This window comes from Bactrocera latifrons, unplaced genomic scaffold (assembly GCF_001853355.1).
Source record: "Bactrocera latifrons isolate USDA-ARS-PBARC rearing strain unplaced genomic scaffold, ASM185335v1 scaffold_8, whole genome shotgun sequence".
NCBI classification, from domain to species: Eukaryota; Metazoa; Arthropoda; class Insecta; order Diptera; family Tephritidae; genus Bactrocera; species Bactrocera latifrons.
The window spans coordinates 1217318-1361496 of NW_017537489.1; the positions used below are offsets into that span (position 1 = coordinate 1217318).

At 35.7% G+C, this 144179-nt stretch overlaps 14 protein-coding genes across 26 annotated transcripts; 6 read left to right on the plus strand and 8 right to left on the minus strand.

The window, feature by feature from the left end:
- Window positions 1-958: 958 nt before the first annotated feature.
- Window positions 959-38425, minus strand: LOC108976772 (probable serine/threonine-protein kinase DDB_G0280133). Of its 11 annotated transcripts, none has more exons than XM_018946060.1 (9): window positions 38189-38425; window positions 23544-23809; window positions 23260-23473; window positions 10448-10648; window positions 10270-10349; window positions 8854-8922; window positions 4588-4741; window positions 3396-3434; window positions 959-1176 (listed from the first exon to the last, which is right to left on the minus strand). In XM_018946060.1, the coding sequence occupies exons 1-9, from the start codon at window positions 38408-38410 to the stop codon at window positions 1090-1092; spliced, it is 1332 nt and encodes a 443-aa protein (XP_018801605.1). In that variant the 5' UTR covers window positions 38411-38425; the 3' UTR covers window positions 959-1089. The 11 variants fall into 11 exon arrangements, with proteins under 11 accessions (XP_018801605.1, XP_018801607.1, XP_018801606.1 ...); XM_018946062.1 differs by lacking the exon at window positions 38189-38425 and adding an exon at window positions 29433-29944; XM_018946061.1 differs by lacking the exon at window positions 8854-8922.
- LOC108976771 (cell division control protein 6 homolog) lies at window positions 11307-13719 on the plus strand. Its single transcript, XM_018946059.1, has 2 exons — window positions 11307-13119; window positions 13179-13719. The coding sequence occupies exons 1-2, from the start codon at window positions 11715-11717 to the stop codon at window positions 13598-13600; spliced, it is 1827 nt and encodes a 608-aa protein (XP_018801604.1). The 5' UTR covers window positions 11307-11714; the 3' UTR covers window positions 13601-13719.
- An 899-nt stretch (window positions 38426-39324) lies between the features above and the next one.
- Window positions 39325-43726, minus strand: LOC108976823 (nuclear export mediator factor NEMF homolog). 2 transcript variants are annotated; one of them, XM_018946186.1, is made up of 6 exons: window positions 43650-43726; window positions 43477-43581; window positions 42664-43411; window positions 41706-42604; window positions 40445-41638; window positions 39514-39712 (listed from the first exon to the last, which is right to left on the minus strand). In XM_018946186.1, the coding sequence occupies exons 2-6, from the start codon at window positions 43530-43532 to the stop codon at window positions 39514-39516; spliced, it is 3096 nt and encodes a 1031-aa protein (XP_018801731.1). In that variant the 5' UTR covers window positions 43533-43581; window positions 43650-43726. The 2 variants fall into 2 exon arrangements, with proteins under 2 accessions (XP_018801732.1, XP_018801731.1); XM_018946187.1 differs by lacking the exon at window positions 43650-43726 and having other exon boundaries at window positions 39325-39712; window positions 43477-43532.
- Window positions 43727-43991: 265 nt separating this feature from the next.
- Window positions 43992-45967, plus strand: LOC108976719 (TBC1 domain family member 13). Its single transcript, XM_018945982.1, has 7 exons — window positions 43992-44130; window positions 44200-44273; window positions 44341-44780; window positions 44983-45181; window positions 45249-45450; window positions 45532-45654; window positions 45832-45967. Exons 1-7 carry the CDS (start codon window positions 44117-44119, stop codon window positions 45947-45949), a joined length of 1170 nt encoding a protein of 389 aa, XP_018801527.1. The 5' UTR covers window positions 43992-44116; the 3' UTR covers window positions 45950-45967.
- A 675-nt stretch (window positions 45968-46642) lies between these two features.
- LOC108976818 (cytosol aminopeptidase) lies at window positions 46643-48660 on the minus strand. Its single transcript, XM_018946177.1, has 3 exons — window positions 47611-48660; window positions 47073-47537; window positions 46643-47008 (listed from the first exon to the last, which is right to left on the minus strand). The coding sequence occupies exons 1-3, from the start codon at window positions 48658-48660 to the stop codon at window positions 46862-46864; spliced, it is 1662 nt and encodes a 553-aa protein (XP_018801722.1). The 3' UTR covers window positions 46643-46861.
- Window positions 48661-50385: 1725 nt separating this feature from the next.
- LOC108976817 (cytosol aminopeptidase-like) lies at window positions 50386-52495 on the minus strand. The gene is made up of 3 exons (XM_018946176.1): window positions 51289-52495; window positions 50769-51233; window positions 50386-50715 (listed from the first exon to the last, which is right to left on the minus strand). Exons 1-3 carry the CDS (start codon window positions 52342-52344, stop codon window positions 50569-50571), a joined length of 1668 nt encoding a protein of 555 aa, XP_018801721.1. The 5' UTR covers window positions 52345-52495; the 3' UTR covers window positions 50386-50568.
- Window positions 52496-59501: 7006 nt separating this feature from the next.
- LOC108976715 lies at window positions 59502-87695 on the minus strand. The gene is made up of 6 exons (XM_018945977.1): window positions 87538-87695; window positions 75793-76318; window positions 68282-68443; window positions 64451-64658; window positions 61998-62193; window positions 59502-61881 (listed from the first exon to the last, which is right to left on the minus strand). The coding sequence occupies exons 2-6, from the start codon at window positions 75982-75984 to the stop codon at window positions 61689-61691; spliced, it is 951 nt and encodes a 316-aa protein (XP_018801522.1). The 5' UTR covers window positions 75985-76318; window positions 87538-87695; the 3' UTR covers window positions 59502-61688.
- An 802-nt stretch (window positions 87696-88497) lies between these two features.
- LOC108976810 (LETM1 domain-containing protein 1) lies at window positions 88498-90366 on the plus strand. The gene is made up of 4 exons (XM_018946169.1): window positions 88498-88772; window positions 88860-89363; window positions 89418-89706; window positions 89778-90366. Exons 1-4 carry the CDS (start codon window positions 88657-88659, stop codon window positions 90108-90110), a joined length of 1242 nt encoding a protein of 413 aa, XP_018801714.1. The 5' UTR covers window positions 88498-88656; the 3' UTR covers window positions 90111-90366.
- A 249-nt stretch (window positions 90367-90615) lies between these two features.
- Window positions 90616-91905, minus strand: LOC108976811 (60S ribosomal protein L14). Its single transcript, XM_018946170.1, has 4 exons — window positions 91881-91905; window positions 91514-91615; window positions 91115-91309; window positions 90616-90908 (listed from the first exon to the last, which is right to left on the minus strand). Exons 1-4 carry the CDS (start codon window positions 91881-91883, stop codon window positions 90708-90710), a joined length of 501 nt encoding a protein of 166 aa, XP_018801715.1. The 5' UTR covers window positions 91884-91905; the 3' UTR covers window positions 90616-90707.
- A 168-nt stretch (window positions 91906-92073) lies between these two features.
- Window positions 92074-94331, plus strand: LOC108976691 (zinc finger CCCH domain-containing protein 3). 2 transcript variants are annotated; one of them, XM_018945942.1, is made up of 5 exons: window positions 92512-92589; window positions 92642-92927; window positions 92988-93578; window positions 93641-93836; window positions 93891-94331. In XM_018945942.1, the coding sequence occupies exons 2-5, from the start codon at window positions 92677-92679 to the stop codon at window positions 94275-94277; spliced, it is 1425 nt and encodes a 474-aa protein (XP_018801487.1). In that variant the 5' UTR covers window positions 92512-92589; window positions 92642-92676; the 3' UTR covers window positions 94278-94331. The 2 variants fall into 2 exon arrangements, with proteins under 2 accessions (XP_018801486.1, XP_018801487.1); XM_018945941.1 differs by having other exon boundaries at window positions 92074-92927.
- Window positions 94332-95805: 1474 nt separating this feature from the next.
- On the minus strand, window positions 95806-98762 carry LOC108976698 (protein prune homolog 2). The gene is made up of 4 exons (XM_018945952.1): window positions 98654-98762; window positions 97180-98490; window positions 97011-97121; window positions 95806-96949 (listed from the first exon to the last, which is right to left on the minus strand). The coding sequence occupies exons 1-4, from the start codon at window positions 98656-98658 to the stop codon at window positions 96829-96831; spliced, it is 1548 nt and encodes a 515-aa protein (XP_018801497.1). The 5' UTR covers window positions 98659-98762; the 3' UTR covers window positions 95806-96828.
- A 646-nt stretch (window positions 98763-99408) lies between these two features.
- LOC108976809 (microspherule protein 1) lies at window positions 99409-101399 on the plus strand. The gene is made up of 4 exons (XM_018946168.1): window positions 99409-99683; window positions 99737-100445; window positions 100506-101141; window positions 101201-101399. The coding sequence occupies exons 1-4, from the start codon at window positions 99511-99513 to the stop codon at window positions 101291-101293; spliced, it is 1611 nt and encodes a 536-aa protein (XP_018801713.1). The 5' UTR covers window positions 99409-99510; the 3' UTR covers window positions 101294-101399.
- LOC108976808 (DNA excision repair protein haywire) lies at window positions 101379-104318 on the minus strand. Its single transcript, XM_018946166.1, has 5 exons — window positions 104254-104318; window positions 104031-104191; window positions 103470-103977; window positions 102075-103410; window positions 101379-101986 (listed from the first exon to the last, which is right to left on the minus strand). Exons 2-5 carry the CDS (start codon window positions 104080-104082, stop codon window positions 101444-101446), a joined length of 2439 nt encoding a protein of 812 aa, XP_018801711.1. The 5' UTR covers window positions 104083-104191; window positions 104254-104318; the 3' UTR covers window positions 101379-101443.
- Window positions 104319-104563: 245 nt separating this feature from the next.
- Window positions 104564-108399, plus strand: LOC108976687 (72 kDa inositol polyphosphate 5-phosphatase). Its single transcript, XM_018945934.1, has 5 exons — window positions 104564-106525; window positions 106612-106740; window positions 106811-107468; window positions 107544-107797; window positions 107924-108399. The coding sequence occupies exons 1-5, from the start codon at window positions 105306-105308 to the stop codon at window positions 108030-108032; spliced, it is 2370 nt and encodes a 789-aa protein (XP_018801479.1). The 5' UTR covers window positions 104564-105305; the 3' UTR covers window positions 108033-108399.
- Window positions 108400-144179: the final 35780 nt, after the last annotated feature.

Here is a 144179-nt window from a genome sequence, read left to right on the forward strand (position 1 = left end):
TTTTATCTATCGTAAAAATCGCAACGCACTACTGAGATGTACCGATTTAGCAGCTGCTTTAAACAAACTGATACAAAGATCGAACTCATATTTGACATGGTAATTAAAGACAGTCCTGCGAATTTAGCAAAATACATTTTTTTGAAGTTAACCCAGGGAATTATTCCGCGTATATGTCAAGCTAATCTACGTTTGATATAATTATTAATCAAGTGTTGATATTCTAGTACAAAATTGATAAAAGAAATAATAATGAATTCCATAAGAATTTCTTTTCTAACGATTTCTAGCTTTAACAACAAAAAACAATATAGAAATTCTCCAGTCCAATGAATTTTTATTTTTATTTTATTAGCACTATATTTTATAAATGATTTTGTAAATTTACGGTTAAGTTTAATTCTTGCAAATTGCAGTGAAGTGAAAAATTCACGCACAAGAAGTCATCGTTACGAAATTAGACGACAACGACGACTGACCAACTCGGTCACGTGAATTCCCCATTTCCATAGACTAGAAACACTCTATTTTTTTTTTTAATTTACCATGCTAAAGTTTTAATAAAATACATTCTTCAATAAAGTTAGTATTTCATTTAAATTTACGCAAATATTAAAAAATTCACTGATTTTGAGTTTTTTGTTATTATTTTTATTTTAAATAATTTTGAATCGCCTAATACACTTATTACAGCTCTTTTTTATATTTTTGTTTTTTAATTTTTTTAAACTTATTAATTTGTGCACAAATTTCAGTTTGTATAATTCGTATTATTTTTATATTATAAAACTTATATTTTGCAATTGTTGGAACCTTGCTATGTGCATTACTGACTGTTTTGTTAATGTTAGATAATTTACTTGTATATGATTATAATGTTATAATATTAAATATACGAATATTCACTTATTTATTTTTGCTTGGATGTACTGAAAAACATTTTCGATATATTTGCATCATTTTATATTGTTGTTTTAAGTCTACCATTATTTAAGTTGTTCTTTATTGTTTGTGTGTGTTGTTTTATTGTTTCGGATACATCGATGGGCTAACTCGTATTTGAAACATATTTTTAGACATTTATAGAACTTAGTATTCCGACGCACCCAATACACTGTACATCAAGCGATTGAAGGATGAACTCTGACGGATGGAGTCATCATGTGAGTTTACCACCTGGAAATGGAAAATTTTGAGGAAATAATTAAATAAAAAATGTATATGTAAATATTAATATATGTATTTGTTGTACATCCTTCTAGATTAATTTGGAACTGTACGGTTAAAAATCATTTGAACCAATGAATGCCTAATTTTTATGAAAATAAGTCTTTAAGGAGTTCCTGAACTCTCTACTACAGATTGAATAACTCTGTAGGAAGGAAACTAAAACAATTATTTTCAGACCAATGAAATTAAGAATATTTTCCGAATTTCTAAAAACATGACTTACGACTCAGTTGACAAAACAGTCATTGGAACTTTAATGGATTCTAAAAATATTTAAATATATTATAAGTTCTTCATTTATCTACTACAAATTGAATAATATATAGGAAAGAAGGATCACTGAAATTCAGAATATTTTTTGAACTTCAAGTAATATCCCTTGCAGACAATATGATCTCAAGAGTCTTTAAGTGAATAAAGAAATCATCGTTTCAACTTTAATTGGTTCAAAAAATATTTACGATTATCATCTCAAAGTTTGTTTCTCACAAGAAGTAAATAATTCGAAATTGTATCACTATTTCTATCTAATCCTATCGTTCCTTCCTCAAATTATAAGGAATCAATAATAATGTACAAGGTGCGTTCCAAAGTAAACAGGACAGGAATCTAGAGCCCCCTGATGGTGCCATCTATATGTCGACTGGTGCGTTAGATTCGACTGTCTTTATCGATTATCCAGTGAGAATTTCATGAAATTTCATAGCTTCGAAGTGAAGTTATTGCGTTTTCAGTGTCAGTATGTTTGTGTTATCGGTAAGAAAATGAGCTTCGAACAAAGATCCAACATTAAATTTTGGTTTAAAATTGGTAAAACTAAAACCGAAACGTTTCAATTGATGAAACAAATTTACGGCGATTATTGCCTATCCCGTAGCAGAATGCACGAGTGGTTTTAACGTTTTCAAAGTGAGGACTTAAATGGCTATCAACATTTGGGTCAATCAAAATCCATGATCACCGGAAATTCCATCGAAACTCTGTGATAATTCATCAAAAAGTAGTCGAAATCAGCATTGAAATTCATGGAAATGGAAGTAAACATCTCCAAAACATCGATTTATCGCACCGAACCGATATTTGACCGAACATTTGGGTTTACGAAAGGTGTGTGCACGGTTTGTTCCGCCCAAATTGACTAACGACCAAAGATTTCTCTCATCGATCGATGCTTGTGACCGATAATTTGACCAAAAATCACATTTTAACCATTAACCATGCCTCATATACACCTGATATGACACCGTACGACATGTTCCTTTTCGGAAAAATTTCATTTTCCTATGAAAGAAAAGCGTTATGCAGACGTAGAGGCCAATGGCTTGCACCGGCATACTGGCGGCCCTACCGCCAATAGGATTACCCACGAAGGAGACTATTTTGAATAAAATAAATTGAGTTTGCCGAAAAAAACCATTTGTTCTGTTTTTTTTTTGTATTTGTATTATACACTTACTTGCTGAAATATGAAAATTTTAGACTACATTTTGGTGATGGAAATCCTTTTAAATGATTATTTTATTCTAAATTAGAATAGAATAATCGAAATCCGAATTCAGTGATCTTTAGAAAGCTTCTGAAGTATATAAGTGTCTCTGGGAAACGAAATTTTCTATTTTTTACTCTTTCTCTCTAAGTTTTTTTTCTAGAAAACAAGTCTCAGTCGCGATCTGTTCTAAGAACTTTTTCGTGGCTAGCGTCATTAGCGTTATGCATTAATATAGAGTTGTTAGTTGTAGAAAGAAACATTTCTCAAAAAAAATTAATATTTTTTTGACGATAGCCAAATATTGAAAATATAAAAAGAGTTCAAATGAAATGGTCAATCGAAGCAGAAAATACGCATATAATATAATATAGGGCATTTTTTTTTACATATGGTTGGACGAATGAAATCCTAATAATAAAGTTCGTAGAACATTTTCATTAGAAGATTCGGTTGTCTTAAAACAAGAGAATTGTTGAAAAAATTTCCTCCAAACCTGGTCTATGCGTGGCTTATTGGCCTTACAGTGTAACCCAACCTAACCTATACATAAATATTATCAAATGAGAGACCTTCGCTTGGTTTATCGCTTTTGCTATCAAAAGTAAGTGTTGGTTAACATTTATTACCACGAGGATGAGGTATAACATAAAATATAAGATATTACGAGATTACTTACATTGTACGCCGTGGGGGGAACGAGCGTTGAGCTGGGTTTCTGAAATACCGTTAAAAATACTAATAGTTAATAAAAAGTTGCATATTTTGAAATACTTATACTTAAGTTGAAGTGATCTTGTGATAAAACATTAATATGCTTTTTGAGACAATCGATACAAGAGGTGTGTTCGTTATAAGATATAGTGAGATAAAAGAAATTGAGAGCGCAATTAGACAGTAACTGATGCCAGCTACTGAGAGTATTTGGCAATTGGCTTTTGATAATGTTGAGAGAGCCATTTGACATCAACTACCCAATTGACTACACTGATCATCCTATAACGAATAGACCCGATAAAGCTAACGAATTGTTATTTATAAATGTTATTTGTTAAGCTAGAGTAATTTTTAATTTATTGTAAAACGAAATGATATGATGATTTTATGTACACAGATGAGGACTAATACGCTTAAATGGATAACTTGTTTGACAGCTGCATTGGTTACTTTCAGATTAAAGTTTGTCTAAATTTAGATTAAAGTTAGAACTGCTATAGATTTGAAAAAAAAAGAGATTTCAAAAATTTTTTCGCCAAAAATGTCGAGTAAAAACTCGGCAAAGATAATAATTTTCACAAAATGTTTTATGACTACACATACGATTACAAAATAAAAAACAAAAGTGGGATAGCTGGTGATTGAGAAATGATGCGATGCAGCGATTTGAGCCTGCGAGCGAGAGAGCTGTCAAAAATGCTGTACACAACGACGCATGCGTTAAACGCTAATGTAATGAAGAGTACTTAAAATAACATATTAAACATTTACATATGAAAATAAATCATTAATGATAATTAATGCGATGAAAACAACATTTTTATTTTTCAATTTGCTGACCACTCGGCAAGTCAGTAATGCAACACGCATAGAGAGCCATTTAGATATTATTCATAGCGTGCGTGAGTCTCACATGTAAACGAAGCTTTTCTCATTAAACTTTTGAGTAATTTCTTTTTGAGATTTTTTTGTGAGTTTTTTAAGTTTTTTTTTTTTTTTTTTTGTTGTTGTTTTTTTTTTTGTGTACTTTTTTTTTAGACGACCACGTGCATGCGTATGTGCGTATGATAACGGTGCATATCAATGATCGATGATGATCAGTGATCGATGTTCGATGATCGATGAACGCAAGCAGCAAGTCATTACGACCTTACCTTTCCTGGAACCAATCGGTTTGGTTGGAAGACCTTTGGCTGTACCGGCACTGTCACTTCCTGTAGTGGGGCATAACCATTGCCATAACCCTCCTCCTGTATGGCTCTATAAGTTTCGCTCTTCGATGGATCAAAATGAAGAGTCTTCTTATAACTGTACAACGTTGTGGTGCATAAATATAGAGTTTATTTATATTTTTACCATTTTTGTAAATTATTTCAATTTTTTTTAATTATTTCAATTATTTTTTTGTGTTTCCATTTTGACGTTTTCCATTATGCCATTACATTGTGGTAATTATGTAATCGATATGCAATTTGTTTTTAATTCAATTGTGCATATTGCAAGTATACCATGCCACAGTATCGATGGCGTCCGTGGTTGATAGGTGTCACATGCGGACGAACAATGGCACAGTTCAACGATTTTTTTTGAAAGTTTTTTTTCAACGTTTTTTTCGGTGTATCGCAGCGGTTTTTAATTGTAACAGTTTATGGCGGATTTCGAAATAGTTAGTTTAGTTGTTGTCGTTTTTTACCGTTTTTAGTTTCAAATATGTTTTGTATAACAATAATAACAATATCGTTTTTAGTTTTTTGATTTTGGTGTGAGTTTATGTTCAGCCCCAATCAAATCGTTTCGAATTCATTTCGCATTTAGTTTTTGAATATTCAAGGTACATCGATTTTATATAATATATATTTATGTATATATAATTTTTTGTTTTAGTTTTTGACATTGCAGTTGCGTTGAGATTTTGTGTATGTGTTTGTGTGAGAGAGAGAAAGAAAAAAACAGGATGTGCACAATACGTTAGAATTAATAGTCATTAAAATTTTGCAAACAAATTAATATTTTGTGTCTATTATAATTTGTTTAAAAAATGGATTTAGTATGTATGTATGTGAGAATGTGGGTAATTTGTATGCGTGGGCGTGCGCAGTGTGCAATTTTTTGAATATGCAACAACGTACATATGTATGTAACTATGCGTATGCCTATAAAATGGATTATGTAATGTCAGCGACATGAGCAGATATATTTATAAATTAACTATATATGTATTTATGCAATTACATATGCAGCAGCCAACTCTTAAGTACTAAATTGTAACTCAATGTTCAGGCAAAGCATGGCAAAAATCGGTTAGTAGAACAATTCTAATAGCTTTACTGTTATTTCATTTCAGTTCTTCTAACTTTTTCTAATTTTAATTTGAAAATAGACGCTAGCTATTTCATAACTGTATGCTGTTGGTAGTAGATATGTATGTATATATGATTTTTCTTTGGTGTAAGTAACTGCTCAAGCCTTGCTCTCTGCTCTGCAAAGCAGTTAACCAATGGGAAAGCAACGGATTATTAATATTTAATAATTTGGGTAAAAGTAGTGCAGGATTTTTAAACAGGAGTTAGGAGTAAAAAGTAGGGTTGCAAATATTGTATAATTTACTTAACATTTGACATTTTTTTAATGGCAAAAATCAATTGAAAAATTTTAAAACCAAAAAAATAACGTTTAAAACTAAATTTTTATTATAATTGAAAGATAAAAAAATATGTATTTTTAATCACACTAAACATTATTTCCAAATAATTAAAAAATAAAAAAACATGTTATCTGTAATCATATTTTTAATTAATAATTAAAAATGAAATGTTTCTAGAATTTAAATTTTATTTATGTACATGTGTGAACTTCGTGTTCTGCTATTATGCTTGTCTTTTGAAAATAAAAGCTTACTTCAGTTGGAACTAAAAATATTTCTCAATTTCAAGCTGTAATGAGAAAAGATGAAAAAGTAAATCTTTCTTTTCCTTGAGAAATATTTTTTTTATATTTTGCAATTAACAATTTTTACATTATTTTTATTTTTGTTGTTTGAAGTTAATTTTTGTATTTTATAATCCCAAGAATTAAAAACAAAACATTCAAATCTTCAAAATTTAATCCTATCAATACAAATACAAAATCCTACACATCTTAAATTTAAAAATTAGATTTTCAGTTTATAATCCCAAAACCTTTCTATTTTTACTCCCAAAATTTGTAATTACGAAATTAAAATTTTAATTTTAAATGCCAACTTCTTAGAAAACTTAAATTTTTAATTCTGATTTTAAAATTCCTTAATTTAAAATTTAAAATCTAGATTTTGATATAAAATTTTTAATTATGAAACTTGCAACCCTGTTTAAAAGTGATACGTAGGAATCTAAATTTTGAAAAAAATAAACAAAAATAATTATTGTTGCAATAAAATTTAGTTTTTGATGTCATTAAGAATACGAAATTAAACAAACCAAATAAATAAAATAATTCATTACCAGAATTTGCTATAAACGCATATATGCCAATTTATGATCTATGCCGCAATAACCAATTAAAAAAACTATGAAACGTGCCTTAACCTCACTTAAAATTTATTTTTCAGTTATTGTGTTAAAAGTTGCTAAATATGGTGCTTATGAAGATATGAATGAATATCAGAGGCCAATTGAAAATTGCAACGCGCTTTTTACAAAAAAAAAATAATAATAAATAAATTCAGTGTAGAAAGGAGTATCAATCGTTAAAAAAAAATCGCTAATTATAACAAATGGGTTTATGCGCTAATTCTTTCAAGTATAGTGCTGAACTTTTTTAAAATATTTTTGATTTTTAAATATGAAAAGTCGCAAATTCGTGCGTATCGAAGTTGCATTATCATTCTTGAGCTTATATGTTATGTCTAGTCTTTCTTGTTTTGGTGGGGGGTATACATATATTCTTTTTTTTTCGCTAAGCAATTCTCTTTTATGTTTGTTTTTTTTTTCAAAATTTTTGTATATTTTGTAGTTGTTGCTGTTGTTGTTGGCGTTGCTGTTGTTCTTGCTGTTCTTTCAGTTCTCTAAGTTTTTGTTGCTCCAGTATTTTTCGTTTATGTTCCAGGAAAGATAGATCGATGAAAATTCTATTATTAATTGTGCAGCTTTGTCCTTTTTTCACAAAATATTAATACATTTTGTTTTTAATTAATTTTATAAATGCTACTTAACACACTTAGTTGTGTAATAGTAGTAATGCCTGTAATGCCTTCAGTGAACGGTACTTACAATTTAAATATTTTTTTGTATGATTAATTAAAACTCTGTAAGTGTGGTGTTTAAATTAATATTATTATTATATATATATATATTTTTTTTTTTTGTACCTAACTTCCTCTAAGAGAGTGACCTAACCTCAATTCATCAATTATATTCTTTTTAAAATGCGTTAAATGCAAAATTCTAGTTCATTCGAAATATTTTTTGTATAAATGTATAAAAAACTACAGTGTCTTCAGAAAATTGTTTCCACACAAGCACAAATAAGGTTTAAGGACCACTAGCACAAAGTAATAATAAACTAACGGCATGCTGTAAATGATTTTAATGGCAAAATTCTGAGCGTTAAACTCTATCAATTAATTAATTTCTATTGAGTTTTGAAATTTTTCAGTTTTAACGTTTAAATTTTGAAACATTATAGTCTAGCTGTTTCGCATACTGTTTGTGAGATACACTCAAGATCATATTTGAGTCAACGCTCTGCCGTCGTATTCGCCAGATTTGGCTCACTGTGACTTTGTTCTGTTCCCGAAACTGAAAAATCCGCTCTGGGGAACGCGTCATGAGTTCATTAGCCCAATATTTAGAAATCGCCACAAAACTTATATATTATTTATCGATTCGGTTTGCGCGTATATAGATAGGTATGCTAATGATCCCGTCTTTATGCGAAACATCCGATCTTCAAATGTGTTATCATAGTTTACGACTAGTACATATCTCAAATAAATTTTTAAATCGTTAAAAGAAATGTAAAGTTGTGAAAAAATACTTTTATGGAATGTAATCTTTTTTATGTAATTTAGAAAAAAAAAGTCATGAAATAATAAATGAACAAATAAAATTGCACAAATACTTATTCACAACAACATTAAAAAATACTGGGAATAAAGCAAACATAACTAACACACACTCGAAAACTTCTACTACTAGAAGTTAATCTTCTGAAAGAAAATAATAAAATAACCATCAAAAGCACTACCAAACAACTTTTCAAAAGCGTTAAGTTTTGAATGAAGATTTTTAAATCAACTAATGAATTACCAAAAATGGATTTTATGGTAATGATTAGTTGAAAATATGCAGTGACTTTTGTGATCTACTGTTTGATTGATTGTTTGGGTCGATCGAACTGATTGACTGATTGTCGGTTTGATTTGTAAAATTTACTTTTACCGGTCAAGTTTGGTCGGCATTGGGCGATGCAAAGGACTACTCCTTATGCGCGGACTTTCAGTACTGGCACTACAACAATAATAATTATAATTTTTTTATAACATAGTCTTTGAAATGCAATAATCTGCACACAAACATACATACATACGTACAAGTTAGATTCATAAAAATATTAATTATACAAACTAATACTTGATATTGATGTTAAAGTGTTTTTGTGTATTCCCTTTTGTAAAAAAAAAATATTTGTAATATTTCAAAATAAAAGCTAATGCAAAAAAAGCACACTGTAACACATATATTTAAGCTTTTTAATACTGATCTAACAAAGCTGCTTATTTACTATATAATAAATAATATAGAGATGAACTGAAGCAATATTCAATGTAAAAAATTTGCTAATATCTATTTCAGATATTGAGTTTTTGGAAATAATAATTTGAACGAACAATGGCCATATACATGTGTTTTATATAGCCATCCACTTTAACAGCTAAGGTTTCAAAAATTTTGTTTTTTAAATATTGCATTTTTCGCAATTTATTATTAGAAAGCAAAATACTGCACATATTTGTATATATTTTCAAAAACTAATAACATTCTGCACAGAAAGTGTATTTAAAATACAATAATGAAAGCATAAGCAGAACAATATTCCGTTTGCTAAGCGTGTAATGCTTGGAAAATGCTCGGGCGTATCAAAGTTTCAAATTACAAACATCTACAACTACATTTACTTAATTTTTAAAATAAAGGCGGATATATTCCGTGAAGCAAGTATTCGAAACTTAAATAAACATTTTGTTGCATATTTATGAATCAAAACCGTTTTCCCGACTTGTATCTTTTGTATGCAGATATTTGTGTAAAAGAATAATATTTTAACGGTCACTTATATACACATATACATATATAGTATTATAGTCACTTTTCTTAATTACCACTCATTTAAATCGGATGTTCATATTAATTTAAACGTAAGCAAACGAATTATGCAAAAATTAATTTCTTATTTCAAAATACCAGTCCGACATCGGATGTCCTAAAATAAAGGAAGATGCCAATTTACCGGATGTCAAAGGTTTACATAAATATTTTATTATAATTAATTAATTAAGTTCCGATTACTCTTTTTTTATAAAATACCTGTTCAGTTACCTTTTTTGTAAACGCTTTTATAACGTATGTAAAAATTAAATATAATTGGTTATATACAACTACTTATGTAATTCGTTATTTTGACTTCAGCTCGTTATTCTTTTAAATAAGCAATATGTGTAGCAATTTGTTCTTGTTTCTAAAAAGCTAGTTTTTTCGTTACTACTAAATAAATATGTATATTATCGTATGAATTCTAACATTCTTTTGTGTAATATATTATATAATATGTATAAGTAGCAAATAATTGATACTTACGGAACTGTTTGTCTGATGGTACTCTCAATGTTGCTGTCTGAGTACAGGCCAATGGGAGAGTTGAATTGTTTGTGGAATACCTGTAATATAGGTAATTAAAGAATTAGTACAGCGAATAACTGAAAGACCTTAAACACAAAGGACATAATTTTCAAATATAGCATTTTTGTAAACATACCCTGCCAGAATCGGCATCCTGACCAACAACCTTGTGCAACATGGTGTCAGCGACACGTTGCTTCATCACACTGTCATGAAAATCGTGGCCGCGGTTAGCGCGCACAGCCGGATTTGGGTGATACCTCAAGTAAGATTCTGTGGTTGGGGCATCCTTCTTGACCTTGGCACCGGGAAGTACCAATGGAGTTGTGCGGTAGGGCTATGAAAAATAAGAAATATATAAATAAATTATAAAATTGTCACAAGGTTTTGTTTTATTCGATATTTTCTAATTAATTTTCATTAAAGCTTTAGTGTTAAGAACAAATGAGTTTCATTTCAGTACCAAAAGTAGTTCTAATCCATTGTTTTGTAATTCTATATTAGTACATACCGTGGGATAAGAATATATGACGTCGTAGATTAGAAAAAGTCAATGTGAGATATATTCGAAAATACTACCAAATAGCAAAAAAATAATATTATTATGTTTCGAAAAAACAAATATTGCAAATTAACACAAAATTCACATAAAACAATTTAGAGTCAAGGTACATAAATTAATTGTGAAAACATTTAAAGAGTTTAGAGCAAAATGTATGGGCACTGCAAATAAGCATTAAGGATTGCATATAATACGCAGGCATATACATGTATATTTACATACACATTGCTTAAAAGAACGAATTTCAAAATACTTATATTGGAAGACTTTTATAAAAGCTCGCAGAATATTTTCAATAATTCTAGAAATATTATTCTCAGAACATTTTTATACATATGTATATACATCCGTACACGTATATACTCCTTTGTATATAAATATGCGTGTATATAGTACTCTCCTATCTCAGTTTGCCTCCTACAACCATTAATACTCTCTCTACATTCCTTTATGTTTAAACATTTGCTCTCATTTTATTTTTATAATATCTTACGTAATGGTAACAGACTACACATTTCATTTTAGTTTTGGGAGAACACTAGTAGAGAAAATTTATATTATACATGTTTTGGTTCAAATATCATTAAGCCAAAGACGTAAGACAGTAAAATACATATTTATTTCCGTAAGTATAACCATTTTTGCAAAACGTGTTACACCCTGTGCGGAGTGAAATGGCAACCACAGTGTCACCTGTATTATATGACAGCTGTCATTGAGTGTTTGGCGCCCAACAATTTATTTCTTGATTACTTGTCCAGCATTTTTATTATAATTACTGAAAGAAAAGAATAGAATTGGTTTTTAATACGAAATTGTTTTGTAAAATTATTTTTCAAATATGACCACAGTTCGTCGATCGACAAGACTGAGCAGTGTTGGTAGATCAACACCTACACCGTCAGCTGCAAGCATACAAACACCATCACGGCGATCAGAAGTTTGGTGTAGACGCCAAACAAAGCATTGTACAACAAGTGACGAGGAAGACGAAAGCACTTTGAACAAATCAACAACGCTAGCAGAAATAGATAAAGAAAATACTAAAACTACCAACATTATGAGTAAAGCGAAAGGTAAAGCACAAGCAAAAGTAAAAGATTTGAACGATGTTCAGGAACCTAAAACACCACGTCGGGTGAAGGCAATACGTACTTCAATTTCTAGCAAAGCAACGCCACAAACAAAAAAACGTAGCAATCAAGAGCAAAATTATCAAAGTGAAGAAGAACATGATATCGCAGGCTCTGTACAAAATGTATCTCCACCAAAGTTAGCACGTTGGAAGCACAAAACTGAGTTGATCAGCCCTTCCAGGTTAATTCATAGATTAAGTATTGACGAACGTAAGCAAATAGACAGCGATGAAGAAGATCATCATACGCCCACAAAAACAGAAAATGAAGAAACACAGGTAACACCTACACGTAACAAATACCAAAGTGCACGACGTGTGCTAAATAGTGCAGAAACGCAACATTTACCTGGACGCGAACAACAGCTTCAAGAGTTAAGAGAATTTTTTCATATGCATTTACAGGAACAACGTTCCGGTAGTTTATATGTTTCAGGTCAACCAGGTACTGGCAAAACTGCTTGTCTTTCACTGCTTTTGAGGTCGTCTGAGTTGTCAAAACAATTGCAATGTGTTTACATAAATTGTACGTCAATTGCTAGTATAAATGGTGTCTATAAGAAGCTATGTACCGAGCTCAAGTTACATCCTGCTGGACGAACTGAACGTGATTATCAAGCAGCTGTACAGCAACACTTACGTACAGCGCGTCGCATGTTACTCATTGTTTTAGATGAAATCGATCAACTCTGCAGTACAAAACAATCGGTGCTTTACACTATTTTTGAGTGGCCTTCATTACCAGGAGCGCGGCTCCTTTTGGTGGGCATAGCTAATAGTCTTGATCTCACCGAACGCACTTTGATGCGTCTAAATGCCCGTTGTGAACTAAAGCCACAGCACATGCATTTTCCACCATACACAAAACAACAAATTGTCGAAATATTTCGTGCACGCCTAGAAGAAGCTGGTGTGCTGGAGGTTTTTCCACCTGTTACTCTGCAACTTTTGGCAGCCAAAGTCAGTGCTGTGAGTGGAGATGTACGACGTGCATTGGATATTGGCAGACGAGTAGCCGAAATAGCGGAACAACAGATGAAGATAGGACAGAAAAAAATTAATCTTGATAGTTTGGCTTTGGGAGAGAATGATGCTGAAAAGACTGAAGAAGGTAAACTCAAATCATCTAAACTATTTATGTAAGCTTACTAACTTGTGTTTTCTTTGCAGTTGTTTTAAAACCTGTTCAAGTGACACAAGTCGCTGAGGTGTTAAATAAAGTCTATGGTGTTTCACAGAATTTACAAGAAGACATTGAAGACTCGTTTCCACTGCAGCAAAAGATTGTGTTATGCAGCCTAATGTTGATGCTACGAAAAGAACGTAATAAAGACATAACTATAGGACGATTGCATGAGGTATACCGACGTGTATGTGTTAAACGTAACATACACGCTTTGGATCAAGCCGAATTTGCCGGACTAGTTGACTTAATTGAGACACGTGGCATACTACGAATCATGCGTAAGAAAGAACCACGTCTATGCAAAGTAGTGCTACAATGGGACGAAGAAGAAGTGAATGGCGCTTTGAGGGACAAACAGTTGATTGCTTCAATATTGGACGACACCGCTTGCCTAGGAAATAAATAGCAACTTACTTGCTCTAAATGTTGGTGTATAATAAATCAAAATAAGACCCTACTATTTATTGAAAACATTTAAATCAAATTAATTTTAATATGAGACTTGTTACGCAAAGTTTTATTCATTAAAATATAAAAAAAAAAAAAAAAAACATATTTATCATTCAATTCACAGTGCATAAATTTTGTAGGTTAAGTTATTTCAAAAACGTCGACGAACGGATATGTAATGTGTGAGTAATTAAAGTTAATTCAGCTCAAAATTATCTAAAGCTTACAATCTTTGGTTTATATGCGCGTACAATATTATTTACGTATATACATATCTTTTTTGAATTGGTAACAAACTAAATAGTTTTTTTTTTAGTTTTCAATACGAAAAATGTACAGCGCACCTATAAACCATGGCATTTGTTTGGCTTTGTGCTTGTTGCATTTGTGTGCAGTTGGCGACATTCGTTTGTTCTTGACAATTTAAAGGAATACATTGTTTTAAAATATCGTCGCAATTTCTCTGCGTATTAAGGGGGAAGAGTGCAGCAAAATGTGCAAGCATAAATAGTATATATTTGGATTCTTTCGTAAATATACTTTGACCATGAAAATGTACGTTTACAAATATGTATGCTTTTATATGTTGTTGATGTAATTAATTTTAGATTTTACACAATATATTTAAAAATTTCGAAATAAAAATAGATTCGATCGAAAAACAAAAACGCTTCAGCGTTAGTTTTTAGTGGTGATTTTTAAAACCACCGAAAAACAATGATCAATAAGAGCATATATTTAGAAATACATATGTATATGCGCATATGTTGACATTTAAACATATTTCAATAACAAAAAAGCGAGAGCAATCAAATAATCTTGAAAAATAATTTGCACACGAAATTTGTGAAAAAGTGAAAATGGACGTGACAAAGCAGGTGTGGTCTAATTAAATTTGTTTACTGCAAAWGGCGTAGAAATACATATATTATATATGTGCACATGTTTGTAAATACATGAAAAAAGTTTGATGTAAAGCAATATCTATTATTTATATTATTAAGTGATTATTCACAACTGCAGAAACTTTTATTTTATTTTCAAGAATACTGTCGTCTTTTATATGTCCTCCAAGCAGCGTTTACAAAATTATATTATCGAATTTGTCTTGTACTTGTTGAAAGTAAAATTGAAATGTGCATAAATACATTATATAAAAATTTTCCGCTCCCATAAATATACGTACATAGAAAATATATTTTGTGCCTGAAGAATCTGCTACTTTGTTTATAGCTTTGTAAAAGCAATATTTGAAACAAATACATACGTACATACATTGCTATATATAAAATACTATACAGGATATACACACATACATTTGCATAGTAAGGTTTTAGTGAGTCCTAAAAGTCAAAATGATAATGCGAGAATGAATTTATTTTACAACAAATGTTTATAGGCGTGGTGTTCTAAATACGAGCATGTACTATGTCTATATGCAAGACTGTGTGTTTGGCTGTTGCTGCTACCCAACCATAGCGAAAGTATAAATTGTAGCAGTAATGATGAATCCCACAGACTTTAATGTTAATTTTCATTTTTGTACAGCTACTTTTTCATTTTTTATTTCAAATTATTTTCCTTTTTTTTATTTTTTTTGTTGTGTTTGTTCGCTAATGAGTTGCCTGCGCTTCCTCAGCTTTCTAAAAATAATTCAGATAATTCAGATATATATTTCAAAGGCGTACTTTTGCGCCGATACATTGGCAAAATTGTTGAATTTTCAAAATATCACAAATTTCCATCTCATTTAACTGCATACGTGTTGTTTGCATGTATTTTTTTTTTTTTTTTTTTTTTTTTTTTTTTTTTTTTTTTTTTTTTTTTTTTTTTTTTTTTTTTTTTTTTTTTTTTTTTCACGATGGAGAACGTACGGACGTACAAAGATTGCGCATATATTTCAAGTGGGAATTTGAGTTAGAATATTCTAGAGACCACCAGAACGCGCATGTGGGAGCTTTGTTTACAAAGTGTATTTAGTTTTGCTGTTTTTGTGTTTTGGAAATGCGCAAAAATGTATTTATAATAAATAAAAATATAAAAGTCGGGAGAACTTTGGTATGTTAGAGGTTGGAAATCGTCCATAATACATGCATATGTATATAGTTATGTAGCTTGATATGATATGAGTAGAAGACTGTGTTGGTACGTTACTTATGTATGTGTATGTCAAAATTATAATATATAAAAAATATAGTACTAGTATATGCATATATATTTATGTATGTATGTGTGTATGTGTTTGTGCAAATATCGTTTGCATATTCTAACCGATATGAAAGACATTGTTGAGCTTTAAATATTAAAACATAATGTTATTTAATGTAATTAACAAATGTATTTAAAGTTTTGAAATTCTTAAAAAAAAGTATCTAAAATTAGCATTATATTTTTTTAAATTTGTTTAAATATGATATGAAATATGTTTATCACCAATTTTTTTAAATTTGTAATATAGATGTTTCGAAAGCTTCACGTATTAACTTGCATGGCTGTACAAGAATTCATATTAACAATGTATGCAGGTGGGTGATAAATTAAATTTTGATTATTGTAGTAATGTTAAAATTTCACTAATTTGTAACCAATTTTTTCTTAACAAAATAATCATATATTGAAAAAAATATTTACAACTGTAAAATTAACTGTTATTATTAAATTAATTCTTTGTTATTGTAGTAATGTTAAAATTTCTCTATTTGTTACCGAATTTTTTAAACAAAATAATCATATTTTGCAAAAAATATTTTCAATTGCAAAATTTACTGTTATTGTTCAGTCTATTTTTAACGCTATGTAATACCTCATTATAATTTTTAAATTTCACTAACTTGTTACCAAATTTTTTTAAACAAAAAAACCTACTTTGAACAAAAATCTAATGTTTGTAGTTAACCGTTATTCTAACCCACTTACTATGTATGCATGTACACATATGTAAGTTAGAAAGTTATAGCTTCCTTAGTTGCGTTGGCTTACTTGGTATTGAATGCATTCATTCAGGTCCGGTTGGGCCCTATAGTAGTGTGGGGTTCCGTTTTTGAATTGAACGTATTCCATTTTTCTCTGTGGTTTTGTGTGTTTTGTATGTGTGCAACTTTAAATTTAATTTGTCAACGCCCTTATTTTGCGTGGAAAAAGTAGAAAAACAAAAAACAAAACGAATAATATAGAAACAATTGTGACAATTATATAACAAAATTAACACTATTCAACGTCACTAGTATTCATAGTTCTATTTAGAGTTCTTCTTGTTGGTCTACGAAATTAAGTTGAATATAAATTTAAGAAATATTAAACTATTGAACTATTAATTAAAAGAAATCGACCAACTTTTCCGTTGAATTCTGTTAAATTTTGAAGAAAATGTCGTTTTCACTTGCTCGTCAATTCGTACTCGTAGTTTAGAGATCGTTTGGAATTTTGTTAATTTTTTTTTCTTTGCTTGTGTTCACTACTTAAACTTCTAAGGATTTGATCTGAATTTTTCAATATTCCGAAAGCAACTGAATTTTAATTTTTCACAAATTGTCGATGTTTTCCACATCTGTCTGAATTTTCAAATATTTAATCCACATATTGTATATGCAAATATGTTTTTGTGCATGTATATGTTATAGATATGTGTGTCTGAAATCACATAGGCTATCAACAACAATAACAATGCCAGCAAATATTCAGAAAAATTTGAATTTTAATATAATGAAGCTTCCTAAAGGAGAAGAGAGCCTATATGTATGTATAAATGTATATATATATATACGTATGTGTGTGTATGTGGCCTTTATGGCCGAACGATTGTGTACAGGCACACCAATTAGCTCATCTCGTACATTCCATTGGCCACTGCCAGACGGTCATTTGAATGAATTCGTATATATACACACATTTTCATATATATTTACTTATTTCATACATTTGTACATACATACATACATACATATAAATAAGTGTGTTTGTGTGCAGTGGGAGCTGTAGAGAACAAACCCAAATGGTTTGCTCCGCCAGAGAGCACTTTCCTGTGAATATAGTAAGCCGCGAGCATTTATTTCATTTCAAAATTATTTTCGATAATACCGTTATGTGCTATTTGGCGCAAAAAAAAATGAATAAAAACCAATAAACTTGGACTTGTGTACGGCATATTTAGCAACACCCACACGCTTTTTTGGCCAAGGCAGCATTGCGCGGGGGGCGGCAGGCAGCTGTGGCCAACTGTGTGGCACTGAACAATTTCGAAAATTTGGAAAATAAAAATATATTTCATATATGCACATAGCCTTCGGGACGTTTATACTCGGACCCAATGCGAAAATTTCGAGATATGAACATGAAAATTGTGGGACGTGAGATTTAAATGCGTTTATGTGCGTGTATATGTAAGTGTTAAGTTCGCTTTTTGTTGGTGGCTAGAATTTGAGAATTTTCGAGATCTTAAAATAGAGTGAAGCGAATTTTCGGCATTAAGATGGTACGACTGCGTTTGCCTAGTTTTTTGACGCCCACACACAAATTTGGCTGTACGAAATGTATCAGCGCACACAAGTTTTCGAGATCTCAAACGAGCGAGTGCTGAAATTTTTTGGCCAACGGAACATGTTACCATGATAAGTATATATGTACAAATGCACAGGTGTAGGTGTATAAAGTGTTTTTGAGTCACTAGCGGCCACTCTATTTTTGTGCGCAAATTTATTACATTACACAAAGACAAGCTGGTTTTCGAGATCTTAAACACTTTATGGTGAAATTTTGTATGATTATATAAATAGTTTTTGCATCATCACCGATCACGATGCTATTTTTGATTTTGAAAATCAAGGAGTGTATTGGAATTCTTTGTGGAATTGGCTCATATATTTTTAACTGATTTTTTAATTAAATAATTGTATGTATTTTTAACCACGTTTGCGATCATAGAGTTTAAGCTGACTTTACCTCTGAATGCAGCTTAGATACTGAATCACGTCGGTCTCTGTTTCAGGAACTTTAATCTGAACATAGTAATTTTAAGTTTGCCACGAAGTTTGCAACACCCAGAAGGAAACATTGGAGATCCTATATATCATCTATAATGAATGGCCAGCGTGACCGGCTGATTATACTAAATACGTATGTCCATCTGTCTGCATAGGTGAACTAGTCGGAAATATCGATCTGAAATTTTGTGCACGTCCTCTTCTCCTTAAGAGCAACTGTCGATTTCGGACTACTTTAGCACATAGCTGACTTTCAAGCTGACCGATCAAAATCAGGTACTTGTATGGAATTTTTTCTTATTAGAAAATATATTTTCACAAAGTTTAGCATTGATTAGTGCCCAACATAAGCCCACAATCTCTGAGCATATCGTTCAGATGAAACCATTATGGCATATAGCTGTCATATAAGCGTACTGGATAAAATCAAGTCTAATCTGTATGGAAAACTTTTATATTTAATGAGTTATCTTCACCAAATTCTACATAGATCGAACGACTGTAGCATATATGTAGCTGTTATATAAAGTCAGCGCTCAAAATCGAGTTTGAGATCCTGTCGTTAGAATCTGTCCAGGAATAGAATAGCCTTTGAAAATAGATTTTGAACTTTTTTGACTGTTTCTTTGAATTAAACTCACCAGAGTATCTTTTGGAACTTAGTAATTTTGGTTTCTCTATGTATAGTTGTTAAGAAGAAAAGTACTTAAGGGATTACAAGGGTTTAGGGGTTTAAAAAAATCTAATCTTTTTTGTCCTATTAAATTCTACAACACCTCTAGAATAGTGTACTCAATTTTCACGTTGATCCAAATAATATTTTCGGAGATACAGCCTTGAGAACCTGTACATTCGAAGCTAACTAGGTTAAGTGCGCCGTCTTTAAAGGCATTTTTCTCGAAACTGTGCTTTTGAAGTCGGTTGGCAAGAACCAATTTTCAGTTTCGTTTGTCATTCGTCCAAGTTATAAGTTAACTAAAACTCATAGTTGTTCACTTTAGATGATCCTGTAAGGAGTTAACCTGCCAGCGCGGGCGCATCTTTTTTCTGAGTGGTCTGAATTGTCGTAGCAATGCTTAATTGTTTTAAATATTTTTTTCAAAGATTTCAGAAATTGCTTTGTTAATAGTGTATGTATGTAACAATAAAATTTTTTAATAAAATATTTCATTTTTATGACAAAAAATTTTTGAAAAAAGGTTGTTTTTTATCCAGGGAAACCTATGTAACCCCATAAATTTGATTAATATTTTTATATAAAATTATTTAAAAAAAAAATTAAATTTAAAAATTTTTTTAATAAAAATACTTCTTTGTTTATGTTATAAAAAAATGCTTTTGAGTATCAGGGCTCTTAAATCTTAAGTTCAATAAACCAATTAATTGCAAAAATGCAAGTCTGCATGCAAGAATATGTTTTTGTTAGCATTTAATATATACATATATACATAAATATATTCAAACGGTGTTAACATTAATTAAATGTCCAATTTCCATTTGGTGCGGTTGCGTTTTGTTTTCCACAGAAGATTTAACTTGTTTTTAATTCTAACCTCATTTCAGTAAATATGTATGTACAAAAGCCATTTTTATACACAAGACTTATGCATAAATAAATATTATATGTAGAAAATATAGACTCATACGAAACAATATATAATATGAATATGAATATGAAGATTTTATATAAGCCAAATATTTATGTCAACACAGGTATTTGAAATCGACAGGCAGGCATATATATGTAAACATATGTATGTATATATATTTCCATTTTTTTATATGATACGGGATGATATGATATGGTATGTATATATACATACATACATATGTCTACATATTATATGTATATGTAAATCGCAATCACGTATGTATGATTGAGCAGACCCCACCTACAATCTCATAAATAAGTAAACAAACAAAATAATAAAAATCATGCACACACACGTACACCAACCAAATTGCTAAAAACCAAAAGCATGAGCAATGAACGTTCAACATGTGTGCTGTAAACACCTTGAAGTGCTAAAATTACACCGTCACATGAATTGTCCTTGAAAATTTTCTTGAATCATCATCAACTCGCGAGCATCATCATTAGCTACATCATCACTGTCGTTGAGGGAATTTGTACTTGTTGTTATTTTCAAATTTGTGAAAGTTGAAGCAATGGCAAAAAGTCAAAAAGAGGTTTGTCAGAGCTCAGCAAGTTGCAGATCACTCATACGCCGTGTCGCACATAACTGCAGTATCAAACATGCAACCATAAACACACACATACATGCATATGTATGCATATCGTGTGTATAAATATTTATAAAATCATTAATTTGACCCACTGTCCGCCCCATTCGAATACTCTTATAAATCGAACACTCTGCTAATGCTCATTATCATTGCCTTCATAATTACCATAAGCAGCTGGGCGTTATTGCGGATGTCAATGTCAGAAAGGTATTTCGAATGAACAGGCCGGCATATGTACGCACATACATACATACGTCCGTATGGCTTGCATATGCACTACAAAGTATTGTTTGTTGTTTTTGTTGGCTGCCACTTCTGCAGTTGGCTTTCGTTTGGCCTGTGTACGTCATAGCCTCTTCTCGACGATATTTGTTTTATTTTCGTTGTGCATATGCTTTTAGTTTGTACTATTAATAAGCACTGAAAGTAAGTATTCGAAAACCAACAAAAAAAAAAAATCTAAGACGCCCTTCAGCACAGGCGACCTTTTCTTCGAAGTTCATGCTCTCACTTAGGGATTGAATGTACAAGATGACTAGCCTTCAACGGAAACACAAGGCACAATAAATTATTGAAAATACATACATACATAAACACATAAAAAACATACATACGTTAAAATTACAACATGTTGTGGCTGGCTCGGCACTAACAGTTGCTACATTTGATCATGAATATTTTTGTCGAAAGTGTTAGCCCTTGCTTTTCCTTCCATTTATTTTTTATTTATACTATTAGACCCTATGTTGTCGGATCCATGTAAAAAAGAAGGATTTTAGAAAAATAATTTTACGATTTTTGTCAAAGTCGTGCCTGATTTGGGTTGCTGTACAGCATATCTATTACCACTACATCACTGCGACTGTTTAACATTCAGTTTAAGTGAGGATACAGTTCTAGAAATTGGCTTCAAAATAAAACTACCTCAGCTGTATGGATGCTTCGGAGTTTCCTTAAGGAGCTCTTTTACCAAGCTTGTGCCTGAATATATTTAGCTTATCTATCCTAATAAATGGTTTTTCAATAGGCATATTACAAAATTATACCGGTTGGGACAGCAAACGGGCTATATTTTTTCCACTTCTTTTGATATTTCTCTTCACTGCCTTTTTATCATGAAAATATATACGATTAATTATTTAATTAATTAAAATTTACTACCGAAACTCAGAGTCAGACTTTAAGAGCACTACATTCAATTTATGGTCGTCATAATCGTCCTGTCAGATCAAAAATTGAGCGTCTAGTGGAAAAAATTTAATTCATAGGCACTGTACAAAATGTTGTCGTGCCTGTGAGACAAAGAAGTGCCCGAAGTGTCGAGTATATTGCTGTCACTACCGCATCAATTGAGGAAGACCCAAATCAGTTTCTCATACGTCATTCTCAAGCGTTAGGCATCGCTGTGTCATTTGACCACCGGATGATGGTCACTTATTGATCCAGATTTTCAGCGAAAAATCACGTTCAGCGATAAAGCTCATTTCTGGCTGAATGGCTTCATCAATAAGTAAAATATGCGTTATTGGTCGGGCAGCAATCCACACGTACTCCATTCATTCACCATTGCATTCCAAAAAATTACAGTTTGGTGTAGTTTATCGCCTGACGGCCTCATTGGGCGTTTCTTACTTTTTCCGTGATGATTACGTACGGTACGTTACTGCGAATGGGAATCGCTGCCGCTCAGTGATAACCAAATATTTTTGGCACGAATTGGTTGATATGGACTTGGACAACAGAACGGCGCCACAAGTCACACAGCGAAAATTACAATCGATTTATTGAAAACCAAGTTTAGTGAATGTGTTATATGACGAAATTGAGGACACGGCCCTAAACCGCACTTTCCCCCTTAATATATTCTATTCACGGTAGAACGTATAATCTAATAACCTATTTAACCAAGGGTTAATTAAGCCCGATTCTATTTTTCCTTGCTTCCATTAGAAAATTTGAAGGCTTCGCATTGCTGTTGAAAATGTATTAGGAACGCTAATTGAAGCAATTTTTGAAATTTTTGAAAAAAAAATATTTGCAGTCATCTTAAACATGCTGTACTTCAGACATAGTAGAAAGTGTAGTTTTCGAAGATTTATTGCATACTTTTAGGCGCAGTAATAGTGATATTTACTTTCGTGAGTATGAAAAATGTTTTAGTAAAAACTACACTTTTTTGTATTTTTCAAAATGATAATATCGCTCAGTTTCATATTTGAATGGCTTTAAACCAAAAACAATTTATTTTCGCATTCGTCTTTAGAAAGCAATTAGCAATATTACTTCATTTGTTAGCAAATTTCAAATAAATGTAACAACAACAATTTTACTAATGCAACGAAAGCAGTGTTAGAAGCGTTTGGCAGCATAGCGGTTTTTATTGACTCACTTGATTCACAATGGCCGCTTGTTCCTCGGCGACGTCTTGCTGGTGATCACGTGTTGGCATCGGGCTGAAGCAGCCGCCCTGTGGCTGTGGCAACGGTGGCACATAGCCGCCCGAGGCGTTCAGTTTCGGAAATACTGTTTGCGGCAATGAATCAACAGGCAGTTGTAGAGCGCGCTCATATTGGCCGGGTCCTGGCAAGAATGGTGAGGGTCCTCTGCGCGAATAAGAGAGGAATTGAAACAGAAACTTTATATACGAATATGTGCACAAAAGTGTGTACTTGCCTATGTGGCACATTGGCATTGGTTAAATCTGGACTAATGCTATTCACCGGTGAGGGACCTAGCCCAGCTTTGTATGGATCGCTGCCAAGTCCTTGTGTGTATGCGATTTTACTGTCACGATGTACGACGATTTTAATTTCATTGCCTGCATTACGGAATAACGTCTCGGCGTCAGCGTGGCTTACGTCACGTGCATCATAGTCACGTATCTTGGCGATAATGTCGCCGCGCAGCACCTCTCCGTAGGCGGGACTGCCGACTTGAACCTGTTGGATAAAAAAATATAATTTTAATTTAACTTTTGACTTGATGAAAATTGTAATTTTTATGGGGTTACATACAGTTAGAATTTAAAAAGAAAATCAATTTTTTTATTTTATTTTCTTAATATATGTACATATATTATACTTAAAAATACACACATATGATTTCATATCGTTCCGTTGAATATTTTTGAAGATACACTCAAATTTGAAAATTCGTTTTTCTCAAATGGTGTTTTTAAAGTCGGTGTCCAAAATTACACGAAAACGACTAAGCCGAGTAGTCTCAACACGAGCTTCTTAATATATATTTTATACTAATTCAACGAAGATTTTTTTTCACCAATCAATATTTTTTTATAAACAATTTAAGGCCGAAAATTGGTCAAAAATCGATCTTTTTGTGAAACCGCCCTTTTGTCAAAAAGTTTTATTTTGCGTGTTCTTCCGATTAATTATTAGATTTAGCATTACTTTAACGAAGTCTGTTAGATTTTTCAATTATAAAGGATCCAGTTCAAAGATATAGTGGTCACCGCAAAATGTCATTTTTGAGAGGAGCGCCTGAAAATCAGCTGTAGTAGAAATATTATAATATCAAGCTTTTTACACGAAAAACTTCTTTTTGCAGAAATCATGCAAATCTTTATACACATGTCATAGGTCATGCTGGTCACTTTTTCTTCAGAAATTCAATATGGCTTCAATAGCCAAATATGCATTCCGCCGAGCGCATATTTCTGTTTTGGACCCAAAAAAAAAAAAAGAAAATCAATAAAACCAAATCTGGCGATTTTCATTGAAATATCCTCAAAATGTATGTAATATAAATCCCCACGTATTGTTAAATTGAATACCAAAAATAAAATATGTATTAGATATATGTATCTAAAATAAAGACTTAATGTAGTTGGGTGAGACTTTTCTTTGATTATTATTAGGTTTCATATGAAAAATAGATTAATGCAGTGAAGCCTTCTCTAATTCAAGTAAAACTTGTAATTCCAATAAATGATTATTGCTCTTCTGGTGTACTTCACCATATACCGGGTTTTCCAACAGGTATGATATTATGTCGTTTCCGCCATTCATGTCATCTGTAAGTTATGTCTTCGTATTCTGTAAAGTTTACAATTCCATCAAGGAAAGATATACACAAGAACATCGTTTACAAAATATTAAATTTTGTTATCAAAATAGTCGTTCTCCAATTACAACTTCTCGTGCGCTTTTGTCATTTCTTGGTCGTAATAATCGTCCACCGCTCCTCGCTATTCGTCGAATTGTTGAAAATATCGAGCGTACATTTTCTTTATACATATAAGGTTCAAGTGCCAAAAAAGGCAAAGAACCACTCAAGTAAAGGATTTGGGCTTGCATCCGTATAAAATTGTTCTCACTCAAAAACTATGTCAATGGAGAGCGGCATAGATCAATGATAACCAAGTTTCTATGGCCGCAATCAGAAGAAGTTGAACTTGACAATATCTCGTTCCAACAAGACTGGGATACGTTCCACAGAGCACGTGCAATAATCAAATTATTGCGATAAATGTTTAGAGATTCGATTATTTTAAGAAAATTTGAAATTAAATTGCCGCCAAGAAGTTGTGATTTAATAGTATTAAACTACTTCTTATGGAGTTATTTTAAGTAACTGGTCTTTAACCAGACTCTCTTTAAGCTTTAGAAGTCAATATTGAAAGTGCTATTCATGTCATACATAGTTGAAAGAATACTCGAAATTGGGTTCATCGAATTCGTTCCTGCAAAAGAAGTTGTGGGGGAAATTTGAATGATGTTGTTATAGATAGTACTTCATACTAAATAAAAAAATATTTGAATTTCTTTAACAGTTAGTACAATCCTCCTCTGTCAGTTCGAGAGCAAGATCATTTCAAAATCGCTTAAGATAATTTTAGGAGTATCGCTACAAAACTTGAGTGTTATTGGTTCATACATTCTCCTATTTGGAATTAGATTCATTAATATCCTCTATTAGTAGGCACTGTAGAGTAGATTGATTTTGGAAAAAATATTTGAGATATGTAGATGAAAGGTATTACAAGATACCACTAGAACAGCCGTGAATCTGACCGAGTTGATCCAGCTGAAATAAATCACAGCCAATTCACCAATTTCGCCGAGGGAGGAAGAAGAGGAGAGGCGCTTAAATAATTTCATATCGCCTCCTTTCATACAACAATTAGCATCTATTAGAGAGTGTTTAGTCACTGCGGTGAGATAAAACTTGCTCACAGCCAATCGTTCACAAGAAGGCGAAATGTTCATAATATCGCTCGATAATAACATTTTTTGCAAAAGCCTGAAAATATTCAAACCCATCTAATTCTTCAAAACATAATGTTCTGTTGCACCAGAATTTATTGCTGTCTTACTTATTTTCCCTCAGATTACTTAATTGTAAACATTTTATTACATTTTGGCACATAATTATCCAATGCATTTTCGACGTTTTTTTGGTGTGAAATATACATCCTCTTGTTTAGACACACATACTCGTACATACATAATTATTAGCATTATGTTGTATAAACAATTTTCGCAAATACGTCTGCTTTCGTCACATAAATTACATTTAATGGTGACCGAAATTCGCTCATAAATGTTTCTATCTTGTCAAATGTGAAATATTATTGTGTTTTTTGGGGCTCATTAAGCAGAGCGAGGACGCAGCCTTCGATTTTGCGATCTTTTTTCGATTGATTGAGATTGCGAAACGCGCAAACATGTGTAATTGACTCTGATTTATGCAAATATTTTCCAAAAACTGATTTTATTAATTTTCCACTTTCACACAAAGCTCTAAACTGTTTGCCCAAACTATCACTTAGTCTAGAAAAAATTTATTACTGATACTAAAAAAATTAGTAGTAAAATATCTATGATCGAAAAGCTTTTGGAAAATATTCTCTTGAAATAATTTAAATAAATTTCTTCCCACATACATTTTAATACAAACAATTTCATAAATACTTAAGGAAAGACTGAGTTCAAAAATTACAGGAAGCAGTACTAAATAAATGTATCGAAATTACCACTTACTTTTCGCTCGCTTATGACTAAAATATAAACCACATGACGTTTCACTTAATTTACCATGTTGAATATAAGGCTGATAATATACAAGGTGGTTTCCAAAGGACATTTTCAATCTAGCGTCCCTAGTGGCGTTAGAATTTGCTATATTTATCGATTGTTCAGTGAAAATTTCACGACATTTCGTTGATTGGAAGTGAAGCCATTGCGTTTTAAGTGTTAGTATGTTTGTGTAATCAGTGCAAAAATGAGCTTCGACAAGTAGCCAAAATTTAATTTTGTTTTAAAATTGGTAAACTTTTACCGAAATGTTTCTATTGATGAAACAAGTTTATGGCTATGATTGTCTATCCCGTAGTAGAGTGCACGTGGTTTCAAAGTTTTCAAAGAAGTCGTGAGGACATAAATGACGATCAACATGTGGACCAATCAAAATCCGTGGTCACCGGAAATTCCATCAAAACTATGTGTGAATTCATTAAAAATCAGCCGTAATTATTATTGAAATTCATGGAAATGGAAGTAAACATCTCCAAAACTGCGATTTATCGCATTTTGACCGAACATTTGGGCTTACGAAAGACGTGTGCACGGTTTGTTCCGCACAAATTGACTGACGACCAAAAATTTCTCTCATTGATAGACGCTTGTGACCAATTATTTGACCAAAAATCACATTTTAACCATTAACCATCCGCGTATTCACCTGGTATAGTACCAGGACTTCTTCCTTTTCATTACAGCGTTATACAGACGTAAAAGCGTTATACAGACGTAGAGGCCATTCAAAAGACTTGCACCGACATACTGGCGGCCATACCGGCCAACGAGCTAAAACACTCGTTCGACATGCTTTTGGACCGTGAAAAAAGCTGTATTGAATAAAATAAATTGATTTGCCGAAAAACCGGTTTGTCTGTGTTTTTTTTAAAGTCGTGTTTATTTTGGAAAACACTTTGTAGACTGTAATTATTTTCCAAGATTTTTTTAAAGGATTGTGCCTCTTATAAATAGCTTTTTTTTTTCATTTAATAAATCGAAAAACTTTTTATGGCTTAATGTACACTTTTCAGTAAGAGTTCTCTTAGTTGAACAATGAAAAAATATTCTAGTAAACTCGAAGCTTTTGGACAGGTCAGTTTGGCATTTAAACCTTTCAACGAGTTTGTATCGCAACTGTATTTTTCAAATCGGGAGACCATGATCTCGGAAACTATAAGGTGATAGGTGATATCACCTGAAATTTTAACTCAAGTTCACGGTAATATTGTATGTATATAAAACTATCAACTTTTTATATCCTGTACGAAGTCTGTACGTCCGTCTGTGTGTCTTACCGTTTGTTTATATGCGAACTAATTCCTTAGTCTTTAAGATAGCAATCAGAAAATTTGGACTTGTGCTTCTCTCACCAAGTGTTTGCTCGTTTGTCGGTACCGCCAAAATCGGACCACTGTAGCATAAAGCTGCCATACAAATTCATCAAGATATTTTGGCATAGATTATTTTCCAAGGCAACACCACAAGACCGACACTGACCGATCAAAATCAAGTCCTTCTATGGAACCTTTTTCTGTGAAGGATATTAACAATTTTTTTATAAAGTAAGGCCTTTCTAGCGGCCTAAACTAGCTTATCTAGCTTTTCATTCCCAAACAAGTGAGTTAAAGAAGTTTAAAATCGCTGCTTTTTTTATTACTACCTATCGGATCTAACTGTGCACCCAAGACTAGTTAATGTAAGGTCATCAGCGATCTGCACTATGCATCTTAAAAGAAAAGAACAAAATTTTTTCTGTTGGACATCATAATTGAACTCTTCTATGAAGTGCTTATTTACTTTATAAAAAGTTTTTGAATTTCCCATCAAAATTAATCAAATTTTTGTTATTAAAAAACTCACTGCATTAACGATGCGCGCAATTTACTTCGGAATTGAATAATGGTGCCAAATAATATGTATGTTTGTCTGTACATTAAGACACATAAGATCATTTATATGTTTTTATTGTGTACTTAAGACAGAAAATTAAATGAAATAAAGTGGGAAATCGCAAACATATTTATTTTGAACTTGCGAGCGTTTTCCCACAATGCTCCTCCTTAACACCCCTCACGCTGCATACACACACACACATACATATTTATGTAAATTCTTGCAGTTTACAAAAATATTATTGCTTGTTGTTGTTTACTGTTTGCAGCTTGTTTTGATTTCACATTTCTTTGTTTGTTTGCCACGAAACACATACATCGCTGCGGTGTGCAGAATGCAATGGCAATGATAAAGGCAGCCAAAGACACAAGCCACAATTTGGCAATCGGCAGCCAAAGCATTCGAGGTTCTTCATTTTATATATACTTGTGTCTCTTTTATTTTATTTTCTTGATATATTTATTTTCAATGAATCGCGTAGCAAGCACATGCACGTCCCTTTTTGTTGCAACGACACACTAAACAAAATCGTGATCTTAAGATCATGTTACATAATTATCGCATGAGAGAAAAATTTCCACTGAATTTTTATTTGCAATGCGTTCATTTGTGTGTTATGTCTTATGATTACCCTGGTTATGATGAGCGGTGTATCCAGATCATTGCCACCGACGAGACGTATACCCCAGGGCGTTTCGGGGCCATCACGTCGCAGCACAACAGTGAATTCATGCAATTTCGGGCTCATTGTCTGCCACGAAAAGCGCACGACAAATATATACGTTTAAAAAACAACAATGAACACTCGATGAACTGGCGCACAAAGGACACTTTTTGGAGACTTTTTCTCAACTGCGGTCAAGACTTCTAAAAAAACGTACAAAAATCACAGCGCGTTGGTGAACTCGCGAACACAATACAGCCCAGTGGTCCGTAAATGGCAAAGTCTTATCGCTTATCGAAAAGCAATGATGACGCCGACGACAAATATACGATATGCGATCTATTGTCGCGCGGGACAAGACAACGACAACGTTCTGCTTCGGTACGATCGGTGGCACTGTGACTACGTTGCAACAAAACGTTTATACACTGAAAATTCGCAGACGATTTGATCGCGCTGAAAGTTGCTCAAGCACTAAATTTAAAAGCGGCAAACAAACATCGCATCGAACTTGCGGCGGAAGCCGAAATGCTTTTATGTGTTATTTTCTTCGACGTTTTTGTGATCATACATCAAACCCCTGCTTGATTAACCCCGCTCCTGTCTGTACTTTCTTTGACTTTTGTTTACATTTTTTTGCCTTCGACGGACTTTGTGGATTTTCATTGTATACACAGTTACAGATTTTACTTGCTAAGTTTTGTGTATTCTTTTTTTTTTTTTTTTTTTTTTTTTTTTTTTTTTTTTTTTTTTTTTTTTTTTTTTTTTTTTTTTTTTTTTTTGGCGATAAAATCATAAAAAATGGGAACTCAAATAAATTCGTAAAATAAAAAATATGAAATGCGAAGCAGAAACTAAAACGGATATGAATAAGCATATAAACGAATTTATAAGATTTGTATATTTAGTATATTTACTTACTCATATGTTTTTACAATATACAGGGTGTTCCATATGTTATGTCGACTCGTAAACATTGAATAACGGTGTTATTCATTAACCGATCCAGATATTTAGATACGTTTTCTAAATCTCAATTCGAAAGATTTCTAAGCGTTTTTATGCGACCCTGAATCCGGTCAGTGAAAGTGAAGGAGGGCTAGATTGTTATATAAGTTTAAGAGGTGTTTCATGGAGGATGAGGGAGACTGCGTCTGTGAAAAAGGCGACCGCGCAACTCCATTTCATTTCTAAATAGCCAAAGAAATTGAAGCTTAACTGTTCTTTTTCTATTACTAAGTACTTATCGGATCTGGGTGTGACCAAAGACTAGTGAATGATGTCTAAATTCCCTATTCCTGCCATGAAGTTAATACCTGGTTAGACTGGTTTGGGTATTGCAGAAACTTCAGTCTCAATAACTTCAGAATGGGAACGGATAGGAGCTCCGTTAGCTTCGTGAAATTCAGACAAGCCCAGCAAACTCAGTTCAAGATAGAGCATAATAGGTCTAATTTTCGCCTCAGCATAGTTCAGTTTTCAATGGTTGGGATTTCTAACTGAACACTGGCCGATTGGAATTCATGCGAGAAGATTAAACAGTTTACCACATGTCAGTTACATCCGCTACTCGGAAGGTTCAAATGTTCCGTCAGACCAAAGCTAAGACACCTCGAATCTCATACTTTAGATATTCAAGTGAAATTGTGGAAATAGGAATAAAGCACTTAAGCAGATTCCCCAGTCAACATTTCCGTACACAGCCAAGCTGCTATCGAGGCGGTAACCTCGTATCGTAGGTATCGAAGGAAATGAAATAGTGGGCGAGATTGCCAAGAATAGTGTACGGCTAACATCTGAAAATCAACATTGGGAAACCCATGCATTGTCTGTTCGACGAACTCGACAGAAGCGTGGTCAAGAAAATAAAAAGCCGATGGAACGATTTACCTGGGTGCAAAACTGCAAAAGTCATTCTATCACTCGTCTGTAGGAACATGATGGAAATACTAACTGATCACTGTCTGGAGGCGATACACATCCGCAAGATGGGGCTGACAGATCGGGACGACTGCAGCAAATGCCAAGAGCAGAGCACCTAACCTAAGCGGCTTTGTGATAGGCTTAAATCACTAAGTCGATGGCTGATTTTCAAGTGTAGAAGTTTTGAATTTGACTTCGTAAAGAACGATACATATCAGTCTAAGTGCTATCCCACGTCACTTTGAGGGATCAGCCATCTAACCTAACCCAACCTATCGGATCGCTCTTATAAATGAGTTGCTCATAGATATTTAGTATTTATACGACGCCAAAAAATTTTGGTGCACCCTGTAAAACTTTGTACAATAGTGTCTATGTGCATATGTGTTTACACAGGTAAGTGCAAATTAATTTCCTGGTCCGGCCGCAGCTACTTATTCGACATGATCTTTAGTAAAGTAAAGATGTGTGCACACGGTGCAGCCGTTACACCCCATGAGGAGGCACAAAATGTCTGGCGCACGCCAAAGTTTGCAATGTTTTGGGAAAAATATCAAACAAAAAACAATAGAGCTCGACACAACAACAATACACACCACCAGCGTGGGCTTGAAATGCTCTACAAATATAAATACATACATACATTTTTACATATTACTCAAAAATCACGTTGGGTAATTTCACTTCGACAGAAACAACATGCGCAAAATATTTATGTGGAAAGTCGTTAAATTTTATTTGTGGACTTATAAAATGTCCAACAACTATATTACAAAGTTCAGAAATAAATATTTCGAAATGAAAAGTGTTTGCTATAATTTGGCCGCAATGTCCGTGCTAAAGTGGATTTTATGTTGAAATATATACAGGCAAATTTATGCGTAATTTAGGTATAATTCAAGGTCGTTTTTAAAAAGCCTAAATAAACAAACGTGTACTACACGCAGCAGGCTAATTAAATCTACTCATTTGATGGTGAGCGACTCACTGCAAGGAGGTGTCCACATGTATGTGCCACGCACTGTACTTGAAGGCGTTTTACTTAATGAAATATTGGTAATTACATAAATTTTCAGCGAGATTAATATTTAAACGTTTTTTATATACTTTTTTTTTGATTGTTGCTTTTGCAGTGCACCAATTTTTTGTAGCAGTCCACACTTGTGCAATATTTTAATAACTTAAAAGTGGGTCAAATAAATAATTTAATTCTGCAGAAAAAGCCAAAAATGAAATTGATCGAATGCGCACAAGTGGGCGGATTGATTAAAGAGCAACAAATGTATTTTTTTAAATGGCATAAAGAATCATATTGCAAATGGGTGATTCGAAGAGTCCTTAAGAAGCGAAATTTATTCATTATTTCCTAGTGAAATGCCATTTTGAGAACAAGCCTTACCTTTTAACATAATTTTTTCATATTTTTAATTAACTGCTACACACCTATTAAAAATTGTCTATTTAAACCTATTTCAATACTTCCACATACGTATTGAAAAATATTGTTGATCAAATTAGATGATGAACAGAGACGCTTATATGATTGTGACATTGTATATTTCGGGATTAGAGAAGAAATAGACTAACATATCAATCATCGAAAATCGCTTTATTGTTTTTCAAAATAATTTCCGTTGAGTGTACCTTATATTGCTATTCCTGGCTAACTTAACACAAAGTGACGAATAACGCAGATATAAGGATCGTTGATTCCACCGGCCCCCAAACTAAACCGTGGTTTTTCCTACATGACGTGGCAGCTCTTGAATCTCTTCAGCTTGCTCTTCGTCCAAAATGTGCAAATTTTACTTTTTTACACTTCAATTGAGTCAGAAATGGATCTCATCGCTGAACAATATTTGCCTCAGAAACTTCGAGTCTTCTTGAAACTTTTCAAGAGTCTATAGAGCGCAGCGATGTCACATGGGAAGGTCGAGTGGCCTCAGTTCTTTCACATGCTGTATTTTGTACGCGATATCGACGTAAAACACGCCAAGTCGTTCCAAACGACGTCGAATCGACTCTCCACGGTCTTCGTGTATACTCTAAGCTACGGCTGCTATATTTTCTTCTTTGCGTACCGCATTCGATCGAATATTATCCAATAATGAATGCTGAGGCTCAAGATGGGTGATGGTATTGGGTATAATATGATATGCAGGCCGATTATGTTGACCATAAGACATTCCTACCGACTACATTTATAGAAATATCGTTTACCCGTATAATTTAATTACGATTTCTGGGTGCTTTTTTGTCACACTATATTTATGTAGTCTTCAAGAATACAAACATTTTATTTTACTATATAAATTTTACACTTATTGAAACTACTACATATTGTATTATATATTAGTTAACCAAAATGTACAACAAGGCGTATACTTAACGTACTCATTGCGCTTATTAACGACAGCACATAGTACATGTATGTAAGTATGTATACATAGGGAATTACCCTGTAAAAGTTTGGTCCAATTAGAAAATAGTATAGACCAAATTTCAAACCGAGTTAAGTACGATGGTGCACTGGACCATGTCGAAAATCGTCTTTTTCCTGATTGTTCGGCAATTTGATTCGATGCTGTCAAAGTATGCATATGTATATGCAAGCACAAGTACAGTTATGCAATACAATATCTAAACGCAAAGACTTTCAACAAATTTTATTGCCATTAAATATAGTTGTGTTTATTTATATTTCTGTGCCACTGGACCAACAACAATGCAATTAGTGGCTGAGAAGCCATCTACGTAAAGCAACTATAAATACTGTAAATGAAAAACAAATTACAAGAAGAAAAACTAAATCAAGTGCGAAACGACACGATAAAACTGCCAATCGGCAAAAACACGAATTCGATTGCAAATCCCAAATGCAAACTTCTTCAAGCAAGGCAGCGTTTTATGCAAATATGTGCATGTATATACATGAAAATACATGTATGTATGCACAAATATGCCACTTGCATTCCGATGCATTCGCGGCGACCTAAATCTTCTCGAATTCAACTCAGCTGACTAATAACCCATTTTATATTTACTTTTGGCCAATTGTTTATCTCACGTTTATTGGCACACATACATACATACATACACACGTCTGTGGGTATTTATTTTTATGCGTCTACAAATAAACACAGGTGTGTGTATAATCACTGCTTTTATTTTAATTTAAAGAACTCGCTAATTTGCCATTTTTTATTTGCCAAACGAACATGCCACTCGTAAAGTCGCAAAATCCGCCGAGCTGAATGGCTTTACTTTTTGTGTAAAAAAATAGAAAACAAAGTACATATTTATTTTTGGACTAAAACTGAGTGGAATTGTATGTTGTCGCAGGATTAAAAATAAAAACAAATCTGTTAAAAAATACGATTTAAAATTAATTGCTATTAATCAACCAGAAAATATACACAGCTAATATAGACATATAAACATAACATATTATTATACTAAGCAACGAAGCAAACATATGTACATATGTACATACATATATTGCTACACTAAGTGACTGACTACGAAGTGATTCAAATACGAGTACCATATTTACGAGCAGTTTGAGTGCCAAAGATAATTTTGTTTAATACTAGAGTATTTGCAATCTTCACTAGAATAATGAAATAAACCAAGTTACTGAGTATATCAGACACTAGGCTGTTAGCATTACTTGCTCACAAGTGATCACTATTAAAAACAAGAAAAAGGTCAATCTCGGCTGTAAGGAAACTTAATACTTAAATTTTTTTTATAATAAAAGGGTATATCTTGATTGTGATCATTTCAGTTTGGGAGCTAAAGGGTGATCCATTTCGGGGTACCCCATTTTTTTAAATGAAAATCATATAAACTCCAATTATTTATTTTTTGAAGATTGTCTCTTTCAATTGTTGACCACGACTACTTCTCACATGGCCTTTCCGTTGGGTCCAATTTTCGACAACTCGTTCAAGCATTTCGAATGGTAATTGCTCTCTCTATAAATTGATTGACGCGAAGTGTGGGAAGTGGGGCCATCTTGTTTAACCCAAATATCGCAGAGGTCACGAGTTTCATATTCAATCATCAAATAGTTGGTTATCGAAAATCGAAAGGTCGATCAGCTACAGTTCTTGAACAAGCTATATTTCTTATGCTATCGAACGGCGCCGAATCGACTCTCCACGGTCTTCGTGTGCATTCTCAATTACGGCATTTTCTCAAATGCGTGCTGGTAGTGGTCTATTCGGTCGAATATATTCCAATAATGAATGTTGGGGCTCAAGATGGGTGATGGAGTTGCGAATCTTACGCTCAGTAGGCCGATTACGTTAACTATAAGTTGAGCGAAGCGCGCGAAACACATTCTTTACAGAACGTGCATTTTCGTGATAAAGTTGAACGATTTGTAAACTTTGTGCAGGCGCAAGTCTTATTATAATGAAATGCAAAACAACACTGAACAAAAATAACATGACAACTTGAAAGAAATACTTCTACTTGGATGACCCAATAAAAAGATATGTATAAATGATCAACCTGACGAGCTGAGTTGATTCAGTCATGTCCGTCTGTCTGTATATACGCCAAAAAGCTGCTTATTTGTCAGATATCTCAAATAGTTTTTGAGTATCAGCCTTCTAAAGTGTAGCTGCTCGATTCAATAACTTCAAACAATTTATCTTAAAACGCGTTTTTATACCATTTGTCAATTTTTTATTTATTTCGAAAGGACAATAGCTTATTATATGGAATTTTTTTAGGCTTCATTTATATACTACGAAGGACTGTAAGTTCAAGCTCAATGTTTTACATTGCCTTTGTGGTAATCATTATTGATAACTTGTACTATTTCCAAAACTCAGAGCGTCGTTTTGAACAAATAAGAAAAAATCGGTAAATAGATATATAAAAATATATCTTTCGATATACATTTGTATTATAATTAGTAAGTAAATATTCGTACATATATAAAAATTAAACACTTTCTCGTTATATGTCCCAACCGCAACACGGAATGATGTGATTACAGGTATTCCTTTATACCTGCAGAAGGACATACAATGGAACAAAAAATCACACTGAAATTTTAATTAAATTCCCCGGGTAAATAAGTATGTATTTTGTTAAGTTAGTAAGAGCGTCCTTAATTAGTATGCCAAATATGATCGCGATCTGTCAACCAATTTGTATATAGCAACTCCTTAAGTCGCTCCACCTCAGTAGTGTGCTGCGATTTTTACAATGGATAAAACTATCGAACAAAGAATTTGTCTCAAATTTTGTATTTATAACCAAATTTCGTGTGCGGAATCAGATTCAGTTTTATCAAAGACACAAGCTTACGAGTGATACAAAGCCTTCGATGACATTTGAGAGATCGTTGAAGATATCTCTTATTCTGAACGAACTTCGACCTCTTCAACTGATGAAAATATTAAAAAGTTGAAGGACATGGGGCATGAAAATCGGTAGGCAAGTGGTAGAGAGTTGGCGAGAGAGCTCCACATCTCTCAGGAGTCCGTTCGAATTATTTTGATGGATATTTTGGATATGAAACGTGTTCTTGCTCGACTCGTCCCGATAAAGCTGATTTTTTTTTTTTTTTTCAAAAAATGTACCGAAAAAGATCTCTTTTGACATGCTTGAACCTGCGAAATCCGATCCCACATTCATGGAGAGCATAACTGCTAATGAGACATGGGTTTATGAGTTTGAATGCAAACAAGTCAACAATCATGGGAATGGAAGGTAAAAGAGCCGAAACAAAAAGCCAAAGCCGCTCAAAAATTAAGGTAATGTTTATTTTTTTCGATACTTGTGGTTTGGTGCACAATAATGCAATCAATAATCACAATGCCGGAGGGACCGACGGTCAGTAAAGAGGTCGAATTGAGGCGTCCATCGAAAACGGCAGGAATTGTGGAGGAACAATATATGGATTTTACACGAGCCACGATGGTGATCAATTTTAAAGCCAAAAACGTAATCAGTACCATCGATCAACCACGGTATTCACCAAATTTGGCGCCGTGTGATTTTTGCTTGCTCCTCAAACTGAAATTGCCGCTCCGTAGAACCCGTTTTCAATCGATCGAAGAGATAAAACAGAATTCGCTGAAAAAGCTGAAGGCCATCCCAAGAAGTACTGTAGATTGCCAATTTAACCAATCCAATGATATTGTTATCACGTTTATTGATATCCTTGACAAGAAAGAGTGAGCACAGCCGCGTGCTTAGGCTAATAATTCAATAAAAATCAACTTGTTACTAGCAGACCACTGGAAATTATCAATAAACTGAAAGCCATAAATAGCGCCGCATAATTAGCTGTGCTATTTTAAAATTTTTAGTTTATATTTTTTATACATACATACATACATATACATATATGGATGAATAACTTATTTATTTATATCGTGTGCATAAAAGTCCAGTTGTCTATTATTTGAAATTGTTAAGGTCTTTGCACTTTTTAAATTTAAATATTTCGTAAGGATTACTAACCGAAATTTTCAGAGAAGAACAAAACATACAATTATAACAACAAAACCACACGACAACTTAACGCATATGTATATGTAAGTATATATATACATACATATGTCTATATAAAAACGAAATATACATATTAATAGACGGATGTAGGGTCTTTGGCTTGCTGATAAATTGACCCTGATGATTTGTTATGAAATTGTGGCGGCTGACGCGGCTATTGGACGCCCAATAGGTAAACACACGAATTTGGGTTATGGCACAGCAGAGCAAGCCCAGTAAAGAATTATATGCATAGTAGTTAATAAGCGCAACAGTTAACTCACCTTGGGCGCCCAAACTGGAACTGTTGCCGATAACGTTGAATTCACCGTGGGCGGATCATCTTTGAAATGCACATGCTTTTTAACACTATTCCGACGACTGGTACTGGAGATGAGTGAACTTTTCCTACGACCACCGGCACCGGCGTAACGTTCGAAGATCTCCTCGTCGTGTATATAATCCGGCACGCGCCAAAATGCAGGACGTCTATATGTTGTGCTCATTTCACTAGTGACTGGCCAAAAAACAAAACGCTGACCAGACGCCTGCCTCACCTTCAGCACCAACCGACACAGCGGCAACGAAATGAGATTTTGTAAACAAAATTTCAACAATTTTACTCATTGCGAGCGAATTTTAGGAAAAAATAACTTAATTTGAGAAATTGGAAAAGATCGCGCAAAATCAGTACAATATTATGAGTAAATATGTGGCGTACATTAAATGATCTCTATATGTTTGTATGTGCGTATGTTTGCAATGAAAGAGCAAAATCAAACAAATTTATATTATTTCGCATTCGCTACAGTAATGAATATTAAAATGTGTGTCTGTGTTTGTGTGTTTGTGTGGGTGCACAGATTTATGAATATTGGTATTATATTAAGGCTAATATGGCTGTTTTGATTTTACACGCATGTATGTATATACATATGTGTGCATGTACATATGTGTGGGCAAATCCACACGCAACTTATATTAATTTATTTGCTTGATTCAACAAAATAAGTAAAAATGGGGAATCATGATCCAGCAGCTGTTTGCTCATTACCAACAAACACGTTGATGTCTGCGTCAGTGGAGCTACTTTCAAATTGCTGTTGTTGTTGCGAGGCTACTTTCAAGTGAAATATACAGCTAGTACTGCCATCATCGCGGCCGTCATCGGCACTTGTGCCTTCATTCCTCACATGCCAATTTTATATAAAATTCTTCATAAGTTGTCAGTGACCTTTGTTGAAGGTACACTTCTGGCATGTGTCTCGATATTTTGCCGTTGTTGTTGTGCCGACTTGATATTTTACTGCACAGTGCTTGTGTACTGTTTAAGGTACTCAAAATTACATAAAAGTAATACATATTTATAGGTATATATACATATTTACCGTTAACAATCTTTTATTCAGCAATAAATAAATTTAGTTGTATTTGTATAGGTATTTCCTTGTAAACCGGCACATCAATAGCATATAATACTATTTAATTAAATCAACAAACATTAAATATCATGGAAATTATTTTTAAATTGCTTTTATTGTGCAGCAAGCCACTGAAGTTACCTAAGCATAAAATTATGTACAAGCAACTGCGGGCATTCATCTGCCCGTTACTTTTTGAATTTTTGCAATTGTGGTGCCGATAATTTGACTTTGCCCGGTATATTTCGCGCCAATGCTTCTTCTTTGATGCTTTTTAGCAAATCCTTTTCACGTGTGCCGCAATTTTTATCCTTGGAGAACATGGTTAAGGCAGTCTTAGCGGCACGTCCACGTTTACCCGTGCCAGGTGTGAGCTTGACGCGAAACCTGCAAGTATTATATACATTTAGTATAGGTTAATTTCGGTTAAGTGGTCGAAGTACATATAATGATCATAAAGACCCTCATAAATCGACAAAGCATTTTGAGCCTATTACAAATTTGTTCAGACGGCTAATGTCAATTTCGGTTATATCACTTGGGAGGCCCAAGGAAAGAGGCCGCGTGTTTCAACCTAGGTCTTGGAAAGGCTGGCAAGTGGAGCAGCCAGTGGCTTGATGTTTTTAGTTAGCAGTTCATGCTGGGATGCTTTCACTATATCATACTCTCAGTCACCTGCTTGCAGCGGAACCGCTTTCTATGAGCGTAAAAAGATCACTCCTGAACTACGTCGACGACATCACAATACGCCGACCAGACTTCAGGCTCAACAAGCATACGACAAGCTCTGACCGCCATTCACAGTGGCGCCATTACAACACCTTCACCGACTCCCTTACAGAGAATGGCTTACTTGGAGTCAAACCACCACCCACTGCCGTCGAGAAACGAGAGTGACCCTTGCGGAGTTTCGTTCTGGATACTATTCCAGGTTAAGCTCCTACTTATTCAGAATATACCCCGACATATTCAATCTACAAAACTCTCTACTCTACAAAACTTAACCACTATTGCCTGAAAAACATTACACTGATCCGGTAGTCCAAGACTAAGAAAAAGCTCGCAACGTCTCTTCTCTGAAAATATGTTATAGACTAGTAAAATATGGCAAATTCTTACTTGTAATTTTGCAATGCTTGATATGGCGCCACCACTGGGATGACAAATAATAATTCGTCGTCTTCAAGCGGCTGTCCGGTAAGCGCATCTAACATGGCCACATCGGCTCCGGCAGGCATATCATCGTCATCCACTTCGGCTGCACCTTGGAAAGGTTCTTCTTTGCGCGCAAAATTTCGCCTTTCCTTTTGTGTGTTCTGCATGTTCAGCTCTTCTTCGGCCTTCTTTTTAGCTAAATCAATTTTATCTTTGCCAGCCGAATTCAATAACCTCATACGCAGTTCTCGTTCCTCATCATCTTGATCCTTATATTTGGCTTTCATCTTCTTTAGTTTACCACGCTGTCCACGCTTCATATTCGAATTTTTTGAGTCTTTTTCTTCGGCATTTTGTAGCTGTTGCCTTAATTCTTGTTGCGTTTTACGTTCTTTTTCCTCTTTCCGCTTTTTAGCGTTTTGTTGTTGTTTTTTACGTGGTGCCGCGGCCGGTATTATGGTTGCTTCTTCTTCCTCTTGCTTTACAACGGCTCTGCCGGTGGTTTTCGCTTGTTCAGCATCCTCGGTGGTCGATTCCACAACAGAATCGGTACGTACAGTTATGCGTCCAGTGTCGTGTTCAATTTTTACTTGAGTATCTGGAAAGTTGGTTGAGTCTTCTGATGAATCCGTATCTTCAGCGTTTTCATCGACTGTCTCCAATTGCTTTGTTTTCAAATCTTCTTGCAATTTTTCATTCTGTTCGAGTTCTTCATCCAAATTTATTTCGACATCTTCATTTAGCCCCAACTCTTTCAAACGCTGCTCTTGCTCCTCCAGTGCGTGTTGTTCCTCTTCGAAAGTACGCAATTTTCGCTCGCCACGATGTCGCTCTACAAAACTATCCTCCAACTTAAATAGCAGACTTAAACCCATTATCAAGTGACAGGATGGTAGAAAATTCTTCTTGCCACGTATCATGAAACTGCCAGTGCCTAGATATTCACCAGAGGGCGCCGTCTTAGTGACCTGATCGCTACGCACCCAGTACGCGTTAGTCACCACCTTGGCATCCCAAGCTACACTGTATGATATAGCCATCGTGCCAGCTTCTAATAATGTCTTTGGTGGCACTTCAGCACCGGTTGGATTTCGTATGACAACACTTGAGGCACCTTGAATTTCAGCGTGCACGTAAATGTCTGTGGGTCGCATGTAACTGCAAGCAAGCGCAATTTATACGTAAGTATATATTTAAATAAAAAAAAAGTATAAAAAGAACTTACCGTTTCACAATCAGTTCGTTTTGTTGTGCGTCTCTGCCACCAATGACTAAATAATTTTCAGAGCTAATAAACCAATAAAACTTTTCAAACCAGTAGACTTTGCGCGCCTTCGAAATTGTGGATATTATGCGCACTTCTTTTAATGTTTGCTGTGTCTTGCGTTCGGCTGATTTCAAGGCTTTGTTTGAAGCATCGATTGTTTTCTGTTCTTTCTTCGCGGCGTAGCGTTTCAGATCGTAATACTTTCTTGCATTTGCCCAAGCTGATAGCGCCAAATCCACATCGACCACTAGCGTTGGTAAACCGTCAGTGCTGTCCTCATTATTATCGTCATCTTCCTCATTTTTATAAGGATCTGAGAGTCGCAATGAAATATGATTAATTTCTAATTTCAGTTTTGTGATTGCCCCAGCTATGGGATCATCATCAGCTTGCGCCTCTTTGACCACTTTTTCAATGTCCGGCCATGACATTTGTGATGCAATGAGCGATTGAACAGCAGCTATTGCGTGTTCAACTAACTCTTGATTACAGGTTATAAGTTCGGCTTTTTGTTTATCAACTTCTTGAGATTTGGTTAAATTATCAAGACGCTTTGCGTGATCATTTTTAACGTTGGACAACTTTTTCAAAGCTTCTCGTTCTTGTTGTAAAGTTTTCAGGTCGATTTTTTGCGCTTCCTGTGTAGAATAAAACTCATCCACAGCCAACATGAATGTTGCAAATTCTGCTCGTGGTTGTCCTTCAAACTGTGCAAACGGATAGGGATGATACTCGATATTTTGATAAAAATCCTCTTTGGCGGCATCGACGGTAGTTGCAGGTTTCTCCTCCCGTTTTTGTATAACAAAACCTTTCGACACAGACGAGCGGCCTTCAGCAAAGATCCGAGTAGCTTCCTAAAAAAAATTATACATACAGAAAAATTTCAAACTGTATATATAATATAATATGTTACCTGTATTGCTTGAACCAACGTGGCTAAATCGGTATTAATATCGAAATTCCGCATGTTCATTGATTTGCTTTCCCTTTTCTTTTGCTTACGCGATTTTTTTCCACCACCACCACTTTCAACTTGTTGTGTTGTAGTTTCTTCTTCTGCGGCCGTACTTGGATTTTCTTTCTTTTCAATTATACAATTATCTAGTTTATATTTATGTAGTACATGATCTATCACTGCCGGTCCAAAATCCACTTTCGGCATTAGCAAACGTCGCAAATTGTCACCGGGTTTTGCGGTTTCTATCAAAGTGCGCACATCATTCTCCGTTAAGTCAACAGCTTGTTCTTTCGCACGATTTGAAGGATATTTTTCACGAACTGCAAATCGTACTTCTTCACCTTCATAATGTGGCCGCAGAATATACAAAATTGTAAGCTCATGGTCAGTGAGTATAATATTGCCTCTATCATAAAGCTCAACTATAACATGGTATGCAGCTTCGCCAGTACCAAATTGCAAATCAATTATGCGATCCATGCCTAGTTGTTCCAACTTTTCCAAACGTTTGTTTTTTAGATGTTTTCTCAGTTTCATACTGAAGCCCGAAGGCGCGACGTTCTTTGGCCATTCAAAAGCTGTTGTGTGAAATCGTATGCCAGACTCAATTAAGAGCACTGTTTTACTTTCGCCTCCTTGAAATCGTATCAAATATGTTTTGTTGTCGATGTCATAGATTTGATTTACGCGTTGTCCAACCAAGCTTCAAGCAACGAAAATTAATACATACATACATATATGATTCATACAAGTTTATCTAAAACTTACTTCTGCAACTCGGTGACACCACAAACTATATCATATGTATTAAAGCGTGTTTTCATTGCTTTAATTTCGGTTTTTGTGTTTCAGAATGATTTAAGAAGATAAGTGCTAATTAAAATAAAATAATAAATTTCTTGCAAATATCAACTGACACGTTTCCTGATGATGTTTCTTACTCAGCTGATTCCTATCAATATGGTAATGCCAGCTGCTTAATTTTAAACATAACAGCTTGCAAATCTTTTAAAACAGTTATTATAAGAAATGTTTCTTATTATTGTAAAAATAAGTATTTCCATTCAGAGGAATGTAGCGGGCGCAGTATTATTACGGTTATATAGAGATATACACAAATTACGCTTAAAGATCTTGTAGGGTATTGTCTATGAAAATTTGCTCCACAGGGTGACCTCTAAATTTATGTGAATTTTTGATGTGGCCACATTTCCTATGTTTCTTTTAAGTGAAATTCGCGGACTATATGTTTTGGTTCCTAATTCGTCAGCTGTGCGCTATGACACCTGGAGCAAAATCTGTAAAGAATTATAACAAAACGTCTCATCAAAACAACGCCTCCCCCTATAGGAAATAAAAGTGAAAGTTTAGAGTTTTTTAAAAAACATAAAAACATAATTTATTGTCAATGTTTAAAGCACGGTAAGCACCATAGATATATGTAAATTTGTTATCAAACCGATGTAAAACTGACTAAATTTATTCTAAAAGTGTTAAAGAATTTGAGGAAGCACTAGAAGGTCCCGACATTGACATAAATGCACTGCGAAACCTTTGTTTTTATGGTAAGCTTTAAACTAAATATGTACATATATAATTTAAGAAACGAAATAATAAATTTCTTATATATAGGAATACCTGACATTGGTAGTTTCAGGACAACTTGTTGGAAAATACTTCTCGGCTACCTAGGACCTAAACGGAGCACATGGACTGAAACGCTTAGCAAAAAACGAGCATTATATCGTCAATTCATAGAAGAATTAGTACTACCACCTGGTCTGAATGGAAACGACAATCAAGATAATACAAATACTGGACTTAATGATCACCCTTTAAGTGAGGGGCCTGAAAGCGCTTGGAACACATTCTTCCAAGACAATGAATTCCTCTTGCAAATCGACAAAGATGTTCGACGCTTATGTCCAGATATATCGTTTTTCCAACAAGCAACTGAATACCCTTGTGACATTGTGGTGCATAGCAAAGGGGAACGAAGATTGCATCAACGTGTTGTCCCTACTATGTTGAGCTCAGCAAATGTAGAACGCAAGGGCTTAGGAATTACAAAGGTAAGTTATATATTTATGATATATATTTATATATGAATGTAGGTGTTATGTGAAGAACAAACAAAAAACTAACGTAAAACATGTTTATATCTTGTCATGCTTTCCTGACTTACTATAAGTAGCAGGTAATTGCAAACTCAAATCATTTCTTATTGTAGTTGTGACCACAGTATGTTTTGACTAATACTTTTCAAACTTATAGATAAATCTTATAACAAAGCGTTCAAATGAAAATTACGTGGCAATGGAGGAAGGGCTGGAAGCACATTGGGAAGTAGTGCAGCGCATTCTCTTCCTTTATGCAAAACTAAATCCAGGACAAGGCTATGTCCAAGGCATGAATGAGATTGTTGGTCCAATATATTATATTATGGCTTCTGATCCTGATCTGGAATACCGAAGTGAGTGTTATTTAATGTTTTGTCTTCTTTTTGTTACTTAAAAATAAATGTTTTTGCTAACCCTTAGAATATGCTGAAGCCGATTGTTTTTTCTGCTTTACCGCTTTGATGAGTGAAATACGCGATTTTTTTATAAAAACACTCGACGATTCTGAAGGCGGTATAAAATTTATGATGGCAAAACTAGCTAATATGCTTAAAGAAAAGGATCCTGAAGTCTATAATAAACTAAAAGAACAAGAACTGCATCCACAATACTATAGTTTTAGGTAATTATTTTACTAATAACAGTTTTAATTTAAAAATTGCTTTCAGAAATTATCTGATTATCCTACAACACTATATTTTAGATGGATAACTTTGCTGTTATCACAAGAATTTCCATTACCCGATGTTGTGCGCATATGGGATTCTGTTTTCTCCGACGAGCACCGTTTCGAATTCCTAATAAGAATATGTTGTTCAATGATTTTGTAAGTTATTTTTTGCCTATTACATTTACACACCACACCAACTATTATCATAGCGTTTATGGCTTTATACTGTCAATTACTTCATTTTTCCAATCCCAATTTGACATTTCATTGTTGCTATTAACATTTAGATGAATTTGTAGATAAACAAATTTTGTTTTTCCTCAATAATTTCAGAATACAACGAGAACTCATACTTCAAAATGATTTTGCATCAAATGTAAAATTGTTGCAAAATTATCCGCCTATCGATATCAACACAGTGTTGTCTCACGCTGTATCTTTAAATGGATGATACAGATTGTAATTAATTCGTAAAAAAAAGAGGAAATATAATACGCATCCCAAGCCAATTTTTACCCGCCAATCTTGTAAGGCAAACACTAGTTATAACCTAAAAAATACATTTTTCTAGCTTTTAAGAATCTTCATTTATAATTTATATACACAGATTTATAGTAGCTATGCTATATGTACTATATATGAAATAACTCAAATCATTTTACTCGAAATGTTCATTTAATATAAATAAATATTTATCTTTTTAATATATTTTTTACCCAATGAACAAGTTATAAATAATTTTTATGTTTCACTTAAGCTGTTGTATTTACATGCAAGTCAGAAACAACGTCTTTGTTCGTTTTTGAAGAGAGTTTTAATAAATCTATAAAAAAAATACTGCATATTTAGATCAGCGATTCATTTTGTAAAATTTTGAATTTCCTTGATTTTGTAGCGATCTCCTAGAGATTTTTCTATCGCCAATCCGAATACGAAAAGATAAAAAAAAAGATATATGAATACAATATGAATATTCAAACTTTTTATTTTTGACAAAATAGTTTTACAAAAGTTTCTTAATAAAATTTGCACTTTCGAGTTGCTTAAAAAATCGAAATTACAATACTATCAAAAATCCTATTCCTTCGATTTTTATTTGAGTATGATTTTGAATTTGAAAAATAATAATATTAAAAACACTCCATTGTTCAATATCTTTTATACAAAATATATTCGGGGCCTTGCCCTATATTTATTCACTAAAAGTTATTATTAGCAGACATATTTGAACAGTTAATTTGCATTTGCAATTTACGAATTACGGTACGAATACGCGTTACAATACACACATCAATTTTTGAAAAATAATATACAATCACTCATCCGTTCTCAGTCCGTCTTCACTGCTTAGTCTTGATGTCACCTACTTTTTGACGCCCAATTTAGGCGCTGTATCTTTACATATGGTCTGTGCTATGAACTCTATCAAAGTGCGTGTGGGCCTGCCTGCCATACCTTTGCGTATATACTCGAAAGCTTTGCCATTGGTCACCATGACGTTAGTGGCATCCTGAAATTGTATGAGAAATGTGTATAGTGACTAAAAAAAGTAATTAGTACCCATAAGTTCTTACGATATGCATCCATTGACCACATGGCACAAACTCTCTCAGGAAAGCAGCCGCTTTACATGGACGTCCACCACGTCCCATTCCATAGTTCTGCACGTCGCTTGACCCACCTGATGTTACTTGCTTAGTATAGAAATTCCATAATGGAAAACGCCACACTCGGTCACCAGTATGCATGCTGGCATGTTTGATTTGTTGCCAGAGAATTTCCGAGTTAGTGAAGACGCCRCAAGCAGCTTCATCCAAAGCGTTACGCATCATTCCCGAAGTTGTACCAATATCCACAATAAAWTTGGGGCAAAAATTTTGTGCGTACAAAAGCGCATCGGCTAACACTAGCACATCCTCATGATCTGTACCCTGAACTTTGATATGTTTGCCATTCATGGCTTTGGTAATATCACCGGGTCGGAACGAATTGCAGCCCATAACGTTTTCGCAAAGTGGAATTAAACCACGTATGTTTACCTATTAACAACAAAAACAATAAACAAAATTCATGGTCTCGTCAAAATTAAGGTAATTACAGACTTCTGCTTACCGGTAAACGTAAACCTGCAATGGCTCTACATGCAGCCACTACCACAGCCGCACCCGTCATGTCGCCACGCATATGAACTAATTCCTGTAGTTTCTTCAAACAGAGACCACCACAATCATAAGTGATACCTTGCCCCACCAAAACTATTGGACGCTCCTCGGCCGATGTGCCGTAGTAGCTCAGCTCCAGAAAAATTGGTGGCTCACAAGAGGCCTTACCCACCGATAAGAAAGCGTGCATAGATTGAGATTCGGCCCAGCCCTCCACCTTCACCTCGACATTTACACCCGACTTACATAGGACCTCGACAACTGTTTGTGCAAATGCGGTGGGCGTGAGTAAGTTAGACGGCATTTCTTGTAACTGTCGAGTTAGATTTTGTGCAGCTGCCTTTTGCAAACCGATTCGCCAGCCTTCAATATCGCAAAGCTCATCTTTGTGCGTGTATAAATCGATTGCCGGAACGACTATACGACGCTTGATTTCTCTTAGTTCTTGATAGGCCCATATACCTAGAGCAGCACCCTCGGCAGCCGATTCGGCATGACCACAATTCTCAACTTCAATCTTTTCGGTATCAAGATACGCTAACTCCATAGCCGCTTTGGCCACAGATCTACGTATCGCCTCCTTTTGTTCATCGAGCACTTCATATGAATTATAGCCTAAACACTCCTTACCTAAACCCACAACGGCCACAGCTGAGTAGTAGGGTACTTTGTCTGGTTCAACAGCAAATAAAATACGCGCTTCACCACGCTTCGGCATCGGTCCCGACATGCGCAATACCTCCAATAGACGGCCAGCTGTCTTTTGTACATTATACCGCCAAGCAGACGGCGTCAAGACACCCGCATCCGTCTTATCGTCCTCGTCGGCATAGACGCCCAATATTAAACCACGTGACGGTGGATCGGCACATATTTCGGTTTGTTGCAATTGCAACAATTGATTTATAGCCGGTGAGACGTACGTACGTAGCTGCGGCAGGATGCGGCTAACTGATTTAAATACATTGCCGAATGATTTGGGACGCAGTAGACCAAACATTGTGATCGGCTTGAGTATACAGATAAAAAAAAATTCTATTAAAAATAATCGCGAATATTTTTATTAAATAGATTTACATATATTTTTAAGCAAGAAAATTTTATTTAAAAAAATTCTACAAATAAATTTTCTCTATGTATAGTCGATTGGAAATATTTCGGGTTACTGGCTGGTAAAGTATTACAACGTTTCAAATAGAAATACATTTGTATGTAAAGGGGTCGTTGTAAGCGAAAAGTGTGCTGGATGACCTAGGTATGCTACTGTATTCGCGACTGCGTGCAGCTTATAAAATTTCAACCCAAACCTAAAATTTCTTTTTAAAGTTGGAAGTGCAAAATTTGACAAGATAAGCTTGAAATCCTTGGGAAAAGTTCTGTTTCCACAATTTTAGGTTTGAAAACGAAGCTTTAAAAGTGTCACAGCTTGACTTTATGATCCATAAATTGAGCTACTAAGAAATTGTGCACATTCCTTCATTTGTACTCGTAAAAACATTGTAACCAACCACCAATCGATCGAAAAATAAGTTGGAATCTTATTACATGCACACTTAGTGTTCTCAAGTATTAAGTGTGAGGTAAAATTAGCAAAACTCACTGAATTTCGCTGCAGTTGATCGTAACCCTTTATAATGGAACGTCTCAGTAAGATTTATTTATAAAATATATTTAATGACCTCGCACTCATACAGAAAACATCAGTCCATACCTTCCCCAAAGCTGATAATCCCTCGCTCAATACAATGTAGGGTTTATTATAGCTATTCAAACGATCTTTGGGAGTATTACGACTTCAGTTTCACTACGTTGTTGTTGCAGCTGTCGAAAACATCCCTTAAGTAATTTCGAGCAATGTAGTTCTTGGTTGGATAAAATCCCGGTCCTTTACTGTTACTCAGACCCGAATGTCGTGGAAGCAGACCTTCGCTAACGCTCTCCCTTCTAATCATGTGCTACTTCTTTCTTATATTTAAAACCAGTCCTACATTTTACGTTTAAAAGTCTACTACAAATGTATGTATGTTTCTATGTTTGTTAGAAGGTTGTTAACGAAACTCAATCGAGAAAGATGGTTTTTAACGATGGCACTCGAAAACTACTCAAACTGCAAGATCAGCAATAATTTGAATATGTATAGTATGTAAACTTTAAGGGGTTATATGGATTTACGGGTTTCAAAAAATTTGTTTTTTTATTTTATTATTAAGTTCTATAACACCTCTAAAATATTGTCCTCTTTCGGAGAACCTGCCTTGAGAACTTGTGTGCTCGAGGCCAGCTAGGCTAACTGCGCCGTCTTTAAACGCGTTTTTTTTTCGAAACTGTGTTTTTGAAGTCGGTTTGCAACATTTCTCGAGAACTACTGAATCGATCTTCATGAAAGGTCTTTGAGATAGAATTCTTAAAGACTTGGACGAAGAATCTTTTTCGATTACAACTATTCGAAAAAAATGTCCCGAAATTTTCGCTGAATTTCTCATTTATTTTTTGGAAAAATGTCTGCCAAAAATCCAATTTTCATTGATTCATTGTTGAAGAAAGGCTGCTTTTTACCCGAGAAAACCCATGTAACCCCTTAACCGAATAAAATCGTTTCGCCGATAGGTTTAAAGCAATGATCGCCCCCGTGGTAAGTGACAATGAATTTAATCCTTTAGTTATCCTTAAGTGTAATGTATTTTAGAATACTTTCTAGAATCTGTATTAATAAAAAGACAGTTCCTTATGTTTTACAACACATATCGTATTACAATGTATGTTACCATTTCTATAACAAAATTGCTTTCTTTGAATATAAATTATATGATAATGGTATTGGATGGCTAAGTCTCTGACAGAAGTGGCATTGTTTAACGAAACGATATAGCTCAAGAAGCTTGCCGCGCTTTCGTAGTCTCACGATCACCTACTTTTTTTGCTTCAATTTTGGTTCCGTATCCTTACAGATTGTCTGCGCTATAAATTCAATCAATGTGCGTGTGGGCCTGCCCGCCATACCTTTGCGTATGTACTCAAAAGTTTTACCATTGGTTACCATGACATTAGTGACATCCTGAAAAATTTAGATATATACTAAAGTCTTATTTAATTATGCGATTATCTTACGATATGTATCCATTGTCCACACGGTACAAATTCTCTCAAGAAAGCAGCTGCTTTGCATGGACGTCCACCACGAGCAATACCATAATTTTGCACATCGGTCGCTCCGCCCGCTCTTACACACTTCGAATAGTACTCCCACAAGGGAAAACGCCACACTCGGTCACCAGTATGCATGCTGGCATGTTTGATTTGTTGCCAGAGAATTTCCGAGTTAGTGAAGACGCCRCAAGCAGCTTCATCCAAAGCGTTACGCATCATTCCCGAAGTTGTACCAATATCCACAATAAAYTTGGGGCAAAAATTTTGTGCGTACAAAAGCGCATCGGCTAACACTAGCACATCCTCATGATTTGTACCCTGAATTTCGATATATTTTCCATTCATAGTTTTAGTGCAATCGCAGGGACGGAAGGAGTTGCAACCAATTACATTTTCACATAATGGTATCAGACCTCGTATATTCACCTGGCATTACCAAAATTTTATACAAAAGTACAATTAGTGATCGAGCATTACTTACCGGTAAACGTAAACCCGCAATCGCTCTACAAGCAGCCACTACTACGGCCGCGCCAGTCATATCGCCACGCATATGCACTAGTTCCTGTAACTCCTTTAAGCAAAGACCACCGCTGTCATAGGTGATGCCTTGCCCCACCAAAACTATTGGACGCTCCTCGGCCGATGTGCCGTAGTAGCTCAGCTCTAGAAAAATTGGTGGCTCACAAGAAGCCTTACCTACCGACAAGAAAGCGTGCATTGACTGTGACACCGCCCAACCTTCCACTTTCACCTCGACATTTACACCCGACTTACAAAGCACTTCGACTACAGTCTGTGCAAAAGCGGTGGGTGTAAGCATATTGGAAGGCATTTCCTGCAGTTGCCTAGTAAGATTTTGTGCCGCCGCCTTTTGCAAACCAATTCGCCAACCTTCAATATCACAAATTTCATCTTTGTGCGTGTACAAATCGATGGTGGGTATGCTAATGCGTTTCTTAGGATCCTTTAACTCCTGATACGCCCATATGCCCAGTGCAGCACCCTCGGCAGCCGATTCGGCGTGACCACAATTTTCAATTTCAATGCTATAGGTGTCAAGATAAGCCAGCTCCATACAAGCATTTGCCACCGATCTTCGTATCGCTTCCTTTTGTTCGTCAACCACTTCGTATGAATTATAACCTAAACATTCCTTACCTAAACCCACAATAGCAACAGCCGAGTAGTAGGGTACCTTCTCCGGTTCGATTGCAAATAAAATACGCGTTTCGCCGCGCTTAGGCATAGGGCCCGATTTGCGCAGCACATCCAACATACGGCCGCCAGTTTTCTGCACATTGTAGCGCCAGGCAGACGGTGTTAAGATGCCAGTGTCGTATTTGTTCTCCTCATCGGCGTAGACACCCAAAATTAGGCCACGCGTAGGCGGGTCTGCACATATCTCTGTTTGTTGCAACTGGAGCGTCTGATTTACCATTGGCGAGGTGTACATACGGATCTGCGGCAGTATGCGGTTTATAGTTTTGGCAACATTGCCCAACGATTTGGAACGTACAAGACTAAACATGGTCATTAACTTCTGTGTGTGCAGTTGGGATAAAATCGTATTAAATATAATCGCGAATTATTTTTATAAAAATGGATTTCTGTTTTTTTTTTAAGCAAGAAAATCGTACGTTAAAAATGCTACAAATAAATTTTCTCTATGTGTAGTCGATTGGAAATATTTCATTTTATGACTAGTAAAATATTATTTTAACTGAAAGGATTTTATATGAAGTATTGGAAGCTTTTATAGCTATAAAGTGTGCAAATTAGAAGCGGAGTAAGTTCTATTGCTAACCAAAGTTTAAAATATTGTTTTTAAGTTACGGTGAATTACGGAAAAAGTTCCAGTTTGCACACAACTAGATGAGTATGTTATACTGATTGGATCTGAACAATTTTTTCGAAGATTGCACAAATGATAAAAGGTATCTCGCTAAATGACAGAAGTACTTCATAGAAGCAGTTGATTCCGATCGCTTAATTTATAGAGGTGTATGCCCGATATGGGTGGTTCCATCAAAGAAACAGCTTATTTGTGAGAAAAGTACGAGTGCGAAATTTCAGATCGATATCTCTAAAACTGAGTTACTAGTTCGGGTATATACAGACACGCAGAGAGACAAGTTTAAATCGACCCAGCTCGTCGTACTGATCATTTACATATATTTTATAGAGTCTCCAACGTTTTGTTCTAAGTATTAAAAGCTTCGTGTCAAACTGAATATACACTGTTCAGAGTATAAAAATGCAGTATCGGTCTTATTCTTGTTTTTGGAAGTAGAATCGTAAAGATGCTGTAATATATGTATATAATATATGTTATATTACTTCTCTTCTGATAAAGAACATAAATTTGTCGAGACAGAAAGTCGTTTTTTCAGGAGCCACGTTGAAGTGCCCCTAAATCGGCTACCACGGAGGATCACATGGCAGAAGTGCATGGTTGTGTAAAGATAGCCCTTGAATGAAAAAGCGCGAGATGAGCTATTGTCTTAGGACTAAGTTGATCGTATACAGCATGAAATAATGACATATTGGACATGAGAAAGCTGTCGGCGTAGTCACTAGTGCTCCAGACAAGCACTACCGAAAGGCAAGAATGTTGTTTTATAACATACAGCGATACCTACTTGCATCTATAAGGAACGCACAAAAAGGAGAAACTGTCGAAACAGTGGACTATACTAATCGAAACTGCATCGAAGGTAGAAAAGTCTACCGTATCATCGACTACTAGGAGAAAGGCAAAACTAGCATAGAGCTCTACTATGCCGTATTATGGGAATATTCGTTGATGGCTTCGGAAAGGACCAGAATTTCAATTTTACGTTTATTTAGAACTGGCAACATAGATATACATTGTGACAAAAAGGTACTCGAAAATTGCAAATAAATGTATACACTTATGCCAACGATTTTTCCAGGCCTCGAAATGAAAATGGGATGGCTTTTAGCTCCTTCAACGAATTTTGTTTTATCTCTTCGATCGACTAAAAATTGGTTGCAAAGGGAGTGGCAATTTCAGTTTGCCAAATCTGGTGAATACGGTAGTTGATCGATGGTATTTATTGCGTTTCTGGCTTTAAATTCGGCCGCAATTGTTGCGATGGTGCATTATTATCGTGTAAAATGCATGCATTATTCTTTCACAACTCCCTATTGTCCATCTGTCTCTCCTACAAACATTCATGATGCACCAAACCGCGAATATCGAAAAAAACAATGAAGATCACCTTGATTTTGGTCGGCTTTGGCGTTGTTTTCTTTTCCTCCATTCATCGACAATCATCGGTTGACTTGGAACTCATAAACACATGTCTGTCCCATCGGCAGTTATAATGCTCTCCATGTGTGTGGGATCAGAATTCGTGCAATCAAACGTGTCCAAAGAAACTTGTTTATTTGTTTCTTAGATTTTCATATTCGTGTAAAGTTTTCTCTCCATATATTAATTGGTGAGGGTTTGGCTGCTATTTGTACACCGAAAAAACCTAAATTAACTGAAGACACTGAAGATCATTGCCGAGGCCTATCACAAGTGTGCGGAAAAATTATTAAAACGTTGGCATGCGTTTTTTTTTTAAAGCGAAAATTATGATTTGTATTGAATATACAATTTGTTTTAAATAAATTTATTTTCAGCGCGGATCACTTTTGATCGTTTGATGGTATGCAAACATTTCGTATCGTTCATGACGTCAAATCTGTCAAACACGAACTAATAGCGGTAATGAACTAAACTTCGCGCTCTCTGCACCTCCCATTTTGCTGCCAAGTACAAAGGACGACATTAAAGATATGTGTATGTTGCCCATTGGAAGAACCATTAACGGTCGTCGTCTAATTTCCTAATTCCTATTTTAAGAGCACAATGGTCTTTAGGTTGCAGTGGAATATTTGTTTATCAATCTAATACCCTTCCAACACCAAATAAAGTTAACGCATAAAATGTTTGGAAATAATTGTTGTCTATATATTTATCATTTATCTTTTTGTTTACTAAAAATACAGAGAATATTAGATATTTTTTGAATATACAGATTAAATTTGTTATAGAATTGTTGTTGTTGCCTTTTACGAATTTTTACTGTTTTCTTTTATATTATTGTAAATATTCAATGATTTCTCAAAAAGATTTGCACGAAAAACACTGTCCTCATCACTACATATTACTAGAATTATTTGTTTGTATTTTTTATGTTTATTTTTTATTAAAAAAGCATTTATGGCAAAACTTGCCCATTGTTCGCATCCACCAAATATTTTATTAGTAACCACAGCATATGCAATTTTGAGTATTTGTTTATATGTATGTATGTTTCTTATATAACTTCGTTTTAAATACATATTTTTTTTAAGTTAAATTTATTTATTTATTATTATTTTTATTTCTGCAGTTATGTTTTTATAATTATTTTTGCAGTTTTTGCATTTCTCAAGTACAAATACGAGTACATATGTATGTATGTAGTTAGTTAGTATCATTTATGTAAATATAATAATTATTTATGTAGTTGCCATATTTGACTAATTTTCTAATAAATACTGTACGAGTAAATGGCAATTTTATATAAGTATTAGTAATTCATTTACTGAAATAAAACATTATTTTCCTTTAAACTTATGCTAAAACTATTTTCTGTTTTTCTCACACACTAACAATTTTTAATAAATATTAATTATGCAATAAATTGTTTATTGTTCTTATAAAGATTTCACAGTTATTCATGTTCAAATTACAATCGTGTATGCACGTCTACACACCATGTATATTTGTTGTTTCTGGGTTACATATACATATTTACAGTGTCTTGCTAATAAATATTAGTCTATAATTGATTTTTATTATGAATATGTGTATAGGTATGTGTGTGTAAACTTGCATACAAAAATGTCAAATTTGTTTCAAAGTCTAGAATAGTATTTAAGCTAAAAAAAAAGAGAATTTCTTCCATAGACAGCATGTAAGCAAGCTTCTTTATTTTATGTATTAAAATCTCATTTCTTTTTCCTTTCTTAAAAATTAGTTAATTTCGTAAATTTATTAGAATAGTAAGTCTTTTAATTTTGAAAAAAAAAAGTATATAATATTACAATCACACTAGAGCGTAAGTACAAAATCCGTTAGAGCTCATTCATGAAACGTACGTGAGCGTTATGAGCAAATTACTACACGATTGTTTTGTGTGTTGAGCAAAATTGAGCAGTTGCGAATTTTGTAAAAGAATTTTTTTAATTGCAAAAACAAAATTAATTAATAGTAGAATATATAATAATATAGAAGAAGTCATATAACAAATTTTGCTTGTAAGAGGTTAGGCCAGACTCAGATTTTCAAAAAATATAATTTTTTTTTTTTTTACTTAAGTTAGAGTTTATTTAGGATTCATATTCATCACTCAAGGGTTCACGTAAGTCAACTTAGGCACGTAAAATAATATACATATACTATATATATATTTTTTTTTGTATATATATTTTCAATTGGAACGCTACAAATTACAACGAGTCAAAATTATTAAAATTTACTTCCGAAATTCGGAATCGTTGTATGTTCGTTCATTTGGGCTGAGCAACAACTTGAAAATTATCCGGATTTTGGTTGATATGGCCTTGGACAATATGGGGTTCCAATAAGACGGCACTATAGCGGATGTCGTAATAGATTTATTGAAAAAAAAGTTTGATGAAAGTGGCCCAGTCCATTGGTCGAATCGATCGTGCGATGTGACGCCGTTAGGCTATTACCTGTTGAGCTACGTTAAGTCTACTATCTATGCCAACAAGCCAGCGACGATTGATGAACTTCGTACGAATATCGAACGTGAAATTGCAGCAGTATCGGCCGATTTATGTTTGAAAACCGTCGTAAATTGGGTTCAGCGTCTGGACTACTCACGCTTGTCCGTGGTGGCCATGCAAAAGGAATCTATTTCCATACATAATGGCAGCAAATGCACTTTCATAGTTATAAAGAATTTCGTTGATATCCCAATCCGTTTTTTTTCTTTTGTAGCGCTCTTATTGAAAATACTGTTATAATATGTATATTAAGTAAATTATTAATGAAGCCTGAAAAAGAAACATTCGACGCTTTTCCTGAACCCTGAATAAATTGTTGACTTCACTCTAGACTGACCGAAGCTCTTAAGGCACATTGAAGAGTTAGCAGCAATATTTTTTCAATATCAATTTATTTTTAATTTTTATTGGTGCATAATATAAAGAGATACTAAGCAGAAAAATATGTTTTTTCTTATTTTTGTTGTTTTTGTTCCTCTGCTGTCACATCTTCAATGTGCCTTTTACTTTTTAATATCTTACTCTTTCCACATCCAAATTAACTTGCAGTAACAATTTTCCAGTTAAAAAGGGGTTAAAGGGTGTGTGTGTGTAGAAAATATTTAAAATATTTGTTTATGATTTATATGTATAATAATTTTGATTTTGTTGCAACAAATACACGTTTTTAACATGCTAAGTTGTTCTAGGTTGCCTTCGTTATATATACTTGTAGTACATACAAACATATGAGTTTGGATATGTTAAAGTTCTTGAACCACTTTATAAAGGAATCTGCAATGGGTACAAATTAATGTGGTAGTTCATTTTAATTTTTGTTTTTGTTTTTGTTTTCTAATTTAAAACTTTTATGGTTAGTTGTACTTCGAGTTCAAAGTTAAAACTTTTGTTGGGCTTGCTTTTGGATATGTTTCATGCGACATCTGCTACGATGGTGGGTCTTGTGTGTGGTATAGTACCGTCGTTAACTATGTGCAGCAAGTAGTAACTACTTCTATTGAGTATGTTTGTATATGTATAGGTATGTACCGATGTAACATATGTTTATAAAGTAACTGGAAGGGCAGCTTAAGTAGTAGGAATTAAAAACTTGATAGTCAGCATTCATTATATTCGAGCGAATAGACCACGTCAGAACGCACTGAAAAAATATAGCAGCTACATTTTACGTCGAGTTCCTAAATGGAAAGCGTACAAAATGTGACTTGCACAAGAACTGAAACCGCTCGACCTTCACAAGCGACATCGCTTCGCTCTATTCCTTGAAAAATTCGAAAAAGATTCGAGATTTTCTAGCCAAATTTTGTTCAGCGATGAGGCCCATTTTTGGCCCAATGGGTATGTAAACAAGCAAAATTGGCGCATTTACTATGGAAAGCAACTTTAGAGCTCAAGAACTACCATTTCCGGTGGAATCATCGGTTCATATCATATATATTAAAATCGATGCCAGTGAGAACGTACCCTTAAAGGGATTTATTTTGTGAACCCTTCAGTGAGTAGATAATTTCACGTTTTGGGCGGCCCAATTGACCACCAAGATCGTGTGATATCACATCGACTTTTTCCTGTGGGGATATGCAAAGTCTAAAGCCTATGCAAAACTGCACTTGTGATGTGGCATTTTATCAGTCGAAATGGTCGAACGAGTCATCTAAAATTGAACTTAATGTATAAGCCATCTGTGAAGTAGCCGCGGCCAACATTTGAAAGGAGTAATCTTCAAAAAAAAAAAATCCAAAGGCCTACAAATGTTCTTTCGCATGATCATAAAGAGTTCCCATTAAATTTGAAGTATCTGTGGGAAACTCGAAATGGATCATTCTTTATATACATAGGTATGTATATACTTATTTGATTTTGATAATTATATGAGTATAAATAAGTGAACCCTTACTGGTTTCTATCCAAAAATCCTGTTACTTTTTGAACATATGAATGTTTACTTACATACTCATACATACATACCTACAAGTCTACAATAAAAACTGCACTATTTCGCACTGAGTCGTAAAATAAAACAGCACAAATACATCTTAGTCAAGAGAATTCTGTAAAAAGTTAAACAATCTTAGTGCTGCTGAATAGATAACACAACTCGTTTACAAAATAATACATTTTTTTCGTTATTTTGCATGAGTACAATCTGTCAAAGGTCTATCCGGAAATAGTTTTTTAAAATTAATTTATGATTGAACAACTTTAGGATATAGCTGCCATTCCAACTGGCCTATTTTATGCTTTAAAAAATGATCGAACGTTTAACGTTATTCGACAATTGTTCATAAAGAGGCTCTAGAGTGCTCTTGGGTTTATGTGAAACTTTTTTCTGATAGAAATGTTGAGTAGTCAAAAAAGTCTTTTCGTATTTTGTCAATAGATGTCGTTGCAGTCGTATATCTCCAGTGCTACCAACCACATTGTGCCATAATATAAGCATATTGTTAGAAAGGTGAGATTTTAAGCTTCATTTCAATTCAATTAAATTGGGCAAGTTGGAAAAAAGTTAAGTCGAAAAATTAATCAAAATAAAGAGAAATTCGCCATATTTTTAACATTTTTGTATAAAAAAGGAAATAATGACACGCAAGCCACCAATGAAATTTGTGTAATTTATGGAGACGATGTATCAGTTCGGGTAGCCAACAATGGTTTGCCCGCTTTCGCTCTGGAAATTTCGAAATTTCGATTTACACTGATAGAATAATATCTCTAGCGGAGAAATGGTAAAAAGTGGTCTATCAAAATGGTACATATTCATTTATTTATTTATTATTATAAAAAAAATCTGATAAAATTTGATTAGAAATACGAAAATCATTTTTGACTACCTAAGATATGTATATACTCCAATGTTTCAAAATGTTAGATTCGGTATTAGACAGTAGTGGAGCTAAAGAGTCATGAATACGTACTGAGATTAAATTAAGTTTGAATACAATTAATTTTTTTATTTCATGTTTTCCCGGAGCAATGAGATTTAATTTAAGTTTAAACCATTGCAAGGCTTCCTTGGAGTGTATTTATATTTAAAATATCTTATGAACAGATGGAAAAATAAAATTTATAATCTAAATATTAATGTAGTATTTTCAAGGCATCAAAATAAATATTAATAATGAACTAAAACTTATTTACTCTCATTACTTTCTGATAGCGTGTTCGACAACTCTCTCTCTCTTCATATCTCTCTAGTTACTCTCATTACTTCCGGATAGAATATTCGACAAATGTACTCGAGGTGTCGATTAGAGATTCAAAATAAGTTTACTGTACATAAACAACAACAAATATGTTTGTAAAGAACTATTTACAAGCAGTTTTAAAAACAAGTTGTCCTAGAGTTGTTCTAGAGTTATATTTTTGATTATATTATATATACGTATGTACCTTAGGGTGGTCCTGAAAAGCTGTAAACAAAAATTTCTTCAATGACACCGCCTGAAACGGTAACACGACGTACATAAATGTAACAAATAAGTTTCCCTACTGCTTGTGGCGTTTAAAGACACAGGGGTCAAGTGTTATATTTTTAAATAGAGACAAATAAATTGAATGTTTCGCTAAACGTAACTAAAAAATTCATGTGATTTTTTAGGCATAGGTACTTATAGTAGTACTTATAGTAGTTTAGTTGAGTTTAGTAGTTTAGTTGAGTTTTGGGAAATTATAAGTTATCTACTGAGTGTTAAACACCACCCTCATGTACATAACTATATCTCTTAATACATCGTAGTATTTTCACATTTTCGTTTATTTTTTTCCTTTAGGTATTTTGGTTGCGTAATTTCATAACAATTTTAAAGACTTTGAACAAGTGCAACAAATGACAGGCACATTTTTAGAGTATATTGTAATTGTTTTTGTTGCTTTGGACTGTAGTTTTGTTACAGTACACATACAAATGTACAGATTTATTGAGTTATAAGACAGTTAATTTTCCTTTTGTGTTTTTTTTTTTTTGTTAAAAATTGCACTTTACACACATACTACAGCATAGAGATCAGAGAATAAGCGGTCTGCTATTGACTTTCTTTATTATTTTTCTTTGGTACTAGGCAATCCTTTACGTACTTAAAGAGCTTATAAGCGAACATTCATACAAATTTGCTAGCTACTTAAATAAAATGTTAGCCTTTGGCACATTATTGCACACAACAACGCAAATCATTTCGAATAGCACAATTAAATTTAATACTTTATCGGTTTTTAAACGCCACTAAATGGCACGGATCACCTCCTCACTACCTCTTCCTCTCTCTCTGTTTTTATGCTCTTCTAAATACTGGCAAGTACATTCGTTGTTGGTATGTGTGCAACAAATTAAATTCTATACTCACTCAGTAATTGCATTTCGAACTAAAGAAATACACATACGATATCTGTTTCGGCCTCCCACGCAGTGCAGGTACACCCTGATGCATATACATAGGTATATATGTATATGTAATTTTAATATGACTGCAACTCACAGTTGTTCGATCACAGTATTGTAGTTACCGTAAATGACGCACCGTCCGCATTGACACCCTTCTCGGTTTGCACTTTCGTCGTGAAACTTTCTATGCTCGGCGCTTTACTCAAATCAATTGGCGGTATATCCTCATCATAGTCCTCCTCGAGCTCTTGCTCCACCTGCTCCTCACCATCCGATTGTTCGACAGTCTGTTTCTTCTCCGCCGTTGTCGCATTCACCATGGGTGCATGAAAGTAGTGTGGCTGCTTTTTGGACGATGACGGCCCCGGCATATAGATAATACCATCATCGGTGTCATCATCATCATCGGTGGTGTTGTGTACGGCATTGAGATTGGCATGCCGTTGCTGTGACGTGCTACCGTTAATGTTGTAACCGGTGTAGCCGCCATAGCCCGACTCACTCTGATATGGATTCGATTTGATGTGTGCATTACGACAGCTGCCACCACAATTATGATGACTCTCCGCATCGCCACCGTTAGCACCGTAGCATTGGCCGCGGTGTACGGAGCCTACGTCGGTGCCGTGTCGCTGTAATGAATGTCCCACAGCGCCGTGTTGCCCACTACCCGAGTGGGCAACTGATTGCTATATGTGTGAGTGTGAACGTGCTATGGACAAGGAATACGGGCTGATGTCCTTCTGGATGCGCATGGTGTCGTAAATGGGAAACTCACAGCACAGGATGAATTTCAATGCACTCGGCACTTCCACATACACCGATGGCGGTATGGGTATTAAGGGTGATGTGGACGCTTTATATTTACGATATTCCAGTTGGCTATTTTTCAAAGTTGCACGTGTTCGTGTGTGTTAAAAGAAAAAGCGGTAAACATGTAAGCAATGAATTAATTGGCTCATAAACTATCAGTATTTGCTCTTCAGTTATTTACTTACTCTTTATATTTCTCATCGGCCGAACGCTCACGCAACGGTATACCGGAGAGGAAGAGTATAATGAAAGTGGTGAAGATGGGTGAAGCGATAGCGACCCATTCGTGACCGGAGATAACATTTAATGAAATGGCAAAAATACCCCACCAGATCACAACCTCGCCGAAGTAATTGGGATGACGCGATAGACTCCACAGACCTGAAATATGTACATACATTACGGTTAATTTAATAAGATGAAGCTCTACAGCGCAGCGCGAGTGAAAATATACCTATGTATACGCATTCTTCCCTACTAATATGTACATATGTACATATGTACATATGTTTGCCCATAAGTATATCGTCCATATGTGGATTTAAGGAAATTAATACGGAATTGTGATGAAATCACGGACTCAATGTCAAGCCCACATACGTACAAGCATAATGCATAATTGGAATGTCGCCCTTGGCATGAGCATATGAAAGGAAGTGGTCAGGGAATACAGAAATGAGTTGATTTCAGCGAACAGGCATAAAACAAGTATGCGAGATTTCAGAAAAATACAAATTAATTATGAACAATATGTGAATGCGGTGTATTGGAAAGACTTCGGGGAAATGTAACAATGCTAATGAGGAATAAAAGTTTAATTCAGATTTTTTTTTTCGAAGACAAGGTCAACCAGTTGTGACATTTTCAGTCTCACGAAACATTTTTAGCAAACTTTTTCTTTCTTAATGACTCTTTAGAATACTAACCCACAATCTTAAAATATACGTTATATTTATCCAGTAAATATATGTATATTATTTTTGCATTAAATTGAAGGTTTTATTTAGCGTCGTGAAATTTATCATGATTAAGTGAAATATGCACCGTTTGTTCGATAACTTATTGTAATTTTGAGGGTAATTTTATAATACCACTATATTATAAACCATTATGATAGACTGAAATAGACACCTGATGCCAAATCCAAACTATAAAGTGGATTCATAATAATCTCCCTACTAGGCTTTGGGAGCTTTTGGCGTGTTACTACCAATGTGGTCTGGCATTGTCCACTCCTATTGAACAAAATTGGCTGCGTTTGAACGAATGCTTACCTCAGACCGTCTATTTGTTGATAGTCTAGGCCCGAATTGAAAATTTGGAAACATCTCATAGTAGATAAATTCCTGTCACTCCCATTAATTACATAGTAAACTCTTCTTGACAGTCAATGAAGGTGAGACTCAACAATTGTTATTATTTTATCGGAATCGACGACGTAAAGAAAAGGAATTGTTGTCTTGTCAGTTTTATAGTAGTTTATTGAGATTTCAATCCCAAGTTTCACATTTTAACGCTGTAACTTGGTCAATCAAACATTGCTTTGTTACTCAGAGATGTGCACTATAAGTTCGCTGGACATGCATTCAAAATCAGACCACAAAAATCCCACTATGACTTTGAAAGTCATAAAACTGTGCTGTCTCAATTGATACTCAAACCATTCGGAAAGTTATCTTCGAACACTTACTGCAGAATAACGTGGAAAAGGAAGCGAAGCAAATGGGTCTGGTAGTAAACGAGGGCAAGACAAAATATCTCCTGTCATCAAACAAACACTCGTCGCATTCGGGACTTGACTCTCACGTCCCTGTTGACAGTCATAATTTCGAAATCATAGATAATTTCATTTATCTTGGAACCAGTATTAACACCCACAACAATGTCAGCCTCGAAATCTAACGCAGAATAACTCTTGCCAGCAGGTTCTACTTGAGACTGAGTAGGCACTGTCTCTTATACACATCTAGATGTGTATAAGAGACAGGTATTAGCACCAACCAAATCCGACACAGAATAACTTTTCCCAAAAGGTTCTACTTGAGACTGAGTAGGCAATTGGTCAACAAAGACCAAACTGTACAAGTCACTCATCGTCCGCATCCTGCTAAATGGTACAAAGAAATGGACTGATGAGTCAAAGTTACGAGTTATCGAGAGAAAGATTCTGCGGAAGATTTATGTTCCTTTGCGCATTGGCACTGCGAATACCGCAGTGCAACAATGAGCTGTATGAGATATACGAAGACATCGACATTGTTTGGCGAATTAAGAGACAGACGCGACGCGGAGAATATTCGACGCAGTAGACGCCGGGGGAATCAGGGGAAGAGGAAGACCTCCACTTCATTTGAAAGACCTGGTGGAGAGGGACCAGGCTGCACTTGGTATCATGAATTGGCGACAAATAGCTAAAAGCTGTTACGATTAGCGCGTAAGCAGTATCTACGCCATTAAAGAAGATAAAGATAAGTCTCGGCTTGGTGGTCTAAATAGAAGCTACTGTATATTTTCATTATTTAAATTTAAGACACGTAAGAGAAATTACTTAGTGAAAGCCTTCTTGACTTTCTTGGTTGGTTTTTTTGAAAATTGTGTTTATGTGTAAATATTTATATATAAAAATTAAAAAACTTACCATCATTACAAAATTTTCCTTGATTTGCTGGATCCTGTCGAAAAGAGAACTTCTGCAAATCCGCATAAGTTTCGGCCAGCAAACCCACAATGAACATTCCTGTGCCAGTGGAATCCAATGTGGTCATAGTCTTGGGAGCATTTGGCTGTGAATGCCGAGGCGAGTTAATGATTATCACTGGTAAGGAGACCACATAAACCCAAACGGCCTGTAAAGAGTGAGTGTTAATAAAATATGTATAGAAAATCAGCTTTTGCATAATTCATCATTCAAGGATAATAAATCATAATAAATGATATTTCCGCTAAATAAAATTAAAAAGCATACAAAAAGAAAACCTTCTCTATCCTATACCGTTATATGTACAGCTGATTGAAGTTACACGCATTAATCATTAATAAATTACGAAGCCAACAAGGCTTTTTGTCATATGAAAGCAATAAGTCGAATTTTCCTAAAACATTTTGTCCATGATTTTTGTATTATTTATAGACACTTCATTATATTAACATGTACATGTGTTTGTTTGTGTGTAATGACATTGCAAACTGTTTGCGTGCGTGGCCATTTCCCCTTGACAGCGGCAAGTGGACATATTCCCACATTGACAGGGAAATGGAAGGTTATGAATATTAATGGTAAACGCGGAAAATTATAAGCCAAACTACGCACGTCATAAGCAATAAAATCAATGACTATTTTCCATTAAAATCACTATCCATCAGAGCCACTGAGTACTGAGTATAAAATAATTACACCGTTATAATTGTTTAAAAACAAATCAAAGTCGCGAGAATACAATGTTGGGGCAATGGGAATGCATACAGTAAATCGTATTAGTTGTAATATTTTTGATATTATTATTTAAGTAACGTTATACATACGCATAGCTTAGTTTTAAAAAACTGAAACTCAAAGAACATTAATATCCCATACTTTCCAGAACTATTCCATTTTCTGCTTGAATTTTACAAATTTCTCGTGCAGACTTTTTTATACCCCGAACAGGGTAAGTTTGTAACAAACCATAAAAAATATATAAATCATCAGTTTGTCGATCTGAGTTAATTTAGTCATGCCCGCCTGTCTGCGTGATCTAGTTGTTCAGATTTTGAGATCTGAAATTCTTCACACTTCCTTTTGTCCAAAAGAAGCTGCTCATTTGAAAGAACCCCCATCTACCAAACCAAATCAACTTCTTGGAATAAAACTTTTTTATTTTAATATACAGGGTTTGTCAGGAAAGGAATAGGACTGAGTCGATTTAAAAAAGTTTATTGAACCAATCGTTACTTCAAAAACTTTCAAAATAGGCGCGATTTTCAAGCATTAAATTTGGCACTGAAGGCTTTTTCCGGAATAGCCTTGAGAACCGAGGTGCATACTGTTTACATCCATTCTGTCAGAAACAAAAAAGTCCATGACTCTTCCTGCAGTATGTTCAAATTTTCTTGGCACACTTCCACTCGCGGCAGCAGTGATCGCACACCTACATAGCACATGTTCAAGTGCTCCATCACAAGTCTCTCAGCACGGTCTTCATCAGTGACCTCTTCCTGGCCCTCCAAGAAGTTCAGGTGCCACCAAAATGCACTTCTTTCTAAATCAACATCTTTGTAAGTTTGCTTAATCATATCAAACATCTCTGTCGCAGATTTATCGAGTTTCACACCGAATTTGCCCTAACGAACGCTGCATTTTCGTCATGCACCACTCACAGAAACACGTCGCTCGAAAATGTTTGTCCTGTCTCTCCAGTTGCTCGGAGACAACTGACCAGCCGCTTGTTCGGTAGCAGAAAATCAGTCCTATTACTTCCATAGACAAACTCTTTATATATATAGTATATATCTTCAGAAAATTTGACATAGATTATTGTCCAAAAAAAACAATGAAGTTTCTAAACGAATAATTCAAATCGGACCACTCAAAATCAAGTTCTTGTTAGGCAACTTTTAATTTGTGAACAGAATTCTAGTTTCATTCCAATCGAGGTTTAGGTTTTTTTCTTGTTTCAATTCAATTTACGGACTTATGAACCACACTCTCAAAATAAATGTCTTGGGCGAAATTTTGTTCAATTTTTGGTAAGCGCCTTGATGACGGGCAACAAGCAAGGTTCTTGAATAAATTAGGACTCCAAGTAGCTTATTATTTTTTAAAGTGCCAGGATTAACACTGACATTCGTTATTAAATGAATAAAGTCAAAGAACCTGAGCTTTAATTTGATATAAGGGAATCTTCCCCAGCAAACGAGCAAAAGCAAGGTTCTTGAATAAATTAGGACTCCAAGTAGCGTATTATTTTTTAAAGTGCAAGGATTAACACTGACATTCGTTATTAAATGAATAAAAGTCAAAGAACCTGAACTTTAATTTGATATAAGGGAATCTTCCCCAGCAAACGAGGTGAAGCCATCTAGTAATATATGACTTTTGGATTAACATTTCGACTACAATATAAAGATCTGGTAAAAAGAAATTCATTATTTTCCCAATATATGCCTTTATTTTTATAATATATATCTCGCCTTATATTATATAAGAGCGAGCGGGTTACACTAGATGGCGTTAGAAAAATAGTTTATATTAATAAGACTTCTGAAACAGTTTTTTGATAACGACCATGCGTCAACAATGGACAGAAACAAAAATAAAATACTCTATTTTTTACAGTTCTTATCGATGATGCGTTCCACTACCCAGAAGCTGAACATTCACAAATAACCGTTGGAAAACTTAGTTTATTCAAGCGAAAACGGTGGCCAAAACGCGGTGAACATATGCACATATGGCTAAGGCTGGGTTAACTCCAGGTACTTGGTTTCGAGGTTGTTATGCATTTGCATTTGCTGAACCTAGCATCAGTTACTAACTGTTTCTCTATATGACGAATGATTTTGCTTGTGAAAAATTCCCCTCAAGAGAAGCTTATGGAAATTTAATGCCCCATTTTTTTCCAATAAGTACGAGGATTTCTGAATGAATGACATTATGAAAATATCTTGAAAATGGCAAAATGTTATCGAACAAAACGGTGTGTATTTGACCTAGAAAATACCTTCAATTTAATGCAAAAATAATGGATTCCTTTTTACTAGACAATATTCAGTACCTTCTTGTCAATAAAACTACTTAAAAATTGTGAAGAAAAAGAAACAAGTGATGTGCTAAGAGGTCTGTGGAGTATTTGAAGTGTCAAGATTACGAATTTGAGTTCAAACATCTTCCTTCACTTCCTGCTATTTTTGTGATTTTAGTAAATGGTGGTGTTTTTACCCCGGCATCCCTTGACTACAACAAAATAATTCCACGCGTTAAGATAAGATTTCTTAAACATCTTGGGATGTTTTAGCAATGCTTTAGCAAGAAACAGCCTCTACCATCACAATCGCAAAATAATCGTAAACTAATGTAATCAGTATAAAAACTTCCTACCCACCCTAGCCTTTGAGAACTGCCTTGGCTTCTACATCGCAATATATATACGTTTAAATAATCGAATATAATTATCCACATACATACATCTATACATATGTATGCATAAATAAAACCGGATAATGGTACGTTTAACCGTAAATCGCTTTCCAATCAATCTCATTGCTTTGTCCGCATTTTATTGGATTTCAAATCATTTGTGGCTTGACGTGTTCCATTGGAGTAATCAATTTTTGTTCGTGAAGGTTAAAAATAAAAACAAATTGACATAAGTATATCACGCGCTAATATCTGCTTATTGTCAACTATACATATTTACGTATTTGTCAATAATTATTGTTAGTAAGAAATGGTATTGAAATACTAAAGATTCTCTCATGCAGCTGTACTCACTTGAAACGTCCAGAAAACCGCGTATCTGATTATGTTGCGTCTTGTATCTTCGAACTGTTTATCGCGACCCAATTTAATTATGCGATACAGCAGATATCCAGAAAGACGTGCACCCCAGAGACAAACGAATAGGGTAACCATAAGTTGTCGACTGTCGTACGCCTGAAAATAAAAAAAAAATGATGAGAAAGATGCATGATATTATTATTCTTACTAATTGGGTCGCATTCTTTAAATACTGTGTAAAAATATATCTTTTAAATCAACAAGCACAACTCTGAGACCATGTTTAGGCTCAATTTGGATCCACTGGCAGATAACAGAGGTCTAGGAACACGAAACAGTAAAATACACAGATAATCATGCCCAGTAGCAGTTTGAAGACTATTCTATCGCACAAAAAGAGTGTGGTCAACGCTTTCTGAGAAACACAGAATGTGGTCTACATGGAACTCCCTAGTAAAGGCAACGAATTAGGCTATGAACTGTGACGTGCTTTTGTTAACTAACTGGAAACTCGCCGGGCACAAACTTTTGTCGAATTAGAAGATTTTTGACGCCACAGAGGCGTACTTTGCAGGTTTTAGGACTGTATTTCTTGGACGGGTTAGAAAAGTTGAATCGTTGCTGGAAGCAGACTATGATAAAAAACTAGATAAATCACCATAAAGCTAAGAAGTTATCGGACCATCTAGAGGGCGATTTCTTAAATCTGTATGATTCTTAAGGGGCTACATTGGTTTAGAGGTTTAAAAAATAATTTTTTTTATTGTCTTATTAAATTTTACAACACCTCGTGAATATTATACTAATTTTTCAAGTTGATTCAAGTTCCGGAAATACAGCCTTGAGAATTTGAGGCTAAGTGCGCCGTGCTTAAATGCGGTTTTCTTGAAACTGTGTTTTCGTGATAAGTTGGCAAAATTTCCCAAGAACTACTCAACAGGTTTTCATGAAATTTTACACCGGTCTTTGAGATACAATTCTTAACGAATTGGACGGAAAAAGTGACGAAATTTTCATTTCTTTAATGTCTGCAAAACTCCAATTTTCAGTTTTTTTTTCTTCGTCCAAGTTCTAAGTTAAAATCTTAACTTTATCCTGTCAACGCGGTTGCATCCTTTTTCCGAGGGTTCACCGGAAATGGCGTCACAATGGCTCAGTTTAAAATATTTTTTTCCAAAAATTTAATAATTGAAAAAATTAAAAAAAAAAATTTGTTTTTTACCCATGTAATTCCCTAAGAGAAATATTATGAAAAGAAATTGATTATTGCTGCTGTTTCTTAAGTTAATTTTTCATATTTCCATATTTTTCACTATTAGCAAGATTTTATGAAAGTTATATAATTGTTATTTGGGTAGTCTTGTGCATTTCTTTAGCCCCACATGCAGCCATGCACCGATATATGTATGTAGGATCTGAACGCTTTCGGATCTGATTCACGTATTTGCCTTCACTAGTAGGCACCCTTATAAAATAAGTTGAAAATAAGTATAAGGTACTTGGAAACTGCATTAAGTAACAAATAATGCTGGCCCCGGTCCCACCCAATTCCATTACCTTTATATGCGTACACAATAAAACTGTACATAATAATTGAATTACAATAATAAGGTAACTAATAATATACCGTGTAGAAATATAATTGTGAATATCATAAATATATTTGTGCTCATTGAACGAGCATAAAACAATTTATATACGAGCATAACCAAACCGAATGTCAACTCCAATAGCGTGTGTAATCATAAAAGCCGCTTTGGACACGTGCTCCCGATGTTGTTTCCAAGCAGATAAATTTAGTAAGTGTAGGCCTTGCGCCTAGTAGTATGCCAATTGTACTTGTACAGGTAAGCCAAATGGCAACCCACACCAACTTCGGCTCTCCTTTGGTTAAAACAAATTACGGTTATGGTTGCCGACGTAAATTGTATTGTGTTCTGCCATTTGGGGCAATTTCCTACACTTTTTATCTGACAAATGCACACTTTAACGGTAAAATCAAAGACTGCTAAAATAAAGGGTGACGTTATACAACAAATATTACTATTAATATATGTATATGTAAAAAAAAATATTGTTCGATTTACTTTTGTTGAACTCAATTTCGCGGAATGCATTATTTTATATTTTTTATAGAATCAATAAAAAACACAAACTGTTGACTCGGTACTTCGTAAAGGACAAGGCCACTTTTATCATGCCATTAAACGATGTACCCTTTATAAAAAAATTACGAAAGCAATTGCATTAATATAGCAACACGTACAGGCCGAAGTTGGGCCGCAAATGGAAGAATTTAACACTCATTTACACACATAAGCAATAAATATACAAATGTACTTACATACATAAATACATTTGTATGTTTACATTGCATGCGCGGCGCAACCGCAACCAAGACCATTACCGAGACAGACTTATTTTAAAATAAGAATTGTACGTCACGAATATGTACGTTCACGTAGAGACTCGTGGGAAAACAGACAGGTGTACACAATCTGAAGTTATAGCTAAGTAAAAGCAAACGTAAAATTAAAAATAAAACTTCCTAATTTCTCCACCTCCAATGAGACAATTCACCATATCAAAACTTGAAGTAACAAATAACTGAGTCAGAGGTATGGACTAGTAAAAGGAGACAGCGGCGATGAACTAGTTCTCTACTTAAATCTACTTAAAATTTCGTGTTCGGAATCGGTTCGAATATTGAAAAAGGCTTACGGTGTTTCAAAAACCAACGAGTGGTACAAAGCCTTCAAAGACAGTCGAGAGAGGTTAATATCAATTCCAGAAAATTAGCCGCGTTCGTAGAAAGTATGATAACCTGAGTGATCTCAAGGAATGTATAATAGCTCTTCTGTCAGAGTGGTTGCTTACCTTCCTAACAGAACTCTGCTTAAAAGATACTACTGTGGTCTGGCAGTCTGAAACAAAAGTTGATTGAGTGCTCCCGTCATAACACTGCCACGAGGAGTCTAGCTCTGTAGTGAGTGTGGCTTTAACGAGCGCCTCGATAAAGCCAAATACACCATTGAACCGTATTGGCTTAATTAAACTTTCGTAAAAAAAAGAGACACCCCATCGCTTCTTAAAAGGTCTTTTACAACGATATAAGGTAATCACTGTGTTCATCACCCCCTCTCTCCAACATTGGGCTTCCATGACAGCTTTCTATCAAGAATAAGGTTCATGCACTTTTTTGACAAGCTGAAATCGAGAGCGGGAGGTGCTTGTGAGAGTTTATAACTCCTGGTAAATGAAACCAGTTCAGTTTTATTTGGATTTACAGTTAAGCCGCTTCTTTCCGTACAATGTGATACCATTTTGTTAACTCGTAATGTAGGAATTTCCCTTTATCTATGAGAGCAACACCATCTGAACGTAACAACAGCTTCGTCTGTCGAGATCTTTCATTAGGTCATTCACTACTAATTTCCAGAGTAACGGAGACAGAACTGGACCTTGCGGCTGTCTCTATAAGCCTTTCGTAATGCCTGGGTATTGCCCAACTTCGCCATGACAGTCCTGTCCTAGAGAAGACACTAGATGGTCCGCTTGTAGTGGTTTCGAAAAACCTAATAGTTATTGATTCTTTTTACTAAAACATTCAACTAAATTCAAATATTTCAATAGTCACAACTCTATTGAATGTGATGTAAGTAGTCTATAAGAAAATGTTATACAACACAAACATTAAATCACCGAACCTCTAAAGAGTTCGATACAGAAACCATACAGCAACTCAGTAAAATAGTATTGTTCGGCATATGGTGTAGAATAAAAAACATTTGGCTCACAGCTTGCTGTCAATATCCGCTTGCATTCAAGAATTCGGAAACAAGCACTACAACGGAAGCATGTTTATAAGCGAGCACGATGTTGAGCAAAGTTGTTGTAGAAATAGGAGGTAACATGTGCTGCTATTAATTCACTAGAAACGTGTCTACTCATAGTCAATCGATGCAACCATAGGGTAAGGGTACAATTTATTTACATAAATATTTATAGATATATAAATTAACTGGAATAGGCCTAGAAGTCAGTTTTATTTACAGAAATTGCTAGAAATATAGTATATCTTACATACAAAACAAACTTGCTGAGCAATGCTAACTAGCTACAACCACTGACCTTTCTTAAGGTTCTCCAGCGCTTGCGAACATGTGATATTGTACTTAGCATTAGAGAACAAGGCATGTGTATAAACAGGGGAAATTACACCAATATTTTACAAATATTCTAATACACAAATATAAATATTTTCGGCATGCTAACAAAGCCATTAAGTCCTTAAGAGGCAACAAGCACAAGGTGCCTTTAAAACTTTCCGCAGTAAATCAAATGAAATTTGCAACAATTTTAGAGAATTCAGTAGACTAAAAGTTAAATAAATTTTCGTTTGCAAATTTGTTGTGGCTACCCGGCCGGTTGAAAGGCCACGGCCCTGACATTGACGAAGGAAACTGTGGCACTAGAGAGACCTTGAACAAGTGTTTAATTGCCAGTTGAGTCAGCGTTGCGAATCGTTGCAATTATGCATTGTTAGTGACATCAAAATATGCCCACTTCCTGAATGTACCAAGTTCACACCAGCCACTTACGCATACACACACACCGCATGCATACATATATGCGCTTACACACAACCACAAAGCGAGGCATAAAGGCGTACCTGGTGACATAGAATGCACCAAACGCCCCAAACATTGTATTGACAATTGAGAACTAAGCTTGCAACTATTTATTGCGTGTATTTATGTGAATGTGTGTGTATTGATTAACGAGCGTTTTGTTTGAGGAATATTCGTTGTTGCGCATATAACGATTTCCTCAGAGGGTCAAAGGCAAAGCGTCACTGACAAGCTAACATTGAGGACTTAAGAGTTTATAGACTATGCCTGTATGCAAAAATTTATACATATATACACAAACGTATATAAATATGTCATATGTACATGATGTGCACTTTCGTCATGTGTAGACGCATACAGGTTGACTTACGTACATGCATCACTTTGAGCGCAGATAAAAACTGTCAGCTCTCTTGACACAAGAGACATCCTCGAAATGCAACTGAGCATACATTACGCCTTCTACGGCGACATCCATAACCACAACTAGGCACAAGTTTCAAAGGCTACTTGAAATGTGATGAAGATGCTGTCGTGTATTGTAGGGGGCTTGTATCCGGAAATCAGCGATGTCTCATGACTAACTAACTCGCATAAGCTGTATACCCAATAAACTTTTTATTAGGAAATAGGAGAAGGGTTTCCAGTGAGTGGTATGCAAATACTCTGACAGATTTTCTTTTTAGAGAAACGATTTGTTGGTTTTATTATTTACGCGGGACTTAAATCTTCGATTCGCCCACTGGTAGTGAAGCAAGCAATCCACTCGACCTGGACAATCGCAAGACATCGCAAGGGAAATATGTATATGCATACATCATCAGACCTTACAAATCAGATCTCAGCAAGCTCTAAGTAGAGTGAAACCTGGGCTGGTCTGAAGATTTTTCCCTAGATGTGTTTGAATGCTATTTGTTTATAATAGTCACAATTTGTCTCACAATTTTTACCATGGAAAAAGTTTAACAACGAAATTTTTTGAAATATTGTGTTTCCAATTGAATCATGGCTACGGAGTCGTTGAAAATGCGGCAGAAGTGTTTTGGGGAGTCTGCTGTATCATTAACACAAGTATTTGAGTGGCACAAAGCATTCAGTTACGGTGGCGAAATCAATTGAGTCGTCCTTCCACCTCTGTTGATAGAAGTTAACATCGAAAAAGTTAAAACAAAGCTTTTCTTGAAAACCGTCTTATTGGCAGCAGAAAAATAGCAGTGGATCTTAACATCTCTTATAGACCAACTCAATAAATTTTGATGAATGTTTTGGATATGAAGCGTATCAAGGTTAAACTCGTATCATAAGACCAGAAACTTTTGCAAAAACGACGTTGAGTAAAGTTCACTTAACAGCTGAAACAGTCTAACAATCTATCTGATGCGTTGATCAGTACCTTAAATCAGAGAAGAAAGTTCCCAAAACATTCCACTTTCTCTTTTATGACCCGACAAACAAAACCTGAAAATTTTTAAGCTCAATTAACAGCACTCTACTGTTCTAAAGAACGCTCTCAACCTAACCATTAATAAGCCTCTGTAGGTATGCCTGCGCAGTCATTGAACTAATCCAATTATCAATCGTTTACTAATTAGGCTGTTACAACCAGACGTTGTGCGAACAATGCAAAAACAACATTACTACATAAACAAAATAATTAAGGCTCATTGATGCTTAAAATTAGACTATCAAATTAGTTTTGTTAAATTTTCGCATTAGTGTGTTTATGGGAAAAAGGCTTAACTGAAAAATATTATATATGCTAGACTGAAGCATTTTCATTTCCAGTAGACTTCAATTAAAACACTGTTAAAGTCATCATTCATAAATGGACTGGATACTTCTGTGCTGTGAAAAAGGGTTGTATTTAGATAATATACTATGTGTCAAGTGTATTAAAAAACGTTACATTGACCATCCAAAAAGTATTTTCTGTCATAAAAATGTTTGCTTGGTGTATGTACATATATCTTATCCTACATGGCACACGTATTGTATCAGAATATACAAATTGTTTGTGTACATATAGTAAATATACTAAAGGTACATACATATATTGTAAGATGTGTATTAAATTTTACAAATACAATAGCCTAACTACTGAATGCATTGTACTTGAAAGTATCTATCGAAATTATAAGATTAAAAAGACATCGTTAACGGATTGCTCCTTCAATGGATTATCGCATAATACTCTACTTCGATCTATCAAGCAGACAAGTACGAATTTTAAATGTTTTGGCTTGTTATTCGTGATTTGACACTAACCGACAAATGGTAGATCCAACAAATTGTAATAAACTTCCAAACTAAATAGTCCAGGTTACACGGAGCGGCAAATTCAGTTTGGGGAACAAGAAAAAATCATATGGATAGTATTCATAGCCTTTTTGGCTGCTATTTTTGAAAAAAAAAAAAAAAAATCTGCTTTATCGGGACGAGTTGAACGCGTTTCATATCCAAAATATCCACAACAACTCGCGAGAGATGGCGAGCTCTCTTGCCATCTTTCTAACACTTAGGGGTTTCAAACACCACATACCTTTTTTAATATTTTCATCAGTTGAAGGGGTCGGAGAATGTAATTAGGATTTCCGGGTGTTTTTTTTTTCATAATGTATATCTCGTTGGATAGCTGCGAATAAATCGCAAACAATAGACTGACTAGTTATTTTTATAATGAAATTTTATTGAGTCGAAATAAAAAATACGTGTCCAATATTTTGCTTCAATAAACACAAAAAAAGTGTTTTGTACGAAAAAGCTTTTGAATCTTGATTTCGGATGGAATGATCCATATATACGGATACTATATATCAAATATACTTATACTTATGTATATATATATTTATTAATAATTTCTTTGTAAACACTCACCTTTGATGGTCTGTCAATTTGCCCCAGAAAGAAGGTAAGCAGCGATATTATAATAAAATTAACACCACCGGCGAAATCTGTCAGCTTGTCCATTTGCAAAATGGAGTTAATCAGGAAAAATAAAATCTGCATGCTGACCGTGACAATCGCACTGATTGCGTAATGGTCATAATCTAGTATATTGATGGCCATTTTTATGATAACAAAGTTTCATTAAAAAACTAAACACTATTTCTTGCATAACAACAACGTCGCTTCGTCCCTCTGATCACTTGTACTTTTCACTTAGCATTCATTTATTGCAATGCTTCTCAGGTACGAATTTATTTTTAATTTTTGTACGATAGTGGTTACTCATCTCTTCATAAATATTACTTTACACTACATACTACATATTTACAGCGTGGCGTTGAATTTGGAAATGAACTAAAAGTTCGTTAGTCTATATTTAGTTTTACATGGTTGGTACTCGCTTGCAGCCGTTGATGTAACACATGCGATTAATATTTAACGGTTGCCGTATATTCTGAAAATTATACATACATAAATATTTATATTATATAATTAGTTTTGTTTGATATCTGAAAATTCAAAATCAGCATTTTGAGGTTAGTTTATTAATTATATTGTTCGTTAAGAAATAAATATAGATATATGTGACCTGGTCTAAGGAAAGGGGGCTTAGGTGTCAAAAAATCTTAGTTGATTCGAATGGAAGATGAGATGATTTTTCACGTGATAGAATCTAAAAAGTCATAAACTAGTTTTCGCACGTTAGCTCCTTTTTCGTAGACCAGGCACATATATTTTTTTTTTATACGATTGTCTTTTGATCACATTTGCACTGGTAATAGAAGTTTTTATTAAAACACTGCTTTTATATAAAATATATATTTTTGAAATATTTCTCTCTGTATTTCGGGATAATTGAAGTTTTCTGTGGTCCGTTGCATTATCATGTTTGAATAGCACTTTATTCTTTATCAGAGGGGGCCATCTCAGGTAATCGACGTATGTAGATAACATCTTGTGAGTGATAGAAAACGGTATTTATCAAATTTCCGGCCGATAGGACAATCTTCGACTCCTTCGATGCAGGTATGCTGGTTCTACACTTTCGACTTTTCTTGGGCTTTAGTGTATACCTGTGGTTACAGTGGCTAAATGTTTCCTAGGTAGTTACGAAACGACATAAAAACATCTTCATATTGCACTTAAACAGTGTCCAACACAGCTATGAAGTAAACTCATGGTAGCACCCGGCTTCCATAGCGCTGACAGCGTTCTCATGTCGAATACTTCATGCAGGATATGGCCTATTGATATTCCTACAGTCTCACTTTTTCCGGCATTTTTAATTGGTGCGACATAATTTACATCTATTAAACACATTTTTGAACCTCGCCATGAAATGCGAAGAGTTACTATATACATCATCCAAGAACTTTTTGATTTCAATGGGCGATTTCCCTTTCAAAAACAACCATCGAACCGTTATACGTTTTCTAAAATCCGTGTACGAGAATGTTCCCAACGATATTAAATTTATTTGGTGTTAGTGACGCTATTTGCGGAAAAGTTGAAAGCCGATGTGGATAATATAAAGTCGTTGGTCGCTGCAAATCGTCGTATAAAAAGATTAAATTTGTCTAACATGACCGTTCACAAGCAAATGCGACGTATAGAATTAAATTCGAGGGATTACATGGGAGTTCCACATGTTCTTACAGAACGAAATTTGCTTCATCGACTTTGATTTGTTTATCAAACATCAAAGAAGTGATCCATGTTGGAAGATCATTGTTACTGTAGACGAAAAGTGAGTTACTTACAAGAATTTAAAATGCAAGAGATCACGGTCTAAAAAATGAACCACCTCCAACCACTTCCAAGGCCGATAGTCACCAAAAAAAAAAAAAAAGCTTAAGTTGTCTGTTTGCTTAGATTTCCAAAGGATAGTACAATTCTTAATGACTTGGACGAAGGATTTTTTTTCGATTTTATATAGTTGTGATAAAAAGAAAATGTTGCAAAATTTTCACTGACATTTTCCCAAACTACGCCCGGAATTCTGTAAAGTTAACAATAGTGCCGACCTTGACTAGCTATCTTATAACAAAAATAACCTTTATTTATTTAAATTCTCTTTTTAACTCACTTAATTACCTATATTTATAAAATGCTTGTTCATGTTCTTCATTAATATTTAGTACAATGGTATTAAGCACTTTTCGTTTGCAATGTTTCATTTTCCATAAAAAAAGGTTGTTATTTACCAACGTATTTGTTTTCGTGGCCACAACAAGTCAAGGCCACTATTGACTCCTTACAAAAGCCATTAGTGTGATGTTATAAATCAGCGAAGTTATCGGAACACATTTCTATTTTTCGAAATAAAATCACATACTTAGGCTAATATACAAATATGCCGTAGTGCCACTTTTGAGGTTAGCTTAAAAGCACACACAGCTGACAGCTGACAAGTAATTAGATATGCGTGTGTGTGCATATGCTTGCGCTGAGGAATATTCTCAAAAGCAGCTTCCATGAATAGGAAATAAACACTTCTGCATGTGTATGCTATCATTTTTCACTCTCGCCAGTTTGCTATCGCCAGTTTGGCTTATGTATGGTATTTGTTTGTGTGAACTCATATCCGCATGCTAACTAATGTCAGTCATGTCAAACGATTCTGTTTATGGTTTGAAGAACATTCACACCGGACATGTTTTCGGAAAGTAGTAACAAAAAAACAAAAAAAAGGAAAATTTTTACGGGTGTGTATGAGGTGTTAAAAAAGTATTTGCGAAGAAAATATTGGATTAGCTGCATAGAAGAAGGTAAATATGGGCAGAAATGGAAAGTATACGCTTAAAATTATACTGCTTTGATAATAAAGTAGATTCATACGACGAGCACGAGCTTTCATGCAATTATAGTAGAAAAATCTAAGATGCAATTTTTTTCACTCAAAACGAGATTTCAGAGTTATGGCATAAATTTAATGATATTTGTACATATAAATACATAAAAACTTAATTTTTGGATTGAATTTTTTTTTTTTGAATTTTATGCAAAAACTATAATTTTTATTTTCGTAATTCGATTTTTTTTGTAACAAATCGAGAGTATTTCATGCATCGAGCATATACTGTATTTTACGGCTTCAAATATTCTTTCGAATAGCACCTATATTTCAAAATATGAAATGCCTGGAAGATTTATGCGCCTGTGACTCATTCTGAACAAAATCGGGAGCTCAACCGGAATTTGGATGAATCATTTTGAGTTATTAACGTTTAACAGCTTCAAATTAATATTGAAAATAATATTCGAACAGCGAAACTTATCATTACGAACAGTATTTAGTTAGAATTTGCACTGCTGGAAAATGACGATAAAGCATATATTTCTGTTCTAAGCTCCACTCTGGGTGTTCCAACTTGCTTCGAGAAAGGTCATTCTTGGTCATGCTGAAGCATATCCTCCGTGAAGTAAACTAATCCGGAAAGCGAAGCTACCATTTTGTTAAAAATCAAAATTTTGAGTAGTTTTCAAGGATCAAGGGAATCCAAATGGATTCTGTAAAAGTACATTATTTTTATTTACAAATTATTTAAAGTGCCTCTTCAAAAATTCGTTTTTTCTGACTTGCAAGTGGAAACTACCCATACCGAGTCTAACGTATATTCGATTTATTCACTACAGAAAGTTTTTGCAAAGACATTAACGGTACAAAATTCAAAGGAGAATAAAACATGTTTTGTTTAAAAATACACATACTGAATCTAACTAAAATTCATATGAATTCCATTCTGGTTGGAAAACTAGCAACGTTTAATATATGCGTGAAGTGGCACTAAACCTGCCACCTATAGACTTATTCGCTGAAAACTGCGCAGCAAAATCGGCAGAATGGACTACTGGCTGCGGGAGAATTTACATATAAAACCTTCGGGCATAGTTCGATCTATAATGATGACTCGAAAATATACGATGGAGTTGGTGCGGGAACATTTCAAGCTGAGGTCTTTGCTATTGAAAGTCGTGCAGCTGATCTCTAATGCTCTTGCAAGTAATTCCAGAGTCAACATCTACGGTAGACAGCCAAGTAGCAATCAAGACAGTAACCTCGTATCACATACTGGCTGTTGTGTCTTGGGATGCAAGGCGGCAGTGGAAAGTAGTGCCAGAAGTAAGTAACAATATGGTACATCGGAAGTACACAGAACTCCTGATTCCACAAGACAGAAGAAACTATATGAGCATGATAGGACTACTAACTGGTCACTGTCTGATGGCGACACACGCCCACAAAATGGGGCTGATAGATAGAGAAGACTGCAGGAAATGCCTAGAGCAGGGCACCAGAGAAACAATGGAGCATTTCTTGTGTACTTGTCCCATAATGGCAAGACTACGCTGTAAGCATCTGGGATCTCCACAATATAATGCACTGTAGGAGGTATCGACAGTGAGGCCGCAGAGTCTGTTAAAATTAGCGCTAGGCGCAGGCATCTTATACGATTTGGACTTAGCAAGTGAACTCCATCTGGTATTGCAAAGGACCAAACCGGTCTATGCGTGGTTTATTGGCCTACCAAATCAACCTACCCTAACTTATCACTTGGGCAATTAGCATCTGACAAAGCTTACAAAAAACTTTACAATCCATCTTAGATCATATATCATTAAGCTCTAGTGTGAAAAATCAAACTTTTCACGAATTAAATAAGTAATCTAAGCGTCCACAATCTCCCACTAAGTGCTTATAAGTGAACGTGATGAGAATTACAAGCACAATTGCATATAATAAAATCTAAAAATGCAAAATATTATTTTCAATGAAAAATTTAAAAGTTATAATACAGTTAAGCTAAGAACAACACAAAGTAATGGCACAAGAATGCAATTTTAAATCGTTTCCAATGTTTTGTATTGCATTGTTTGCCGTCATCGCGCCAACGCAATCGCACATTTAGTTTATTTCCACTTTAACTTGTGTACAAATAAATGAACATTCTGCTTTGTTTATATACTATGTACATAGGCATTTATGCATCGTACATATATATTAGTTTTATTGTGTGACACAAAGGCATAAACAAGGGCAAGTGGACAAGCGTCAAACGGTGCTATGCTGCAGAAATGCAGCTCTGCAATATTATGTGGCATTCAAATAAGCACCCACGCAATTGTAAACCTCCCTACCGAGTACGTGCTTATTTTATTGTTAAAAAACATTGCACTATTTGTACATATATATCATATATTTATGCTTATGCAAGTATGTAGGAGAACGCATGCCCTGCAGGGAGGTCAGTAGGTGCAATGCTTTTAAATGTAATACACTTTTAGACACGAATTTGGCAAAGTGATCAAAATGAAATGGATTTGAGTTTAAGAGCCAAATAGCTTAAAGTTTTTACATTGTTAAGACATCAACAATAATAACATAGGGATAGCGTTGTGAGAAGCTTGCGGTTTCAAAACCCGGCCAAAATATTATCTGAAAATAAAATAACAATAAAAAGAAGCAGCGTCAAACATTCAAGTATATATTTGTTATGAAAAACCGTCTGACATTCTTATAACATAAAAATGGAATCCGTGAAATATATGTCTGCTATGTAAATGTACACTTTAATATGGGTAGTCTTTACGTATTTCTAATCAAACTTCAACTATTTTTTTTTTTAATTTTTATTTATAATGAATTTTAATGAACCAAATATATAACATTTAGATCTACCAGTTTTTGCAAATTTTCCGCTAGAGACGAAGCCCTTCTGGCCTTTTTTTCGATTGCTTGCTTCAATTGCATCAGTTGTTGACAGTAAAATGTGGAATCAATGGTTCAACCATGCTGGAGCAGCTTATAGTGGATGATTCCTTTCCAATCCCACCAAACTGACTTTGCTAGAATTTGTTGAGTTTCACCACGCTTGGGCCCTGATCTCTTTCGCACATTATTGTCGTCTGTGATCCACTTTTCATATGCTGTTACCATTCACTACAGAAATGAGCAGAATTTAGCGAAGAATCACAGATGTTAATTAGGACCATTAAATTTTTCATAGACAATTCTCAAAGTACTCAAAGATAGAGCTTCATTTTGTTGCCAGCCTTTTTTAAATGATTTAAAACCGCTTGGTGATGAAATTTAAGTTCCTTAGCGATGTCATGGCTACTTTTGTGACGGTCCTGGCCAATCTTTTACCTAATTTCATCGACTTTTTCAACGATAGACCGACCAGAGCGAGGTGCATCTTTCACATCGAAATTTCAAGAACGACAGCTAGCGAACCATTGTTACGCTACACGAACTGATCTCCGTAAATTTCACAAATTTCATTGCTAGCTTGGCAGCTCTGTCAGTTTATCTCTAAACACTCTTTAAAGTTTTGCTTCTCCCTGCGCATTTTTATCGACTTAACAACGTTTTTCCTCAGGCCACGTTATATCATAGTTATAAGCATAATTTAGTTCAAACGTTGCTTTTTCTTCGCATGACAGCTTTCTACTTTGATGCTTTGTTGTTTTTTTTTTTTCTTAATTTGATTTCAACCATAAATATTCTGCACAAATCGTTTTAAAAGTAGTGTGCGTATTAGCCTGCGCTTTTATGCATATTCCGCCAGCGCTAACGTTCAATGACGCCTTGACCTTGGATACCGCGCCATACGTCGCACCGCCCACTACACACAGTCTCCTCAACTTTGTAGTGCGTGCAAAAAACTTGAAATAAATATGCATGCAATGGCGGCATTAATGCAATTTTGACATCAAAGCGTGTATGAAACGTAAGCATTGCACAATGTCGTACATCATGACGTATGAGTAACCAACTCCATATAAAATGAGTAACGTGCCAATGTGTGGTCTACAGGGCGTGTGAGTAACTAAGTTTGCAGTGCATTCAAAATATCTAACGTTGATGTGTATGTGTGCAGCAATCACTTAGCCGAGTAATGTATTTATTGACACTCGACACTCACTTCACCGCCAATTGCCACGCGTTTTTTGCTTGTGCGCTTAAGTGGTCTTTGAGTGATGTCCTTTCGGATAAGTGTAGTTCGGAATGATGAGGCAATATTAAAAATAATTGCATCGTAGAGTGTGATTTAATTACGAAAGCAAGAGAAAATTTATTGTCAACACAAAATATCTTTCAAATGCAAAGTAAATGTTTTCCATTTGCAAATTATTATTATCTACTTTTTACAACTGTCCATCACCCTTCAAAATTTGTGTTTTACTTTTATCTATCTTTTTCTGCGTATTTACTTTTCCGTCAGTGCAGAGCATAGTTAAAGAGCATTCTACAGGTGTGTCTCTTCGTGTTGGGTCAGTGCCAAAAATATATATTATTTGCATTTTTCGAACAATTTGACTTTAGACACAGTAAAAGTTCACAGCCTGTGGCCACTATATAAACACAAAAAGCAAATTGTGCACTCGTACAAATAAAAGCCGCACAAATAATTCGGAGTTATTATTTTTTTTTTTAAATGCCATAAATAATTAATATGAAGTGTATATTTATAATAACTATTTTGGAAAACTTTTCGGTATGTATTTTTATGTGAATCCGATTTTACATAGGACTGAAGTAAGGAATATGTATATAGAAGTAAGTAATATCATACATACAATGTATAAAATTATTATAGTCTGAACAGGTTAAATTCGTCACGTAGTTTGTAACATACAGAAAATAATCAGAGACTATTTAAAATATTTACATAAATTATCAACCGAGCCAGTTGATTTAGCCATGCCCATCTGTCCGTTTATATTCTTCTTCTTCTTGATTGGCGTAGACACCGCTTACGCGATTATAGCCGAGTTCCGTTTATATTGGGTAGTCGAAAAAGTCTTTTCGTATTTTGGAAGGCTGGAGATATCAGTGCTACCAATTATATTGTGTCATACCATATAGTGTTGGAAAGGAGAGGTTTTAAGCTTCATTTAACCAAAAAAAATTAAATTCAAGGAATTTGAAAAAAATTACAGCTGTTCAAAAATTATTGAAAATAATGAAAATTCGCTATATTTTGATTTTTTTTTTTATAAAAAACTAATGAATGCAACGAAAGTTACCTATGAAATTTGGGAAATTTACGTGGACGATGATGTATCAATTCGTGAAACACAACAATGGTTCGCTCACTTCCGTTCTGCAAATTTCGAAATTTCGATTAAACTGTGGCAAAAAGTGTACGACTAAAATTATACATATTTGTTTATTTATTTATTGTTATGAATATAAAAGAAAATATTGAAGTTTGACTTTTTCGACTTTCACACACGCTATTTTCTCACCATGAAGTTTCTTATTTGGCGGAACCACCTTTATCGAACTACTAAAGCAAATTTTTTTTTTATTTATTAGATATCTACATGAAATTTCACATAAGTTATTCCCCAAAATAATGGTACAATCAATTGATCAAATCAGTCCATTATAATATATAGCTACCATATAAACTAATCGATAAAACTCAAATTCTTATATGAATGGATATATGGGAACTGTTGTTATATTAAAGAGTATTATATCTTATTAGAGAAAAAACTTAACTTTTCTGAAGCCAAATAGGTCATTATTATTTTGTGGGACAGAGTCCCATAGTCATTATGTTCAAAGTTAGTATTGCCGCTCTACTATTGGAGTAGATAGTCAGATTCTTTAAGGAAGCTCCACTCTGGAGTAATAGATAAATCGATTATTTGATGTCAAAAATCTCAGCTTGATAAAAAATCAACAATAGACAGGAAACCTCATGCTGCTCGAGTTTATTTTCTGGCGCTTAATTGGCGATAAGAGACGCCACCTTAGCCAATGGCTCCTCTAAATTTCTTCTTCACTGGCGTAGTTTTACTCAGGAGTGGCCAGAAATGAGGAGAATGGAGTCATGTGTTGAAACTCACGCAAGTCAGGAAAGTCCTCTCAGCGCCTTGGGAGTGGCCTGAAACGATTATTCAACATACGGTTTAAGCAGCTCACGACTTCCGAGCGAGGCGAGTTTAAGTGAGAAAGGTGAAGGATCCCTCCCAAAGGTTGTGCGCTGGGTCGGGGACCCGCCGCGTAAGCACCTCTACCAATGAAAAGGAATCAACAGCCGCCTTTTTTGTTCTCTCCAAGAACTTATTACACTGGCCTACATCCATTTTGGTGCCTAAGATTTTATACCTAATTTTGGATTTTTTTTTGTGAGTTGATACGAGAAAACAAGTTACATTTTCCATATCAGCTCTTGTTCATAAGAAAGAAGAAAAAAACATCTAGTAGCGGGAATGTGGTTCATTCTACCTACTATACCGACTACTTATGAGCGCAGAGCTGCACCAAACCAAAAGAAATTTTTGTAAGCCAGTGTAATTGGTTTACTCACATAAATTGCCAGAAACCAATATTTGAAACGGCGGATCTCACGCAGGACAGTACCATACAAGCTGACATTACTTAGTGTCTGATAGGGCGTATGAGTGATGCGCGATGCGGTGGTGGGTAAGTGCGTACAAACATAGTATACGAGGAAATTAGAATGAGAATTGTAGGTAAACTAGAGCTGTCAGCTGACATCTGGTAGCACATAAGTTATGTGGTTCATCCTACCTACTATACCGACTACTCATGCGCGCAGAGCTGCACCAAACCAAAAATTTTTTTTGTAGGCCAGTGTTATCCAAGTGACATCATAATTATTTCACTTTTACAGCAGATTTACGGCGAACGCTTCCGATCCGCGACTGTGGGATTTTATATCTCTTAGGGCTTATGCCAAGGCTATGTTTAGCCGCTCAGTTTTTTACGATGCCGAGATAAGACTGAGTTAGCTCATACATGGTACTTAGCAAATTCCCTTTGTTTGGCAATCATTCGACAATCTCATAACTCAAGTTACCATAATCTCGAACTCCCCCTTTTGACGTGCCACAATTTACTTTTAGGTGAACGCGTGCGTCACTCCCCACAGCTACGATCATTGTGTCCCAGAGAAAACTGAAAATTAAATGCTTGACGTTTGATTCAAGGCCATATCTCCTAAGAGCCATTACGACCTCTTCCCGCAAAACATTATTGAGAGTTCCACCGATACCTAGGAAGGTAAATATAACTTTTTCTAGCTAAGCCACCTAAAGATCTACTCTTATTATAAGCGTGCCCTGCTATTGAGCAATGATCTCTCAGAATGCGACCTTTTGTTTGTCAATCAAATAGCCTCTCAATCGTTTACGGAAAAAATAGGACAGAATGATGAGCCTACAGTCCTTGGCAACACTAAACCAGGTATTTGACGCGAACGATTCCCTATTTTTAAGATATCGATCTGAAACTTTGCACACTCCAATTCTTTACCAAGAAGCGGCTTATTTGTCCAATATGTATAGAACAGTCGATATCGGATCACTATAGCATATAACTGTCAAACAAACTCACCCATACAAATTTTTTATTTTCATACAATTTTTATATAATTCTAAGTATTAGAATGGCACGCAGAAAAAATAAAAGCTACTTACATATTTAAAACCGGAACTGGAAATATACTTTTTTAGTGGAAAAGTTACAAATAATTTATTTACTAGCCTTAATGGCACCCTTGTGTTAACATGCGAACACTAATAGTTATGTCTACCAACCAGCTTTTACTCATACATACCCTACGTTCAGAAATACACCGACAACCTAGACATTGTAATGTTAAATCAATTGTTTAAACGATGATACGCAAATGACAATGTTTCTTCTGGAAAAAGACCATTCACATAAATGCCGGCCTACAATACAGCCAAAACACATACACATAAATACACTTTGCCACACATTTATTTAGGACTTAACACTCGTACAATTATTCTGAGTGGTCACAAGTGCCTTCGAATATTGTCTGCCTCAATCATTTGAACCCGAACAGGTGTTTTGCCGCTTCTTTTGTACATATGTATATGTGTGCGCTAAACATATTTATGCATATCCGACAAGCTGAGTTGGCGTTTGTCATCGGCCAGAGGGTGAACACCTGAGCGCCGCTGCTTATTTTAAATATCTCGTCTGAGTTTCAACGCTTGGCACATATACATATAAAGCAGACACAGGCACATGTGCGCATATATGTACACACATATGGTTACAATATATATGTGTGTATATTATTGTATAACTGTATGTTTGTATATAGCTAAGAAATGTAATACAGAAAAGTCAACACTTGCCAGTCAATACACACATTCCTACTGTTGGGCGCGTTTTTGACCCAAACGCTTTGTTTTTATTTGCACTGACAGTCGCTGGCGCGAATGTGTGTACACACACATCCATATACAAACATATGTACATATGTGTGTATTTGTGTATCTAGAAAGTTGTTGGAACTTTTATTTATATTCGCGCCTGCACTTTGTTTCTGCATCTTACACACGTATGTACATGAATGTATAAGCGTGTGTGTGTACATCTAATATTGTATAATATTTGTAAAAGTGTAAAAGCAATGTGCCAGTCTTCACTTCTCACGTTTTCAAGGATACTCTCTGAAGTGAATTAAAAAAATTTTACTATTACTTACAAAATCTATGCCACACTGTATATTCAAGGTGAACACATTCATATGTATACACATATTCACACGCACCCATGCATTTTTATACATATATATATAGGGATGTATAGACGGATGTATGCAAATTCTATAGAATAAATGCTCACAACAACAATAACATGTAACAATATCCCACCGAATGCCAGCAACTTTATGTTACACACTTTTATTTTATTACATTTTTTTCCACACCGCGCCTATAACTATGCTACTTCACATAACCGTGCACTTGTTTACTCACACACAGTGCTTATGAAAATTGCGGTACTTTCGAAACAGCCTCAAAGCACAAAACAAAATTAATTCTTATTGCGTTATAAAAGTAATTAAGCAATTATTTTAGTAATCAACGGCCGCATTTGATATTCGCACGGATGCACCCATTGAATGCGTTATTCACATGGATGTTGGATCTTTTATTTCGTCTACACTGAAGCTGCGAACGTCTTGGAGCAAACTGACTTGTTGTCGCACAGCGAGTAGATTAGTTTGGTTGGTAGTTGCCGATTCTTAAAAGCGCTTTCAATTTGAGCTTTTCAAAAGTTTAACGCTTTTTATGCTCTCACTCTCTTTCACCGGTAAAGTGGTACTGTCATGTACAGTAAACGCTGTAAATGGTGCTGGATTGCCGTTTAAGTATTTCAGTAAGCCAATATCTTCATATATGCTGCAAAATTTTATGAACTTTGTTAGATTCAAATTTACGACGTCAAAGACGAAACGTACTATATAAATTTCTTAGCGACTGTTGTGCTCAAAACACTTTTACAATAAAAAAAACTGATTTTTCCTTAAACAATTGCATTTTGCACAAACAAATAAAGTTAATAACTTTAAATAGCTAGGCAAAAAAATCATACAAGGAGTTGGAAAAGTTAATCAACTACAATTCTCATAATTAATAACCCACTTTTTTAAGTTTTAAGTTTTTTTTTAATTTAAATAGATTCAAGATGTCAAGAGATTTTAACAGTTTCATAAAAAATGACAATGAACAAATAATTGGTAAAAATTTTTTCGACCACAGTGTATATTCAAAACTTTAAAATTTGACATTTCCCGGTGGTTTGTTTTCATTTTTTGTTTTGACATTTTGCTGTTCGCATTACTCAATAGGACGGTATTTTTCAAGCATTCATATTAATTCTCTGATTTTACTGGGTCAAAGTGTTTTATCTATTCAGTGGCGCGGCCACAGCTGATATCTTCCGCATGAATACACTCAAGTAGCACGAGGTACAATCAAATTAAAGGGATGATCCTTGCGCTACGCCTTTTGCGCCGACCGGCTTATCTCTCCCAAAGTAGTGCATTTACACTGCAGCGGCAACAGTATGCCTCCCCCCTAGTCATAGTCATACGGAAACGAAGGTAAGTCAGTGTAATTTACACCTCCTCTTCACACATTATTAAGTGAAATATAACGAATTTGAATTATTTAATCACATATATTTTTAGTGGTGCAACGGAGAAACGAGCTGTCGAAAAGAAATCACAACTCCCACCCATCGTTCCACCTAAAATATATCCAACAGAACCAAAGCATGAGTCAGCTAAAAGTGATGACTCGGACATTGCACAGAGTTGGTCTAAATGGCCACCACCCGCCAAGGATGATAAAAAATTACATTCTCAACGGCTGTCAAGAGAAAACGTCGAAGGCTATATGTTTAAACATTTTTTTGACTACATCAAAAATTATGAAAAATTGTTGGAGAAAAACTTTCCATCAGCCATGAAATTATATCGCACTTATGTTGACGGCGTAATGGATTTTTACAATGATATGAAATCTTACCTTAAGATAGCACGCATTGTGAATAACTCACCAATGGGACTGAAAGCGCTCAATCGTAAAGAACTTGAGCTCTACATGCAAATGCCTCGCGATATGATGAAAGTTGCGCCTGCGTTAATTGTCGTGGCACTGCCGCTGGTCGGTTACGTGGCGATGCCGTTAATGTAGGTATATTGTAAAAATAACACACTGTCATACTTTCTTAATTTTTCATTTAGTTTCGCGTATCCACAGCTCTTCTTATGCTCGCATTTTTGGACAATACAACAACGGGCAGAGTTCCAGCAAGCGATATTGCAAAGACGGCTGAAAAATAATAAATCTGTTTTCAGAATTCTACAATCGAAACTAAAAGACACCAAAAAACACGAAAGTCACCAAGAACTGCAACAGATACTGGGTATGTTGGGTAGCGGCTTTCATCCCAGTGTCGAGTCATTGCTCAGAGTCAAAGATATTTTTGCCCAACCGCCATACGATTTGCTCTCTCTAAGTAGGAAACAAGTTGTGAGTTGTTTTTATACATTGTCGTCGCCCACATTTAATTCAATGTTGTTGTAATTAATTTGTTTTTGCAGAAATTGTTGTGTCAACTGCATGGGGTCCCAACGCCTTTATTCAAACGTTATCATCTTGCGGAGCATGCGTTCCTGGTACATAACATGGACTTAGCTATTGTACGCGAAGGACACGTTCATAACATGCATCCGGACGGTATTAGACGTTCGTGCTATATACGTGGCCTCAACCCCAGCAATCTTAGCCATGAAGAAATGATAGCATGGCTACGTAATTGGATAAAAATTTCCACATCACTTGAAGAGCAACATATTAGCATGTTCCTGTACCTGCCAGTGCTATTAGGTTATAACCATCCAAATAATTGGCACTTAATTTATGACAAGAGTTAGATGGTTAAAGAAAAGCTAACGATCGTAATTCAACGCCCACTTGAAGATAAAGCAAAAACATTGAAAGGAAATACCTAGCACATATCGAAGTGCCAGGAAAGAAGCTTTGTTATCATTATTTTAAGTTTATTTTATTGTTGATGTACATCAAATGATTCGTATTTTGTTACGAATTATATTAGCTCCTTTTTTTTTTTTTGTTAAAAATTTAGTACCTCACCTTTTTTCATAATAAATATGAATACTGCACTATTTACCTAACTTGTTTTGAACTACAACCATTTAGCATCGGATAGATTTGTTGTTGTTGTAACGGCAGAAAGTTTTCGGAAAAAATTTTGAGGTATGGCGCTGCGTTAACAGATCTTAGCCAGACAATAATCATGGTTCGTTCCGGTTAGAACGATCCCGGCTGTCGTGTGAGCGGCTTTAATTACAATAGTGTTCCAAAACATACTTAAAATTGTTCCTACTTAAAATCAACACTACGAAATAAGACTCCACATTTCTTTATTCCTATAAAATAACTTTATTTTCCTCCGAAAAGTAGTCAACTAGTACACGAGCATACTAAGCTGAAAAGTTAAAAGACCTTGTTTACTTTTTAGCAGCACCCTTCTTCACACCTTGCGCTTTCAATTCACGGATACGTTCGCGCTTGTCCTTCTTCAATTTACGCTCTGTACCGTCAGACTTGGTACGCTTCTTCAGTGTGTTGAAGGCAATGGTGAGCAACTTGTTACGTTGACGCTTGGCATAACGCAGCTTGAAACGATCGAAATCATTCAAATGAGAGCGCTAAAAAGGAATAGAAAAAAAACTTGTTAAACAAAATACCACACATTTAACGCATAAGTTATAAATCACATTTTTCAGAAAATAAATAAAATAGCTTCATATATGTATCAGCCGGCAATTCCTATCAAGAACTTTCATTATCCTCATGCTAAAGTTGTGAATACTTTTTGAACACACAAAAGATAACTGTTAATTTTGAAATTTACCTTGCAAATATTCTGTGATCTTGACGACCATGGGCTAGCCTTCCATTGGGCTTTCATGTCGCTGTCCTTCCATGCTTTGCGTACAATACGTGTGGGGGCAGTGAAGGGGAACTTGATGCGGTATTTGGTCAGATGTAGATTATTCAATCTGTATTCCTGACGTGGTACACCGGTCAAGGGACCATCAACAAGCACCTGTAATTAATTAAAATTTTATTTTTAATTGTGTGAACATATGAGAAGATAAAATAGTTTTTATTTGACATTGAACTAAGGGTATGCTTCAGTTATGGTTGTAAATAGCTTCAGTTATGTATCAGTTGGCACTTCCTATCGTGAACCGTATCATCACTTGCAGACCCTTCGTACAATGTCGAAAAAGTATTCATATTCACTTACGCGTGTTTGATCAATAACGTCAACAATGGCGACTAGGCGGCCCTTCAAGGGACCCGCCGAGCATTTGGCAATGCGGCCAGTCTGTACAAACCTCTGGAAAGGCTGTAAATAGATAAATGAAGTATTAGTAAATCATTTAGCAAGTTGGTTCTGCTCCACGTTTCAATGACAGTTCCAAGTGGTACCACCACCACGTGAAGTCGTTTCGCAATAGCTAATTTATCACATAAAAACCTTCACCAATAAATGCAAAATAAAGGGAATCTTTGTACACCATGAAGTCATGCACCATTATATGATTATTCACATTTTATTTACACTTTTATTAAAACATTAAAAGAGGAGAGAAATTATGATGTCTCCTTACCATGGTTAACCGGAAAGAAAGAAACTTGGTTGCGGTTATACAAATAAGACAGATTCAACATGGATTCTTGCACTGAACCGTAACTGATGAAAGAAGAAAGAGTGATGACATTTCTGAGTTGTCATTTGACGTATTTGTAAAACTAGGAAACACTTATTTATCAAATAAATTCACACAGGTGGGAACATTCATTTGTCAGAAACGTCAAATATTTATTTAGTATTTTGTGTTATTATGCTGAAAAAGTCTATTTGTATATTTAATAATTAACGTATTGAAGATCATTCATGTTTTTAATATGCCTCAATTCAAGGATAAAGCGGATAGTCCAACCTCGAGAACTATCCATATTAATCCACATTTTAACAAGCAAATTCATCCAATGGCGAATTGCGCAGCAAATGCAGTAATAAGCAAAACAATGTCATCTGGTGCTCACATCAACCCACTGTTTTTGGGTGTTTATAGACCACCAGCAATACATATGAATCCGAACTTTTTCAATAGTAAACTCATTGAACAACAAAAACTGAAATTAAATTATGGCGTAAATCATTCCGAAAAAGTGAAGTTAGTAACCAAAAATACTCCGATTAAAAAAAATCCATCAAAAAATTTGCTTCTTCATGGAGAAATTATCGACCTATGCGGTGAATCTGACCAGGAAGTGGAAAAATCATCTTTAAATACTAAATCAAATATATTACCAGTAAGTAAAGACCCAAAACAAAAAATTATAACCAAATCACGCACAAAAATAGTTCGTGAACCAGCGGTAATTACAACAACAAAAGTTATGCCTGTGCCATCGCCGCTCATACGTTTAAGTAGTAAAAAGTTAGTAAGAAGAACGCATACGACTTCAGGTGCTAGTTTATTACGTAATATCACTCCCGCCTCTCCAAAAAGCACACATGGAAAGTACAAACTAGATCGACGGCCAGGTTTGCCTTTAGCAACAACGGCAGGTGTAAAACTAAAACGGAAGAGTTTTGTGGCACGCTATGCTTTGCAGCGCTCAAATTCTGAAACAAAAAATGCCATAACGTAAGTTTGTATACATTTTCATAATAACCGTTAATAAATGTATTTTTACGTATATTTCAGCTCCTCTAAGCTGCGATCACTGCCTGTCAACAAAAAATTGCAAATGCTTAATATAAATGGTGTGTTGTACCGATCCACCCGCAATAAATTACAAAGAAAGGACTCTAGCAATGCGTCAAATCTTTTGTCACCAGCAAGAGTATCCTCTCTAAGCGTAAAAACTAATTCCATTAAAAACAATCAAAAGCCCATCAAAACGGCAAACGAGCGTGTGCTATTTGTTCATGGAACAAAATTTGTTTTAGATAAGAATGGTTTCAAACTAACCCGTATTGCACCTACCACCAAGGACAACGTAACGGGTACACCAAAGCCTACAATACCCGCTCAAAGACAACGCCAGCGTATAGACATTGGTGGTTTAACCTACATAGCTTCCACAACGCAAAACGTTTTCGTGCGGACGCGCAACCATTTGGCCTTGGCACATCTGAATACGGCGAAGAATCGTAGCCTGCAGTTACTCACACGTCGTTTCGTCAAAACCAATGTACCATGTGCCATTTTCCAACGCATAGGCAAATGTATAGCGCATGAAAGAGGGAAGTGCAACAAAGTGCATGATAAGAACCAAGTTACTATCTGCCCAAGGTTTGTATTTTTTCGTTTTTGACTATACACTTTAATATGCGTAACTCACAATTTTATTATAGATTTCTACGTAGTGAATGCCACAACTCAAATTGTTTGCTTTCACATAACGTTTCGCTTGCGAAAATGCCAGTTTGTAAATTCTTTCTACAGGGTGTTTGCGTGCGCCCAGACTGTCCATATCTACATAAAAAGCTTAGCGTAAACGCAGAAATTTGCCAGGATTTCCTACGGGGTTATTGCAAGTTAGCGGAGCAGGTAAATCACAGTCAAATTTTTTGTAATCAAACGTAAAAATTACTTTCCAATTAGTGCAACAAGCGTCATGAATTCTTGTGTCCTGAATACGAGCGTAATGGTAGCTGTGACTTGGCGGGTTGTGTGTACTGCAAGAATCGCAAACGAAAACTTTTAAATGAGCCAACAAAACAGCAAAATAAACAAGTGAACAGTGCTGCAGCAAAAGAAGTTGCTGTTCCAAGCACGCAAGAGAATTCGGGCATAGCAAAGCGTTATTTCATTGACAGATGTTTAAACGCAAATGCAACAACAACATGTGATATGACGGTAAAAGATGAGGACGCTGAAAAGCAAGAGATTGATACACATTCGGAAGAGCTGGATTCTGATACTGAAATGCCTTCAGCACCTATGCGCCCCAAAGTCGGCGCGTTGCCTGCCTTCATACCGCTCTTGTAGAAATTAAAAATAAATGATCAAACTACTAAAAGGCTGGGAAGTTATTAAAATTTTGCTCTTTACAAGCAAGTAACTGTGAACTAACGCTAAAATGCCTACAGCGCCGATATTCAAAGGTTCATACATTAATTTTTTCTCTTTCAAATGTAACTGAGTTATCAATAAAACAGAAAAAAAACACGATGTAAAATATAAAAGCTCGAGTTTCTGGTGCTGACCACTTTTATGCGTGCCTATATAGAATATAAACAATTGTCTTGTTTTCAAATATTGCGTATCATAATATCAATAAGGTATTTATTTGAGTGATTATAATTTTTACTATTATTATATTTATTTAATTGTTAGTAAATACTCAGCGTGTTTGTATATCAAATTAGTCTGGGAATGCTTAGACATATATATGTATGTATATATTTATATAGCATTTGCAGTACACAAAATCCAAAGATTATAAAGTTTCTAAAGCGTTACATTTCCTTTTACACTGTCAACAGCTAAATGGTTTCTCGATTGTACTTCTTACAACTAGAAAATATGTGGGTTTAGGTAACAAGTAGAAAGTTTTCATGTTGCTAAGTTGGTGGTATGAGGTTGTACTGATTACATTTTATCTAATAAAAATTATAATAATAATAGTAAAGATTATATTAGACTTGATTTGCGTATGTTTCTATGTATGAATGGAAATTAATTTACCTTTCTTGATATGAGTATTAAATTTTGTGTATAAATACATAAATGAGTTCAATTATTTCGCACGTCTAGTAACAACGAACCGCAGAGGGGCACAATTGTTTTTTTGTTGTAGAAAACGAACACATTAATAATTGATATAAATAAAGTTAACCTACAACTAAGAATTTGTTAGACTTGAATGCAAATTATTAGATAAGTAGTTTTTTTAAGGCTAACATCAAAGACCCGTTGACAGTTGCAGATGAGTTCAAAAACAAATCACAGTAAAATACTTGAGAATAAAAAAGTGATCAATATTTTGTCTAATCATGCTTACAAAAAAATATAGATTATCATATTTTATGTTCAGTATATCGAGGAAATATAATATTGAGAATTAATTATTTAAAGTCATAATTTACACATTCAAATTTTGTGAATAATAGTAAAGAAAGTTTTACTTTTCAAAAAATTATCAAGACACGAAGTACGCAAACGCGTTAAAATATATGTTTTTTTTTTAATTATAAGATTGGTTATATACTTTTTTTATTTTTTAATTCGGTATTTAGGAAGAAAATATAAAATTATATGTTTAATAAATTAAAATTTTCAAGATTAAAAATATTTTTAATTAAAATTTCCGGGATTACAAAAAATATTAATTCAAATGTTAAATTAATAATTTTTTAATGCATTATTTGCAACACTAAATAAATTAACATAAAAATGTCTTAATTTTTTATCATAAGAAAATTATAAATATTTTTTGATCATGATTAATTAAATCATACTATAAATTTATATAAAATTATAAAGGACAATTGAGAATCAATGATAATTTCCAAACTTAAATGTTAGTGCAGAAAGTACACTAATAATTTATTAAGACTCATTTATCCATTATTAGTTTTTTCTATAACTTTTTCGACATCTTTGTAATTAGCATACGATATGTAGGTATGTAGGAAAAGCATGATAACAAATCAATGCATATATTATATATATGGAAATACATAAGCGTTAGCACATCATTGGACGTGCATGTGTAAAATGTTACATATTGGTATGATTTACATTATTTATGCTACAAAAACCAAAAGCCACAAGGTACGTACATAATAACTTTCAGCCGGCTTTCCAAGGGCGTACAGCTTGGCACCAAAACAATTTATGGTTGCACGGACTTTGGGTGCTTTCTTTTTGCTCAGTACAGTTACATACAAGTCTACAAAATATTCGATGTACATATTTTTTTTTACCTACATATATGATTATTTATGAATAATTTCTTTCGTGTAGTTAAATCTTTCATTCTCCTTAACAGTAAACACATTTTTTGATAGAACATTAACATAAGCCTTTGTAAACGAGTTGATACCTTTACATATACATACATACACATACAATTTATACTATCCTACCGAGTGCAATAATTATTGCTTTTCATTTATGAAAGTATCATCTCTAAAGTATGTGAAATGAGAAGAGCAAAGCTAATAAATGCGAAAATATCACAATACTACATATAGTAAACAAATTTGAGATCCCGAACGTTACAAGAAAACAATTAAATGAAAAACCTATCGCTGTATGAGATATGCGAGTAATGGAGTGATAGAATTTTAGTTCATAGCGCGACAAGTGCGTAAATATAAATAATAAAAACTGTATGCCAGCTACAGATAAATGGAACATAATTTCAAAATATTTAAAAAGGCGCATAAGGAATGCATCAACTAACGCAAGAGGTGCGTAAAAACTTCGCTGTGTTCTTTTGCTGCTTTTAAATTTTTTGCCTATTGCACTAATTGTGATTTGCTAGCCAAGTACATAGCTTTGGCGGGAATGCAAGCCATGTGTAAGCACTTTTTTAGTTATGTCGCGCATCATACTGTTTGACCTTCTCCGGTATGGCAGCTTTCTCCACAATCACGTACTTGGCAAGCTCATCCAAAGATTTCACATACACCAATTTGCGCCAGAATTTTGCGCTGTAAACAAAATATTATTTATTAAAAATTAAAAAAAAAAGGAAAATTTACTTGCGTTTACCTAACAAAGGGACGAGTCATCCATACTATAGATTTAATCCAGAATGTTGGATGTACTAAATACATGTTTTTCAGACTTTTTCTTAAACGGCGATCTAGAAGCTGATAGCATCTGCAAAAACAAAAAAAATTAATTAACATATTCAATTTCTATTACTAGAGTTGTGTACTTTTTTAACCATGGAAATGGCGGCACATTGCGTCGACTAGTGCCACCATGCAAATAGATGAGCACATAGTCCTCCGTTACTAATTGTTCCAATGTTTTAACCACATACAGGAATAGATTATCCATTACGTAGTTATAATCAGCACGCGAACGATCCGGCAGATGGCAGGCACAAAAAATGACAATAGCATTGTGGCCGCCAGCCTGCAAGTAACCACCATGGGAGAGCACACGTTTATATGGTTCGATCACGCGCATATCTATTTCTCTAGTACGGCCATCAGGTAATGTGATCTTTTGCCAATTTCTTGAGTCACGTCTCTCTTCAGCTGCCGAATATTGCGGCAATTTGTCGGATGCACCTTCTATGTTGCTCGTTAACGCCATCGATTGTAAATGTGGTGTTGGGGTAACTGCTTCAGGATAATCGTCTTCATCATCTATACAACCGGCGACGCCGCCATCATCACTATCATCATCTAAACCGTCAATCAATGAACTCGATGGGCTTAACGAAGCCAAATTATGTTCAATGTCCTCATCATCGTCAAAACTGTGATTTGAAATTGAATCTAGTGATGAGATGTCATCACCACCGTTACCACCATTTGTATTGGATTTTCTAATACGACGAGTATTTTTATGCAATTCATTACCCGCAGTCGGTAAGAGTGCTACCGTTTGAAAGTTGGCCTCAACTGTAGCGTGATACTGTGATACGTCTGCTTCAGATTCGCTGCTCAACAGATCAGGACTATGGGCACGTAAATAAGCTAGCTTATTGTGCGCTGGAGCAGGTGCGTTTGCAATACCCCGTGTATTATTTAAAGCATTTCGTTCAATTATTGTACTAGACTGCAGCGGCGACTGCACATGTTCGTATTGCGGCACCACATCGGGGAAATTGTTGCGCTTCACATCATTATTCATCGTCACCGAATTCGCCGAGCTGTGTTCATTCTCGGAACACGTGGGTGACATTAATGGATGACTCACGGTAATGGTACGTGCAATATTTTGTCGCTGTGGTATTAGCTCCAACGATAACGCGTCTGGTCGTACCAATCTGTTATCCAGATTCGATGTAACTTCATTTACCAATTCAACATTCACCTCCTTCATTGTGCTATTCGATACAACAATTGTATCTTTTATGAGTACTTGGTGTATATTGTGATTGCTGTGAGTTGGCGATTGTGAGGCATCAGGATCATCATCTTCTCCCAGTGGCGATACACCTGCTGAGCCTTGTGAAGTTGTTGCGTCTGATATATCCATTTTGCTGTCCGTTAATGGACTCTCCATTTGTAAACTAGTTGAGTGTAAATAAAAGGAATTAATTAGAAGAACATTGCTTTCATTTTAAATTTTTAATCGATTAATCAGCGTTTTTATGTTCTGCTGCTTTTCATGCACACTTTTACATATGTTATAAACACATTTATAATTTCCGATTAAGCTGTGTAAGCGCTCACCTCATCTCACTTGTTAAAGCTTAATTACTTTAATATTATTAAAATATAATAAACAATTTTTAAAGAAGTTTGGTTTTCCCTTTGAACTACTATTTTCACTGAATAAAAATAAATAAAGAAGAAACATTTACATTTCATCAGTCATCGAAAACTTTTACAATATTGCCAGATGTCCAAGTATCTGTACTTTTGAATTAAAATATATACTTTATAAACAAACACAAGCAATTTAATAAATTATTTTATTTGAGAGATGTTAATTATAAATAAAGTTTTAAATATTAAAATTTGCTTCGTGACATATTTGCCACAAACCTTTTCAATCAGCATATTTTCAATTTAATAAATGAGGAAACCTGTACCTTACATATATAAAAATTACAAAATAGAAAAAAATTGTATGTTGCTAAGAATTTTTTTACATTTAAACAGAAAAGTTGAACTCTCCAAAAAATTATTTTTCAATTGCCTATTTTATATTTATAATTTTATTTGCTTGCTTGTAATTACAATAAGATCAACCCAATGAATAAAAATATTTTATTTCTAGCTGTTGTAATCCTTCCTACGTAATATAATATTTTGGAAAATATATTGACTTATTAACAAACTTTAATACAATACAACACATTTATAGGAAATTGTTTTAATTAAAATAATATACTGTAAACGTAACCTTAGTAGTGTGCGTTGAATGGCAGTACTGATTGCTGTCAAAATAAATTTGATTGAATTGTCAAATTCCTTTTCTCTTAATTCTGTCCTGCTTGTTGACAACAGAAAATTTAATACTGCAAAAAATATTTGTAAAAAATTTAAATCCTAATAGGCTTGTCGTTTTCGAATCAGTGGTCGCCATGGATACAAATGCAACGCCTACCAAGACTAGTGCTCAAAAAACTAAAGAAAAAACAAATTTGTCTGCGCCTACTACGTCTGCAACAACAGCAACATCAAATCCAATTTCAACAACAGGGACGCCATTGCAGAATTTACCAATTGAACTGCAGAATGACCAAAAGCGAAGAAGGTAAACGCTTAAATAAACTTCCAATATATAATATAATTATTTTCTGTTCATAGCTCATCTCGTTCAATTAAGCGCAAACGTTTTGACGACGAAATTGTAGAATACAGCATTGGATTTCCACAGTCGCGAGGTGAACCGAAAGTCGGACGACAGCGCACAACTTCCCAGACTTCTGCACAAACGCAATCTTTATCAACAGCAGTTTTACAAGCACCTACGCCTGCTAACAGCAATCTTGAAGTTTCTACTTTTGTTAGAGACACACCAACGTCGGCATCTGCACCTAACACAAGCAACGGAAATATTTCTTTAGTTGGAGCATCTACTCCACTGCCACCAGTTCACCCGACGACTACAGTCAAACAAACTTCACCTTCAATGGAACGTGCACTATCTGCACATGTCTCGGACAAAAGACGTCCACCACGTTCCAATAATAAGAAATCTAAAAAAACCGGTCGTCCTCCAAGTCAGATTACTACGAAAGATTTGGGACGTTGGAAACCAATTGACGATTTAGCGTTAATTATTGGTATACAACAAACAAATGACTTGCGTATGGTACATCGAGGCGTTAAATTCTCCTGCAAGTTCACTTTACAGGAATTACAGTCTCGTTGGTTTTCTTTGCTATATGAGCCCGCGATTTCACGTATCGCAGTTGCTGCTATGCGAAATCTACATCCAGAGCTTGTGGAGTCAGTTCAAAGTAAGGCACTTTTCAGTGTACAAGAAGAAGAACTATTGGGAACTATAAAGAGTGTAAGTAGAGGAGATTTATATCACTAAATATGGTGTTGGCTAAAGTTAAATTCTTTGTAGACTGATAGCCCAAAACTGGAGCAGTTCCAGGATTTACTTGAAAAGAATGCCTCCCTTTTCTATAGTGCACGGACAGCTAAGTCATTACAGAATCATTGGCAAATGATGAAACAATATCAATTACTCCCAGATCAGGTGGTTAAGCCGCTACATATGAGCGATCAACCACTAAGTTTCTCCGATGCTGAGGATCTTATATTGGACGCCGAACTGAATGATCAACGTGATGAAGCGCTCGAGATTGAGTTAGCGTTGACAGACCGTCAAAATAAACGTGAAATTCGTCTGCTGGAAAATGAATTAAGCCGTTGGAATGTTTTAGTGGACTCGGTCACAGGCGTCGCACCACCAGAATTTGATGGTCAAACGCTGGCCGTGCTTAGGGGCCGCTTGGTGCGTTATTTAATGCGGTCGAAGGAGATCACTTTTGGTCGCTTTGTTGAGGATTCGCATGTAGATATCGATCTGTCTTTGGAGGGTCCAGCATGTAAAATCTCACGCCGTCAAGGCACAATTAAACTGCGCAGCAATGGTGATTTTTTCATTGCAAATGAAGGTAAACGACCTATTTTCATTGATGGCGTGCCCTTATTGACTGGAAATAAGACGCGACTCGCTAACAACTGTGTGGTCGAGGTAAATTAAATTGTATATAGTGAATATTTTCTTTTTAAACTAAATTTATGTACTTCCAGATATGCAGCTTACGATTCGTGTTTTTAGTGAACTATGAGCTTATCAATGCTATAAGGCATGAGAGCGCGAAGACCACGGCCGCGCTAAATTAGTTTTTAGCACACTTTTGTGCAGTTATTCATAAGATTACTATGTAATTTTCCCCTTTTGTGAATTCTAAGTACACAACAAATTTAATAAATTTATTTAAACTTTGTATATTTTTGTGTGCTGGGTTTTTTATTTGAATTGGCAGGCCATGCTTAACCTCTAAATTTCTTGAAAAGTGGATGCACTGAGCCTGCATTGCGTCTGCGCTGCTCATAGTAGATGGCGTCGTCACCGCCAGACATTGAACTAAGTCCACCAGCACGTTTAGATGCTGCGCCACCACTAGGCCGATAACCCGGCTCACCCGGCACTTTTTCATCCTCACAATCCAGATCTGAGGCGGATAGTACTTGCTGCAAAAGTTGTGATTGTTCTTCACGTGTTTTATACATCAAATCCGGATCAGTGTCCATGCCACTCAGATGTGTGATTACTTTATAACTGTAGCCTTGATTCACCAAGAATCTTTGACGCTTGCGTGAGTAACTCATTTCCATGGTGTCCTGCGAGACGAGTGTGTAGAAGAAGGCGTTGTATTCCTCTGCAATCGCGCCCTTCTTTGCACGCAAAATACGTCCAAGACGTTGTGCTTCCTGACGACGCGATCCGCCATGTGAGGATATCTGAATCAAAACGTTAGCCTCGGGCAGATCAAAACTGGTATCTGCCACTTTCGACACGAAAATTGTGTTGACCTAAGGGCATAAAACATTTAAATGAGGATGGCTCGCCACGTTCATTTGTATATGCATATATATATATATACTTTAATAATAATTTTACCTTTTGATTGAATTTAAAGTTCTGCAAAATCTGTATACGCTCATTTTGTGAGGTAGGACCATAAATGAACGGTTTATTCATCTTTATAGCATAGTGTTTCAGTGCAAACACATTATCCGAGAACACAATAGTCTTATCACCGCGCTTTTCATGATATTTTATTAGGAACTGACAACTACGAAACTTCGATGGATTCATCACATAGAGCAACATTTTCTTCGATGTTTTTGTTGTTAGATATTCGCGATAAAATTCTGGTGACATAGGACACCACACTTCAGCACATTGCACTCGGGCAATGTAGCCCTTCTTTTGTAATTCTAACCAATTCGCTTCGTACAGTTTCGGTCCAATAAGAAAATTCAAATCGGCAATTTTATCATCCTCACGCAAAAGTGTAGCTGTCAGACCCAATTTACAGTGAGATTGTACAATTGTCAATACGCGTCGGAACATTTTCGCCGGGATGGTGTGTACTTCATCGAGCACCATAATACCCCATTCCTGCTCTTGTAACCAGCGCATAGTTTGCTCTGCTTCCCATGAACGCTTCTGTGTATGCGTAATCATGGAATATGTGGTCACTAGTATACCACAACCCATAGGCTTGTCTTTAGCTTCAGATGTAAAACGACAAATCATACTGTCATCGGCTGTGGACCACATTTTAAATTGTTGTTTCCATTGTTCGACCGAAACACCACTGTTGCAAAGAACTAGAGCACGTTTGCGCACGGTGCAACAGGCTGTGACACCAACAAGTGATTTGCCAGCACCGCAAGGTAACACAATCACACCGGATCTGGCACGGCCATTGCCAAACATTTTACGCAAACTTTTCTCTTGATATGGACGCAGCACCGCAGCTGGCTTCAAATCTATATTTATATCGGGATTATGTGTATCGTTGCGAAAGTCGTATTCAGCCAGTAAGGGATGTTCAATTTCAATGCAGCGTTTCTGTATGACTTCAATTTTTTCTTGGTTCACTTCAAAGGACACGGTTTTTAAATTGGCCTCATCCTCGTCTTCTTCTTCGTTGTCAATTTTGTCATAGAAATTTGTAATATCTTCTGGTACAACAGGGGTGCCATCAGGGTTTGTTGTAGTTGCTGTTCCGACAGCAGTAGCAGCATTGGGATCATTGTCATTGGTCGAAGTTGTGGCTGCGGCTTCACCTGGTGGTAATTTCGTGCCAAATTGTGTGATGGCTTTACCTTCTAATGTGCCTTGTATAAAACCTTCGTCTTCTTCGCGTTTCAAACGACATTGTTGTATTACTGGATCTTTCAAGAGCTTTTGTAATATATCGGGATGTGGTGATTCAATAAAATACCTAAATTAAATCTTTTAATAATCTCAAGTTATTTGTTAGTCTAAATAATATGAACATACCTGTTGTGTTTTAGCACCAATTTTACTTTTCCATAGGATAATGTACATAGTTTAATAAACTCAATAATACCTTCCGGAATTGATGTCTTGCTCAAACGTTTGAGATATTCAATTATATCATGTGTTTGTAATCCCACTGACACCGCTGCATATAAACTGTAAGCTGTTAATTTATATTCATGTATATGTTCTGGCCGACAGACAGGCTCAGAAATGGCTATTAGAAAATCATGTGCATGTTTATAAACGGGCGAAAACGATTCCAAAAACACATGCCCATTTGGCGCAACCCACAATGGTCGATTTGTATGATCTGGCTTCAGTTCCATTTGTGCACGATAATCCTTGGCTCCATACTCGTCGGTCATAATGCCATCATCGTTTGTTTCAACATTTTTAGAAGCAGCTACAGGCACTCCGTCCAGCTCGGTAACACCATCAGAAGGCAAGGAATCCCCATCTTCTACCAATTGAGTGAAAGCCTCATCTTCAGCACGACGTTTCTTCCCTGATTACAGATAGGCGTTAAAAGTATAAAAAGCAATACAATCCTTCTCTTACCAAATTTATCTCCAGTAAATCTGTCCTTTTTGGATTTCTTTGGTGGGCCCATTACTTTAAGTTTTGTATAAATTTCACAACAGACTGTATTCCAATTGAAGTTTTGTTTGTTCCAACGTCTTTATAATAAACTATTTTCTTAGCAATCATAATCGAAACAGCTGTCAAAAGTTAAAGAGTAACCAGATTATTTTATTAGGAACTTTTTGGTATTTACAATTACTTGTGTGCTGTTTATCATTTAAAAATTTCATGCGCAACAAGTCCTAACGATATTCCTTATAGTCGCTTAATTTCTCACTTAATTGTGCCATAACCATAAACAGCTGATATTTTCATTCGTGGTTTTCATTTCGAAACTGCCAAATAAAGTGAATAAAAAGACCAATGACGAAGAAATTTACGGTGGTGAAGTGCCATGCCGAATGGGAAAACCACCACAATTAAAAGTGGTGAATTTGAAATAAATTGTGGCATCGTGATGAAATTAAGTTTCAAATACTGGCAACCACTGAAAGCTGCTGTCAAAGTGATACGGATGTGTGAGCTTATATAAAAAAAGTACAAAATGTAATTAAAATTTATAGCCGAAATAAATTGAAGAATATATGATGGTTTTGTCGATTTATAATATATTCTTTAAGCAAAAAATAAATAGGAGAAAGTGTATAATTAAGATTTATAAGCTCTAATTGATTCCAAAATTATCGCATACTACATATACTTTGTTGTGCATAATTGTATTGATTTTCTAATGGCACGTTGTAAATGATGGACTTCCGGGTGCACTGGGAATGACTGTTAACTAACGCTGTCGTTATGAAGAGTAGTTAAAAAGAAATGATACACAAAATAAGAATAAATATTATATTTAAATATAACATAAATGTGTACACGTATGTATAAGTAAGCCCAAGTAATTGTGGCAAATGTGGAGGTGGAACAACTTTGTGCTGGATGTAAAAATTAAATACTTAAACATATACATACATATGTAAACATTCAAGTATTCAAAGCGACAATTAGAATAAGAAAATGGATATAATATATAGAATGTATTGCATATAACAGAGAAATATGCACATATATATGCTATTCGCTTGTTCCTCACTGAATGGATTGCCTTGATTGAATTAATGATTAGCTTAATTTATATCTTTATCTAATGCACAAAGAGAAATTGGAATTATGGATATAAATTACAAAAAAGTGATAAATTTGAACGTCGTGTACCGTTAAATCAGATTTAACAAATTTAAAACTGAATTATTAACAATGCAAGATTGCAATAGTGAAGAGCGTGTTGAAAGCGCCAACTCTAGTCCTCGCTTACCCCACAAACACTTATCTATTTTGGGATTTTTGACAAAGCGTTCCAGTAAAATAGAGCCACATCCAAGAGATGGTGATTCAAAGAAACATGACAAATCAACGCATCATTTGCGTCCATCATCCGCATGTGGACATTACCATGATAACACTAGTCATGATGTGACCTTCGCCAAGTGTTCAGCTGACCGTCAACGCTCACCTGTTTCACCGCAAAAACAAAATGGTCTAAAAAATAATAGCGATGCCTTAACAACCAAGAGTAAAACGCTACCAGCTCGTGGCAATTATCTAGGACAACCATATAACAGTAATGCTCTAAACTCCAATTCTCATGCGCGTAGGCGTAGCACTGATGGCTCACAAAGCGATAGTGGCGCTGCTGAAGTGGTGCTGCGAAAGACAGCTAAATATCGTTCCCCGAATCATAATCGTTTCAGCCACCAATTTAGCTTATGCTGTAAAGCTGAAAAGAAACCCATGACACCGCCAGTAACAGTGCGTTACAACTCGATACCAGATCCAGCCAATACGACGCTCAAACGTGATAGCCAAACGTTATGTTGGAGTTTTATAGATAACACATCGGTTTCGCTACAGTCATCCGATGAAAACTCGTCCATGCAATTGCCAAAAGGTGATGCAAATTTGACAAATAAAATTGCAAGAGTGAATTTAACCGAATGTTCCAGTGCACCAGAATCTCCAGTTACGGCTAAGGTGATGTTTACCTCCTCGCATAGCAGTCCGTCAAATGTATCACTAAAAAGTGGTCAAAGTGAACAAGTGCCAACATATAATAAAGAGGGTGCACATTGTAGCGGTCCAATACGTCCATTAGCTGTTTCCGCTTGCCGTTCACGACTACGACTGAAACTATATCCGCCAGACAAAGAGTTACCATCGTTAGAGCCTAAATTAAACGATGCGTCAGCCAACAACATAAAACGGGCAACAACACCACAACACATGTCTTCGCCAAATATTGCCATCCAGCCAGACATAGCGAGAGAATTGGAAACACACGAAACACAAAATATGCGTTTTAGTTCCCATGAAAATATACAAATGCAGAGATTGCAATCCAGTCAAGTAGGCTTAGCACGGCGTGCGCTGCTGAGTGCTCAAGTGCTAAGCTTAATACCCACGGATAAAGCACGAGAAAGGTAACCACCACATTAATACTATTTTAAACAAAATATTTAATACTTGAATTGTTCATAATTTTGTTCTTGTAATTAAATTTAAACAGAAGTTTTATGGAGGGTCACATGGGATCTTCAGCACTGCTGGGACCTGCGGAATTGGATCGCATTTTGCCAAATAAAGAAATTACAATATTCGTGGGCACATGGAATATGAATGGGCAAAATCCACCAAAGTAACAAAAATAACTTTAAAAATAAATATAAGTAATTTAAAAAGTTTTTACGCACAATTTTTAATTTCAGGCAAATGAATGACTTCGTACTGCCATTGACTGTGGAACATGTGCCAGATGTTGTCGCTATGGGCACACAAGAATCCAGTCCCGATAGTTTCGAATGGGAAGTGACAATACAAGAGACCCTAGGACCATCGCACGTACTTTTCTATTCAACTAACTTAGGCACACTGCATTTGGCTATTTATATGCGTCGAGATCTTATATGGTATTGCTCAGCGCCAGAGGATGCCTCCTTTTCTGTGCGTACCGGCACTGCTTTTCGTACGAAAGGCGCCGTCGCTATATCCTTTTGTATCTTCGGTACATCAATGTTATTCGTTACATCACATTTGACCGCTCATCAGCAGAAAGTCAAAGAACGCGTGTCCGATGTGAAACGCATAATACATGCGCTTGATTTGCCAAAAAATTTAAATTTACGTCATAAAAATAAGGATGTAACACAGAATTTCGATAATGTCTTTTGGTGTGGTGACCTCAATTTTCGTCTTGGTGAACCGCGTGAAAAACTCTTGGAATGGATTCAAAATACAAAATTTCCACTACCTTCACACTTGCCACATGGCTATATGCACACCGATCAATTATCATCAGTTTTGGCCGACGGAGCTGCTTTTCGTGGTTTTATGGAAGCGAATATAACATTTCCACCAACATACAAGGTGTGTCTTAATAGCTTCGAAATTTTATGAAAATTGTATGCCAAGTTTATGCTTTTTTTTGCTTGTTAATTTTAGTATGATCCTGGCACCCAACATTTTGATACATCATCCAAACAACGCGCTCCCGCATACACCGATCGCATTCTCTATAAGTATAGACAGTCACAGGGTTTAGGCATACGTCGTGGCAGTACACTTGCATCAGGTGTAAACGCTCCACAGCCATATGTGCAGTGTTTGCTGTATGATTCTGTGCCATCTATTACAACTTCGGATCACAAACCGGTGTGGGCGTTGTTCAAAACGCAGATTCGCGCGGGCACCGATTCGTAAGTTTCATTTCTTTTTGTCAAATTTTATTATTTATTATCGCTTGTACAGGGTATAATAAGTTTGTCACTTAGAAGGAATTATGTTATACTTTTTATACTAATTTGTACACATTCGTTTTGCAGTATTCCATTGGCGGCTGGTCTATTCCATCGTGATATTTATTTGGAGGGTATGAAAAGACGCTTAAATAATCAATATTCCGGTTCATCTGCAGTATGTGCTATACAATAATGGCTTTTAAGATTGGAGGCTTTAAAATGTGCATATAAATACTCAAATAACACAGAATTAAATACTCGGCTACAATATATTTAAGTTATTAAGCGAAAAAGATATAAATATGCTCCAGCTGCTAAGTGTCAGTGACTAGTCATTTAAACCAAATAATATCTAAAATTATATAACCATAGTAAATAAGTAGAAAATTAGCGAAAAAAAACTAGTTTAAGTACATTAACAAAGACATTGAATCAACTGAAATGACAACCAAAGCACTAAGTAATGCACAAATGTACACTTGCCTTAACTAAAAAATAACGCTGTTTCCTATTCGATTGTTTTGTTAAACAAATACATTATAATAGATCGTAAAATAAGATTACCGCGTGGCTTGTGTTTAAACTATTTTTCTTATATAAAAAAATGTAAATATTCGGAATTTTTAACGTTTAAAATACCTACGAAAGTACTGAAGGCAACCCCCATGCAGCAGTCTGTAAACAAAAAACGTGATTTGTAGTTGTGTGTTCATAATGCTTAGTAATAACGGTACCTTTTGAAATGCTACATACTCATTTTCATATAGAAAATATTTAGGTACATAGTTTAAATAATTAAAAATGCCTGCTGAACTTTAACATCTAAGGCATGATAGCATAAAATTTATACATTTACATCATCAAACATTTATACAACTATAACAAAAAAATAATGCAATACTCAAATATGATATTAAAATATTTAAACAAGTAATTATAATACTCAAAAATCAAAAATTAATGCTACTTTTATAACGAAGCTTTTAAAAGCTAACAGCCATGCAACTCATTTAACATTCTAGTCAATTCATTCAATAATTTTAGTTGTGTTACAAATGTTTACTATAAAATAAATGATTTATGGGGCGTTCAGACAGCCACTTAATTGTGTCAGCAAGTTTTCTTCATATGAATTTGCAAATTGCCCAAATTAAGTGGCTGACTGCAGTTTTCATAACATAGTTATTTAAGCGAAATAAAATATAAAACTTATGAAAATATAAAATTATCAATTATTATATTGTAACAATTAGTGAAACGAAGTGCTTTATGAAACAATGCTTTGTTGGCTATTATTATTACTATATACATATATATATGCTTAATCGTAATGTAAGCATGAAATATGCTAACAGTAAATCTCAAAAACTAAAACCAAAGACATGTTCAACAAGAATGTTTATAAAAAAGGCTTTATATTTATTTGTTAAACTCATATTTTATATTTATGAAACTATTTATATATGCTTTGCAATAATTGTTATATTTATTTATTTGTTGTTTAAAAAGAAATTGTTGATTTTTTTGTGTTATCTAGTATGACTATGTTATATACAGATGATTGTGATTTTTACTCTAATTTTTAGCGCTTTTAATAAACTTTCACAAAATATTTATTTTGATAAGTATTTACTTGAAAGAGGCTTCCGCTATCTCAAAGCGGCATCGGTAACCGCGTCCTAAAAATCTTACCGCGTAAGTACTTAGTCGCCCTAAGCAACAGCATAAACGCCATGATGCGTTTCGTCATCAGCCTACTTTGCCTCCTCAGCAAAGTAGCTGAAAGCATAATTCTCTCCCAGTTAGAGAAATTTCTTACGGAAGAGAAAATTCTCCCCGACTTCCAACATGGGTTGCGGAAGAAACACGGTACCTCGCACCAACAAGTATGGGTCGCCGAATTTGTAACCACCTCAACAAAGGGCGACATATCCCTATGCTCCTATATATATATATAAACTCATAAAGCAAAACTTCCCACAATACCTCATCGGTTTAGTCCATTCCTTCTTGTCTAACCGGAAAATCACTGGTCGGGTGAATAGTGAGCTCTCTGAAATTCACCCGATTACGGCGGGAGTTCCTTAGGCAAACTCTGCCTCCCGTACTATTAACTACAGCACATTCGTCCTCAATAAATTTATTACCACCGTACTCGACTGGTATTGGTTGTGGAGATTATATATTAACACAACCAAATCAGAGGCAATCTTCTTTACACGGCGAGCGCGAAAACCGCTAAAAATCTTGGTAAACAGGTTAATCATCAAATGTTCCTCCCTGAAATACCTCGGTGTTGTCTTCGACAGGCGGCTAACCTGGATGAAGCAAATCTCAGCAGTTCGAGACAAGGCCAACGGCGCCTTCAGCTCACTGAAACCCTTTTTTTTTTTACACCCAAAAGGGTTTCCCCAAGCACCCAAAAACGAGCATTCAATGCCATCATTTGAAGCATATTGTCATACTTTATTCCCATTTGGGGTTCTGCATCCCCCGACAACTGTCGAGTCTTCAAGCGACATACATGCGTCTATTAGGTCAGCTTTGAACTTCCCATGATATGTTAGAAACAATAGCGGAAATCAATCCAATTAGCAATCTATTATGCTGCAAATCTCCGAGCGTCAGTATCGTCCCAAGAAAACCGATCGCTTCAGAAGGCCATACATCCTGACAAATCGTTCCAGTACCGACGTAGTCCATAACCGAATTTTTTAAATTATTGAAATCCATTCGTGTGAATGGAATCTCTTTTCTAATGATGAAACAAAACTTCTCAATCTGTTCTTGCTTGCTTTTGTCGTACTTAGAAACTGAATTTAAAGTTGTAGTTAATACTACTATAACATACTTACCTTAACGTCGTAACTACAAAGCCACTAACGGTCCCAACCAAACGACTCTGCGTTCTCATCATCCTAGTAGTATTTGCCTCGCTAGTCATGATTGATCATAACTCTCACCCGCATACGTCGACCAAGTGAAAATAACGGTGTACTTGGAGTTAAACCACCACCTATAGCAGACGAAGAGCTCAAGTTGCCCACAGAATCTAGCGTGACCCTTGCGAAACTGCGTTCGAAACACTACAGCAGGCGCGATTCCTTCTTATCCAGAATAGACCCTGACGTACCAAATATATGTCTTGCGTGCAATGTATTCCTGCACTACCCTAACCATTACTTTGCATGCCCAAACAAACCTACTTATCTAAAACTCCTCTTCTTATGGTGAGACTCCGGCGAAACTGCACATTTCCTGGGCTGAAAGTAAGATGACTTCAATGAAAACCTGAACCTTACCCCCTAAACGGGGTTTAGATAACCGCTGCAACAACCGGTCGAAGATAATAATAAGTAGGAACGTACCTAAGGAAGAACTATGCCCTTAAATTGATCAGCTACAGAACTTGGTGCAAATACAAAGTAATCTCGCTCGTAATATGCGAGCCCAAGAAACCTTTTAAAGAAATGAAATGGCCAGACTTAGAAATGTGCTATCTTCGTAATGCGATTGTATGAATTTTATGACCTTTGATTAAAAATCATAACATTGGTAGGTCTCAGGCTATAGAAAAGAGCACAAACTAACTTTCAGAGCACTGAAGGAGATCGGCTACAATTTCTCAGTGGATCGTAGTTCTCAGCGGATTTGCTATTCTGCAACAATGTATTATAGATTCCAACAATTCACTACAATCATTTAAAGTTCTACGATGAGCCTTGAGCTTAACACGCAGAAGGGACAACGCCGTTCACATTGGATATCCTAACCAAAAAGCGATACCTCGATTAATATATGCTTCTCCAAATTTTATGAACTAACATACGTACACACAATCATACAAAGGGCCATATTTTAGCGAAAAGTCGGCATGTGCTTGCGGCAGTCCGTTGCATTTCAATTCGCAAATCCTTGTGATGCTTTCAAACATGATTTTGGTCAAATGGTAACGCACAGCAAGTCCGCAGAACTGTTGGCGCAGTGAGGGTAAAATATTTATAACCGCAAATGGAAATGCCCAAGCCGATCGGGGGCACCAGCAATATGAACAGCGGCTGTAATATCAACGAAAATGAAGTGGGCGTTGAGTTTAGTGAGCATGTGGGGGCTATATGGGGACTATGAGTGGTTGAAATGACGTATGTTTGTATGTATCTGAGTATAAACCATAAACAGTTATCGGTAGCATGTGTGTGAAGCAACAATTATAAATGGATTGGGGCAGTTAGTGCAATAAAAATGCGACCGAGCCGCACATACATATGTATCCACATACACACTTACAGTCATGTAAGTAGTTACATAGTTGCTGGCAAGTCCGCAATCAAAAGTACGAGTGGCAGCAGATTGCCATGGCAATAAATTGCGAAGGTGGCGCTGGTGGCGCTCGATGAAACCGAATGTTGTAGCCGCCAACTGCTGCACCAGCAGAGCCAAGCCAAGCCAAGCCAAAGTTGAAATTGGTCAAAAGTTTAAAATATCTGGCCCTCACTCTTTGTATGCGCACACAGCAAACACTTGCGGGTGTATGTGCTGTCTCTTATACACATCTAGATGTGTATAAGAGACAGCTGCTGCACCAGCAGAGCCAAGCCAAGCCAAGCCAAAGTTGAAATTGGTCAAAAGTTTAAAATATCTGGCCCTCACTCTTTGTATGCGCACACAGCAAACACTTGCGGGTGTATGTGTGTGAGTATGCATTTTTATTTGTAGGGACTAAGCAGAAAGTTCGATGCGGATAGGGGCGTATATTAGCCTTTTCGCCATTTAAGTACGTCCACTTATGTTTCTGCACACATAACCCCAAATTTGCCACTCATACACATACATACATATGTTTGTATTAGCTGTCTACGAGGCTGGTTCACCATTTTTAATTCTCAATATTTAGAATCTCTGTACGTTGGCTCCACTATCACAAGGTAACTTTACTATCGCACAGTACCATATGTTGTTATTGTTGTAATGGATATTTAGATAATGTGTAGTAGGTTTACGTAGATAGCTGCTGTCAAGTTTTCAACCGAATTAGACTTCTGGTTTTGTTGTGACTGGAAATCGGCATTCATGTGGATTTTAGAAAAATGAAAAAAAAAAGGTCGGTGATTCGAACCTTTTCGAAGAGAGTGCGAGCAGTGAAATTAAACTGGGTTTGTTGACATAACATGGATCATCTTTAAGCCACCAGATATCAAGGAAACGAAACTTTGTTCTCCATCTGGTGAACATGCTCCCAAGAAGGAGAAGACGATCTTATCAGCCGGAAAAGGGATGACCACCATTTTCCGGGATTCATAAGGTGAGATCTACTTAGACTACTTAGAGAAGGGCAAAATTCGAGCCGAGTTTACAACAGTGCGCCAGTCGCACGCTCCTTTACGCTGTTTGATGCCAATTGAAGATACCAAGGGTAGCCAGGCCACCTGGTCTTCTTCTGCTTCCCCCGGCGGGGACTTTGTCGTATATTTTCAGAACTGAAATTTTTTCGTCCAATTTTGGACGACAAGACCTAGCCAGCGCCACTATCTCTTAATTCGCTGAACCTTGTCTAAACCGTCGTATACCTCGTACAGTTCATCGTTCTATCGACTGCGGTATTCGCCGTTGAAAATGCTCAAAGAACCCTAAATCTTACAGAGAACCTTTCTCTCGAAAACTCGTAACGTCGAGCCATCAGTTGTTGCCATCGTCCAAGCCTCTGCACCATATAGCAGCACAGGAATTATGAGTGACTTATAGAGTTTGGCTTTTGTTCGCCGAGAGAGGACTTTACTTCTCAATTGCCTACATTGTCCGAAGTAGCACCTGTTGGCAAAAGTTATTCTGCGCTGGATTTCGAGGTTGACATTGTTGTTGATTTTAATAGTGATTCCAAGATAGAAAGTATCTAGAAATTCGAAGTTAAGATTGCCAACAGTGACGTGCCAGCCAAATTGCAAGTGTCGAAAGCAGAACTAACGGCTCGGGTGTCAATATCATTGGCGTACGCCAGCAGCTGTACACTCTTATAGAAGGTTGTACCTGTTCGATTAAGCTTGAAGATCTCCAGAAAACGTATTTTTCAGGTTAATCTAGTTGGAGCACAACTGGATGAAGTGTAACGAGCTAAATGGAGACTATATTGAGCAATAACCGGTAACTTTTTAAAATTTTGGTTATTTGGGAGACTGAATATTTATTGGACCGCCTTTATACTATATATCCATATGTATGTATGTACATGTGCATGTATTTACACATTTCCATGAAAAATAGCGATATGTGAAATTTTCTTGTTATTGTCGTTGGTGTTGCTTTTCTGTGTGTTGCCACTTTTGTTCCACATTGGTTGGCCACGGGCCACATAATTTCGACCAACTACCCACTGCTCAGTCGATTGGCATGCCAACTTTACTTATTTGTGCTTCAGTTCCGCACTGATGTTCCCATTGCGGAGCGGCTCGGTCGGTTGGTCGGTCTGCAGGGTATCCGCACCTTACCGTCAGGCATTTGGTGGTAAACAATTGAAGTTGCTCATTTTTTGCTGTAACAATTGTTTTTATTGCTCCTTCACAAAGGCGCAAACTCTCTTTTGGCAACAACCACTTGAAATATTTATTTGTTTGGCTTGTTGCCACGACGTGCCATCTGAAAGCGTACAATAAATTTACATAGATAAGTACGGACTTTGATGTATGTACTTATGTTTGTATTTGGCTGTGAGCATTGGCAAGAGGTGGTGTTGGCGAGCATTGCTCATTCGCATGTTTTCGGCTCTGTGTGGGTGTAATGGCTAACGCACATGCATATAATGGTAAGTGTGTATATATTTGCATTATGAGAACTTTATTTAGATTTAAATTCACGACTGTCAAAAAATATGCAGTTATCCGTTTTTACCCATGAACTGAGAATAAAATTTAAGCTTAGCTAGCTAAATTCGCCAAATTGTGGTACATATTGAATCGACCAAACAATTGGTATAAACTCTAATGACTGGTATAATAATTCTATATAATTCATTTGGATAAATCTGTTGGACCTTTCGAAAAGAGATTAGAGATCAAGTATAGCAGACCAAAAAGACGGCTAGAGGTGGAATAATAAGCGGCTATATCACTTGCATGAAATACCCACAATTTATCACCTATTAAACTTAATTTAATACTTTTGTTGTTGTTTTTGAATGTAATTTTTTTCTACTTGGGTAGAAGGAGCCACATGTTGCTCATAAATCATTAGAGAGCGATCATTAGGTTGTTCGAGCTATTATAAATTGCCAATGGATAACAATTTCAACGAGTGGTGAGTAGAAATTGATATTACCGTTCAAAAATGTATGATCCAAGCTGATTGATTCGTTTGAGCCGAGATACTCAGTCCAGTCTAGAAGGTAGATTTTTTTTTTTATGCGGAGTTGTAATGGACCGGCCTAAGGAGTCTCGACATCTGTCCGCAAGTCGATTTAAATCTCTTTTTTCTAAAATAATAAAGTAAGTGCTATCGGATCACTATTGCCTATAATTGTCATAGAAAATTACTGATTAGAATCTAGTACTTGTGTGGAAAACTCTTTTATTTGACAATATATCTTCACAAAATGTGGCATAGATTTTGCCCAAGGTAATACTAAAATATGCAAAAGCTCAAATCGGACCAAAGTTAATAAAGCTATGTCAACTGACGTTGAGTTACAACAAAACTCTGTTAGAATCGAGACGGACCTGTTTAAACCATTCGATACCAAGCGAAGTTTCATAGAAGGAGATTTCCTATTATGTGACTTCTTTTACTTTTGATGGAGAAAATAATACGAGCTGTAGAGTTGAATAGAGAAAGTACAATCTTATATAAGATAACTGCTGGCCTCAACAACCGTGCCGTTAGTTCTACTTTCTCCAGACGTAGTGAACGAGGGCAAGATGATATATCTCCTGCCATCAAACAAACAGTTACACTCGCCACTTGGCTCCCACGTCACTGATGACATAACTTGTAAGTCGTAGATAATTTCGTCTATCTTGGAACCAGTATCAATACAATAAAAATTATCAGCCTTGAAATCCAACGAAGAATCACTCTTGCTATGGGTGCTCCTTTGCCTTTTGATTCAGTACCCCTCGGTGGAAGCATAGAAAGAGGAAGACTTCCAATTCGCTGGAGAAATCAGATGGAGACGAATTTGACTGTAATTTGCATCTCAAATTAGCGTAAAGAAGAAGAATAGCCATAAATCGATTTTAAGGTTGCATGTATCAACGGGGGTAGACAGAGCTAGCTAATCTGTTCCGTTGGAAACCAACCTTTGGCTTTGCTATTAGAAATCCACCTATGAAAAGTTGTATAAAAAAGTCGGTGCAGCCGAAGTAAAAATTTTGTCTTCTTCTTTTTTAATATAATCAATGGTTGTCTGCTTCATACCATTGCACATTTTGCAACAAAACCCAAAGTGTAAATTCAAAAGTGTAGTTATTTTGTTGTTCACAGCTGTATGTTTAAAATATTTATATGTTCATATGTTGTTGAGATGTGCAGAATTCTTCTGTAGAAAAAAATTGAACACAAAGAGCTTTCTCGCAACAACTACGAGTATTTTATGAGATGTGCTTATGTGTTGTTTGCTGTTGGTATTGTTGGTGTTACTTTCCACATTAATAACTTTTGCTCAGTCGTACGTGTTAATGTGACTTTATAACATTTTTCCTTAAAGTTTCGTCTATTCCGCGGCACAGTGAAACACGTAACTTATTTTGATAAAAAAAATACTTATACAAGTAGGAAATAAAGTAAAGATGTTATGACACAATTCGGACGGAACACGGGTGCTTCGGAAAGTAAATAGGGGAACCACGCAGGGTAGCGCCTTTTGGTTTTAATATACATAGATCCTACTGGTAAACAATCTTTCGAAGGAACTTGAGTTACGATGCTTCCAACGTCTACTGGTAAAGAGAAAATTCTTAAACACCTTTTACGATCAAACGCAAGGATTTTAAAAATTGACAAGCAAGTGCGTAGGTAGAAGTGGTTTAGACATAAATTCAAGTAAAACTGAGTTAGTTTAATTTATGTTCTCGTTGTTAGGCTGTATTCTTAGAGCTTAGGGCTTATACTTGATAGAAAGGCCAGAAGGAACCCAAACCTGCCGGAAGGAGGCATTGGCTGCCTTAAACTGTTGCAGAGGAGCAATTGTAAAGATCAATGAAACCTCTCAAGCCTCTGAAAGCATAGACGACTTGATATATGATTAATTGTACTGCGATAATTCAATTAAATGTTACGCAAACAAATAAAACTAATATAGTAAATAACATTTCAGAAGAATTTTCTTTAAAAGAGTGGATCACGTGATAAATTTAAAGGATTTACAAAAAATTAAAAAAATTTATTTTGAAGTAGAGGTACTTTTATCAATAGCCACTTTTTGACAGCTTACGCGTGAGTCGTGTCAAGCTATCATGGTATTTTTGTTCAGTATTATTTTTCATTTCCTCATGGACTTATGCCTGAATAACGTTTACAAATCGTTCAACTACTAATTATGAAATTCACGTTCTCTAAAGAGTGTGTTTCGCGACCTTCGCTCAACTTATGGTCAATATCGGCCTACTGAGTGTAATATTCGCAACACCATCACCAATCTTGAGACCCTGTATTCATTATTGGATGGTATGCGACCGAACGGATATTGTACAGCACGCAGTGAAGAAAACGTATCAGCCGCCGCCGCTGAGAGTGTTCACGTTTACACTTTGGAGAGAAGAGGACTGACGTATGGAACGACTTGGCGCATTTTACGACAAGATCTTAAATATAAAGGGAACAAAATGCAGCTTGTGCAAGAACTGAAGCCGTTTGACCTGCTGGGTTATGTTATGGGCTTTTCAAAAGTTTCAAGAAGATCTTACGATTTCGAGCCAAATTTTGTTCAGCGATGGGGCCGATTTCTGGTTCAATGGGTACTTAAATAAGCAAAATCGCCACATTTGAGACAAAGAGCAAACTCATGAGATTCAAGAGAAGCCATTTTATCCTGTAAAAATAACGGTTTAGTGTGGTGGAATCATCGGTCCATATTTCTTAACAAATTATGGCGGTGAGAACGTATTCATCAATGGCGACATTATCGCACAATGATAACCGACTATTTGTGGCCTGACATTGAAACTCGTAATCTCGGCTTCAACAAGATGGCGACACATCCCACACATCGCACTAATCAATGCATGGAGAGAACACTTCGTTTAGCAGATAATTTAGACATTTCAGATCTTTAGACTTTTTCCTGCGGGTATTTATACCTGTAAAGTCTAAAGTCTATGCGGACAATGCCGCTGCGATTCAGGCCTTGGAGCAAAACATCATATGTGTCATTCGCCAGTTACCAGTCGAAATGCTCCAATGAGTCATCGAAAATTGGACTCAACGGATGGACCATCTAAGACGTAGCCGTGATCGACATTTGAGAAAGATAATATTCAAAAAATAAATGCCAAAGAATGTTCTTTTCCTATTAAATTTGATGTTTCTATGTTTTTTTTCTTTAAAAAATTTGGGAACTTCGAAATGGATCCCCCTTTATATGCCTGACAGTTCCACAGGAGTCAAAGTTGAAGCAGTGAGACTTCATATAATTCAATCAATTCTGAGTTTAGTAAAGCAGGATACTTCAGCAGAAATTGACTGCGCTAATTAAAACTCGCGAGCAGCTAATATTATAGCAGAAAAAATCAAGAGACGATATTTTTACACACAAAATTTTATTTTACAAAAATATATAGGCAATTCAACGTGACACCCTGTTTCGGTCTCCCGCTTTTACGCGAGACAAAATCACCAAAATAAATAAAAGAATAAGACATTCGAATTTTCAAGCATTTGCATGAGCAGTTTCCAAGACAACTGCTGCTTGGGTTGTAGGCAATAGTTGTTGTTGTCGCCATTTTATTTAATTTTTATTTTCCACTCGCTTTTTCTTTTCGCAGGAGCACGACTCAAAGCATAAAATAAATATAAAAATAAAAATTCGTAAGAAATAAAAAATGTAAATGCCAAGCAGCGAGTAGCTGAAGCAAGACGTTGACGATATCCTTTTGGTCTTGTCGTAAGTAAGTAAGTAAGTAAAATGCAAAGTACCACTTGTGAATTTCGCTTTGAAGTACTTGAGCATTGCCCCCGTACCGCTTGCCGGGGCCGAACCCCAGTAGCTCTTGTGAATTCAGGCGAATGTGACTATGTTCTGGCGCTTTTTTCTTTCTCTTCCTTTTCTTCTTGGATTGTATCGTATTGTCTAGGTTGGAGGATGTGAGGTAGTGCGATGGTGTGAGTGTGTGTTCTACATAATGCGCCGCCACTGTCATCTATTGTGTTGCCGACGAAGCGTGTGCCATCCACCAGCAGCAGCTACAACCATGACTAAGTCCTTGCTATTGTGCGAATAATACTAGCACTCGCATTCGCATAAGCAGTTTTTCGCGACTCAAGCCTGCGCGTGAAATGTAATAAAAACATTTTTATGAAATTTTTAGCTCAAATGTTTTCTTTTGATTGTATTTTTTTTGGTTATCGCATTACTTTCTTCGGCACATACATATATATATATATATATATATATGTACATACAGGCGTAGCTACTTACTGAGCAGTGGCTTTGTATGGGCGTAGAGCTACTCACAGCGCAAATCGCTAGGAGACGGCGGTTTCCACATGAAGGCAGCATTGCAATAATACGCGCACATTTACATATATTTACGAGAGTGGACCAATAAATATTTAACCTACAAAAGCAAAACGCAAATTTAGGAATAGATAGCGGCTTATTACTTAATATAGCCTCCTGTCAAAGCTTTGAGGCTTCCACAGAGACCTAAGGTCTATTGAGCCGTCCCCTCTGTCACAACGATGGACATGGGCCTAGCAGGGGCCCAAGGGCATTGATACTGCGTAAACAGGCTGTGAAGTCTAGCATCAGGTGCTCAGGGGTTTCCGGGCCGTAGAACCGCCAGTTATATAGGTGCTTACCGGAATTTGTGTCTCGTGAGGTGGATTACGCTTTCAAACTTGGTGATTCTTGAATCAGACAACATCCATTAGCAACTTTGCCCGACACATGCCTGTGAGTTGTTGCCAATACTTTTTCATCTCTCCTTGCGAATTGATAGGGCTTTCATTCGTTCTATACCCTCCTGCACCAATAGCGATGTAATCTCGTAATCTGCAATTGCTTTAAGTAAGACATCTGTTTATGAAATGCTCGGAAAAGCAGGAAAAGTTTGCCACCTGCTGCTTCAACACCAGCACCAATGCTTTTCGACATTTCCGTACCCGTCAGTGCACTATTTAATAGTTTTATATCTTGGTAGTAGGTAAAGCGTGGAGTTACTCCTTTAAGTTTTACTGGAGAGACCAGAGTATGAACTTTCGTGAAATTTTTTCGGGGCACCTGTGCATGGAAGATCAAAGACTAACAACCATTAAAACTTATTAAACCAAGGCCTCACAGAACTCGAGCGCTTTTTGATTTCACTCTGTCTTCATCTGATCAGACTTCCCTTCCAAGAACATGAATCCAATACATCTGATCAGACTTCCCTTCCAAAAACATGAATCCAATATCCGATTTTAATCTTTTTCCGTTTTTTTTTATTTACGTGGTACCGACCACGCCCGGAAAACAACAAGGAACTCGATTTGACTGACTGTTTCAGAGTAATATATCCCACAACGAACTACTTGATAGTAAATACGATAGTGGTTCCATCAGGTATGGAGGCTAAGTTATTATCGGACCGCCCTCGTACTAAATGTGTATGAGCGTGTGCCTCATTCTCATTCTCTTTATATTTTTATTTTTGTTATTTTTTTGGCATGCGTTACATAGGAAGCAGCAAATATTTATAATTATGTATCTTCATTTGTTTATTTGAAAACATTTTCACGCCAAGTTTATTGCAACGAGTTGAAGGAATACGAAAAATGCAGCAATGAATACAAAGATGCCGAAAAAATGCAAATAACCACCGGAAAGGGAAGAAACGCGTGCAACTTAAAAATAACAAAAAAATTAACTTGCGGTAAATATGAAAAGAATACCTGGCGTACCATTTTCTTTTGTGCCATTACTTGTCTATATGTTAGCTTATGTGTTGGAATGCGTCTTAGTGGTTTATATGGTCTTATTATTGCAGTGTAAAAGCCGGCATTAGAGCTATTTTAATTCAGCTATATTATGATTCCAAGCGAATTCTTAGATTTGGAGATCTTTTCATGAAAAATATATATACATACGTGGTTGAATGGCGTTGAGCTGGCGGAAACGGTTTTGCAAAGGTTTTGAAAGAATTGCCAAGGAATTATATACTATCGGACATGAGCTGCAAATTGTTTTCATGAAACTGTCATGAAACTGCCACCGAAACAATACGACAAATACGTGTTTGTGTGACACTTTCATTCGAAAACGATTTGCAGCACATGCCTGTATGAACTGTTTCTCTGCGGCTAAATACTTAATTCCGGCCTATACTGTCAATATTTGGACCGTCGGAAGGCAGCAATCAATTGCGCTCTTATCCAGGAAATATAAAAGACAACCTCCGTGCATTCCTGACTTGTACTTGTTATTCTCGCCTGCTTTTGGCTGAATACAAGTTAGGGTACCGTATAGTGGTTTCTCTTGCAAACGGTTTTAAAACCAATGATTTTTACGGCCGTCGGCTGGTTGCCAGGTCGTATACGTAACGTATACGTAATTTGATTACTGTATTGTGTATTTAATTTATACCTACAATAGCTGCCCGGTACGTACCTCGCTACGTATAAGGTGAAATAATAATAAAATTTTATTTTAACATCACATTCATTTATTCAAACAAAAAAAAAATTTTATTACCTATTTTACAACTTGATGGTAAGCGTTTGAATTGTGCGTGCGAAAACGGTCGTAGTCGAAGGTCGGTAAATCGTCTCGAACAGTGGCCAAGCCGGGATTGACGGCCAAGAAAGTTTTGCTGTGTGTTTGGTGGGATTGGAAGGGAATCATCCACTATGAGCTGCTCCCATATGGCCAGACGCTGGCCAGACGCTTAATTCTACTGCGAACAACTAAGGAGGAGCGCTTCTACGAGGGGGGTATTATAAAGTTGCCGTCTGGATGGAAACAGATTATCGAACGAAACGGCGCATATTTGTACTAAATTCGATCACTGTAAGACTTTTTATAAAGCATTGAATTAAGAGCAAAGAGTGGACGGAAGATATTTGATAACCTATTAAGTTTTTTTTTATTTATTTACCTCAGCAATTTCTTAGGAAAAAACAAAAATGTATGGCTAAGGAGTATATAGAAGCTGTCTTCTAATCATTTCTTTTATCTATTAAGTGGTAGCTCTTTGAGTTTTATACCAGCGCTTTTTGCGATTCGCCATTTATAAAAAATTTGACAAATCAAAAATAGTTGGAAAGACTTATGCAAACAGTTTTAGTTCCCTCATTATTATAAATAGATATTATATAAAGCACATGTTTACAAGAATATTGATTTCATAGTTAAAACAGTACACAGAGTAGCAAATGTCTTTAATTGAAGTTATAGTGTCCTCATAGTGCTACAAATGACAAACACGTGCTTATTTGCCAGCTTTAAAATTAAGTTCGAATGCAAATTGACTTTGCTGCTGCTGCTGCCGGTGCCGATGCTGTTGGCATGTGGCACGAACCACTCTAATAGCTGTGCAACGGTTGATTATATCGTCCTTAGATATTACCAATACGAGAGCTACGAGAGCCTTTCGCAATAGCGGCAACATCAATAGCAAACGGCAAGACGCTCAACATCGACAACACCAACGTCATCGCTATCGACATTTGGACGAGAATTCATAAATGCTAATTTCAACACGTTACACTATTGCAAATATGAATATTTACATGCGCTGGCAAACACCAATATGTTCTTGTACGTGCAACCATCTACTCGTAAGTGCGCAAACACGCGCACCCACACTTGTGTAAGTGGATATGTGCATATCAATGCTCAGTATTTAGTAATGCCTACGTTGGCGTCAACCAAGTGAACCCAAATGCTTCAGCAACAGAGTAGAAACATGTGGCAACAATGGCTGTAGGAAATTTCTTTTATACAAATTAAATTTTAGGAGATTTTTACTAAAACAAGAAAAACCGAAGGACGAAGAATTTGACCATAGATGGACTTGGTTTTGACCATTAAGCTTGTATGGCAGCTTTACCTAGAGTGATTTGATATCTGTGATTTCAACAAAAAAAAAAAAAAATGATTTCTTGTAAATATACTTAAAATTTTGATAAAACTGAATGATGTCGGAGGATGGTGGCATGTGTGGGAGTTCATGCAAGTAAGGAAAGTTCTCTCTGCGCCATTCACTTGGTAGTGTTCAGAAACGATTATTTACATATGACTCAAGCAGCTCACGACTTTCAATCTCGACACTATTTCCTACAAACCCCACAACAGACCACACATACATGTTGCTGCTGTAAGCATATGCCAGGCAAGTCGTAAGGCAATGAAAGCATCTCACTTCATGTATTCACAAAATCCTTGAAACAATTTCAAATGAAGCTATCAAGGATTTCACTTAGAATCCACCAGCACTTTGGCGCCATCGTCCGGCACAAGGCACAACTTTGCATTCAATTCGACGCATTCTGGTATGAATGAGGTGTTTGTGCTCTAAGCGTTTTGTATAAGAGTTTTAACATACTTGCTCACAGACTTTCGCCTATATACATACATACATATGTATATACTTATAAGCGTAAGCCAGCCGTCATGTGGGTGTGCATATGTTGCCGATTTTAAGCTTTCAAGCCGCCTATTCTTGCGTCTAATTGGTTTTGGTTGCGTAAAATGCAATGTTTAAAGAGTCGAGGTATTATTAAGAGCGTTGAGTCCAATACTTATAGTCATCGTAAATGTTCGATATTATGCCGAATTTAATGTGTTTATATGTTAAAGTGAAGTCGTAGATTCATTACTTATACTACTATGGGTATACATTGTTTTAAGCAGCTAAAACTTAAGTATTTTATTGATTTTGGAACAAACAATATTCTCACCAACTGGGTCTTTTAAGTATTTTCCTCACTATGTTTCCGTCTTGCATATCTCTTATGAATTCTAAAACTTCCTTACCACCGTTGTTTTTTATACAAAAAGTGAAAAGTTGAGCGAAGTTCTTAGTTAACCTAAGTCGCTCAAAAGCAAAGCGAGCCCAGAAGATCGAGTTGGGTTCATATAAAGACCAGCTGTAGAAGAGTAAACAGCAAAAGAATGGGGGGATTTTAACCTCAATTGAATTATACTGAGATGAAAATGTCTTTTATTACTAGCTAACTAAGGCCCTTTTCCACTAAAAGCAAAAGCTACTTACATATAATACATTTTCATAGAGAACTACTGGCAATTTAGGTTGAATAGGAATCGATAATTTTACTTTAATCGGATTAGGAAGAAGATTTTAGAAATATGAAGGCAGAGAAATATTGATCGTTAATTCGGTTCTTGTTCTCGAAAGGAAAATCGGCAGAATGGAGGTGTGGGGGGTGACTTATCAAACCCGGTGTCTCGCAAACAGCTACCACGGAGGATGATAAGATCACTTCACAGGGGTATGTGACGTTGTATAAGCGTTATTTGATCGTCGACGAAACATAAATCCAATAATATCATCAGAGAATAAGGAAAGTCGAAAAGGTGGGTCCCTCGAAAAATGGCCGAAGGCTATTCTATCGGCTAGAAAGGAGATCGCCATCGTGTGCTGAGATTTAGAAGGTGGGATCAATCTCAATTACCCCGAAAGTGTAAAATGATTACAGAGTTCTAATATACCGAATTATTGGACTGATTCGAGGCTGAATTACAGAAAAAATACTCCTTTTGGAAAAAATATCCGTCTAACATTATAATGCATCGACTCACACTTCCGTCATTCTCATGGTCAAATGGAGCGAATCATTCAGGGTTTCCTGCAGATTAATCATCCCCGTCCTGCTATACGGTGCAGAGGCATGAATAATGTCAGAGGCATCTAATCAGTCGGTGTTACCAGTTGTCTAGAAAAGGTTTTGCAGAAGATTTATGGTTCTTTTCGCATTGGCAATGATGAATTTCGTGGTCGATGGAACGATGAACTGTACGAGATATACGATGCCATTGACATTGACAAAGCAAGAGCTCCAGTCCGTTGGAAAGATCAGATGGAGAAAGACCTGGTTGTACTTGGAATCTCCAATGGCGTTGAATAGCTAAAGGAAGAACGACTGGCGCGCTGTTGTAAGCTCGGCTATACGGCTTACGCGGTTAAGCGGTGTCTGCGCCAATGAAGCGGAATAACTTTCCACTGAAGAAGTTCAAGGGGAAAGATGCCAAATTGCTCTTATAATCATAGAATTTAACTGCCAACAAAAAATTAAACAGTGCGATCTTATGTATACAATTTTATTGTCATTTCGCCAATAAATACCCGATAGCTTATCGCTGTTTGTTAAACTATTTGCATAATTTCAACAATGTGAAAAACAGATAATGTTAAAGTGCATAATATTAAACGCATTAAGAGAATGCCACTTAATCTAGTTTGAATTTTGTATTCGGATATGGCAACACAATCTATTGAAATGTATTCAAGTATTTTCCGCAGTGACGTAGAGCATAATTCGTTTTTTAACGGCAATTGCAAACCGCAAATACTTTACACGCACACCCAAAAACAATGAAAGGATTTGCTAAAATTTTACAGTCACTTGTTGCAACGCCAACAAATGCCTCATTGTTTCCGACTTAAGCTTTTGAAAAGCAATGACTTTTGACTGCCTCCAACTGACTTCGCCGAACGCATTATTTCGAACATAATGGCTGCGAATTTGTGTGTATGTCGGTAAGTCGTCCTTTTAAATTGACATTGTTTTATTTAATAGCGATTAAATGGTCTTTGTATTGCTGTTGTTACATCGTAATACGAATCAGCAAATTTGGTGAGGATTTGCAGAGGAAAAGTTTAGACATAAGTAGATCATAACATCAACATTTAGGTGCCCAATTGTAGAAATTGTTATATTTCTAATATTATAGTCTGAAAAATAGTCCGTCGGTGATATATACTATTATGAGCAAAAAAATAGTAAGACTAGTTAGTATTCTTAAAATTTATGTCGTCTTCTTCAAAGTAATCTCCTTATCCCCAGTAAACTTGTGCTAACGTTTTTTCTATTCCTGGAAGCAGTTGTTAAAGCCAATTTCCGGAATGGCCTTCAATGCGCCTAGCGATTCACGTTTAGTTTCTTTAAATGACTCAAAACGGTTTCCCAGGAGCAGTAGTTTGAGTTTGTCGAGTCACAGGGAACTAAATCAGGCGAATACGGTGGGTACGGCACGATATTAGTTGAAAATTTGGCGGGAAACTCACGAAGAATCAGTGCAGTATTCGATGGTGCATTATCGTGATGCAAAAATCAAACAGTTTTCGGCCCATAATTTCGAACTCTGTCTAGGAATAGTTTCGCGCTAATGAGGCATAACATTCAAATGGTATTCCCTGTTGACAGTTTGGCTGATCGGAAGGAATTTGTTTTCGGGTCGTAAGCATGGATCCATGACCCCTCGCCAGTAATAATACGTTTCATGACATCCTGGTGGTTGAAAATTATTGTTTCACAGACGTTAATGTGATGCTGTTTGAGTATGCATTCACTTTTCTCAGACCCAAATGATCTTTCAAAATGGTTTTTGCTCATTCTTTCAATATTCCAACGATGCCAGTAAGATCTCTGACTGTTAAGTATCGATTCCCAAGCACCAGTTCTTTTATTTTATTGATGCGTTGATCACCAGTTGATGTTGATGAATTTTTGTTGGTCATGAACGTGTTTTGTTGTCAACGCGTTCTCGACCCTCTTTGAACAATTTGTAACTTATAAAAACACTTGCTCGCTACAAACAACTATCATCTGAGGTCTTTTCCAACATTCTGGTCATTTCGGCACCAGAAATTTTATTCCGCACAAAATTTTTAAAATCTGTTGTCTGATAGTCATTTTCATTTGATAATGTCTAAACTCTGAGAAATTCTCATACATTTCGCAAATCATTCTGTGATGACATTAGACCTTATTTGCTCACCCTGCCTCTTTTATATGGCCACTGTAGTAAATGCCACATGGACCTACTCGCCTCAGTCCTTGTCCCGTTCATCTCACTTTTTGAGGACATCAACCAGCTTGCCAGTAGCACCTTCCCAATTAAGGCGCCAGTCAAACCTTAACACAGCACTAGGGAGGGATTATTCGGCTACCCAGAGAATACTTGGCCTAAGACTGGAAGTTAAGAGCTGCTTGAGCCGTATGAAAAATAATCGGTTCTGGCCACTCCCGAATGATTGGCGCTCAGAGAACTTTCCTCACTTGCGTGAACTACTACATATGGCACCATGCTCTAATTGAATTGGAGTACTTTATATACTTGACCAAAGTGGAATTTCCAGTGATTTCACTTTTTTGCTTTAAAGCTAATAATCTTGAAAAAGAAGGAAAAATCCAGGAAAATAAGTTGAATAAATTTCATTGAACAACTTTCTTTTGAATAACAATTAAAGCGGTAACGGTAACTACTTTACCGAACTCCAATTGTCGAAGTTGTCTTGAATTGTCTTGAAAAAGATGAGGTAAATTCATTTCGGAATTTTTTTTCGGAATGGTTAAAACACCTGACCTTCAGTCATCAGCTTTGTCTTTCAACTGTCCACGACGAAGAACAACTTCATCAGCTTCAAAAGTTAAACCAAATTAACTACGAACTGCACATCCGAGTAGATTTTTTATGTTAAAGATTTTTCTAAATATTATAGTACTAGTTTGTAAGTTAGTATTATATTGGATCTAAACAAAAACTTACACTTATTAAGAGAGCGAAATATACATACTGGCTCCTAAAACTCGTCCTTCTGCGCACCCACAAAGGCCAATGCTCATCTTGGACACATACATTATTCATATAGGCATAGTGCTCATAACTCTTTTTAATAGTGGTGAAATTGATGCCTACTTTTCCATACAGGCAATATATGTACATTTATACAACCACATGCAAACAGCCATATATCATATATGCTTCCAAATGGTGGTTGCATAAGTGGCGGCAAGAATTCACTCACAAATGACACGTGCATTACTTGCACAACTTTGTTTTTCATCTGCAGGTGGCTGCCAAGCAAATGAAAAAAATCTCTATTCCGAAAGCGAGATAGTGAATGTAGGTTTGAATAAAATGGTTGCCGGGTACCGAATACGTAACAGTACTTTGTAATTACTTTGATACATAATATTTAAAGCAAAAATTCGATCTTTGAACTACCTTTGAACAAGATAAGAATTTGTATTACTCAGAAGGGATCATGGAAAACCCTATGAAATGAATGCTTATATAAAAGACCGATGTGCTGAGCTGATTATATACGCGAATCAGTCCCTCCATTTTGGATATATGTATCGGTCTCAAATTTTGCATACGCCATAGTTTTTCTTCCCGATTAGCTACTCATTTGTAGGAACCGTTGATATTGTATCACGAATTGATCGATCAAAATCATGTTCTTATTTGGGACAATTTTTTTTTATGTGGCGGATGACTTCAAGAAATTTGTGCCCATTGTTTTCCAAGGCACGGTTACAATCTCCGAAAATATTCGGATCGGACGGCTTTAGTATAACACAGTAACCAGAAAGAAAGATGAATTCTCTAGCTATTTAGAAATGTTATTCAAATGAATATAAACTCTGGGGTTCTGTAAGAATTCTACTGGTGGTAGCAAGTCAAAACCGAAGTTTGGATAGAAAATGAGTGGAGGTGGCTGAATTTGACGCGAATCACTAATACGAATGATTCGAATAAGTAAGAAAAATTATGTATACTAAAATTTTTAGGAATAGAACAAGTGTTGGTTCGACAGTCTTGGTTTATTGTAAATACCATAACAATGAAATAACATAATTACTCATATAACCCACAACCGAGTACCGATTACAAAAATACCCAACACCAAAGCACATCACCTATTTATATGCTCGTTACACGTGGCCTTTTCAACTCGGCTGTATTGCAGCGAAGCCAGTGGCACAAGCGTGATGTGCATTTAAATGCGCCGATAAAATGGTAATTAATTGCGTAATTTACACATTCACGACGAGCAACTGAATACGTCAAGCGTGCGCCATCCATTCATGCCGGCGACAAAGGGGGCGTAGCTGATCGGACAGCAAACAAGGCGAAAACAGTAAAAGCAGAGAAAAATATAGCACAAAGAAAACAAGTTGACAAAGGCAAAACCAGAATTTGTGCTTTTTAGTATGCACCGAAAAAGTCGAGCTGTCACTCGCTGCCGAAGGAAGGATGACAGTGCAATGCCACTATACATACATATACTATGTATATTGGACTATGGTCCAGCCCGCACGTGATGCGTGATGCGGGAAAAAATGCATAAAAATACGAATAAACAAGTGTCGAGTTTGTGGTGGGGTGCGAAGGGTTTGCGGTCGCGTAACTTTCTTCCTACTTTTTCATACGATTTGTTCCATTTCTTTGTATGCATTCACTTGCCACTTGCACGCTTTGTTTGCACTGCTGCCACACGACAATGTGCGAGTGTATGCGTGTTGTTGTTAAATTTTAGCTGTTCGCTTTTGGTATCCTTAGCACTGTTCAAAATTGATTAATGATCTGTGCAAAGGATGTTACGCCTTGTTCACAACTACGGCCACCACTATTTTATACAAAATTGTTGTTGTTGTTGCTTCATGCACAAACAAGGTTATGTGACACGTAGTGCGCTCAGGGTAAGCGTGGTGACAAATTCGAGGGAGGCTTGCTGCCTGTTTGGCTGGCGTGTAATCGGCAAATCACTGAAAACCGCCACGGCTGAGCGGCAAATAAAACGGTACTAGGAAGTGAAATTTGTGTTGCCTATAACAATGGCATTATTTTTATGGTCTATCTGCTAAGCACCTTTGAAGATTTGGGCGCAATCTTGTTACCATCCTCAGATAATCGCCGTCGAGGTACAAACAATTACCGACTGTGGCTAATGTGACACATATTGCAACAAATGACGGGTGGGGCGGTTTGCCTGTAAATGTGCGCCAGTGGATGTGGTTTACTGGGGCGACAAGCTGGCAATAATAATTGTTTTTCCATACCACGTTTATATGTTTATATATATTTGTTAAATGTTAGACTGAACAGGGTATGTTAAGTTTGCCACGATTTTTGCAAAACCCTAAAGAAAACCTAGGAGACCCTAAAATACTATATAGTATAAATAAATGATCTAGTTGACGTACTGAGTCGATTTAGCCATATTGGTCTGTCCATCCATTTGTATATACGCGAACTAGTCCGTTAGTTTTTGAGACTTCGATTTGAAACTTTGCCACGTAATTTTTTCACAAAGAGCCCCAGAAAGCTTTTTTCATTTACGTAGATACATTGACGAAAGTTTCAAATTAAAGTATCTGTAGTTTAAGCGTAAAGAAGGCGACGATTAAGCTGATTTTCGATTCCTTATAGTTGATCTTTAGTTTCTAGAACGAGTTCATTGTTTTCTCCTCAAATACTAGAGTGGGTCGATTTTTTCAATAAATTCGCGCATGCCAAAAATATTCTACGATTCATTCTGAATAACTTTGCCTAAAGGCTTATGGGTCTAAAACCGGTGTCGAGTGAACGATTTCTAACACGAAGCTTAAAGCCTTTGAATAATCGGTTGTATGAAAGATATGTGATATACTTGTCTGATCTGTCCGATTCCGACAAACGATCAAGAGAATATCAAAATGCTTTTTAGGTAGTGCCTTCGCCTTAAAAATCGCTGCCTCGAAACCGGTTTTAGACCCACAGTCATTTGATGAAAGGTATTCAGAATTATCCGTAGAATAATTTCGGCATATAAAATAATCTCTATCAAGCATGGCTCACTTTTCGTTAAAGCCACTTCAATTACAATAACAGAAAAAAGTCGCAGGGTGCTAGATTTTTTTATTCTACGATTCGACTGAATATATAAAGCACTTAAAAATATATTGGCATAAAAGTAACCTTATTTGACTAAAATTTCTGCTCTGCGAAAGACTTTTTTAAATTTGACAACCAAATGTCCCACGGAGCCAAATCAAGAGAGCATGTTGGCTGGAGCAACAGTTCGTTGCCTAGTTCGAAAAATTTGGCCTTGGCGACGACGAATGCGTGAACTCGTGCCATCTCATGGTGGAATATCACTTTTTTCTTCACCAAATAATAACAGTAACCCATTCAATCGGCATAGCAGAGTATTTTAATCGTTCTGTTCTTCTCCAAGTAGATGATCACACTTTTTGAATCCCAGAGAACGTAACAGTTACCTTTCCGGCAAACGTGGTATCAATCATGCCTATAGCTTTCTTATTCACTTTTTGTTATGATATTATTTTTTAAAGTACCTACGCATGTACATTTATCTAAAAATATCGAAAGAAAAAGGTCGCAGTACATACAGTCCACAAGCGATCTTTTATTTCACTAAAATTTTCGTTCTAAAAACAAGCATCGAATCAATGATCGATACTGAACGTTTTTAATTTTATTCAAAATTCATAGGGTTTCACACGGGGTAATATGTACAAAAGTGTGAGTCCGGTTGTCCTCACTGACCAATAGGAAAGGTATGGGGTCAATTGTATACCGTGAAAATCTGCTTGATATTTCCACAACCCTGTATATTCAAATTAATAATTGATTCGGAATACATCGGGCTATGGTATTTCTGCAACAATGACACAACACCAACTCAACTGTTTGTTTCCTGGACCCAAGAAGTCAATCAAAAGTCGTGCTCTGTTATTGATTTTCATTGGAATTTCGTATTTCAAAAAAATCACTCTGAATATATACATACATACATACATATGTACTATATGTATACATGTATACATAGGAAAAATAAATCCTTCGTTAAAGGCTTTATTAAATATGTTAAATGATCTGCTTTAGTTCAGATACGTACCCCTTGTTTTTATAAATTCTTGCCATTTTCAAGGTAATTTGATAATCCTACTTTAAAAGGAAGGTGGAATCGATTTTGAGATAATTAACTGTCAATCCCAAAAATACATAGCAAAACTTTTCTGATAATCAATAAAGGCTTGGTCACCTTTCGATCTTGTAAGTGGCCCACTTTTCATCACCAGTAATCTTCTGATTTAGGTGTGAATTGATTTCATTGCGATATGCTAAATGTCACATCAAAATAATCATTTGTGCTTAGTAAGCGCTTGTCTGTCTGAAGTACTAGTATCTTTGGAATATCGAAAGTTTAGGTGAAAATCATTTTGAAAGCGCAAGGGGGCCTATGAAAAGAGAAAGCACGATTGGTTCCAAAATAACAATTTTTTTTTCGAAAAGCATGAGCGATGGTTCTGGATCTAAGCTACCGACCCGGAAGCAAACAATCAATAGGCCGAATATCGTTTCAATGGTGAGCCGAAGCCAAGAAGACCACATTAAACCAAGTCAAAAATCAAGGTTATGTTGAAAGTTTTCCTTTATTATCGAGGTGAGGTGTACTCCGAATTCCTTCCGGCCAACCAAACTGTCCACAAGGAATACTATTTGCGTGTTATACGTTCATTGCGCGAGGCCATTTGTAAAAAAGACCGTAATTATGGACTGACAACTTTTGGTTTTTGCACGACGATAGAACACCGTCGCATATTGCATTGATCCTTCGTGAGCTTTACGCCAAACTTTCAACCAATGTCGTACATTGTAAATATAATCTCAACTGAAAAACAAGAAATTATTATAATGCGTATTTAAGACTACTAAACAGACTATAGTTGTCCTTCAGAATATTTATAAAGAGTTATGTTAGTTTTTAAAGCCTATGTTAACTCAATGCAACTTTTTGTTGTACTTGTTTTCCCTACAATCACATATTTACCTTTAGCTTTGACACACAAGAGTGCACTCACATACAGACACACTGTCTTCAGCAAGCACATATTTTCCAGTTCAAACACAAGTGTTGCCATTGTTACAATTCATGCGATGAGGAATTTTTCTGTTGTTGTACGTCACACAATACAGAATATCGAGCATTATATAACGACACTCATTCAAACAACAGTTGTCGCCTGCGAACAATGCATGACAAATTTTGATTTTCTGCGCATTTAATCAATTCGAATCATCTCATCCATTTCAGCAATTTTATTCATTCACTGCGCTCCGCCTGCTTACACCCAACCAACCAACCAACCAACCGACCCACCAACCAAGCAAACAGTCAAGCAACCGCGCACCGAGCTATCCAACCATCCTTAGTCAGCACAGTCTGTTGCAGTGGAAACAACACACACACATACACACTCTCCATATTGTCAAATGTGACTAATTTCATGTTCGCGTCAGCGCGTACTTTCATCCAGCACTGATCTGTTTAGTTAATCGCGATGAGTAGCAAGGTTGTGCGGTATGTGGCGTGAGTCAAGGGGAGGGAAGATGTTGAGCAGAGGAGTGGTTGTTATACTGCCTTTGTCAACTGTGCGGAACACATTCCTTACCTGCACCTGCAGCACACAGCCAACCAGACATAACTAGGCAGTGTCAATGGCTCAAACGGCACGGAACATTAGATGACACGCGTGATTATCTGGGGAGTTTTGTCAGTCGGAATCTATTTGCATGCAGATACATAGTATACATATACATATAAATTTATGTAATTTGCAAGAAAATAGTAATCTTGGTCTTTCAACTAGAATTGGTGGACTAAGAAAGAAGAAGTGAAAAAAGAATATCACCTAACGAAGAATAGTTACATTTACTATCGAAATGCCATAAATGTAGAAAATAAATGGAAGATTTCAATAAGTGTGTCTTTTCCTCAGTCTGTCCCACTGTTCGTACAAGCGGTAACTGGAGTAAGTAATACACCTTCATGAAATGTTTCTTTTTACCTTCAGGAGTTTGGTTTTGTAGATGGGGAGAATTGGACCATTGTCATAGTCTTGAACCGGTGACAAATAGTCCAACAATATAAGTTGTTAGTGAATTAAGCTCTTTAAAAGTGGATCAAAAATTGACTCTTTCAACTATTCTATAGACTAAAGATTTATCTGTCATAAACTTTCAGACTGCAGGCTGCCGAGAAGCACTAAAACAATTCACAGATGAGTTTATTATAACGCGAAAGGATATGAAAGATGTTGTCACTTTAGTTCGCGTTCAAACGGATGATTTTTCGGTACCCAAAGGATACTTAGCAAATCGTGAGCTGCTTGAGCCATATGTAAAAGAATCGTTTCTGACCATTCCCAAGTAAATGGCGCTCAGAGAACTCTCCTTACTTGCTTGAACTTCTACACATGACTCCATCCACACGTAATATTCATCCTTACGAGTTTTAGTCGTTTCAAAACAGTCCCTGTCCTCTTTATTTTATAATTGATAACCTATAAGAAAAGGTATGAAAGAGAAATCATCTATCTGTCAACTAACACCGTCTTTTGAGAATAGACCTAACACATAAATGCATTTGAAATATTAACGAGCATCGGTTAGAACCTTGCATAATGTGATTTAGTGTTAAGTATATACGAAATCGACTCTTGTCTAATCCACACACCACACACACATTTTAATAACCTTCTTCCCGCGGTTTGACATTACATGGTATTCCATTATGATGTGGCATACGAGAAATTAAGTGAAAATGGTTTTCGTGGAATATTATGACTGAAAGGGGTGATATCGATTCATACTTTTCGTGATGATTTCAAGAAATGGTTTGGAACTCGTGACGACAAATTTATCTATTATGGCAACCATAAATATATAAAAATACTGTAAAATCTGGTCAATCAATAAATTAACGGTATAGAAAAATATCCATGACCAAAAGATAATGCTATGTGGAATCGGAAGAGCGTGCTGTATTGTGATCTTCTAAAACCAGGTATAACGATACATAGAGAAAACTATTGAAAACTTCTCAAATACAAGTGAACGATTGCTGAAAAACTCTTGAAATTCGTGACTAGGCACGAAGCAATAATTTTTATTATTAGTTTACCCCTACCGACTACAATTTGGTCCGATCGATGAAGAACGACTTCATTGAAATATAGGTCGCATCAAAGCCTGGACTCCAAAATTGGCTCGATTAATTTTTGGTCGCCAAGCCGGCGCAGTACTTTTGGAATGGAATTCACAAATTGACAGAAAGATGCGAATATGTTATAGCTTTTCATATGAGAAGCACTTGAAGAATCGTTTTGTACACATTTTTCTTAAACAATCGTTAAAATTTTCAACGTTCTAAAAGTAGACCAAATAGTAGTGGTATAACTAGTACAAAAACGGTTCGGGATCGGCTTAGCTCTAGCTTATATGTTCCCTTTCCAAGACATCTCGTAACCTTTGATTATATAATTCAAACAAATTGCCAGATTTTGGGAAGTAATGGTACGTAAATACTTTCGTTGGATTTAGGTGTGCTTCCTTTAAGCTGTAAAAATTGGAAAACGTCGCAATAACGGAATACATAAGTAAATAAAATTTATTTTCAACAATATTRTTTTTTTTTTTTATTCTTATGCATTTTACGCTACTAATCGGTATCGGTATCGTTATAAACATGAGTACCGTTTCATTTTTGATTTTGCTATTTTGCTTACGCTCTTGTGTTTTTATAAAATCATATTATTGTTTATTTTATTTTCACTAACGTTGAATTATACATACATATATATTTATTTATACACAACTATCACGACTAAAATGTATTATATCAACTAATATTTTATTCATATGAGCACTACCACCATTTCTAAGGCTCAACCAAGTCTTTGGAACAACCATTGTATGCCAGTTCCTCCGGCCGAAAGTAGGAGTTCTGCATGCTGTAGAGCCGATCGATGGGATTCACCATGGGCGATTGCGTCAGCGGTCCCATCAGCTGTTGAAATGTAGAGTAGCTCAGGCCAAGTACGGTGCTCAGAAAAGGCTCGTTCGTTTTGTTGCAGTTTTCTAAATAAATTGAATTAATGAAATTAATGTTAAGAGACGAGAATCTTTGTAAGATTTTTTTTATATAAAAAATCATTTAGGTGGAATTAAGTAACAAGGAAGAACTCGTTTGAAAAGACATAACAGTCGGAATAAAATCTAATAGGCTTTCTAGGAATGATTTTAAGAGCTTTCAGTTTGAAAGTGTATTTTTTTACTTCATGTCCATAGTTAAAAGACGGTGGACCTTGTGGGCGGACGAAGCAAGAAAAGTACTTTACTTTGGCTGTACCGAAGTTTTATAGCCATATAGACAATAATCTATGCAAAACTTTGTGAAGATATCTTGTCAAATAAAAAAGTATGAGACTGATTTTGATCGGTTAGTTTGTGACCCCATATCGGCGGTTTAGACAAATGAGAAACTTCTTGGTGAGAAAAATGCGTGCCCAAAACTAAGGATCTAGTGCTCGTATTACTAGATAAACAGATGGACCTGGGTCGTATTCGACTCAGATCTTCTTTCCCGGATTGGATTTCTACTGATAGTATGGTCCTATTCTCAGATCCCAAGAGAGGGTCACTGGAATGAAATCTTTCACACCGATAGTGCAGAATATCTCAGGTTAAAGACCTGACCTCCCTTTTAGTTTTGGGATCAATTAACTCTCTTTAGATTAAAGAGTATGAAGCTGAAGTTTTTAAGAACGAAACTTTTTGGTGAGAGAAAGGTGTGCGCAAAACTGAGGAACTAGTTCCCGTATTTCCAGATGAACAGATGGATCTGGCTTACCTTCGACTTAGATCTTCTTTTCCGTATCGGATCTCTAATGATCCTATAGTCCTATTCTCAGATACCAAAAGTTGGTCGCTGGAGCACTAACTTTGAGACAGTGAAGAATATCTCAGGTTAAAGACCTGATCTGGCCTGAGGTTTTAGGTTCAATTTAGTACTTTTTAAATTAGAGAGAATATAGTTGAAGTTTTTAAAGAACTTGACATTTAATTTCGATTAGCTGTCTTTCTCTTTCCTTCAAGAAAGAGGTAGTTCCAATTATGTTGTGAGTTAGTTCTAAAATATTTTACCACGTGGTAACTTTGGTTTTCTCTATATAAGCAGATGTGATTTGGAAATATTTACTTGACTTCGGCTCCCGATTTCGTTTTATTTCATTTTGGCTATCTTCGATCAACCGCTATGATCGGTTTTGATAACACAACTCAAGGACTACTTTTATTCGGTGAAATATGATTCATAATTTTAAGGTCAGGGTTGCTACAAGTATATAAATAAGCAACAATTAAATATACTTAGCATAACTTAAATGGCAAATTAAACTCATCCGTGATTAAAACTTTTGCTGTTTTGAATATTCACTCTTCACAACCGTCCGCCATTAATTTTTTTCTAATTTAATGAATTGAAATTGTATAATGAGACAATATTGTTGGCTAATATTTTTAATTTTTTCCACATTTATCCTATGCGCCGCGGCTTTTGCATCTTTTGACTTTGCACTTGAGCATAAGTACGCACTACATAGTAGTAGAGAGCAGTCGCTGTGGAGCGCAGAGGCGCCACGGCAGGACTCTTACCTCTTTTGATCATTGTTAGCAACGCACCTTTATTGGTTTCCATGCAATTAAATGACGTATTCTCGTTTTCGTCTTTGATGGGGCGCATTTTTACAGCGCCATCCGCACAAGAGGCGACACCACCACTGCCACCTCCAGCACCTACCCCGCCACTGCTACCGCAGGCGGAAAACGGTGACTCCAGCAGCGACTCACAATCGCTATGCGCCTCGTCTTTAATCTTCGCCAAATTGCTGTTGTCCGATTCTTGAGAATCTTGTGAGTCGCTTGTGCCCTTCGTATGCTCTTGCTTTGCTTTCTTTTGAATTTTTTTCACTTTGGCGCGTTGATTTTGAAACCAAACCTGAGGATTAAATAAATAAGGACTTAATGTTTGGCAATGAAAATGTTGAGTATGATTTCAGTACTTCTTAGCGATTGTGCTCACAAGCATATCATATGTATGTATATACGTGTACAAACCTGCACAATTCTTAAACTTAAACCAGTCTCCTTTGCCAAGTTCTCTCTCACTTTACGACAGGGTTTCGGTGACAGTTCGAAGGATGCTTTGAAGGCGCGCCTTTGCTGTGTGTTCAGTATGGTGCGTGGGCGTTTGGGTCCACGCCTGCCATCCAATTTAGGTGCAAACAAGTCATCGCCGTAGAAATCTATTTATGGAAGAATTTATGGAAGAGTATTTTAGTATTGATGAAGATATAAGAGTTGTGGTAATGCTAAAAGGGCTTGAGATGGGGATGTAGGTTGAAACTTAGGTTCGATTCGGTTATTTCGGTATTTTCTATTATTGTATGTACATAAAACCACTTGTTACAAAGGATACCTACCGTATCCTTGCAGCATTTCGACTTCTTTTTCATAGTCCAATCGGCAAAATAGTTGACCCTGCTTCACCACGTACTGTTCACCCTTCTTCAAGAGTCCGCCGCATACGACACATGCAAAGCACTTTAAATGGAAAACACTGTCAAATGTTCTCATGACAAGCTCATCGCAGGCGATTCGGTGACCACAGCCGAGGCAGCGATTACGTAGAAATTGTCTATTGAAAATGCGATATCGTAATTTTTACAAAAATATACATATTTATGCATTGTGAAAAAAGAAACAACAGTTTCAGTATTAGTATTAGTGGTTATGTTTTTCAACTATTTTTAAAAAATAATTACAAAAATATAAATTCATTATAATAAATTAATAGATATTCTCGGCATGATTGATTGAAAAAATCGCTTTTTGTAACGATTATCATGGTTAACTCATTGAAACTTTATTCACTTTTTTTTGAACGAAGCAAAATGAAATTTGGAAATATATTGGTTCAATAAGACTTAGTTTCGTAATCACACGGTTAATGATGAATGAATATTTGTTTTAGATAAAATTATTATAAGATGAAATAATGTTAATGAGTAAATAAGCTTCTTTTAGAGTCTTATCTCTAACAATTTCTTTGTTTTAAGGAGGCGTGTCGATTTTGAGATGCCGCAAAGTGCCTGCCACTTTCCACTATTTTGCTTTTAGTTTATCGAATTGAAATCACATTTATATTTTTGAAAGAATGAATACACTTTTCGAATGATTGAATTGGATTAAATATTAAACATTAAACATTTTTATATCTCAAAAATGTATATAATTGAGAATAATCTTCGAAAATTCGAAGCTAATCCGAATCGAAAGTAAGCTTGAATACTTGAAACGATTGGCCTGATATTTTCACATAACCTATGTGTTTGCTAGGCAATTATCGCGGGAATAAGATGTTTGACAATAATTTTGATTTTAAGCCACTCTAAAGTGTATGTATTTTGATAACGGGTGATCCAAGTAGAAGTATTTTTTTTTTTTTTTTGACGGATGAAGCTGCCTCAAGCTGTCTAACACGATTTCTTAACATTTTTGTTCAGTCCTGATTGGCATTTCATCATGGAAAGACTTACGCCTGAACAACGTTTACAAATCGTTCAACTTTATAAGAAAATTCGTTTTCTGTAAATAATTTCTTTCTTGGATAACATTCGACCGAATGAAGACGACGTAGCTGAGAGTGTACACGAAGACCGTGGAGAGTCGATTCGGCACCGTTCGCAGCAACTTGAACTGACACACATATATAAAAGTCGTTAGTAATTATATTTACTTCCTCTATCCTGCTATGTTTTGCATGATACTCGAATTGGTGCGTTGCTATTATTTTATTTTCGTGGAGGAAAGGAGACATTTTTGACAGTAACACATTTTAAATTTTCTTTAAAAGACAGGATAGACTGATTGGCATGTAAGTCTTTCCCGGGTTATCAAGTATCCAAAACTAAGAATTGCTTTGAAATGCAAAGAGATCACCTCTACAGCAATATTTAGGAACTCACTTAGCATTTTTGGGGTAATACTATCATGTCGTTCCGACTCTTTTGCATTAAGTTCTTTATAATTCTCATAATTTCAGAAGGTGAAGTTATAAAAGTCGCAAGCGATTCTTAGCTGGGTAAGATGGACAGAAAGTTGTTCTTTGGGCAATTAGGTTTAAATTCGTTTTCTAGGTGATTTGCAAAATAATTAGCATATTCCACATCACTTCGAGCCCAATTTTCACACAAGTCTCGCATAGGCATATTGAAGTCGACTGGTGGCTTCATGAACTTTTGGACTTTGCAAATTGAGTTCCCATATGCTTACGTCAATATCTCTTCCTGAATTTATGTTGTATTAAATATTAATGTGGCTACACCTAACATTACGTATGCGCAGTGGCAACCTTTTGTTATCGCTATGGATTTGGCACAGTTTCATTGTACTCTTTTCATGTGAATCAAAATATTATGCATCAAAATAAAGTATTATAAAATACTTTTACAACAATAAAAAAGTTAAATTAGTATTAATTTAGTTCATTATTTTGTATGTATTATTATATTTGAGATTAAGTAAAAAAACGATAATAACGCAAATAATTATGAATAACAAATATTGAGGTGAATATAGGTATAAAATGCTGCTCCATAGAAAAACTGAATCAATGGTCTTAGCAGTAAATGGCTTAACGGACAAAATTTTAGTGAAATATTTTCGACAATAGTGGTATCGATAGTGCCGAACATTTTTTTAAAAGCTTTTTTTAATACTTTCTGACCGTCCATCAATATTTTAACTTAACTTTTCTCCAGAAGACTTTTTTAATTTGTTTTGTTTTTAGAAAATTGGAAATTATTTTTCTCGCCATAGTGTTTTTTAAGGGATTACATTGGTTTACGGGTTTCAAAAACTTGACTTTTTCAAATTTCTTATTAAATTCTACAAAACTTCTAAAATATTGTCCCACATTTTCGAGTTGATCCGGGCAAAAGTTTCGGAGATACAACCTTGAGAGCTTGTGCGCTTGAGGCTAGCTAGGTTAAGTGAGCCGTCTTTGGCAAAATTTCTCGACAATTACTCAACCGATTCTCATGAAATTTTACACAGCTCTTTGGGATAAAATTCTTAAAGACCTCAGAGAGAGATTGTCTTTTTCGATTACAACAATTTGAAAAAAAAAATGTGGTTTTTTGTTAAAATATCTGCCAAAAATAAAATTTTCAGGTTTTTTTTCTTCGTCCAAGTTCTAAGTTAAGGTTTTAACTAAAACACGTGTCTTTTTTTAACTTTAGATGATCCTGTAAGGAGTTATCCTGTTAACGTGGGCGCATCATTTTTCCGATGCGTTACCGGAAATGGCGTTGCAATGACCGAGTTTAGTATATTTTTTCCAAAAATTTCAGAATTTCTTTGCTAATAAAAATTTTTAATAAAACATTTAATTTTTCATATGAGGATACAATTTTTGAAAAAAGACTGCTTTTATCCAAAAAAATTTTTGTAGCTTGAATTATTGTGACAAAAAATTGAAAGCTCTAAAAATTTTCTAAAAATGAGCCACCCTAATAAATAACATAAACTGTTTATCTGCCAATGCTTTGATTTAATGAAATTTCTCAGGAAAAAGTGGTCTTAAAATAATAATTTTCAAAAGTGCAGTAAACAAAGAATAAAGTAAAGCGTAGTGGTGTACACAGATATGTATATAGAAGAAAAAAGGGTATTGGTCATGTGCAAATATTTACCTTTCATAGTCGATGCGACAATAGAGTTTGCCATCGCGCGCATAACAGGAGTGCACCAAGTGTAGCGCACAAGTGGCGCACTTGAGGCAGCCCTCGTGAAATGAAGTGTCCACGACACGCATTATATAACGATCACAAATTGGCTGACAACAATAAGCACACTGCGTTCCCCCAGCTGCTGTTGCTGCTGCCGGGTCCGACGTCAAGGCGGTGCGGCAAGCGGCGGTCGCTGTCAATGACGGCAAGTGCAATGACAATGACAAAGGCAATGCCACCGGCAGTCCGAGCACAGCAGCTGCGGCGGCCGTTGTGAGCGCGTCACATTTGTTGCCATTTCGCAGTGCTGAGGGCGGCATGGGGGGCGTTGGACAGGGCGAGTGGTCGTCGTGCGCGAATTGTCCGTGCAAATGCGTGCCGAAATGTAATTGTAAATGCTGTTGTTGTTGCTGCTGTTGTTTGTGTTGCAACGTTGCGCAGTTGTCCGCCGCATGACGCTGCATGGCAAGGAACATGTTGTTGTTGTTGTTGGCGTGGTTGTTTGTATTGTCATTGTTGCCATTCAGGCAATTAGTCAGGTTACTATTACCATTGTGGTCAATACAACTGTTGTTATTGTTGTTGTTGCTGTTTGTGGTGTACATGGCAGCCATGGTGCAGCCGTCGTTGTTGACGATGCCAACACCACCGATACTCTCATTGCTGCCAACAACATTCATATTGAAATCGGTCAATGCTTGCCGCTCGCTGCCATACAAAGAGGGATGCAAGGGGTGTAGGGCGTTGGGGGAGCACGTGGAGGGTGGTCGACCAGGTCCTGGACCGGTGACTGGTACATGCAGCGCCATTTGCTGTTGCTGTTGTGAATGTAATTGTTGTTGTTGTTGTGCTTCTAGCCTTTGTCCAAGACTGTTGGCATTGCCCGCCTTCATATTGACACTGTTGTAGCATTTGTTATCATTGCCAGCATTGCTATTATTTTTGTGGCCATTGCAATTTCCTATGACATTTGTATAAAACGATGTTGCTGCTGCTGCGGTGGCGGCCGCTGCCGATGTGGTTGGTGTTGTCGGATTTCCGTTTATTTCACCGCAAACCACTCCGTTGAGACCACCGCCACACAACACCTCGCGGGAAGTGGGCACAGTAGCGCCAATTGTCATAGCTGAAGCACCGGCCACACCCCCCAACTCCGCCGTCAATGCTGTTGCGGCCACCATGGCTGAGGACACCGTTGTCGCTGCGTTGCTGCTTGGTGGTGGAAGCGGTTGGGTGGCGTCGTGCGTAGCTCCAATGCCGGCGCCATTGTCAATTGTTGTCGCGCCGGAAGTTGTTGTTGCTTTCAATGCTGTAGCCAGTGTTGTTAACATTCTTTGACTTCCGCTCATCATCATGCTTGCGGATTGGTGTTGTTGCTGTGATGTTTGTTGTTGTTGTTGAGATGTATGTTGTTGTTGCTGTATTGGCGTATGACACTTGAGGCCCAATGGTACTACAAGTTGACATAAACGAATAAATACAGTTACATATCGATGTGCGTGAGTGCGCGCCTATGTGTGTGTGTGTGTGTGTGCGTTGGAGATAAAAACATTTCAGCAATTTTTATTTGAGCCTCGTAAATTCCATTATACTTTACATGCATACATATGTATGTACCTAGATATGTTGTTGTAAATGTCAGTCATACTATTTAGCCGACAACGCTCGCTCTCGGCCAGCCAACAATTGAATGACCACAATTACAAATTTCGCATTCGCTTGCGACACCATTGTTTCAGCAGCCCTAGTCTTTTGCGGTCATGCCATGGACTTGTTTACAAATTGGGTCCACAACAGCTGACCAACAAAATCCCAGCCGCAGCGAGCACTCGGAACGGAGGGTAGGGGGCGTCGGGTGTATGAGAATTGAACTGGAGTGAATTTGTGGTTTTGCAATTATGAAAATAACTGTAATGCGGATATGTAAACTGCTCACAAAATACTCAACTAAATTTTTCAGCTGGAAACCGCCGCATGCATAGTTTTTGCCAGCCAGTTGACACTGACAGTTATTTTGGTTGAAATCGCTGAGTGGGCATGTGTATGTGTATGTGTTTGTTTGGGATTTCTATCTCAATTTAAGCCATATATTTATTTGTCAACATTTAAGGGCAGCAGATTGCTCAATTGCTGCAACAGTTGCGGTTTAATTATGAATTTTTGTAAATGCAATTTCACGTATGTATGTATATATCTATTAATGTAGATTACCCTATATACAGGGTATATACATATATATATATAGTATATCGTTAAATGCATTCATTTAATGTAAATGTGGTCCATATAAATTTTCCAGCAAATTATTACACCTAGAACTTACTTTATTAACCTGTTTGGTTGGTCACTGTATGTGGCAATATGTTGCAAGTAATAATTATTAGATAGAGAACACACTAGTGGTCAGTACTTAGTATATTTAAGGCTACCTATTTCATAATTACTTTGTAGTACATAGCGAAGAAAAAATTTCATAATTCGATTTTTATTAAAAATTATATGGAAAAATGACTTAAATAGCTTTACTATAAAAGTAGAAAATACGAAAAAT

Excerpts from the sequence above, each read along its gene's own strand:
- LOC108976771 (XM_018946059.1), top strand. The coding sequence starts at position 11,715 with ATGACCACAGTTCGTCGATCGACAAGACTGAGCAGTGTTGGTAGATCA. Across the intron at positions 13,120-13,178 it reads TGCTGAAAAGACTGAAGAAG|TTGTTTTAAAACCTGTTCAA; the intron begins GTAAACTCAAAT and ends TTTTCTTTGCAG.
- LOC108976772 (XM_018946060.1), bottom strand. The coding sequence starts at position 38,410 with ATGAGCACAACATATAGACGTCCTGCATTTTGGCGCGTGCCGGATTAT. Across the intron at positions 10,649-23,259 it reads AAGCGGCCATTGTGAATCAA|CCCTACCGCACAACTCCATT; the intron begins GTGAGTCAATAA and ends TATTTTTCATAG. Across the intron at positions 4,742-8,853 it reads ATGCCGACCAAACTTGACCG|TTATAAGAAGACTCTTCATT; the intron begins GTAAAAGTAAAT and ends AACGTTGTACAG.
- LOC108976823 (XM_018946187.1), bottom strand. The coding sequence starts at position 43,532 with ATGAAAACACGCTTTAATACATATGATATAGTTTGTGGTGTCACCGAG. Across the intron at positions 42,605-42,663 it reads CGTTGGTTCAAGCAATACAG|GAAGCTACTCGGATCTTTGC; the intron begins GTAACATATTAT and ends AATTTTTTTTAG. Across the intron at positions 39,713-40,444 it reads CAAGCATTGCAAAATTACAA|GTTTCGCGTCAAGCTCACAC; the intron begins GTAAGAATTTGC and ends TAATACTTGCAG.
- LOC108976719 (XM_018945982.1), top strand. Across the intron at positions 44,274-44,340 it reads GCGAAACCTTTGTTTTTATG|GAATACCTGACATTGGTAGT; the intron begins GTAAGCTTTAAA and ends TCTTATATATAG. Across the intron at positions 44,781-44,982 it reads AGGGCTTAGGAATTACAAAG|ATAAATCTTATAACAAAGCG; the intron begins GTAAGTTATATA and ends TCAAACTTATAG.
- LOC108976715 (XM_018945977.1), bottom strand. The coding sequence starts at position 75,984 with ATGGCCATCAATATACTAGATTATGACCATTACGCAATCAGTGCGATT. Across the intron at positions 64,659-68,281 it reads CGGTTTTCTGGACGTTTCAA|GCCGTTTGGGTTTATGTGGT; the intron begins GTGAGTACAGCT and ends CACTCTTTACAG. Across the intron at positions 61,882-61,997 it reads GCCGATGAGAAATATAAAGA|CCAACTGGAATATCGTAAAT; the intron begins GTAAGTAAATAA and ends TTTGAAAAATAG.
- LOC108976810 (XM_018946169.1), top strand. The coding sequence starts at position 88,657 with ATGATCCTTGCGCTACGCCTTTTGCGCCGACCGGCTTATCTCTCCCAA. Across the intron at positions 88,773-88,859 it reads ATAGTCATACGGAAACGAAG|TGGTGCAACGGAGAAACGAG; the intron begins GTAAGTCAGTGT and ends ATATATTTTTAG. Across the intron at positions 89,364-89,417 it reads TACGTGGCGATGCCGTTAAT|TTTCGCGTATCCACAGCTCT; the intron begins GTAGGTATATTG and ends TTTTTCATTTAG.
- LOC108976811 (XM_018946170.1), bottom strand. Across the intron at positions 91,310-91,513 it reads ACGTTATTGATCAAACACGC|GTGCTTGTTGATGGTCCCTT; the intron begins GTAAGTGAATAT and ends AATTAATTACAG. Across the intron at positions 90,909-91,114 it reads GATCACAGAATATTTGCAAG|CGCTCTCATTTGAATGATTT; the intron begins GTAAATTTCAAA and ends ATTCCTTTTTAG.
- LOC108976691 (XM_018945941.1), top strand. The coding sequence starts at position 92,179 with ATGCCTCAATTCAAGGATAAAGCGGATAGTCCAACCTCGAGAACTATC. Across the intron at positions 92,928-92,987 it reads GAAACAAAAAATGCCATAAC|CTCCTCTAAGCTGCGATCAC; the intron begins GTAAGTTTGTAT and ends CGTATATTTCAG. Across the intron at positions 93,579-93,640 it reads CAAGTTACTATCTGCCCAAG|ATTTCTACGTAGTGAATGCC; the intron begins GTTTGTATTTTT and ends ATTTTATTATAG.
- LOC108976698 (XM_018945952.1), bottom strand. Across the intron at positions 97,122-97,179 it reads CCATTTCCATGGTTAAAAAA|ATGCTATCAGCTTCTAGATC; the intron begins GTACACAACTCT and ends TTGTTTTTGCAG. Across the intron at positions 96,950-97,010 it reads ATGACTCGTCCCTTTGTTAG|CGCAAAATTCTGGCGCAAAT; the intron begins GTAAACGCAAGT and ends TTTTGTTTACAG.
- LOC108976809 (XM_018946168.1), top strand. The coding sequence starts at position 99,511 with ATGGATACAAATGCAACGCCTACCAAGACTAGTGCTCAAAAAACTAAA. Across the intron at positions 100,446-100,505 it reads TATTGGGAACTATAAAGAGT|ACTGATAGCCCAAAACTGGA; the intron begins GTAAGTAGAGGA and ends AATTCTTTGTAG. Across the intron at positions 101,142-101,200 it reads CTAACAACTGTGTGGTCGAG|ATATGCAGCTTACGATTCGT; the intron begins GTAAATTAAATT and ends ATGTACTTCCAG.
- LOC108976808 (XM_018946166.1), bottom strand. The coding sequence starts at position 104,082 with ATGGGCCCACCAAAGAAATCCAAAAAGGACAGATTTACTGGAGATAAA. Across the intron at positions 103,411-103,469 it reads TTGGTGCTAAAACACAACAG|GTATTTTATTGAATCACCAC; the intron begins GTATGTTCATAT and ends GATTTAATTTAG. Across the intron at positions 101,987-102,074 it reads ACTTTAAATTCAATCAAAAG|GTCAACACAATTTTCGTGTC; the intron begins GTAAAATTATTA and ends TTATGCCCTTAG.
- LOC108976687 (XM_018945934.1), top strand. The coding sequence starts at position 105,306 with ATGCAAGATTGCAATAGTGAAGAGCGTGTTGAAAGCGCCAACTCTAGT. Across the intron at positions 106,526-106,611 it reads ACGGATAAAGCACGAGAAAG|AAGTTTTATGGAGGGTCACA; the intron begins GTAACCACCACA and ends AAATTTAAACAG. Across the intron at positions 107,469-107,543 it reads CATTTCCACCAACATACAAG|TATGATCCTGGCACCCAACA; the intron begins GTGTGTCTTAAT and ends TGTTAATTTTAG.